Source organism: Thamnophis elegans, chromosome 5 (assembly GCF_009769535.1).
Source record: "Thamnophis elegans isolate rThaEle1 chromosome 5, rThaEle1.pri, whole genome shotgun sequence".
NCBI classification, from domain to species: domain Eukaryota; kingdom Metazoa; phylum Chordata; class Lepidosauria; order Squamata; family Colubridae; genus Thamnophis; species Thamnophis elegans.
The window spans coordinates 96,336,073-96,480,251 of record NC_045545.1 but is presented as its reverse complement, the minus strand read 5'-3'; the positions used below and the strand labels follow the sequence as shown (position 1 = coordinate 96,480,251).

The window sequence follows — 144,179 nt, the reverse complement described above, 5'->3', positions numbered from 1 at the left end:
ATGGATATTGTAGTGTATAAATTAGCCCTCCATCTAGTTGTGTTGGGCTACAACTGCCAGCGTTTTCATTGTGTGTATCAATTTTCCCTGCTAGATACAGATTCTGGGGGATGTACCACATTTCAAGGACCCCAAGTGTGTGTGTGTGGGGGGGGGGGGGAAACCCCTGTTTAAACTTTTTTTAAATTTCTTCTGCTTATGGTTATGAGTGGAACGAGCTCCCCGTGATTCGGACCCTCACCTCTCTCCAGGCCTTCCGAAAAGCCGTTAAAACCTGGCTGTGTCGGCAGGCCTGGGGTCGATGAGTTCCCTTCCCCTCTCAAATCGTGTGGCTGTTGGTTGTTTTAAATGCCCTGTACTTTTTGTGTTTTTCCCTCCCCCCTCCTTGGGTTTGTGCGCCGCCCTGAGTCCCGCTGGGAATAGGGCGGCATATAAATAAAATGAACCTCGAACCTCGAGTTTTCTTACCTGTACAGGTAGTCCTCAACGAAAAGAATTTGAGTCCCAAATTCCTGCTAAGGGGAGACATTTGTTAAGTGGGTTTTGTCCTGTTTTACAACCTTCCTTGCCACAGTTGGTAGGTGTATCACTTACCTTTGATAAGTTGGCCACACTGTTGTTGAGGGAATCCGGCTTCCCCATTGACTTTGCTTGTCAGAAAGTCCCAAAAAGTGATCACATGACCCTGGCATTCGTAAGTATGGAGCGGTTGCCAAGCACCTGAATTTTGGTCACGTGACCACGGGGTTGCTACAAAGGCTGTGTGAAAAACGATCATGTCACCCTTTTCAGTGCCGTGGTAACTTTGAACGGTCACTAAGTGAACTGTTCACTAATCATTTGTTTAGTAACCATTCTAAAAAGCGACTTCTGGTCTGCATCTGAATTTTCACCATTTGACCCTGGGGATGCTCTAACGGTCATAAATGCGAAAAATGGTCATTAAATCCCTTTCTCAGTGCTGTTGTAGCTTCAAACGAATGGTTTCTAAGTCAAGGCAACCTATAAGATTTTATTTTTATTTTATTTTTCCTTTTTAAAAGAAATGTTTTTATTAAACAGGTTTTCCCCCCATTTTTTAAAACACAAATATCATCTTTGCAACATTTCCACATCAGTAAGCCTCCATTATGCTCTTTTTATCCGTACATGTATACCTTTATATCTATGTTTTTACACATTTTACATCTACTCATATGGTAATTTATACTTATATGTCTTCTATACATATTACTCTTTCAATGTACTTATTTCTATACAATACCTCTTATATCATTCTACGTACATATATTCCTCATAACTATTATCCCGTACTATTTTATATACAATCACTTACATTCCCCCCCTCTTATTACTTATGTGGTTTTATGATTGTTTTCTAATGTCTTAATCTTAATGCTTTCTTATTCTTTGCAGATTTCCTCTAGCCCTTTGTACCATAAATCCCATCCTAATCCTGAGTAAGATTTTAGTGGGTCAGAAATCAACATTATTCTCTTCTGGTTATTTCTATACATCAGGGCCCATATGGTAGTGGCAGTTAAACATCTGTCATATTTGCCCAAAGTCTCTAACTTCGAACCTGCACAACCTGTTGGTATTGAATCATAGAAAGAAATAGTTAAGTGGCTAAAAGCAATAAAACATCTGCCTCCTAACTTCATCTCTTATAAATCACCTGCAGTCTGAATTCCATATATATATAGTACCATCTGGTCTGGATCTGTCTTTGAAGGACCTTGCTGAAGCTGGGATAAATGTTGGCATAGCTACTTTTTTCTTTGAAAAGTCAGGATGGGGTGAACAGCAAGCAGTCCTCGACTTACGACCACAATGGAGCCCCCCACCAAAAAAAAAATTTCTGTTGCTAAGCAAAAACAATTGTTAAGGGATTTCAAATGAGGGAGTGGGGTTTGCGGGGAGGAGGGGGAAGACTGTGGAGTCCTTGGTGCTCTCTGAGCTCGGTTGTTTTCTTACAGACATTTCATTACCAGACTAAGTACCATCATCAGTGTTAGAAGGGAGTAGGGTTTGCTCTCTTTTTCTATACAGGTATTCCTCAACGTACGACCACAATTGAGGCCAACATTTATGTTGCTAAGTGAGAAAGTTGTTCATTGAGTTTTGCCCCATTCTACGGCCTTTTTTGCCACAGTTGTTAAGTGAATCACTGCAGTCGTTAAGTCAGTAACATGGTGGTTAAGTGAATCTGGCTTCCCCGTTGACTTTGCTTGTCAGAAAGTTGCTAAAGATGATCGTATGATCCTGGGATGCTCCAACCGTCAGAAATGTGATAGCCAAGCCTCTGAATTTTGATCACGTGACGATGCTGCAACAGTCGTTAAGCGTGAAAAGCAGTTGTAAGTCACTTTTTTCAGTGCCGTTGTAACTTTGAAGGATCATTAAATGTTTTGTTGTAAGTCGAGAACTATCTGTAGTCTTTGGAAGAGATGGATCCTTGTGGGAATTTTTTCCGAATATGGGTAGTCTTCGACATACAACAGTTCATTTAGTGACCGTTCAAAGTTATAACGGGACAGGAAAAGTGACTTATGACCGTTTCCCACACTTATGACTGTTGCAGCATCCCCCGTGGGCAAGTGGTCAAAATTCAGGTGCTGGGCAACTGACTCATATTTATGACGGTCGCAGTCTCCCTGGGTCATGTGGTCGGCCCCCTTTTGCGACCTTCTGACAAGCAAAGTCAATGGGGGAGACCGGTTCGCTTAACAACCAGATTGCTAACTTAATAACAGCGGTGATTCACTTAACAACTGTGGCAAGAAAGATCGTAAAATGGGGCATGCCTCACAACAGGTGTGTCACTTAGCAACATAAATGTTGGGTTCAACTGGTCTTAAGTCAGGCAATATGCTGACTGTAAACTGCTTAGGGAGGGCTGTAAAGCACTGTAAAGCGGTATATAAGTCTAAGTGCTATTGCTATTACTTGTACAATATTTCCTCTTTCGTGGTCAGAGAGACAAAGCAAACTTGAAGCATTCTTCCGCATCTTCCTAATAAATGAAAAGGCAGAGTTATTACTGAAGAACAAACTTTATTTCTTAGCCAATAACCAGGTGTTGCCAGGGTATTTATTTATAGGGGAAAATGTCCGGACCAAACATAATTTCTAATACTGGATTTTCACCCCTTACCAGAGGTAGCCCCCTTGTGGAGTACTGTGAAGCCGTTACCATGGCAACTCCACTGCGCTGCACAGTAGAAGCCATTTTACGGCACAACAGGCTTTACCTTAACAGAACATACACCCCGAGGGGTTTTAATGATGTCTTCCCCACCCCCACCCCCACCCCTAGTACTTGTTTCCAGAGAGTAAGTCATCTGTGTACAAGTTTGGTTGGAATTGCTCAAGGCATTCCAGAGTTATGCTGGAACATACACACGCACACAAAACCATTTCGATAGATGGATGGAGAGAGAGAGATGAGATAGTGGATGGGTGGATGGATAGATGAAGAGAGAGAGAGAGAAGATAGATAGGATAGGTAGGTAGATAGGTAGATAGATATTTGATAGAGGATGGATGGATGGAGAGAGAGAGAAAAAAAATTGATAGATATGAGATAGAAGATAGATGGACAGAAAGAAAGATATGACTTAGAGGATGTATGTATGTTTGGATGGATGGATAGATGATGATGATAGGTAGGTAGGTAGGTAGGTAGGTATGAGATAGTGGGTGGGTGGGTGGGTGAATGGATGGAAAGAGAGAGAAAATAGATTGGATGGATGGATGGATGGATGGATAGATAGATAGATAGATAGATAGATAGATAGATAGATAGATGATAGATAGATAGATATTTGATAGAGGATGGATGGATGGAGAGAGAGAGAGAAGATTGATAGATATGAGATAGAAGATGGATGGACAGACAGATAGATATGACTTAGAGGATGTATGTATGTTTGGATAGATAGATAGATGATGGATGGATGGATGGATGGATGGATGGATGGATGGATGGATAGATAGATATGAGATAGTGGGTGGGTGGGTGAATGGATGGAGAGAGAGAGAGAAAATAGATAGGATGGATGGATGGATGGATAGATAGATAGATAGATAGATAGATAGATAGATAGATATTTGATAAAGGATGGAGGGAGGGAGAGAGAGAGAGAAGATTGATAGATATGAGATAGAAGATGGACGGACAGACAGATAGATATGACTTAGAGGATGTATGTATGTTTGGATAGATAGATAGATGATGGATGGATGGATGGATAGATAGATATAGACAGATAGATAATTTAATCTTGAAGATTAATGTATCTTGTAACCCCTGACTGCCAAAGATCTCTCTGTTTTGAATGCAGCCTCCGTAGAGTTTTTAGAGTTTGGCCCTGCCTTTCCTCTCCATGTTGGTTTACCAGCAGAGATTTAGAGGGGAGGGGGAGAAATAGGATGAGAACAATCTCCTTTATGTGAGATTAAGCCCTTTGATCCTCCAGGCTTGTAGTTCACGCCCATTATGATGATGTTTTTCTTTTACAACATGTTTTCTTTGTTCAGGAAGAAGCCCGTCCAAATTTTGATAGGACCTTCAATTGCCATAGTAATCGTCATGGTGACAGACATTGTTTATGCAAATAAAAAGCACTTCTCACCATCCTTTATGGCCAAAATGATAAAAACAAAATCTAGATACAGGTAGTCTTCGACTTACGACTACAATTGAGCCCACAATCCCTGTTGTTAAGTGAGACGTTTTTAAGGGGGTTTTTTGCCCCGTTTTACGACCTTCCCTGCCACAGTCGTTAAGTGAATCGCTGCAGTTGATAAATTAGTAACCTGGTTTTTCGTATTTATGACCGTTGTCGTGTCCCAGAGTCATGCGATTCCCGTTTGCAAACTTCTGACAAGCCAAATCAATGTGGAAGCCCGATTCTTTTAACAACCATATCACTAACTTAACATATATCTTAACCATATCACTAGCAGGGATTCACTGCCATTGTTAAGTTAGTAATACGGTTGTTAGATGCAGGTGCCAATAACTGTGGCAAGAAATGACCTAAATAGAGCAAATTCATTTTGAGCCGTGGTGACCCAATGGTTAGAGTGCAGTACTGCAGGCTACTTCTGCTGACTGCTATCAGTTTGGCAGTTCAAGTCCCACCGGCTCAAGGTTGACTTAGGTCAGTAAAATAAGGACCTAGATCAGTGTTTCTCAACCTTGGCGACTTTAAGTCCTGTGGACTTCAACTCCCAGAATCCCCCAGCCAGCACAGCTGGCTGGGGAATTCTGGGAGTTGAAGTCCACAGGGCTTAAAGTTGCCAAGGTTGAGAAACACTGACCTAGATTGTTGGGTGCAAGATGCTGAGTCCGTTAATCGCTTAGAGAGGGCTGTAAAGCTCTGTGAAGCAGTATATAAATTTATTTATTATTAAAATTTATATGCCGCCCAATCCCGAAGGACTCCGGGCGGCTTACAAAAATCTAAGTGCTAAAAATCTAAATCTAAGTGCTATTGATATTGTCCTTCCTTCCCTCCCTTCCTTCTTTTGAGAATGTAGCATTGCAGGCTAACTGCCCACTGACATGAGTTCGAACCCAACAGGCTGAAAGCTGACTCAGCCTTCCATCCTTCTGAAGTGGGTAAAAAGAGGACCCAGATTGTTGGGGGCAACAGACTGACTCTGTAAAACCGCTTAGAGGGGGTTGTAAAGCATTGTGAAGCGGTATATAAGTCTTAAGTGCTATTGCTAAATTCACTTAGCAACATAAATCATGGGCTCAGTTCTGGTCACAAGTTGAAGACGAGCGCTCTTCTGGGGTCTTAACCTGTGCGAATCCTACATGAATGGTTTCAATGAATGGTTTCAATCCGTTCTAACTGATTCAGATTTTGATTCTAACTGATTTTGGTTCTAACTGATTCCGTTTTGCTCAAGGCAGTAATTATTCTTTTCTCCCTCCACCAGGCGAGAGGATTCTGGGTTACGCCGAAGAGCCCTGTTACCTGTGGTTCGTCATGGAGTACTGCGAAGGGGGAGACCTGAACCAGTACATTCTTTCCCGCAGGCCCGACCCGGCCACCAACAAGAGTTTCATGCTCCAGCTGACCAGCGCCATTGCGTTCCTGCACAAAAACCACATCGTGCACCGAGACCTGAAGCCGGACAATATCCTGATCACCGAGCAGTCGGGAGCTCCGGTTCTCAAAGTCGCCGACTTTGGGCTGAGCAAAGTGTGCGCGGGATTGACCGCCCGAGGCAAGGGCGGCGGCGGCGATGGCGACGACGACAAAAATGTGAATGTGAACAAGTACTGGTTGTCCTCGGCTTGCGGTTCGGATTTCTACATGGCCCCCGAAGTGTGGGAGGGACACTACACGGCCAAGGCGGACATCTTTGCGCTGGGCATCATTATCTGGGCCATGATCGAGCGGATCACCTTCATCGACGCCGAGACCAAGAAGGAACTCTTGGGGACTTACGTCAAGCAGGGGGGCGAGATCGTACCCGTCGGGGAAGCTCTGCTAGAGAACCCAAAGATGGAGCTGCACATTCCTCAGAAACGCAGGACTTCCATGTCTGAAGGGATCAAGCAGCTCCTGAAAGACATGCTGGCTGCTAACCCACAGGATCGACCCGATGCCTTTGAGCTTGAATCCAGAATGGACCAGGTTACTTGTGCTGCTTAAACTCAGGTCAACGTCTCGGTGGGCTCTGAAAACAGGGTAAGCTTCGCCCCTTCCTTCTCTTTCTCTGCCTGTTCAAATGGTGTGGTCAGGAATGGATATTTACACACTTGTGGGTAGCAACAGCAATAGCAATAGCAGTTAGACTTATATACCGCTTCATAGGGCTTTCAGCCCTCTCTAAGCGGTTTACAGAGAGTCAGCATATTGCCCCCAACAATCCGGGTCCTCATTTTACCCACCTCGGAAGGATGGAAGGCTGAGTCAACCCTGAGCTGGTGAGATTTGAACCGCTGAACTGCTGATCTAGCAGTAGCCTGCTGTGCTGCATTTAACCACTGCGCCACCTTGGCTCAGGGTAGGGCGGGGATGGCAAACCTTTAGGGCATCCAGTGCCCAAATCGGAACACGCATGCATGCCCCAGAGCACCAAAGACCAGCTGTCCGGTGTGCATACATGCACCAGCCAGATGGTCTTCGGGCTTCCAGTACAGGCCGGCCAGCTGGACTTCACCCGCAGCAGAGCACCAGAAATCTGAGGACCAGCAGGCCAGCACACGCATGCCTGTTTTTTGCCGGTTTTCAGGCACACGCATGAAGCCAGGCCCCATTGGTTCACGGACAAACCCCTCTCCAGTCCCCGGTGCTCAAAATTTTTGGGAGACCACTGCTTTGGAGCACTCTGTGGGCTGTTTACAATGTAGAGCATGATTTGTACCTTGCCCCCAAGAACCCGGGTCCTCCTTTAACCGGCCTTGGAAGGATAGAAGGCTTGAGTCTACCACTATGAATTTAAGTCCAGGTAAAGAGCCCAGGTGGCGCAGTGGTTAGAGTGCTGACTGCTAAGCTGCAGTTCAGCGGTTCAAATCTCACCGGCTCAAGGTTGACTCAGCCTTCCATCCTTCCGAGGTGGATAAAATGAGGACCCGGATTGTTGTTGGGGGCAATATGCTGACTCTGTAAACCGCTTAGAGAGGACTGAAAGCCCTATGAAGCGGTATATAAGTCTAACTGCTATTGCTATTGCTATAAAGAACTTTCTGGAACTTTCCCTTACTTTTTAAATGCAGGGTGGGCTGGCTCTTTTAAGTTGCATGTGGAAAGGAGACTCTCCTTGTTATGACGACCAGAATGTTTGCTGTTAAGCAAAGAGGTTGTTAAATGAGTCGGGCCCAATTTTACCCTTTGGGCTGCCGTTATTAAGTGAATGTCACTTTTCCCAGTGCCGTTGCCACTTCACTCACTAAACCAATGGTTATAGAACGAGGACTGCCTGCAGTTTCTCCAGACGGGTGTTGCGCAACCTTAGCACATTTGAGACATTGGCCGGGAGGATTCTGGGAATAGAATAACAGAGTTGGAAGGGACCTTGGAGGTCTTCCAGTCCAACCCCCTGCCTAGGCAGGAAACCTTATACCGTTTCAGACAAATGGCTGTCCAACATCTTTTTAAAGACTTCCAGTGTTGGGGCATCCACAACTTCTGGAGGCAACTGGTTAATTGTTCTAACTGTCAGGAAATTTCTCCTCGACTCTAGGTTGCTTCTCTCTTTGATTAGTTTCCACCCATTGCTTCCTGTTCTACCCTCAGGTGCCTTGGAGAATAGTTTGACTCCCTCTTCTTTGGGGCAGCCCCTGAGATATTGGAAGATTGCTATCATGTCTCCCCTAGTCCTTCTTTTCATTAAACTGGACATGCCCAGTTCCTGCAGCCATTCTTCATATGTTTTAGGGAGTTGTAATCCAGGGCCTCACTGAGGTTGAGAGAGCATGGCCGGCCAGCAAGAGTTGTGAGTGGCCGGCTGTGGCTGTTGACCTCACCCACTGCTCACAAGTTAATTCCAGTAGGAGGGGTCTGTTTTTTTTTCCCCTTTGGGCTCCAAGCGAGGCCAGGCAGAGAGACACGCAAAGGCTCAGCTCTCCAGAGACATTCCAGACATAGCAAGATGCTTTCCAAACACCGCCACCGTGTCACGAACAATAGTTCCGGCTTACGCAGGCTCTGAAGTAGCACAACAGCTACTCCCTGGAGATCCTGCACTCTTTCTCTCTCTCCTCTCTCCCTCCCCCCCCCCCAGAAGCCAACCGGAGAAACCTCTAACCACTGCCTGCAATTTTAAATAATTGCCTGGCTGCTGTCACCCAAACCCCTGTGTTTCTGCCTCACTGAATTGAGCCTGGGGGGGTGCAGCTAAGGGGAATTCTTCTGTTTTCGAGGGGCGTCCACGCTTGCAAATTGGGTGTTTAGGAACAAGAGTTTGGAGAGTTCTTCCTCCCTCCCCCCCCCCCCCCCGGGGCCTTCCCCGTTGCTTTGAGTGACTTTAAAAAGCGCGTTTTGCTTCTTGACTCCAAACAGGAAGAAGAGATGCTCTTCTACAGAGCAGTCTGAAGGATTTTATTCACTAAAACAAGGCGGGGTGCTTCCCCCCCCCCCCACAAAGAGGCAACTGGGCTTTTTTGGTTTCTCTTTGAAGATGTTTCGCTCCTCAACTGAGAAGATTCTTCAGCTCCGAGCTGCAGCTCCTTAAATGAGAAAGGAAACGTCTTCAAAGGAAAAAAACAGTTAAGTCCAGTTTCCTCTTGGGGAAAAAAAGCACCTTTTGGGACAACTGTGACCTGGACCAAGTGGTCTTCCAACCTTGGCAACTTTAAGACTTGCGGACTTCAACTCCCAGAGTTCCTCAGCCAGTTTTGCTGGCTGAGGAACTCTGGGAGTTGAAGTCCACAGGTCTTAAAGTTGCCAAGGTTGGAAGACCACTGACCTGGAGGATGGAGAATCTCCATAGAGGAGGAGAGGGGTACTATATTATCCTCTAGGCCAGGGGTGTCGAAACTTGGGAACTGTAAGACTTGTGGACTTCAACTCCCAGAATTCCCCAGCCAGGTGGCTGGGGAATTCTGGGAGTTGAAGTCCACAAGTCTTACAGTTCCCAAGTTTCGACACCCCTGGCCTAGGCTGTCTACCTCTGTGCTGGAACGAAGTGTCCAAATTCTGAAAACTTGTCAGTTTTGCTTGGCAGAAATTTGAAAATAGAATCAGTTGAGTAGTAGTGGTGAAGATGCCAGCCTAGAAACCAGGGGACTGAATTCTAATGTTGCCTTAGGCACGAAAGCAGCTGCGTGACTTTGGGCCAATCCCCAGGAGATGGTGAGTTCTAGTCATGCCTTAGGAATGAAAGCTGGCTGGGTGATTTTGGGCCAATCACCTGGTGACAGTGAGTTCTAGTCCCACCTTAGGAATAAAAGCTACATGGGGCTGCCCCTGAAGAGTGTTCGAAGACTACAGTTGGTCCAGAACGCAGCCGCGCGAGTGATATGGGGTGTATCTAGATACACCCATATTACACCTATCGTCCACGAGCTGCACTGGCTTCCTATTGGTCTCCGGACGCGCTTCAGGGTGTTAGTCGTTACTTTTAAAGCCCTTCATGGTTTAGGACCTGGCTACCTGAGAGACCGCCTCCTGCCACTTACCTCCCAACGACCAACAAGATCACACAGGTTGGGCCTCCTCCGGGTGCCGTCAGCTGGACAATGCCGGCTGGCGACTCCCCGGGGGAGGGCCTTCTCTGTTGCTGCTCCGGCCCTATGGAACGATCTCCTGTAGAAATCCGGACCCTCACTACTCTTCTGGCCTTCCGTAAAGCCGTCAAAACCTGGCTGTTCCGGCAGGCCTGGGGCTGTTGATTGATATCCAGCCCCGTTTAGATGGAATGGGTGATATGAATTTTAATACTGTATTTTTATTTTTATCTCTATTTTTTAAAATTAAATGTTTCTGGTCTGTTGTGAGCCACTCAGAGTCCCTATGGGAGTGGGAGGCATACAAATTCTAATAAACTTGAAACTTGAAAAGCAACTGGGTGACTTAGGACCAATCACCAGGAGATGGTGAATTCTAGTCCTGCCTTAAGCATGAAAGCCAGCTGGGTGACTTTGGGCCAGTCATTCTCTCAGCCCTACTCACCTCACAGAATGGTAGTTGTGGAGAAAATAGGAGAAAGCAGTAAAAGAAAAAAAAAAGACAGGATAAAAAATAAATTGGTTAATATTATGAAATGCCAATATGAGTCTTTTAAGATTAAAAAGGGTTAGGGAACAGATGCCCATTGGGAGGAAGTCTTTGTAGTTTCCTTGAATTGGAAGCCCCTTGGGTTCAATGAAACAGTTAAATTGCCCGATTGGTACCCAGTACCCGCACGAGGTGGGTTCCCTGGGATGTATGACCCCCTCCCCTTTGGAGTTAGAAGGGAAATCCCATCCAGTCCTCTTCAGAAAAATGGCACGAAAGAAATTCTCTGTTTCACTTCCCAGCTTATTTTGAGTGAGCATCTTGCCCTCAAGAACCCATCCCAGAAAGTATGTTGATGCATTGATTATACATCAGTTGAGAATGCACTTTGGATTAAAATGTTAGCACCCGAAGCCCCTTAGCAGGTAGTTGCTCTGAAATGAAGCCGGGATGAAGTGTTTTGCTAGTATTGATCGTGTTGTTCTCAGTTGTTGGTAATTAATTTAACATGGATACCTGCTGTTTGATCAGTCATTAAAAACAATAAATCACATTCACCAAGTTTGGTATCCAAATATCAAAGGAGTACAGGTATTCCTCCACTTATGACCCCAGTTGAACCCCAAATTACCATTGCTAAACAGAACAGTTAATTGAGTTCTGCCCCATTTTTTTTTTTTTTTACTATTATTATCTCTCTTGCCGCAGTTGTTAAGTGAATCACTGGAGTTTAGCCTCGCAGGCGTCTTCTCCGGCACCAGAGTTCAAAGGCCGCCATTCTTTGGTTTCATTAAATTAGACATACCCCAAAACTATTCATGTTTTAGCCTCCAGTCCCCTAATCCTCTTGGTTGCTCTTCTCTGCACTCTTTCCAGAGTCTCCACATCTTTTTTATATTGTGGCGACCAAAACTGAATGCAGAATTCCAAGTGTGGCCTTCCCACGGCCTCATAAAGCGAGGAAGGTGTGTTGGATGTGTTTTGCCGCCTCGAGCCCTTTGTAGAAATAATAAAGGCAGGGTACAAACAACTACAATAAAAATAAAATATTTGCCATGTGACGGAAGAAGCCTCGCCTGACCTCTCCGTAATTCGAATACAAGCGATAGTTCCATTCTTGTTCTTCTTTTTTTTTTAAGCCACATGCTTTGGATTAATCCCAGGACCCAGAGTGAAGTTTTGCATCCCCGGGACATGACTGTACCTTTTGAAGAGCACCTGTCCACATCTTTTTTTTTTTTTTATCCTTTCCGTAGACATCTGCTTCTCAGGCACAGAGATGATTATGGATTATGTAAGATGCTTGGGCATCACCAGACTTGTTTATGAGGGCATCAAAGCCTCCGGAGGAATGCTTTCCTTCCTCTCGGGTCGGCTTCGGAGCATTGATGTTGCCTTCAATCTCTGTTTATTTCTCTTTTTTTTTTGGTCTGTTTTGAACCCATCCTCCCCACCCCCAGTTCCCTCCCCACCCCCCCCAAATCGTCTGCGTATGCCATTTGCGATCGTTCCTGTGCCCGTAACAAGGCAATGTGGGGTTGCATAACCAGGCTGTGCCCTCGGGGGAAAAAAAAAACCCTTTCAAAATTCAGGATGCTTACACGCAAGTCCAATCAACACAAACGGCCTGGATGCATTGGCTGTTTGTTTGGGGTGGGGTGGGGGTTCCCTATCACACACACCCCCTTGGACCTGAGTCAGGAATGGGTCTTCTCCGAAAAACACAAGAGGGCTGCTCCTTATATAATAGAAAAGGAGTGGGGGGGGGGAGAAACACACACTGGCTGACCCCTTGCGTGCTTCGGAGCGAGAGGATTGCCTTGTTTACACAAACTCAGTTGCACGCGGCATTTTCTATCTTTTGAACTTGTGGGAAGCCGGTTTCTTGCCGTGCCAGCATCTCTTGAGAAGTGGCTTGTAGCCAGATGATGTGTGTTTCTGGCTACATTCGGGTTCTCCCTCTGTAAATCCTCAGTCGTAAGTCGTGGTATTCCTCAACGTAACGACGGCAATTGAACTCCCGAGTTTCTGTTGCTGAGCCAGACGGGTCGTTTGAGCAGAGGGTTGGTCTACAAGACCTCCAAGGGGTCCTTACAACGCTTGTGTTAAATATTCGACTTGGGGCAGCAGTAAAAATGGGATGTGCCATGTTTGGTCCTGCACATTGGAAGGATTTTGCCAGATCAGATCTCCCGAACTGTCTAGCATCGCTGTTATTCTACATCCTATGCTGTCTCTCAACCTTAAGCCTTTAAATCTCTCGGTATGTCTAGTTTAAAGAAAAGAAGGACTAGGGGTGATTTAATGTCAGTCTTCCAACGTCTTAAGGGGCTGCCACAAAGAGTCAAAGTTATTCTCCAAAGCACCAGAAGGCAGGACAAGAAGCAATGGGTGGAAACTAATCAAGGAGAGAAGCAACTTAGAACTAAGGAGAAATTTCCTGACAGCGAGAACCAGTGGAACAGCTGGCCACCAGAAGATGTAGGTGCTCCATCACCGGAGGTTTCTAAAAGACTGGACAACCATTTGTCTGAAGTGATGTAGGGTTTCCTGCCTAAGCCAGGGGGGTTGGACTAGAAGACCTCCAAGGTCCCTTCCAACTCGGTTATCCTGTTCTGTACAAGTGCCAAAAATGGATACTTAACAACAAAACATAAATGAAAGTTAGTCACCATAAATGAAATGGCGGAGGAAAGCTGCTGGGGGGACCAAAAGAGAAAAAAAAATTCAGAAAGGAGACCATCCAAGAAAGAATTAGCGTAGAAGAACCAATCTTTAAACTACAGGAAGGGGGTTGGACTAGAAGACCTTCGAGGTACCTTCCAACTCTTGTTATATATTCTGTTGTGTTAAAATACTCGATTCGGGCAGTAAAAAAAAATTGGAGATGCCATTTATTTATGGTCCTGCACATCAGGAGGATTTTGGTCGGATCAGATCTTCCAGAGCAGTTTCCTTTGCCTTCCAGTCTTTTATTCTTTTTCCATTTTTATTATTATTATTAAGAGTTTTATCTGCTTTAGCTAATTCCGTAGAAGAAGAGCTGGTCCTGCTTTGCTTGACTTGAGGCCAATTATAGCAGCCTCAGCAGAATTCAATTCTCCTAAGGGGCCAGTTTTGACACTCGGCGGCTCCGGTTTCAGAAACACCCTTTTGCCCAATCCAGCAAGGAAATTGGAGCATGAGAAAAAGCCTTTTCTAATTACTGCATGCTTTTTTTAGCCATTGTTTTCTTCCGACGGCTAATTGGGCCTTTCCACTGGGGACACTGGGGGATTCGTCCCAGGAAACTTTGGTCGACTTGAGTTTGGAGGCTAGACGCTAAAAGCCAGGCCAATGTCAGTTTCCCTTGAGACCCAGGTAAATTAGGAGGCAAACTTTGTGAATTACTGATGGTGTCGCTGACTTTGATGTGTGTTTATCTTCCTGGCCTGCTGGCTCTCAAAGTACAGGTAGTCCTCAAAGATGGGGGGCTTTGCAGTAGTTGAGTTGGGGGGGGGTCCTTTGGTGCTCCCTGAGATTGGTGGTTTTCTTGCCAACATTCGTAAACCTAATTAGGTAACTGCCTTGTAACACTGATGATGTTACCTAGTTGGGTCATGAAATGTCTGCCAGAAAACGACTAATCTCAGAGTGCCAAGGACACCCCTCCCCCAGTACTCCTCCTTCTCCTCCTCCTCCTCGTGTGGGTCTTCCCACAAGACCCATTCCCTTCTAGTACTGATGACATTACCTAGTTGGGTGATGAAACGCCTGCCAGAAAACAACCAAACTCAGAAAGCACCAAGGACCTCACAGTCGTCCTCCACTACGCAAACCCCACTCCCTTCTAGCACTGATGACGTTACCTAGTCAGGTAACGAAATATCTGCAAGAAAGCATCCAAGCTCAGGGAGCGCCAGGGACCCCATCTCAAGGAATTCCAGGAAGTTCGCTTCTCCAGTGGCACTTAAGAATCACTCAGATTCAGACCCTTCACTGTACAGTTTCTCCATAATCAATTATCATATTTCAGCGTAATTATATGAAGTACATTCATAGGGCTCCGTTAACAGACATTTCAACAGCCTTTTCTTTTTTCTTCCTTTCCTTATAGGAATTTTTTTTTACAGGGACCGAGAGTCTCCCCGACGGACAGACAAACTGAAGAAGCGACTAACACGGACACCCAAGTTCTCTCTGGTCACCGCGAAACTTTTGAGACTCGTCCGGAGAGCCCCCAGGAGATTCAAGGCGGGCAGGAGCTGCTCTGCGACCTACTTCATTATAAGATTATTAAATCCTCTCTTCTTTTTTTTTTTTACATTTCCCCTTCCTTTCCCCCCCCCCCCCCCCCCCCCCCCCGCCAGCTCACCTTTGCTTATTCATTCGATCTGTGCAGTTCTTCTGGAATTCCTCTTTCACTCAAAATACTGAAAGAAAGAGAGAAAAAATCGCCCCAGCAAATAATTTTCTGTTGCTGCTACTGTTAAGGACCAGAATTCTGGGACAAAATGTACATGAGGTTTTGGATTTCCCCCTCCTCCGTCTCCTAATGTTGTTGAACAGGGTGATATTTTGTTGGAGAGTAGGAAGATCTGTGAAGATTTTATTTTATTTTTTTGTTTCTGGTTGCTGCTGCTTAGCCCCTAAAGCTAGAAACACAGTTGAACACATAATTCTCCTGCTCCCCTTTTTTTGTCAAAACAACCTAGATCGGGGGGGGGGGGGGACCTAAAATATGTGATATATCAGATAGGGATATTTAAGGCAGACACACACACACACACACACCTTTCCAGTTGGCTGCTGGGTTAGAAACCCACATCTAACTCATCACAGCAGCTGGTGTTTGTGTACCAAATTTTACAGAAAAGTGTTTAGAAGTGACCAAAAAAAAAAGCATCCATAGAAACGGTCTTTAGGTAGAAAAAGTGATCTTAAAGTCTGTCTCTAGGGCAGAGATGGCAAACCTTTTCGGCCCTGAGTGGAACATGCGTGCATGTGTGTATGTGCATGCATCAGAAACACGAAAACCAGCTGGCCGACATGTGCATGCCTGTTTTCAGGCCATTTTCAGGATATTTTCGGGCTGTTTTTCAGGCGAAAAATAGCCCAAAAAACAGCCTAAAATGGCCTGGAAAACAGCCCCACAAAAGTGTGGGGGGTTTTTTGGCCATTTTTCGGGCCGTTTTCCGGCACTGGTGCCCGCAAAGACCAGCTGACATGAATGCTGGAACCAGAAGAGCAGCTAGCGATGGCACACTTACCCACACAGAGGTTCACCATCAAAGCTCTAGGGGTTAGTAGCTTACTTAGCTAGTCCTTGGCTAGCTAAATCCAGCCAGCCTGAAACCAAGTGGTCAGCTTAACATCACCTTTTCCTAGTTTAGCAGTCAATCTTCCTGAAATTTCTTTTTGAAAGCTTCTTCAAAGTTAAGAGTAACTTTTTCACCACTGCCGCCATCACGCCTCTACGTCTGCGCACCCACAAAAGAATCGTCCCCAATTTTTAAACACGGCCCTAAGTAGCTCTCCCCTAAGATGATCCTTCCAGGGTATCTTGAAAGTCTTTAGCCAATTGCTTCTCCCCAGCGACAGGAAATGCTAAACTGGCTTGGAATGGGCTGCCCTGCTCCTTTAAATCGGCCGTAGGTTGGTCTTGGGGGTTTACCACTCTTCGTTCAGCAGCAGGGAAGATCGGGGTCGGGGGTCAGCGTCATAAAACCGAATCGGTGCTTTGCCTTTCGCCCCTGGTCTTAAGACAAAGCGGGCCGTTTGAATTGTTACCATCAATTTCTCAAGGACTGAATGCTGCAGCTATCGAGATGGATTTTACTCTACAAAATATCGCCGTTCCTTAGTTCTGCGCAGCCAAGGTTTAAACCATGAATGTCAGTCTTAATCGTGGATGTAACGTGGTTTGCAAGGTTATTAACATTTGCAAAACCCTGTTTAGGATTGACCAGGCCGATCCCACATAAGCTCCTTTTGAGATCCAGGATGAACTGATCTAAAATCAAAACTATTCCTCCAAGAGAAGTTTCACGCTACCGAATGTTTCTGTTATCGTCTGAACTAGCCAGGGTTTTTTTTGGGGGGGGGTGTGGAAAAAAAGAGTTGGATCCAAATTTGGGGTGATGACATGCCCTGTTTTTTGAACCGGTTGCCCCGAATTAAGATTTGAGGACGCCCCCTTTTCCTTACAGAGATCCATTCAGCCAGGCATCCTATCCCCAGGGCACAAGCCATGCCGCGTTGCGTGTCAAAAGCCCCGTGTTTTCTCCCGCGAAGGGGCCTTCGTGTTTTCACATCTGCACTTTGAGGGGGGTGGGTGTGAGTGTGTGGAGGAAGCCTCGGGAGGGGGGGACGACACCATTGTGCAATTTCCATGGTGAGGTGAACGCTCTTGTGGCGAGAGTTTAGATGTTTGTGGACTTCCAACTCCCAGAATTCCCCAGCCAGCACAGCTGGCTGGGGAATTCTGGGAATTGAAGCCCACAAGTCTTAAATAAAGCTTAGACCTTATTAAAGTGCCTTATTGGAGGACTTTGAAAGCCTCTTGCGAGAAACGCATGAAAGCGAAGCCCTCTGGGTTGTGAGTTGTGCTTCGGTGTGTAGCCCCAGTTCTCCGCTTTGCAACCTCTTGTCCGCGTCTGACTTCTTCTCGGCGGCCCACAAAAGCTCTTTCGAAATGGACCCAATGCTTCTTGGATTGGCTGCATCAGGGGCTAACCACACCTTCCTGGAGGCCAGCAACTTCTAAGGAGGGTCTCCTCCTAAGACCTTTTTGCCTTCATTCCTAAGGACGAGTCTTTCTTCTGTCCACCGTTTTTGGTGTGACCTCCCTGTAACGGATGTGTTGTGTCAACAAAGCAACAGACCTCTGGCCTCGGGATCCTGGTGCCTCCTGGGATTCAGACACAACAACTGGGGTTCCCACATAAGTTCTCTCCCCCCCCCTTCACTCAGAAGTCCTCCCCCCCCCTTCCAAGTCTCTGGTTAAATGAATTGAACGGAGATTGCTAATTTATTATTGAGAGCTTATCGGATCTCACCGGCGTTATTTGATGATCGATTGGCGTTTTTCTTCTCGAGTTTCTTTTAAGCTGTTTACATCTCAGTTTGCTGTTTACCGTGTGGGCGATGTCTTTCTGACCTTGGTCTTTCCGAGTTCAAAGTGAGCGCTTTGACCCGTTTGCAGAACCTTCCTCCCCTCCATCTCCTTTTCCTGGTGACCGGATCTCTGCTTTTCATTGCAAGGAAGGCACCGAAGCCGGCATCATCTCGACGGCTTTTCTAAGGGTGCCGCATTCCATCCACATCTGTCTTCTCTTTGTACATCTGGCTCTATCTTCCCGTTTCCCTTCTCTACACATTGCATTCTCCATTTGACTCTCAGCTTTGCAGAGGAATTAAAAAGAGGAATCCATCGTGGGTAGATCTGCTCCATCGAGAAACTAACTTTGAGCTTTGATCAGATTCTAGGCCAGTCACCTGGGGGGGGGAGGTGGACTATGCTCTCTTTATGACCTGCAAACTTCAACTCCCAGGCGTAGTTCCCCACTCATTCTAGGCCAAAAAAAGCTTTCTTGGCCAGGTTCTGTGTCCATATCTCTTCCCTCCATCATATGGTTGGAAAACGAGAGGATTTTTGCTCTCTATAACTGAGTAGCCAAAGGTAACAGCTACTACATCTGGATTGTAGAGAGCGTTGGAGTTGGATATCATACTTGGATCAACCCAATACTTGACATTCCTGGTGATAAGTCTTCCTTCCCACCCGCTTTGGGGCAGCTGGATACCTAGGTAGCAATAGATGTCACTAGCTTAAGGCCCAGTATCCTTTGGCCTGTTGAGGGAAGACCGGCCATCAACCACGGTTGACGTTGGCCAAGATCTAGGCGTGCCCAACTCAATAGGTTGGGGTGGGGGAATCCCAGTTGTTAAATTGGCATTAGGAACTAGAAGCATGGCGTCTGGAGATCAATAGCGCGAGAGCCGGAGACCCTGCCTGGGGCACTCGGGCACCCCACTCCCCATCCCGAGGACTGCTCTCTTTGCAAGTTGGTCACCTAGTCTGTGCCTTGACCTTCCCAGATGACCTGTGCGGAAGAGGGAGGGACTCAAGCCATCGGGATTTCTACTTCCCCAGATGATGTGCTGAAGAGTTGAGGTCCTCCTCATCTCCTAATACCTTCGGTCCCTCACTTTCCCACCCGCTGCCTCGGGGGGGGGGGGAGGGGACACACACTCAAAACACACTGCCAGAATCCTTTTATAGAGCAATAATCCTTTTTTTTTTTATCTGACTGTGCGCCCGCGTATGAGGTAGATTCCAATTTGGATCTCTCGTCTTTCTCCTCAACGTATTGTAGTAGCTAGCTATCGTCTGGATTTAAGTCCTCGGTTGCCTGGTGAGCTTTACTAACCCATAGAAATGGCTGGCCCAAAGAGGGTCTGCTTTTCCAGTTGACCCAATGGTTAAATTTTAAGAATGCAGCCAAACGTTGCGATGCGGGCTGGGAACGTTCCTTCAAAACTAGATATTTAGCCAGTCCCCAGTTTTGCTGTGGCTGATGGGTGGACTAACTGCTAGATCTTCTCCTTTGTGGCCTCTGACACTACATATATCCGCGGCGTCTCACCTTTACAACTTTAAGACTTGTGGACTTCAACTCCCAGAATGCCCCAACCTGGCTGGGGCATTATGGGAGTTGAAGTCCACAAGTCTTAAAAATTGCAAAGGTGAGACGCCGCGGATATATACCATGAGCCCAATGGTCCTAAATGAGAGAAGATGACTTGGACAGACATCGGAGAACTTGCGTAACATCTGGAGCTTTGCTCCTCAGAAAGAAGAAACCTTTTGGGGCACCCTGAGGCAAGCAGCAGCCCTCAAACCTGCACGGAATTCAATGATAGTTGCAAAAACAAAAAACTGTCAGAAGTTGACCACTCAATTCCTTTTTTTAAATAATAATAATCAGACGTTACTTCCTGGAATACCTGACTTGGATTAACACGATGGAAAAAGCCACCTCAGTCCTTGCGGTTGAGTGGATGTCGGGGGTGCCTCGCTCCCCATGTGCTGAGGGTTCCGAAATTGTACACTGCTCGTATGGCACTGGGTACAGTTGGCCAACAAGGATCTTTTTGCCATGCTGAGTCGAAGAATCTAAGTCTTCCTCTTACAGAATTTCTTCTACCTGGCAAAACGCAGATCACTGTCCAGGTCATCTGCTCTTTTGATTCCTTCTGCTGCTTTTCCAAAGGTCAAGAGTTTTCCTGACTTGGAGGACCTCCAGATTTCTCTCAATGAGTAGGTATGTCTAGAACTAAGATCTTTAGATACCTAGTTTCTAGTAGAATTAGATATCTGGAACCAGATACCAACTGTATGAGATATCTAGAACTTTAGGGATATCTAGATCCAGATACCTAGATTATACTGGAACTAGATACCAATTGGTAGGGATGTCTAGAATTTAAAAGAGATCTCTAGATACCTAGTTTCTAGTAGAATTAGATATCTGGAACTAGATACCAACTGGAAGGGATATCTAATCTAGATGACTAGTTTCTAGTAGAATTAGATATCTGGAACTAGATACCAACTGGAAGGGATATCTAATCTAGATGACTAGTTTCTAGTAGAACTAGATATCTGGAACTAGATACCAATGGTAGGGATATTTAGAACTTAAGGAATCTCTACCTAGTTCTAGTAGAATTAGTTATCTGGAACTAGGTGCCAGCTGGTAGGGATACCTAGAACTATAGGGGTATCTAGATCCAGATACCTAGATTATACTAGAACCAGATATCTGGAAGTGGATACCAACTGGTAGGGATATCTAGAACTTAACTGGAGGCCCATTGGGTTAAGGAAGCTGGAAGACCCTTAGTCTAGACCAGGGTGTCGAAACCTGGCAATTTTAGGATTCGTGGACTTCAACTCCCAGAATTCCTCCAGCCATTCCTGACTGAGGCATTCTGGGAGTTGAAGTCCACAGGTCTTAAAAGTTGCCCAATGTGGAGACTCCTGGTCTAGAAAAGCAGTGATTATGAAAGATGAAAATAGTCCATAAGCACTATCTTGTTATGATCACCGTTTTTGTTTTGTTTTTAATCCTCTCTCCTGCAGGTACTCCTAAGGGAAAAGGGGGGAAATCCCCTTTTTTCCACAGGGTGCAGGCCCAGACATGGCCCGTTGCAAACATGGACACAGATCCCAGGGGGGTGGGGGGGGGGGGATAATAATTGAATGTCCAGAAGGAACATCTTAAATCCCACATTTCAAGGGGCTGTTTCCCCATGCTAGTCTTAGAGAATTCGCTTCCCTTTTCTTTGCACAGAAGCTGGTAACTTCAGGACCCGTGTGTGAATAAATATTTTATCGTTTCTATTTTTATTTTTTTGGTTTACTTGGGTTGGTGTGCGACCTTGTATTTAAATCCTCGGAACACTGTGGAAATCCTGATTGTGTATGAATGACAGCAGCTTTGTAAATTAAAACGTTTGTGTGAATAAAGCTAGTGGGTGGGATTGAAAAGCCCTTCCCAGTTTTGAAACGAAACCTCTCTGCCTCTGTTTTTTTTTTATTATTATTATTATTATTATTTTAAGAAAAACCTCCCTTTTGGATCTTGTCTTTATTTCCATCATGATCAGAGACACAGGAATGCGTTTCGGGTGTGATAAAAGAATTCCCAGGAATAAAATACTAAACCCTCCCCAAAAATTCAGGCCTGAATCCAATCGTTCTCCGCAGCAAAGAGTGGAACGTCAGAGATAAAATTGGAGGACAGAACAGAAGGGACATCTCAAAAAGAATTGTGGTACATTTTTAAAACTGGAATTACAGTGTTTAATAAGGTTTTAAATGCCTTTTTGCAACTTGTGGACTTCAGCTCCCAGAATTGAAGTTCACAAGTCTTAAAGTTGCCACGGTTGGGAAACACTGGCTTAAAATTTAAACTGCATCTTCTCCCTGCCTGTTGTGGCCCACCAGCTACAAGTGGAACTGGCAGGAAACTGGGGCAATGAGGAGATTGGGGAGGAAATTGGGCCAGTTCTGGAGCCTGGAGAGGCTCTGATGGGTGCTCCGCGTTGGACGCAGAGATACAGCCAGGGCCGTCTGATATTTTCCAGCCATCGAAGAGGCAGCTGGAGGCCTGTTCCAGGTGCATATATGCTCAGAGCAGTTAGGAGAGGAGAAGAATGGAGGACAAGGAGTCGACTTGGGAAGCAAAGCACATGTGGACACTGAATGGCCCCTCTCTGGCTGGGGAATAAATAGAAGGAAAGGTGTGGTCGTAGGAGACAACAGTTCGTATTTCTGAAGATTTTGCTCATTTGTGTTTCTTGCCACCAAGACTGCTTGCCAGAACTTAATTTGCAGCCTTGCTCACGGCCTTGCAATTATCGCAAAGAACTGATAAGGTCTGTACTGCAGTGGACTCCTTGAAGGACTATTCGGTGTGAATGCCATTCATTCACAAGAGGTAACTAAAGAGGGGGGGGTTTCGTGACAAGGAGTCTTGTTTCTTGCTTCTGCTAAGCCTGGGTCAGAACACTGCTTCCAAAACTCTGTTTGCGGCGTTCTTGCAAAAAGGACGCTTCTTGTAAAAAGTAGTTTGGGTTTTAAGTGGGGGTTCTAAAAACAGTGGAGAGTTTTTGGCTCGTTGCTTTAAAAAGTTTGCCAGCTGCAATGCCCTCCTGGATTTCATCCACTGCCACTGTTCAATGCTTCCCAAGCTTAGGGTGGGGCAAGACATGAGTTTAACTTACTTTTGGCTCTTTCGGATTTCCAGAGGAGGAGGAGGAGGACTGTGGGGTCCTGGGTGCTCTCTGAGCTTGGTTGTTTTCTTGCAGACGTTTCATGGCCCAACTAGGTAATGTCATCAGCGCTAGAAGGGAATGGGGCTTGTGGGGAGGAAGAGGACTGTGGGCTTGGCTGTTTTCTGACAGACGTTTCATGACCCAACTAGGTTACCACATCAGTGCTAGAAGCAAGTGGGGGTTTGCTGTCCTGGGGTCACCTGATCCCTTTTTAGAACCTTCTGATGTGCAAAGTCAATGAATGGGGAAGCCAGATCCACTTAACAACCGTGTTGCTAATTTAACATATTCCCTTAACAAATGTGGCGAGAAAAGTCGTAAAACAGGGCAAACCTCACTTTTAACAAACGTTTCACTTAGCAACAAAAATTGTGGGGCTCAATGGTTCTAGGTTGAGGAGTACCTGCTTATAAAGACAGGCAGCTGCAGCAGAGGATCAAAAGAGCCGCATGTGGCTCCGGAGCCGCAAGTTGCCAACACCCGATAAAAGGAATGTGAAGTGGAGCTGGACTTAGTTCATACATTGGCTGTCTGTCTTGCTTCCTGCCAGAACCTACCAAATCAAATTTAAGATTGGATGCTTGCATCCCTTTCCCAAATGTACTCGGACGGCATGCTGGCTCACGCCTTTCGGAGATGGTTTTCCGAGGATTTTGCAAAGTCTTTCGGTTAATCGGGATTGTGGGATTTGCAGATGTCCAGCTAAGCAGCCGTTGCGCTTGCTATTTTCGTCCCAGGGAACGAGCCGGGAGGAGAAAGCTCCCGTCAGCAATTGCATAACCCCGTCGCGTTATGTAATCTGTCAAAGCCTGAACTCTTGATTTGTTTTGACCGGGCTTCGCAGCCCAGGCCCTTTGGCGTCGGTTGGTACCAGGTGCACATGGGAAGAGAGTCAGGGTATGCAAAACACAGAGCCAAAACAGCCAGTGGCTCTTGGAAACGGAACACGTCCGTATTGTGGCTCATAATGTCCCCGGACAATGCTCTAAAACTGATTCTTTCCAGCTGACCGGCTTTGAATGATGCTTGTATATATCCCAGTCAGAGGGCAAGTTAAGGAAGCAATACGGGGCTTCCTTTGTGCCAAGGTTTCTCCTTCCAACTCGAGTCTGATCCGTGTTCGGACTCCAGATTCCCAAGACCATGAAGCCGACTCCTCGTCCCGAGAAAATCTCCTTTATTTAGGTTAAAGGGAATTCCTCTCCAGCAAAGTCCCGGCCGACAGTCTTTCAAGAGATTTCACAACGACAGACCTTGGTCAGGCTTGGAGAGCTGCCAGCAGGGGTGGGTTTCAACCGGCTCGCGGCGGTCCCTGCGAACCGGTTGGTCGGCGAACCCGGAAGTAAGTAACTTCCGGGAACGGCAACTGGCCCACCCGCCCGCCCGCGTTCCTTACCCAGTTTTGACGAGTTCTGTGCTTCCACGCATGCGCAGGACGCATACAGCGCCTGCGCGATCCTCCAGGAGCAGCTGGAGCCTCGCACAGACGCTAGTACGCATGCGTGCATCGCGTGCATGCACGAGGACGCCGCCGGCCCCGTTCCAACCGAACCGGTTGGAACGGGGCGAGAAACCCACCCCTGGCTGCCAGGCTGATATCTTGCAAACTCCACGCTGTAGCCGCAATTACTTGGCAAAGAGTCAGGAACAGACCTTCACCCTAATGAATGGAACTAATTGTCTCCTGCAAACTCCACTCCCCTTTCGCTCCTCTTTTATTCCCTCTGGGAGGGGCCATTCACTGTCCACCTGTGCCTTTACTTCCAAGTCGGCCCTTGTTCCTTAGCTGTTCCCTTTGTCTGGCAACACTGCATATGCGCACTGTCAGGCCTGCAATTATATCCCTTTTAGAATTTTGGCCTGCCACACTTTCTCTTATTTCCTTATGCTGTTTCATTAGTATAGTTGATGGGAGGGAGGAATAGAAAGGAGTAGGATTGTGGAATGTATTGTTGTCGTTCTTTTCTAGAAGACCAAGGTCATCTTTTGTCTCCGCACCTTCACACCTGATTGGAAGCAACTGGGTGGAGACGCCAGTGTGGAAGAAGAAGATTGGACCATGTGATGGATTGTGGGTGTGGGGACAAGATCATGAACTTTTAACTGGGTGGGATTCTGATGTAATTTCCAGAATTGGGATTACACAGCAATGTGCTAAAATATCTGATTTATTAAATTGGAACTTTAAGGATCGTTTTGCCTTGGACTCTGATTTAATTCTACATGATACTTGGAACGCTGACACGCACACTGGGAACAGGCTCCAGCTGTTCTTCTGCCTCATGATCTCCGACTCCGAAGGCAGCTGATAACTGTCCGACAGCCCTGGCCCCATTTCTGCCTCTGACGCAGGCAGCCCTCATCAGAGCCTTCCCCAGACTCCCCATGTTCCTCCCCAACCTTCTCACTACCCGAGTCTGCTACCAGCTCCGATGGCCTCTGGCGGGCCGAACAATCCATGAGGTCCTTGGTGCTCTCTGAGTGGTTTTCTTGCAGACATTTCATGAGCCAGTTAGGTAACACCGTCAGTGCTAGAAGGAGTGTGGGGTGTGATGGAAGAGGAGTGGGGAGCAGGGGGAGGAGGAGAACGACTGGGATCAGGTTCTCTGAGCTCGGTTGATTTCTTGCAGACGTTTCATGGCCCAACTAACTAACATAATCAGTGGAGGGAAAGAGTGGGGTTTTTTAGTGCCTTGCTCTGTCAGCCTGCCCAACTAGGTAACATTATCAGTGCTAACAGGGAGTGGGTTTCGCAGATGTTTCATTACCCAACTAACTAACATAATCAGTGGAGGGAAAGAGTGGGGTTTTTTAGTGCCTTGCTCTGTCAGCCTGCCCTGTACAGGCAAGTCCTTGACTTACAACGGTTCATTTAGTGACTGGTCAAAGTTACAGCAGCACTAAAAAAAAATGACTTAAGACCATTGTTCACACTTACGACTGTTGCAGCATGTGATTTGCATTTGGATGCTTGACAGCTGATTCATATTTATGACGGTTCCAGTGTCCCGGCATCGCATGATCCCTTTTTAGAACCTTCCGACATGCAGTCAATGGGGAAGCCAGATCCACTTAACAACCGTGTTGCTAATTTAACAGATTCCCTTAACAAATGTGGCTAGAAAAGTCGTAAAACGGGGCAAGCCTCACTTTTAACAAATGTCTCACTTAGCAACATCTCTCAGTGTTTTTTTTTTCCTGTGGGAAATGGGTCCAAATGGCTCTTTATGAGTGTTTTAAGGTTGCAGAACCCTGCTTTTATTTTGGGGGGGATTTTTTCTGGGCTCCATCTGGAGCCATTCCAGAAAATGGACCACCAAGGTTTGACAGTCTTGATCCCTTGAAGACAGATGGACTTCAACTCCCCAGGGGAATTCTGGGAGTTGAAGTCCACCCATCTTTCTGCAGCAAAGACCGAGAAACACTGACCTAAGGCAAAAACTCTTAATTCACAAGCATATTTTTGCACACTGTTCCTTTAACAGTCACGGAGGTTCGCCTGTCTCCAGATCTGGTCAGTAAACAGGGTTCACCACACCCCAAGAATCTATATAAACAGTAAGGGACGTCAGGATCAAATTATGGGGTACCCAATAACCCCCAAGAGTGCTTATTCTGAAGCATACAAAAGTTAAACCTAACTTTTTTCGTTAGAGAGCCTGTTTATGAAGTCAAATTGCAATGTCCTCACTTCCTTCTTCATACCATTTGGGGGGGGGGAGCTTCGCACAGTTTCCCAATCAAACCTGGTTTGATTCGAAGCCACCCTCTAACCATTCTCAAATGTTTGTTATGGGGTTGTAGCCTTTCACAATTTCACAAAAACACATCAAACGGAGAAATATTTTTTTTAAAAAAAGAGCACAGAATCATTAAATTAAGATGGGGCCCAAGGAAGAAATGTCATGTCATTAGAAACGTAGGATAAAAACACTCTTTTTGTCCAGGAAGGAAAACAGAGTTAGAAGGGACCTTGGAGGTCTTCTAGTCCAACCCCCTGCTCAAGCAGGAAACCCTATGACATCTCTCGCCCTTCACTTTCGCATGGTCAACAGATTTCTTAGCTCAAAGTCTCCCAGTCAGATTTCATGGCTAAGGCGGGACTAGAACTCACCGACTCCTGCTGATTGGCCCAAAGTCTCCCAGTCAGCTTTCACGGCTAAGGCGGGACTAGAACTCACCGACTCCTGCTGGTTGGCCCAAAGTCTCCCAGTCAGCTTTCACAGCTAAGGCGGGACTAGAACTCACCGACTCCTGCTGGTTGGCCCAAAGTCTCCCAGTCAGCTTTCACAGCTAAGGCGGGACTAGAACTCGCCGACTCCTGCTGGTTGGCCCAAAGTCTCCCAGTCAGCTTTCATGGCTAAGGCGGGACTAGAACTCACCGACTCCTGCTGATTGGCCCAAAAGTCTCCCAGTCAGCTTTCATGGCTAAGACGGGACTAGAACTCACCGACTCCTGCTGATTGGCCCAAAGTCTCCCAGTCAGCTTTCACAGCTAAGGCGGGACTAGAACTCGCCGACTCCTGCTGATTGGCCCAAAGTCTCCCAGTCAGCTTTCACGGCTAAGGCGGGACTAGAACTCACCGACTCCTGCTGGTTGGCCCAAAGTCTCCCAGTCAGCTTTCACAGCTAAGGCGGGACTAGAACTCACCGACTCCTGCTGGTTGGCCCAAAGTCTCCCAGTCAGCTTTCACAGCTAAGGCGGGACTAGAACTCGCCGACTCCTGCTGGTTGGCCCAAAGTCTCCCAGTCAGCTTTCATGGCTAAGGCGGGACTAGAACTCACCGACTCCTGCTGATTGGCCCAAAAGTCTCCCAGTCAGCTTTCATGGCTAAGACGGGACTAGAACTCACCGACTCCTGCTGATTGGCCCAAAGTCTCCCAGTCAGCTTTCATGGCTAAGACGGGACTAGAACTCACCGACTCCTGCTGATTGGCCCAAAGTCTCCCAGTCAGCTTTCACAGCTAAGGCGGGACTAGAACTCGCCGACTCCTGCTGGTTGGCCCAAAGTCTCCCAGTCAGCTTTCATGGCTAAGGCGGGACTAGAACTCACCGACTCCTGCTGATTGGCCCAAAAGTCTCCCAGTCAGCTTTCATGGCTAAGACGGGACTAGAACTCACCAACTCCTGCTGATTGCCCAAAAGTCTCCCAGTCAGCTTTCATGGCTAAGGCGGGACTAGAAGTCACCGACTCCTGCTGATTGGCCCAAAGTCTCCCAGTCAGCTTTCACGGCTAAGGCGGGACTAGAAGTCACCGACTCCTGCTGATTGGCCCAAAAGTCTCCCAGTCAGCTTTCATGGCTAAGCAGGACTAGAACTCACTGACTCCTGCTGATTGGCCCAAAGTCTCCCAGTCAGCTTTCACGGCTAAGGCAGGACTAGAACTCGGCGACTCCTGCTGATTGGCCCAAAGTCTCCCTGTCAGCTTTCATGGCCAAGGCGGGACTAGAACTCACCAACTCCTGCTGATTGGCCCAAAGTCTCCCAGTCAGCTTTCATGGCTAAGGCGGGACTAGAACTCACCGACTCCTGCTGATTGGCCCAAAAGTCTCCCAGTCAGCTTTCATGGCTAAGACGGGACTAGAACTCACCAACTCCTGCTGATTGCCCAAAAGTCTCCCAGTCAGCTTTCATGGCTAAGGCGGGACTAGAAGTCACCGACTCCTGCTGATTGGCCCAAAGTCTCCCAGTCAGCTTTCATGGCGAAGGAGGGACTAGAAGTCACCGACTCCTGCTGATTGGCCCAAAGTCTCCCAGTCAGCTTTCACGGCTAAGGCGGGACTAGAACTCACCGACTCCTGCTGGTTGGCCCAAAGTCTCCCAGTCAGCTTTCATGGCTAAGGCGGGACTAGAACTCACCGATTCCTGCTGATTGGCCCAAAAGTCTCCCAGTCAGCTTTCATGGCTAAGACGGGACTAGAACTCACCGACTCCTGCTGATTGGCCCAAAGTCTCCCAGTCAGCTTTCACAGCTAAGGCGGGACTAGAACTCGCCGACTCCTGCTGATTGGCCCAAAGTCTCCCAGTCAGCTTTCACGGCTAAGGCGGGACTAGAACTCACCGACTCCTGCTGGTTGGCCCAAAGTCTCCCAGTCAGCTTTCACAGCTAAGGCGGGACTAGAACTCACCGACTCCTGCTGGTTGGCCCAAAGTCTCCCAGTCAGCTTTCACAGCTAAGGCAGGACTAGAACTCGGCGACTCCTGCTGATTGGCCCAAAGTCTCCCTGTCAGCTTTCATGGCCAAGGCGGGACTAGAACTCACCAACTCCTGCTGATTGGCCCAAAGTCTCCCAGTCAGCTTTCATGGCTAAGACGGGACTAGAACTCACCGACTCCTGCTGATTGGCCCAAAGTCTCCCAGTCAGCTTTCACGGCTAAGGCGGGACTAGAAGTCACCGACTCCTGCTGATTGGCCCAAAAGTCTCCCAGTCAGCTTTCATGGCTAAGCAGGACTAGAACTCACTGACTCCTGCTGATTGGCCCAAAGTCTCCCAGTCAGCTTTCACGGCTAAGGCAGGACTAGAACTCGGCGACTCCTGCTGATTGGCCCAAAGTCTCCCTGTCAGCTTTCATGGCCAAGGCGGGACTAGAACTCACCAACTCCTGCTGATTGGCCCAAAGTCTCCCAGTCAGCTTTCATGGCTAAGGCGGGACTAGAACTCACCGACTCCTGCTGATTGGCCCAAAAGTCTCCCAGTCAGCTTTCATGGCTAAGACGGGACTAGAACTCACCAACTCCTGCTGATTGCCCAAAAGTCTCCCAGTCAGCTTTCATGGCTAAGGCGGGACTAGAAGTCACCGACTCCTGCTGATTGGCCCAAAGTCTCCCAGTCAGCTTTCATGGCGAAGGAGGGACTAGAAGTCACCGACTCCTGCTGATTGGCCCATTTTTGATTTGATGGCTCTATTTCACCATTTCTGTGATTTTTTGATCACCGGGTTTATTATTCAGCCATCTTGACCCGTTTTTATTCCTTTCGCTTTTCTTTTCCTTTTTCACATTTTAAGGCATTTGCAAATGACACCCAGCATCACTGGAAATCAGGTGATTTATAAATGTAACACACATATTCTTTGACATGTGACCGTAATTGAGCCTGCAATTATGTTTGTAAGTCGTGACGGTCCTTAAATGAGTCATCGTGTAATGTTGCCTGGTTCTACATTCTTTTCTCTTTTTTTGCCACAATGTATTTTAAGATTCTTGATGACTCTGTCAGTGATTTTAACTAAATGAACTCAATAACAGTAACAAGAGTTGGAAGGGACCTTGGAGGTCATCTAGCCCAACCCCCTGCTCACACAGGAGACCTACCTTTGACAAATGGCTCTCCAATCGCTTCTTATTATAAATAATCATTATTATAATTATAATTGCAATTATTATTGTATGTATTATAATTTTTATAAATTATAACTATAAATTATGTTTACTTTATCATTTTTATAAATTATATAAACTGAAATGTTATGTCATGTTATGTTTGTTATATTGTATTGTACTCTACTGTATTATATTATATTATATATTATGTTATATTATGTTATGTTATATTATATTATATTTTCTTTTGTTATGTTAATGTTATGTTATAATATTATGCTATGTTAATGTTAATGTTATGCTATGCTATATATTATATTATGTTTTGTTCTGTTCTGTTATGTTCTGTTAATGTTATATTATATTATATTATATTATATTATATTATATTTATATTATATTATATTATATTTATATTATATTTATATTATATTTATTATATTATATTTATTATATTTATTATATTATATTATATTTATTATATTTATTATATTATATTATTATATTATATTATATTATATTTATTATATCCCGGAGTCCTTCAGGATTGGGCAGCTTATAAATTTATTAAACAACAACAAACAATTAAACAATTATATTTATTATATTATATTATATTATATTATATTATATTATATTATATTATATTATATTATATTATATTATATTTATTATATTATATTATATTATATTATATTATATTATATTATATTATATTTATTATATTATATTATATTATATTATATTATATTATATTATATTATATTATATTATATTATATTATATTATATTATATTATATTATATTATATTATATTATATTATATTATATTATATTATATATATTATATTATATTATATTATATTATATTATATTATATTATTATATATTATATTTATTATATTATATTATATTATATTATATTATATTATATTTATTATATTATATTATATTATATTATATTATTATATTATATTATATTATATTATATTATATTATATTATATTATATTATATTATATTATATTATATTATATTATATTATATTATATTATATTATATTATATTATATTATATTATATTATATTATATTATATTATATTATATTATATTATATTATATTATATTATATTATATTATATTATATTATATTATTATATTATATTTATTATATTTATTATATTATATTATTATATTATATTATATTATATTTATTATATCCCGGAGTCCTTCAGGATTGGGCAGCATATAAATTTATTAAACAACAACAAACAATTAAACAATTATATTTATTATATATTATATTATATTATATTATTATATTATATTATATTATATTATATTATTATATTATATTATATTATATTATATTATTATATTATATTATATTATTATATTATATTATATTATATTATATTATATTATATTATATTATATTATATTATTATATTATATTATATTATATTATATTATATTATATTATATTATATTATATTATATTATATTATATTATATTATATTATATTATATTATATTATTGAGCCAATATGAGCCACAGTGGTACAGTGGTTAGAGTGCCATACACCAGGCTACTTCTGCTGACTGCCGGCTGCCTGCAATTTGGCAGTTCAAATCTCACCAGGCTCAAGGTTGACTCAGCCTTCCATCCTTTTTTTAAAAAAAGTTTATTTTTATTTTTTGTTCTCTATATACAATTATAGGTATACATTCCCATAGTTATTATTCTTTTTTACATTCATCGTTCTTATACATTTGTCATTTCATTTGCAGGGTTATGGCATACTATTTGGGTTGCTTTGTTTACCATCCCTCATCTGTTTTGACACCATCTTCTTTTCCCTTTCTTTTCTCCCTCCCTCCCTCCCTCCCTTCTTCCTTCCTTCCTCTCTCCTTTCCCTATTCCTCTCTTCCTCTTCCCCTTCCTTCCCCCTCTCCTTCTCCCTTCCATCTTCCTCTCCTCACCTCTATCTTCCTCCCTTCCTCTTCCTCTCCTCCTCTCTTCCTTTCTTTTTCTATTGTTGTAAGTGTCTCCTCCGGCTCTTAATTTTTATTTTCTTGGGGTGGTATTTCCGCAAACCCAAAAATAGTTGAATATCGTTTCTTGTTCCCTTTCCTTCTCAAATCTATCCTGATTATCTTTTCCCCCCCTTTGTATCTTACTTTTGAATATATACTTATATATTATTATTTTCTTCCCTATTTTTCCCCCTCTCTCCCCCCTTTTCTACTTTCTACTCCTTCTGAAGTCAGTAAAAGGAGGATCCAGATTCTTGGAGGCAATAGGCTGACTGTAAACTGCTTAGAGAGGGCTGTAAAACACTGTAAAGTGGTATATAAGTCTAATTGCTACTGCTATTACTATATTGTTATATTTTCTCCCAGCTGTATCTATCTGATGTCCCTTCTCATAACCCCAAAAGCTGTCACTCAAGCTCAACATCTTAAAATGCATCATTTTATAATCTCTTCATTTTCCTTCAGTGACTCATGTCTTGAAAATTGGAAAACACCCTTGTTTTGATGGTTTACGCCTTGCTTTTGAGTTATGCTCTGAATGTTTCTTTTGATGTGGCTGGATTAATAATCAATGCAGGCCAGCAACGCAGGTACTCACAACCGACTTACAACCATTCATTTAGTGACGGTTTGAAGTTACGACACTGCTGAAAAAAGTGACTTGCGACCCATTTCCCCGCTTATAATGTTGCAGCATCCGCACAAGCGTGTGATTGAAATTCAGATGCTTGGCAACTGGTTCACACTTATGACGGTGGCAGCGTCTGTTCTGACTGAGGCTTCCCAAGAGCCTGAAGCAAACTCCTTGTCCCAACAAAAAACCCTTTTATTAATTTGCTGTGAATTCTGCTCATTCACATCTAGCAAAGTCTTTCAAGGGAGGATTTACAGTCACAGATCTTATCTGGCTTGGAGAGCTGACAGGCCGATCTCTGCAAAACTTGGCCAGGAGTCTCAGAGAGTCACGAACCAATGAAGCGAACTAATGGTCTCCTGCAAACTCCATTCCCCTGTCGCTCCTCTTTTATTCCCTCTGGGAGGGGCCATTCACCGTCCACCTACGGCCTTACTCCCAAGTCGTCCCCTGTTCTTTAGCTGTTCCCTTTGTCTGGCAACTCTGTGCATGCACATACTGGGAACAGGCTCCATCTGTTCTTCTGCCTCACTGATGTCTGACTCTGAAGGCAGCTGATAACTGGCATATGGCTCTGGCCCCCTCTCTGCCTCCGACACAGAGCCCTCCTCAGAGCCTTCCCCAGATTCCAGGACTGGCCCATCTTCCTTCCCAACCTCCTCACTGTCCGAATCTGCTGCCAGCTCCGATGGCCACTGGTGGGCACAGCATCGCCATGTGATCCCATTCTGCGACCATCTGATGAGCAAAGGCAATGGGGAAGCCAGATTCACTTAACGACTGTGTTGCTAATTTAACAACTGCAGGGATTTGCTTCGCAAACACGGCAGGAAAAGCTATAAAATGGGGCAGAACTCACTAAACAAATGTCTCACTTAGCAATGTAGATTTTGGGCTCAATTGTGCTCGTAAATTGAGAGCTAACTGGATTAGCTAGGTCTCTGTCCAACAGGCAGTTACAGCCTGGAATGGAAAAAAATGGACAGATTTTTTTTTTCCCCAGTCACAAATCGGAACAAGACACACAAAAAAACCAGAGAGAGAAAACCGACAAGGTCATAAAATGAAGCAAACCCCACTTAACAACGGTCTCGCTTAACAGTCAACATTTAGGGTTCAATTGGGGTTGTAATTCAAAAGACCACCGGCAGTACAGGGACCCAAATTTCTGTTGCTAAGCAAGGAAGGGAGTTGTTAAATGTTCATTTTGTTAATAGATTACATCAACAATAAAGATATGGCGCTTTTTCAAAAGGCAACTGGCCTTTTTCTTTCCTTGAAGACGTTTCGCTCCTCATCCAAGAAGCTTCTTCAGTTCTGACCGGTCAAAGATAACAGCTTTTGAAAAGCTGATGAATTCATAATAAAGGTCAAGACTTTTTGGTGACAGCTCAATTCTTGCAAAACTTATCTGGAGGCCCAAAAAAGAAAAAAAAATCACAATGCTTTTTAAGCATCTTTAAAAAGGAGAGAATTCCACCCGAAGAAAACTTGGGGTGGGGGGCAGAGCTTTATTTAAAAGGGATGAAAAGAAAGGGGAAAGAGCATGTTTTAACAATATTTATTTTTGCTTGTTTTTTGATTTATCAAATTTAGGTCGCTGTCAATCTCGTACGTTTGACTCTCGGCGCTGGACATGATTGAAACACAAGGCTAAACCATCCACAGAATCCACAACCAGACAAAATGCATATTATTTTTGTTGTGGCCCAGCAGGAGCCGTTGGAGCTGCCACCAGACTCCGACAGCGAGGGGCGCTATGAGTCGGCTCTGGAGGATGTGGAGGACCCTGGACAGGGTTCCGGCTCTGAGCAGGGCGCAAAGAAACTGGTTGGCCACCAGGTGGCGCCTGAGCCTTGGACCAGTGGGGAGGAGACAAGGGAGAGTGATCCGGACACCAGCAGTGAGTTGTTCCTGGATGCACGCCATCGAAGAGCTACTAGGTGTCAGGAACAATTACGCAATTACAGGAGGTAATTGCGCTCAGCTGGTGGTCATTAGGCTCCTCTCCAGACTATAAAAAAGACTGCTTGTGACACGCCCTTCTTGCAGAAGTCAACGCATTGACTAAAGAGAACGTAACTAACTTGGCAGGCTGGATTGCTGCCAAGGTCTGTCTGAATTGCTGCCAAGGTCCTTATCTGTTTGCTTGCTTGGCTTTCGGCCACCGAGATTTTGGCTTCTTGCTATTAAAAGTACATTCTAGTTAAGCTTGTCTCGGCTTTCATTACTGGATGGAAGAGGGGGGTCAGAACAATTTTACATTTTATTTTGTCAAGAGCAGGTGGGCCCAACCTCGGCAAGTTTACAACTTGTGGACTTCAACTCCCAGAATTCCCCAGGCAGTCATGGCTGGCTGGGGAATTCTGGGAATTGAAGTCCACAGATTGGTTGGTAACTCCCATTCTTCTTCCTTATCCCAGCTGCAACTTATTCTCGCTGTTTTATCTTGATCGCTGCTCTCTTGCAATGTTTGGGCCCCCCGTTGTCCTATAACCAACGTTTATAGCTATGCCTTTAAATGCCAAAAAAAAAAAAACCCTACCCTTCATTCTTCTCCCCAAAATATAATGAACCGTATTATGGAACGTTAGGGGCACATTAGAACATCTGTTAGGCCTTGGGCTCGGCTAATTCAAGGTCCTTTTTAGCCTCGTTTTTATAGGTTGGAGAGAGGTTTTAGTGCTCCCTGGGGTGACTAAACTTCCTTTCCTGCTAATTGAGTCTTCCTCGCCAGCCCTCGGACAGCCCTAGGAATGGGTTTTAATTAATTACTTAAGTACATCGGCCGTTCAGTTTGATTTGGATAGGGATCAACATTTGCGCTCCTTCCGGAGAGCATCTGCGATTAAGCTGCAATTGTGTGAACCAGGCAAGGGGGTAGATGCGCAGTTCCGTGGTTTGGAAAATGCTCCTCTGCTACTAAGAGCGGAGAATGTTGGCAGCCCTGAGTTGAACTGTGGGGAATCCCTGGTGATCTCTGAGCTTGGTTGTTTCCTTGCTGACGGCTCATGACCCAATTAGGTAACATCATCAGTGATAGAGGGGAGTGGGGTTGGAGGAGGAGGAGGAGGAGGAGGAGGAGGAGGACTGGGGTCCTGAGTGCTCTCAGAGCTTGGTTGTTTTCTTGCTGTTTCATGAGCCAATTAGATTTAATTTAATTTAATTTAATTTATTAGATTTATAGGCCGCCCAATCCCTGGAGGACTCCGGGCGGCTTACACAGAACAAAAGAAAACAAGCAAAATAAAAATAAAAAATTTAAAAATCCTCCAACACGCATACGTTCTGATTGGGGCTGGACCCTACATAATAAGGTCAACAGCCCCAGGTCTGCCGGAACAGCCAGGTTTTAACGGCTTTCCTGAAGGCCATGAGGGTGGGTGAGGCCCGGACCTCTGGGGGTAGCTGATTCTACAGGGTCGGAGCAGCCACAGAGAAGGCCCTCCTCCGAGGCCCTGCCAGCCGACACTGTCCGGCTGACGGCGTCCTAAGGAGGCTCACCCTGTGGGATCTTATCGGCCGTTGGGTGTTGTAGCATAAGTATAGGCATGCATAGATATGCTGAAACACTATGCGGAACAGCAGTAATCATTTACCATAAGGTCAGTAATACAAACTGCTGACTCTGAAGCATTAAGTAGGGCAGAGGTCACAACTTGTTAACTCACAGCACTAAGTAGGGCAGAGGTTACCACCTGCTGACTCTGTAGTATTAAGTAGGGGTCAGAAGTTTGCATGCTAGTAAAAGATTTATTTGCTGACTATGGGCATTCTCTAGGTTCAGAGGTCTACATGGTAGTAAATGAGTTACCATATACCATAGACTTGTACAACCATGATTGGTCCACATAGACCTTGCAACTCCACCCTTTCTTTGTGTATGCTCAATAAAAGAGGCCTCCGGACTCTGTTCCGGGTCGTCTCATCCCGAAGAAGACCTGTGTCTGTGTCTTCCTTCATCATTGGCCTCATGGGCAACCCGCGGAGAAATCGCAGTTGGGAGGTGTGCGGCAGTAGGCAGTCTCGCAAATACAGTGGTCCTGAGCCATGTAGGGCTTTAAAGGTAATAACCAACACCTTGAATTGCGTTGGGAGACCAATTGGCAGCCAGTGCAGCTCGCGGAGGATAGGTGTAATATGGGTGTATCTCGGTACACCCAATATTGCTCGCGTGGCTGCATTCTGGACTAGCTGTAGTCTCCGAACGCTTTTCAGGGGTAGCCCCATGTAGAGCGCATTGCAATAATCCAGCCTTGAGGTGACAAGGGCGTGAGTGACTGTTTGAAGTGTGCCCCGATCCAAGTAGGGCCGCAATTGATGCACCAGGCGAACCTGGGCAATGCCCCCCCTGGTCACAGCCGACAGATAACATCACCAGTGTTAGAAGGGAGTGGGGTTTGTGGAAGTGGGGCCCTTGGTGCTCATTGATTTTGCAAGTAACATCATCAGTGTTAAAAGGCAGTGGCATTGCCAGAAAGGAGGAGGAGGAGGAATAGGAGAACTGTGCCCTCTAAGGTTGGTGGGTTTCTTGCAGACATTTCATGACCCAACTAGGTAACATCATCAGTGCTAGAAAGGAGGGCGTTTGTCAAGAGAAGTAGGAGGACGACTGTGGGGTCCTTAGTGCTCTCTGAGCTTGGTGGTTTTGTTGCAGAGTTTTCATGACCCAACCAGATAACATCATCAGTATTAGAAGGGAGTGAGATTTGTGGAGGTGGTGGTGGTGGTGGTGATGGTGGAGGAGGAGGAGGGGGAGGAGGGGGAGGAGGAGGAGGAGGAGGAGGAGGAGGAGGAGGAATAATACTATGAAGACCTTAGAGATCTCTGAGTTTGATGGTTTTGTTACAGATGTTCCATGACCCAAGTAAGTAACATCATCAGTGCTATAAGGGAGGGTGTTTGTTGAGAGGAGGAGGAGGAGGAGGAGGAGGGGGGGATTAGTGTGGGGTCCTTAGTGCTTTCTGAGGCTGGTAGTTTTCTTGCAGACATCTCTTGACCCAACCAGGTAACATTATCAGTCTTAGTAGGGAGTGAGCTTTGTTGAGAAGAAGAGGAGGAGGAGGAGGAGGAGGAGGAGGAGGAGGAGGAGGAGGAGGAGGAGGAGGAGGAGGAGGAGGAGGAGAACTGTGAGGTTCTTACAGAGGTGGTATTCAGCAGATTGTGACCAGTTCTGGAGAACCAGTAGCAGAAATTTTGAGTAGTTCAGAGAACCAGGTAATACCATCTCTGGCTGGCCATGCCCACATCTATTCTCTGCCTCCAGAGTCCCAGCTGATCGGGAGGAAATGGGGATTTTGCAGTATCCTTCCCTTGACATGCCTACCAAACCACGCCACACCCACCAAGCCACGCCACACCCACCAAGCCACGCCACACCCACCAAGCCATGCCACGCCCACCAAGCCATGCCACACCCACCAAACCACACCCACAGAAACGGTAGTAAAAAAAATTTTTTAATCCCACCACTGATTTCTTAGTGCTCTCTGAGGTTGGTGGTTTTCTTGCAGACATCTCTTGACCAAACCAGGTAACATCACCTGTGCTAGAAGGGAGGGTGTTTGTCGAGAGGAGGAGGAGGAAGAAGAGGAGGAGCAGGAGAAGGAGGAGGACATGATTTGAAATTGAGCAGCAGAAGGCTGAATGTGACTTTTTTTGTGAAAAATCAGAAGACTATTTTATATTTAATTCTTGATTCCCCACCCATCCACCGCCACACAAACTCAGATTTATCTTTCCACCACTGCTTAAGTGGTACAACAGTTGCCAGAATAAGCATTGTTTCGAACAAAAAAAAAACCCCTTGGCAAAACATTAATTTCTATCACGAAGGTTCTCGCCAACAGTGACAATATTAATTTCTCTCTAATCTCATTCCATGTCTTAACATAATTATTCTGCTATAATATACGATTCGTATTAGTCACATTGAGAGCCAAATATTTCCCTTTTCTTTCTCCGTCTTAAAAGCAATTTTCCCCATCAATGCCATTGGTTTTTCGAAGTGTGTATTCTCGGTTAATATCTCTGTTTAAAGCAAAAAAAGCTAAAATACCCTGAAGTCCATCAATATCCCATTAATATTCTTATTCCTTCCAGGGGCTCTTCAAAAAAAATGATTACAGGTTGTCGGCAAATCTTGCAATTTATAAGTTTCTCTTTTAATCTTCGTTCCAGCCATTCTGTCATCTTATCTTTATATCTCTCTTCAATCCAAGCTAAAATAAATAGCAGTGGGGCCAAGAGGCGCCTTTATCTAGTCCCTTATTCTATTTCACAAGAATTATTCATTAATTCGGCATTCGCAACAGGGAATTGTGCCTTTTGTGAATGTGTAAATTGATTTTGCCCATTTAATAAAAACCCTCCAAACTTTTGCACGCAGGAGTCTAGTTCCAATTGTCGAAGAATTTTTCTGCACCAAGAAAAAACATTCTTTTTAAAGTTAATTTAAATGTTCCGAAATATCTGTTGGTAGTCCTCGGTTTAAGACCATGGATTGGGACTGGAATGTCCGTGGCTAAGAAAGGGGGTTGCTATGGGAATCGCGCCTGATTTTACAACCTTTCTGGATGCAGTTGAATCGGATTAAGTGAACAATGTAGTTGTTAAGCAAATCTAGTCCCCTCCCCCATTGACTTTGCTTGGGAAGATGTAAACGGCAATCACATGACGAGTGTCCAAATTTTGATCATGTGACCATAGGGATGCTACAGCTGTGGTACTTACTTGGGTAATGAAACATCTGCAAGAAAACAATCCTAGTTACAAAATGTATGTAAGAAAACAATTGAACTCAGAGAGCACCAAGATTCCCACCGTCCTTCCTCTCCTCCTCCTCCTCCACTTTTTCTTCTTCTCCTCCTCCTTTTCTTCTTCTTCTTCTCCTCCTCCTCCTCCTTTTCTTCTTCTTCTCCTCCTCCTTTTCTTCTTCTTCTTCTTCTCCTCCTCTTCCTCTTCTTCTTCTCCTCCTCCTCCTTTTCTTCTTCTTCTTCTCCTCCTCCTTTTCTTCTTCTTCTTCTTCTCCTCCTCCTCCTCCTCCTTTTCTTCTTCTTCTCCTCCTCCTCCTCCTCCTCCTCTTCTTCTCCTCCTCCTCCTTTTCTTCTTCTTCTTCTTCTCCTCCTCCTTTTCTTCTTCTTCTTCTTCTTCTTCTTCTTCTTCTTCTCCTCCTCCTCCTCCTCCTCTTCTCCTCCTCCTCCTCCTCTCCCCAAATCCTACTCCCTTCTAACACTGATGATGTTACCTAGTCAGATAACAAAATGTCTGTAAGAATACAACTAAACCCAAAGAGGCACAAGGATGCCACAGTCGTCGTCCTCCTCCTCCTCCTCCTCCTCCTCCTCCTCCTTTTCTTCTTCTCCACAAAGCTCACTCCCTTCTAATACTGATGATGTTACCTGGTTGGGTCATGAAAAGTCTGCCACAAAACCACCAACCTCAGAGAGCGCTAAGAACCCCACAGTCCTCCTCCTCCTCCTCCTCTTGACAAACACCCTCCTTTCTAGCACTGATGATGTTACCCAGTTGGGTCATGAAAAGTCTGCAAGAAAAATGTCAATCTCAAAGAGCTCTAAGGATCCCACTCAGTTCTCCCCCTCCCCCTCCTCCTCCTCCCCTTCCTAAACCCCACTCCCTTCCATCCCTGATGATGTTACCTAGTTGGGTCCAGAAACGTCTGCAAGAAAACCCACCCAGCCCAGGGATCCCACAGTTCAATCCCGAGTTATAAATATTCTCCTGACCTTTCTAGATCTCATCCTGTTTGACACGGATCCTCATCGGGTGCTTTCTGACCAAAAGCCTCTCAAACTTTTGACAACTTGAGAGTTAAACTGACTCCCAGCCTCAGATGGGTAAATAAAGATCGATATGGCCAGAGAAAGATGTTCTTTGGCAGAGCTCTTTCCTAATTCCAGGATCAACGGCTCTTGGCTCTCTCTCTCCACGTTCCGAGAATTAAACACCTGGAAAGGGAAGTTCAGAAACCCTCAGCAAATGAGAGCATTAAAACCTCATTATTCCCTGGGTGACAAGCAAAAGCCTTTTTCTCCAGCCTCAAACTTTGCGTATCGATCCTGACAGATTCATTTATTTCAGAAAGATCTCCGGCTGCTCAGGAGTTTCGGCTTAAGAAAGTGAAGGGGGGGGGGGGGGAACATATTTTTAAAAAACATTATAGCAGTGTAAGGGACTGGCCCCAAAGAAGAAGGAGTCAAGCTATTCTCCAAGGCACTTGAATGCAGGACAAGAAACAATGGGTGGAAACTGATGAAGGAGAGAAGCAACCTTGAACTAAGGAGGAATTTCCTGACAGTGAGAACAATGGATCAGTGGAACAGAAGTTGCCTCCAGAAGTTGTGAAAGCCCAAACACTGGAAGTCTTTAAGAAGATACTGGATAGGCATTTGTCTGAAATGATATAGGGTTTCCTGGCTAGGCAGGGGGTTGGACTAGAAGACCTCCAAGGTCCCTTCCAACTCTGCTATTGTATTGTATTGAATTGTATTATAAATATTGATCCTGTGACTCCAAGATGCTGCAACTCTTGTAAATACATGTCGGTTCCCAAGGGCCCAAATTTTGATTTTGTGAGTCTATGAATTCATTGAATAATCCCATCCAGAGTCTCACTGAAATCACAAAGCACCAGGCTCAAGTGAACCCATCAATCAATCAATCAATCAATCAAAAGGACCTTGAAGGTCTTCCAGTCCAACCCCCTGCCCAAGCAGGAGACCCCATACCATTTGAGACAAGCGTCTGTCCAATCTCTTCTTGAAAAAAGCTTCTGCTGGCCGATTGTGAAACAAAACAGATGATAAGCAATCTCCTTTGTTTTGAATTCTTGTGACAATTAACAAAAAGTGTTCGTTATTACCGGAGAAACCAGCCTGCTCGGCGCCATTTTAAAAGCCGCTAAGTAAATAGTTTTTCGGAGGAGAAAAAGAAAAGAAGCTAAAATCTTGATAAACAATTATTGCACTCGTAATACGAATCCAGCTCGTGATAAGATTAAATCAATCAAAACTTTGAACTGAGTGGGGGAGACCTACTTTGTTCCGCACAAGGCAGTTTGAAGTTCCCAGCACGGACAGCCGTTCTGCCTTGGGCTAGCCCCCCTTTCCCTGCAAGCACAAAAGCTGCAAAAATCGAAGAGCATTTGCCAGCAAAACAATTTCTTCTTTCCTTCTTGCCTGAAGGATAAGAAAACCTGATAAGACGTCAGATGGAAGATCCTCTAAACAGGTACGTAGCCAGGAATTTGGAGGCAGCTGGTTTTTTGCTGCCACCACCAGCAGGCTCCTCCCAGGAAGTTTTCCGCCATCCGTTGTTTCTCGTCTTGCCTTTTGGTGCAAGAAGGCAAGAAGGAACTAGGTTTGGATCACTAGCTTTGATCCAAACCTAGTTTGGACACATTATGCAGAGAACCATCTCTCTCGGGAATAACAGAGCTGGAAGGGACCTTGGAGGCCTTCTACTCCAACTCCCTGCTCAAGGACCCAATGCCATTCTGGACATGTATATTCGGACTCTAAGAACAGAAAAAAGAACATATATTGCCTCCTTGGTAGCGTCCGCCGAGTCTCGCCCAGCCGCCCTGTTTAGGATAACCCGCTCCCTCCTAAATAGGAGGGGGACGGGGGACCCCTTACAGGGTAAGGCTGAGGAATATGTCCAGTTCTTGGCGGACAAAGTTGCCCGGTTTCGAGCGGACCTGGACTCCACCCCAGTAGATCCAGCCGGGACACAAGGGGAAGACTTGGCAAACCATCTCTGGGTTGAGTTTCAGGAAGTTGCCTCTGGGGATGTGGACAAGGCTATGCGAGCTGTGAGTGCCTCCACCTGTGTACTGGACCCGTGTCCCTCCTGGCTGGTTGCCAACAGCAGTGAGGTGACACGAGGCTGGATCCAGGCGGTTGTTACCGCCTCTCTTCGGGAGGGGTACTTCCCCACCGTGCTTAAGACAGCGGTGGTGAGACCCCTCCTGAAGAAACCGTCCTTGGATCCAGCTGTCCTTAATAACTATCGTCCAGTCTCCAACCTCCCCTTTGTGGGGAAGGTTGTTGAGAAGGTGGTGGCTCTCCAGCTTCAGCGTACCTTGGAGGAAGCTAACTATCTTGACCCCTTTCAGTCTGGCTTCAGACCCGGTTACAGCACAGAAACCGTTTTGGTCGCATTGACTGATGATCTCTGGAGAGCTAGGGATGGAGGCCATGCTTCCATCCTAGTTCTCCTTGACCTCTCAGCGGCTTTCGATACCATCGACCATGGTATCCTTCTGCGACGACTGCGGGAGATAGGGGTGGGCGGCACTGTTTTGCAGTGGTTCTCCTCCTATCTCTCGGACAGGTCGCAGTCGGTGTTGGTAGGGGGGCAGAGATCGTCCCTGAGGCCCCTAACTTATGGGGTGCCGCAGGGGTCGGTCCTATCCCCCCTACTATTTAACATTTACATGAAACCGCTGGGCGAGATCATTCGGAGGCACGGGATAAAATACCACCAATATGCGGACGATACACAGCTGTATCTGTCCGCCCCGTGCCAACTCAATGAAGCGGTGGACGTGATGAACCGGGGTCTTGAGGCCGTTAAAGACTGGATGAGAGCAAACAAGCTGATACTCAACCCAGACAAGACCGAGTGGCTGTTGTGTTTTCCTCCCAAAAATTTGACCAACATACCATCACTCAGGCTGGGGGGACAAAATTTACACCCCTCAGAAAGGGCCCACAACTTGGGAGTCCTCCTGGACCCACAGCTGACTTTTGACCACCATTTGACGGCTGTGACCAGGGGGGCATTTGCTCAGGTTCGCCTGGTGCACCAGTTGCGGCCCTACCTGAATCGGGAGGCCCTCACAACAGTCACTCGAACCCTTGTGATCTCCAGGCTGGAATACTGCAATGTGCTCTACATGGGGCTGCCCTTGAAGAGCATCCAGAGACTTCAGCTAGTCCAGAATGCGGCCGCGCGAGTGATTGTGGGCGCACCTCGGTTCGCCCACATAACACCGATCCTCCGCGAGCTGCACTGGCTACCTGTCGGTCTCCGGGTGCACTTCAAGGTCCTACTCACCACCTATAAAGCGCTCCATGGTAGTGGATCTGGCTATTTGAGAGACCGCCTTCTGCCAATCACCTCCCTTCGTCCCATCAGATCGCATAGAGTAGGCCTCCTCCGAATTCCATCCGCCAGTCAGTGCCGACTGGCGACTACTCGGAGGAGAGCCTTCTCTGTTGCGGCTCCGACGCTATGGAACAATCTCCCCGTGGAGATTCGTACCCTCACCACCGTCCAGGCCTTCCGCACAGCCCTCAAGAACTGGCTAGCCCGTCAGGCCTGGGGATAAGTCTACTTTCGCCCCTCCCGAGTGCTGAGTGAATGTTGTGTTTTACTGTTTAATTTACCTTTGCTCACATCTCTTTTTGTATTTGTCCTGCACTCCCTTTCCCCTTTGATTGTAAGCCGCCCTGAGTCCCCTCAGGGAAAAGGGCGGCCTATAAATGTGCAATAAATACAAATACAAAAAATACAAAATGGCTGTCCAATCTCTTCTTGAGAACCTCCAGTGATGGAGCACCACAACTTCTGGAGGCAAGTCCTTCCACTGACTGATTGTCCTGTTAGGAAATTTCTCCTTCATTCTAGGTTGCTTCTATCCTTGCTTAGTTTCCATCCGTTGCTTCTTGTCCTGCCTCCAGGTGCTTTGGAGAAGAGGATGACCCCCCCCCTCTTCTTTGTGGAAGCCCCTTGAATATTAGAACATGACTATCATATCATCCCTGGTCCTTCCAGGCTACACATATCCAGATCCTGAAGATGAAACTCAAAGACTTTGGCCACCTGATGAGAAGGAAGGACTCCCTGGAGAAGAGCCTCATGCTGGGAACTATGGAGAGCAAAAGAAGAAGAAGGGGACGGCAGAGAAGGAGGCGGCTGGATAGAGTCACCGAAGCAGTCGGCGTGAGCTTCAATGGACTCCAGAGGATGGGAGAGGACAGGAAGCCCTAGAGGAACATTGTCCATGGGTCGTGATGGGTCGGACATGACTTCGCAACTAATAACAATAATGAACATATTGTCAGGGTTCCAAATAGCATCCAATGTAAAATCAGAGTCCCAGGCAAGAAATTCCTCAAAGTTCCAATTTATTAAAAGAGCCATGTTGGCACATCTGGGAAAACCCGTATCTGAAAGCTTCCAGGTTTTCCACCCAGTTGAAAGTTCAAGATCCTGCCCCCCACACCCATCAGTCTATCACATGGTCCAATCTCTCACTGCCACAAAGACAGATTCCTCCCATCCAGTTCTGGCCAGGTGAAGAGACAAAGATGACCTTGACTTCCTAAGAAGAATGTTGTTATGGCTACATACCACCATCCCTCCCATTTTCCCACAGTAGAAAGTGTGGCAGGCCTGACGTCCAAAAAGAAAAGATGGCTTGCAGGCATGACACATATCCAATTACTGCAAACGTTCTTCATATGTTTTAGCCTCCAGAAATTAATTTCATTTAGCCTCCAGAAATGAAATTCATTTCTGGAGGCTAAACGAAATTCATTGAAGTCCAAGAAATGAAATTCCCTGAAGTCCATGAAATGAAAAATGAAATCCATTAATCTGAGAAAGGTGGAAGGAAGGAAGAAGACAATGACCAACTAGATAGATATTCTCAATTCCAGTGGCACCATTGAAAGAACGAAAGGACCAGTTGAAGACTACATGAAGATTGTCTTGGAGAAAAAAAATATCTATAAGGTTCCTGTTGTGGCCCAGCAGGAGCCGTTGGAGCTGCCACCAGATTCCGACAGCAAGGGGCCCTATGAGTCGGCTCTGGAGGATGTGGAGGACCCTGGACAGGGTTCCGACTCCGAGCAGGGTGCAGAGAGGGTGGTTGGCCACCAGGAGGCACCTGAACCTTGGACCAGTGGAGAGGAGATAAGGGAGAGTGAGCCGGACGGCAGTAGTAAGTTGTTCCTGGATGCACGCCATCGAAGAGCTACTAAGCGTCAGAAACAGTTGCGCAAGTACAGGAGGTAATTGCACTCAGCTGGTGGTCATTAGACTCCTCTCCAGACTACAAAAGGACTGCTTGTCCACACACCCCTCTTGCAGAAGTCAATGCAGGAACGAATGTCGGAGAACATTACTGTGAGCTTGGCAGGCTGGATTGCTGCCACGGCTTATCTGTGCTGGATTGCTGCCAAGGACCTGTCTATCTGTTAATTAAATGCCGTAACTTATCTTTGGCTCGGAGTGTGTGTTGGTGTGAGATGAGGGGGGGTCAGAACAGGTTCCTAAGGGTCAACCCCAACTTGATGGCAACTAATCAATTCATCTGGACAACTGAAGTTCTTTCCAAGGTGCTGAGAAGGGGGATTTAATCCGTTCCTAAGTAAAAATTTATTTCCCTTGAAGTCTAATCCCATTTTGACACAGCTTTCGCTGTTTGCACAAAATCACCCTCCTCAATCAACCAAATAGGCATCTTTTTCTCCATTAACATCTTAGTAGACTTTTTTAAAAAATGAAGTTAATCAAAGAAAATCGACATTCAGCAAAAAAAAAATAGCACAGGTCAAAAAAAAAAGTTTTTTTTGTAATGTAAATGTTCCACACATCAAAGAGCCTCTTTAAGTATTAAACTTTGGACGCTTGAGGTGAAGGATATTGAATCTATACTTCATTTTAAGTTTACATTAGCCAGAAAGAGAATTGTAGATCTCAAGTTTTATTCATCTCCAAAGTTTGCCATGTTGCCAACTCCTGCCAAAGGCAAAATATTCTGTATTGATCTTGGGTTTAAACAGATGAGCATTTCAAGTTATGAATAGAGAGGGGGAAGGGGGAGGGGGAGGAGGAGGAGGAGGAGGAGGAGGAGGAGGAGGAGGAGGAGGAAGAAGAAGAAGAAGAAGAAGAAGAAGAAGAAGAAGAAGAAGAAGAAGAAGAAAAAGAGGAGGAGGAGGAAGAAGAAGAAGAAGCAGAGGAGGAGGTGGAGGTGGAGGTGGAGGTGGAGGTGGAGGTGGAGGAGGAGGAGGAGGAGGAGGAGGAGGAGGAGGAGGAGGACTGGTAAATACCTCTGACTGACCCCGGCCACGCCTGCACAGTGACATGCAGGCAGGGGAGGCAGGGCCTCACCACTGTCATCATGAAAAAGAAAAAGAAATTTAAAAGGAAAAAGGCTGAGCTAGTTGCTGCCAGAGTCACAGTGGATGACTCTGCTCAGTGCTTAACTGCAGGAGGAGGCGGGAGAACCACGTGCCTCCTTTACTCTAGCTTTATGATCACTTGAGCAGAGTTAAGCAAGGGTTAAAAGGTGAAAAATTCCTTATGTAGATGAGGCACGTGGTTCTCTCGCCTCCTCCTGTAGAGGGCGCTTTTTTAGAGGCTTTTTTTAAACAGTTAAGCAGAGTCATCCATTGGGGACTCTGGCAGCAGCTAGCCCAGCCTGACCTCAGCAGCTCTTGCCTTTTTCCTTTTAAAATTTTTTACATTTTCATCATGGTAGACAAGAGCAGAGTTGAAATCCTCTGTGACACAGCTGGAAAAGGTATGTGGGTCCTGGGTCGGAGGGAGGGGGGAGGAATTCAAAATTATTTGTAATTGTAATTTGTATTATTACAAGTAATTTGTGTGTTTGTGTGTGTGTGTGTTTTACCTGCCTCTGCTGGCACTTTATTTTTTATTTTTTAAAGTGCATGCCGCCGCGCCGGCCATACAGCGGGACATGTCCCACTGTATGGCCAGAAGGCGCGCCGGCACTTTAAAGTCCATGCTGCCGACCCGGCCATACAGCGGGATGTGTCCCGCTCTATGGCGCGGCGCGGCAGCATGGCTTTAAAAAATAAAGCACTGTCCGCCATATAGCAGGACACGTCCCGCTTTATGGCTGGAAGGCGCGCCGGCACTTTAAAATGCATGCCACCACCACGGCCATAGAGCGGGACATGTCCCGCTGTATGACCGGCACAGCGGCATGCACTTTAAAGTGCCGGCGCAACTTCCGGTCATAAAGCGGGACGTGTCAGGGCTTTGGGGTGCGGCTGGTGCTGGCAGACATAGGGCGGCTTTTGCCCGCTTGCCTCACCGGACGTGAACCTCACTGCACGTCACTGCTGCCAGACCCCTTCCAGGAGTCTCCACACACCCAGCTTTGGCTCCCAGGTAAGTGCAGGGAAGCCCACTAGGCCCAAAATGGGACATTGTAGGTGCGTGCGCCCTACACCCCTACAAGGTGTTTTTGCTCCCAGGGGACTGTAGGGAGGCCTAGCCTGTAAGGTACTATCCTTCCCCTGGAGTGGGGAGGGAATGGGGATTTTGCAGTATCTTCTCCTGGAGTGGGGAGGGAATGGGGATTTTGCAGTATCCTTTCCCTGGAGGGGGAGGGAATGGGGATTTTACAGTATCCTTCCCCTGGAGTGGGGAGGGAATGGGGATTTTGCAGTATCCTTCCCCTGGAGGGGGAGGGAATGGGGATTTTACAGTATCCTTCCCCTGGAGTGGGGAGGGAATGGGAATTTTGCAGTATCCTTCCCCTGGAGGGGGAGGGAATGGGGATTTTGCAGTATCTTCCCCTGGAGGGGGAGGGAATGGGGATTTTACAGTATCCTTCCCCTGGAGTGGGGAGGGGATGGGGATTTTGCAGTATCCTTCCCCTGGAGGGGGAGGGAATGGGAATTTTGCAGTATCCTTCCCCTGGAGGGGGAGGGAATGGGGATTTTACAGTATCCTTCCCCTGGAGTGGGGAGGGAATGGGGATTTTGCAGTATCCTTCCCCTGGAGGGGGAGGGAATGGGGATTTTGCAGTATCTTCCCCTGGAGTGTGGAGGGAATGGGGATTTTACAGTATCCTTCCCCTGCCAGACCCACCAAGCCACGGCAACCAGTAGTAAGAAAATTTGAATCCCACCACTGGAGCAAACTTTACACACAATCAGGCATGGTCCCTCCTTACCCTTTCCTTCACCCAGATTTCATAAGAAGCCAACTCCACCCCTTCTGTTTTGAAGGCAACGTCATGGGAGAAGATTCCTGGGCTGGTCCAGCTGCTATTTGCCCCCAAGAGAGGACTGTCGAGAAACAACGCCTAGAGGGCAAGTTATAGCAAAGGAGCAGCAGGTGTGCCAATGTTGCTAGACAATACTGAAGTTCAGAATGAGTCACGGTGAGATATGGACTGTAGGTCTAGGGATGCAGGCACACCTGTTTGTCTCTTAAGGGAGGGAGGGAGGGAGGGAGGGAGGGAGGGAGGAGGAGGAGGAGGAGGAGGAAGAAGAAGAAGAAGAAGAAGAAGAAGAAGAAGAAGAAGAAGAAGAAGAAGAAAAATAGTGGTGGTGGTGGTGGTGGTGGTGGTGGTGGTGGTGGTGGTGGTGGTGGAGGAGGAGGAAGAGGAAGAGGAAGAGGAAGGAGAGTAGTAGTAGTAGTAGTAGTAAAGGAAGGGGAAGGGGAAGTAGTAGTAGTGGAAGAGGAAGGAGAAGGATAAGTAGTAGTAGTAGTAGAGGAAGGGGAAGGAGAAGTAGTAGTAGTAGTGGAAGAGGAAGAGGAAGGAGAAGGATAAGTAGTAGTAGTAGTAGTAGTAGTAGTGGTGGTGGTGGAAGAGGTAGTAGTAGTAGTAGTAGTAGTAGTAGTGGAAGAGGAAGGGGAAGGAGAAGGAGAAGGAGAAGAGGAGGAGGAAGAAGAGGAGCAGGACGACGACGACAACAACAACTATGGGGTCCTTGGTGCTTAGTTGTTAGTTAGATGTTTCATGATGCAAACTACATAACATCTTCAGTGCTAGAAGGAAGTGGGGTTTGTGAAGAAGAGGAGGAGGAGGGGGGGGGGGGAAAGAGCAGAACCTGAGGTTTATCAGTTGATGGCGAAGACAAGAAACAACAGATGGAAACTAACCAAGGAGAGAAGCAACCTGGAATTAAGAAGAAACTTCCTAGCAGTGAGGACCATTAAGCAGCTTGGCTCCAGAGGTTGTGGGAGCTCCATCACTGGAGGTTTTCAAGAAGAGATTGGACAGACACATCTGGAATGATGTAGCATCTGCTGTTTGAGCAGGGGGTTGGAGTAGAAGACCTCCAAGATCCTTTCCAGCTCTATTATTCTATGTTCCGTGTTTTAGAAGAGAGGAGGAGGAGGAGGAGGAGGAGGAGGAGGAGGAGGAGGAGGAAGAAGAGGAAGAGGAAGAGGAAGAGGAAGAAGAAGAAGAAGAAGAAGAAGAAGAAGAAGAAGAAGAAGAAGAAGAAGAAGAAGAAGAAACAATAACATCAAAGTAGCAACAGACCATTACAGGTATTCCTCGACATAACAGAGTTCGCTTAGTGATCGTTGGCACTGAAAAAAAGTGATATATGACCATGTTTCACGCTTATGACCTTTGTAGCATCCCCACACTCACGTGATCAAAATTCAGATGCTTGGCAACTGACTGGTGCTTCAGACAGTTTCAGTGTCCCGGTGATCCCCTTCTGTGACCGTCTGACAAGCAAAGTTCCGGGGGAAGCCCAATTCACTTAACAACCGTGGGACTAACTGAACGGCTGCAGTGATTCACTTCATAACAGTGGAGAGAAAGCTCATAAAATGGAGCAAAAAACCCCTTAACAGATGTCTCACTTAGATGCAGAAATGTTGGGCTCAATCATGGACTTAGGCTGAGGACGGCCTATAGTGAAACCACCCTACATGGCCGCCCTCTAACCTGAGTTGACATGACCAATGAGGTCAAGGAAGATCAAATATTTTGATTGGAATTTGCATAGATTAGAATAGAATAGGATAGGAATGAATAGAACAGAGCAGAACAAGGAATAGGAATGAATAGAACAGAACAGAACAAGGAATAGGAATGAATAGAATAGAACAGAACAAGGAATAGGAATGAATAGAACAGAACAGAACAAGGAATAGGAATGAATAGAATAGAACAGAACAAGGAATAGGAATGAATAGAACAGAGCAGAACAAGGAATAGGAATGAATAGAACAGAACAGAACAAGGAATAGGAATGAATAGAATAGAACAGAACAAGGAATAGGAATGAATAGAACAGAACAGAACAAGGAATAGGAATGAATAGAATAGAACAGAACAAGGAATAGGAATGAATAGAACAGAACAGAACAAGGAATAGGAATGAATAGAACAGAACAGAACAAGGAATAGGAATGAATAGAATAGAACAGAACAAGGAATAGGAATGAATAGAACAGAACAGAACAAGGAATAGGAATGAATAGAATAGAACAGAACAAGGAATAGGAATGAATAGAACAGAGCAGAACAAGGAATAGGAATGAATAGAACAGAACAGAACAAGGAATAGGAATGAATCGAATAGAACAGAACAAGGAATAGGAATGAATAGAACAGAACAGAACAAGGAATAGGAATGAATAGAATAGAACAGAACAGAACAAGGAATAGGAATGAATAGAATAGAACAAAACAGAACAGGAATGGGAATGAATAGAATAGAATAGAATAGAATAGAATAGAAATGAATAGAAATGAATAGAAATGAATAGAAATGAATAGAAATGAATAGAAATGAATAGAGTAGAATAAAATAGAATAGAATAAAATAGAATAGAATAAAATAGAACAAAGAATAGGAATAGAATAGGAATGAATAGAATAGAATAGAACAGAACAAGAATAGAATAGAATAGAATAGAATAGGAATGAATGCAGTAGAATAGAATAGAATAAAATAGAACAAGGAATAGGAATAGAACAGGAATGAATAGAACAGAACAAGAATAGAATAGAACAAGGAGTAGGAATAGAATAGGAATGAATAGAATAGAACAGAACAAGGAATAGGAATGAATAGAATAGAATATGAATGTATGGAGTAGAATAAATGTATGGAGCATTGCGGTCATAACAGGGAGAGGCAGATATGGCGGGGACTTTAGGGCAGGCCATCATTGGGGAAGGAGGGTTTGCTATATTACAGAGATCCCTCCTTCCGGCCCTAGGAGTCCCACTCCAAGGTCAGATGGCGCGAGTGATCAGGACCCTGGTCTCAGGCTGCTGTCGCTAAATGCCAGGTCTGTGGTTAATAAGGCCCCCCTCATCCGGGACTTGATAACCGATGAGGGCGCAGACCTGGCATGTATTACTGAAACATGGCTGGGCACGGAGGGAGGAGTCCCCCTCGTTGAGATGTGCCCAGCCGGATTTCAGGTGCTACACCAGCCGAGAGCCCAGGGAAGGGGTGGCGGTGTGGCTATTGTAGTCCGGGAGTCTTTAGTACCTCGTAGGATCCCTGCTCCGGAGCTTGTCGGGTGTGAGTCCCTGCTGGTGAAGCTGGACCTCAAGGGTCAAGTGGGTCTGCTGCTTACGTACCTGCCTCCCAACTGCGTTGCAGCAGCCCTCCCCTCGCTCCTCGAGTCAGTAGCCGAGCTAGCAGTTGAGTTCCCTAGACTTATAGTTCTGGGGGACTTCAACTTGCCTTCGCTCGGTGAACGCTCTGACGGAGCGCAGGAGTTCATGGCTTCCATGACAGCCATGGGCTTGACTCAAGTAATTCGAGGCCCAACCCACTCAGCGGGTCACACGCTCGACCTCGTATTCCTCTCGGAGCAGTGGAGTTACGATCTTGGTCTGAGGGGTAATGAGATCATACCCCTGTCGTGGTCAGACCACTGCCTACTGAGGCTAGACTTCCGGAGGCCAAACCCCCACCGTAGGGAGGAGGAACCGACCAGGTGGTTCCGCCCCAAGCGACTGATGGACCCTGTTAGGTTCCAGACGGAGCTTGGGGTTATTCCAGATACTCTCGCCCACAGTTCGGTGGAGACCCTTGTCGCTGCCTGGCACTCGGCAGCTTCGGGGTCTCTAAACCGGATTGCGCCACTACGGCCCCTCCGGGTCAGTGGCCCCCGGAGGCCTCCTTGGTTTACCGAGGAGCTCCGGGAGATAAAGCGCCGGAGGAGACGCCTAGAGCACCTGTGGAGATCAGACAGGTCCGAATTGAACCGGGCACTTGTAACAGCATGCACCAAGGAGTATACTCGCGCTTTAAGATCGGCAAAAAGAACACACATTGCCTCCTTGGTAGCGTCCGCCGAGTCCCGCCCAGCCACCCTGTTTAGGATAACCCGCTCCCTCCTAAATAGGAGGGAGACGGGGGACCCCTTACAGGGTAAGGCTGAGGAGTATGTTCAGTTCTTGGCGGACAAAGTTGCCCGGTTTCGAGCGGACCTGGACTCCACTCTTGCAGAGCCAGCTGAGACACAAGGGAAAGACTTGGTAAACCATCTCTGGGTTGAGTTTCAGGAGGTTGCCTCTGGGGATGTGGACAAGGCTATGCGAGCTGTGAGTACCTCCACTTGTGTACTGGACCCGTGTCCCTCCTGGCTGGTTGCCAACAGCAGTGAGGTGACACGAGGCTGGATCCAAGCGGTTGTTGTGGCATCTCTTCGGGAGGGGCACTTCCCCACCGAGCTTAAGGCAGCGGTGGTGAGACCCCTTCTGAAGAAACGGTCTTTGGATCCAGCTGTTCTTAATAACTACCGTCCAGTCTCCAACCTTCCCTATGTGGGGAAGGTTGTTGAGAAAGTGGTGGCCCTCCAGCTTCAGCGTACCTTGGAGGAAGCAAACTATCCTGACCCCTTCCAGTCCGGCTTCAGACCAGGTTACAGCACAGAAACCGCTTTGGTCGCATTGACCGATGATCTCTGGAGAGCCAGGGATGGAGGCTTTGCGTCCATCCTGGTTCTCCTTGACCTCTCAGCGGCTTTCGATACCATCGACCATGGTATCCTTCTGCGACGACTGCGGGAGGTGGGAGTGGGCGGCACTGTCTTGCAGTGGTTCTCCTCCTACCTCTCGGACAGGTCGCAGTCGGTGTTGGTGGGTGGGCAGAGATCGTCCCCGAGGCCCCTAACATATGGGGTGCCACAGGGGTCGGTCTTGTCCCCCCTCCTATTTAACATATACATGAAACCGCTGGGCGAGATCATCCGGAGGCACGGGATAAAGTATCACCAATATGCGGACGATACACAATTGTATCTGTCCGCCCCGTGCCAACTCAATGAAGCGGTGGACGTGATGAACCAGGGTCTGGAAGCTGTTAAAGACTGGATGAGAGCAAACAAACTGGTGCTCAACCCAGACAAGACCGAGTGGCTGTTGTGTTTTCCTCCCAATAATTTGACCACCGCACCATCAATCAGGCTGGGGGGACAAAACTTATACCCCTCAGATAGGGTCCGCAACTTAGGAGTCCTCCTGGATCCACAGCTGAGTTTTGATCACCATCTATCGGCTGTGACCAGGGGGGCATTTGCCCAGGTCCGCCTGGTGCGCCAGTTGCGGCCCTACCTGAATCGGGAGGCTCTCACGACAGTCACTCGAGCCCTTGTGATCTCTAAGCTGGAATACTGCAATGTGCTCTACATGGGGCTGCCCTTGAAGAGCACCCGGAGACTTCAGCTAGTACAGAACGCGGCCGCGCGAGTGATTGTGGGCGCACCTCGGTTCGCCCACATAACACCCATCCTCCGCGAGCTGCGCTGGCTGCCTGTGGATTTCCGGGTGCAATTCAAGGTCTTACTTACCACCCATAAAGCGCTCCATGGTAGTGGATCTGACTATCTGAGAGACCGCCTCCTGCCAATAATCTCCCTGCGTCCCATCAGGTCGCATAGAGCGGGCCTCCTCCGTATTCCATCCGCCAGTCAGTGCCGACTGGCGACCACCCGGAGGAGAGCCTTCTCAGTTGCTGCTCCGACGCTATGGAACAATCTCCCCGTGGAGATTCGTACCCTCACCACCGTCCAGGCCTTCCGTACAGCCCTCAAGATCTGGCTAGCCCGTCAGGCCTGGGGATAAACTCTTCTGCCCCTCCCGAATGCTGAGTGAATGTTGTGTTTTAGTACTTTTTAGTTATTTCACATTTTTTTTCTGTATTTTGTCTTTCACTCCCCTTCCCTTACTATTGTAAGCCGCCCTGAGTCCCCTCAGGGAAAAGGGCAGCCTATAAATGCTAAATTAAAAATAAAAATTAAAAATTAAAAAAAACTAAAAAAATAAAATAAAATAGAATAGAACAAGGAATAGGAATAGAATAGGAATGAATAGAATAGAACAGAACAAGGAATAGGAATGAATAGAATAGAATATGAATGTATGGAGTAGAATAAAATAGAATAGAATAGAACAAGGAATAGGAATGAATAGAATAGAATAGGAATGAATAGAGTAGAATAGAATAGAATAGAACAAGGAATAGGAATAGAATAGGAAAGAATAGAACAGAACAAGGAATAGGACTAGAATAGGAATGAATAGAGTAGAGTAGAGTGGAACAGAACAGAATAAAATAGAATTCTTTATTGTCCAATTGTGATTGGACACACAAGGAATTTGTCTTCGGTGCATAAACTCTCAGTGTACATAAAAATACATTCATCAAGAATCATAAGATACAACACTTGGTGATACTCATAGGATACTAAATAAGCAATCAAATCATACTAGAAAACTAAATGAAACAATATAAGTCGTAAAGATACAAACAACAAAGTTAGAGTCATAAGTAGAAAAGGCGATAGGTACTAAGAAAGATGAGAATAATAATATTAATACAGTCTTGGTAAATAATTTGACAGTGTTGTGAGAATTATTGGTTTAGCAGAGTGATGGCATTTGGGTTAAAAACTATCCTTGTGTCTAGTTGTTGTGGTGTGCAGTGCTATATAACCTCATTTTTGAAGATAGAAGTTGAATTTTGGCAATTAATTTCACCTGAAAATGAATTTCAGCTCCTTCAGTCAGCCTGGCAGGGAGCGGCAAACTTTTTGCTTACTCCTGGCATATGAAAATATAATGTTTTATTAAGTGGCAGATCAGAGCGAGCCGGAGAAGGGATGAAAAAAATCAATCTCTCCCTTTATGTTTTGATCCCAGAGACAGCAGTGATGACACATACTTAATTCTGATTGCCATAATTCGTGGGAGTTAATGCCCTGGACAATTACAATCGGTTTCTAGACAGGAAGATTTTGCTGATCAAGGGAAGGGAATAGTTTTGACGTCTTTGAGCAAATTTATTTTCGCATCAGTTCTCAGAACCCCATAATCTGGCCAACATGCCTTGGCACAACTAGCCACAGGACAATCCAACAAGTCAATTAAATTTTTTAAAATAATTAAAGAATTATTTTAATTTTTGTCATTCACAATTTTGCCCCTCCTTTGGCATCCTTTCTTTTCATGATTCTATTCAACTATTTCTTTGATAGCAATAGCAATAGCAGTAGACTTATATACCGCTTCATAGGGCTTTCAGCCCTCTCTAAGCGGTTTACAGAGAGTCAGCATATTGCCCCCAACAATCTGGGTCCTCATTTTACCCACCTCGGAAGGATGGAAGGCTGAGTCAACCCTGAGCCGGTGAGATTTGAACCGCTGAACTGCTGATCTAGCAGTAGCCTGCAGTGCTGCATTTAACCACTGCGCCACCTTGGCTCTTTGATATTAGTGTAACTCTCTTATCCTGTGGCAAGTTGGCTGCATTGAGTTGACCATGGCAAGTTGACATTGGCAAGTTGGCTGCGTTGAGTTGGTCATGGCAAGTTGATGGTGGGAAATTGTCTGGGTTGAGTTGGCCTTGGCAAGTTGACCATGGCAAGTTTGGCTGCATTGAGTTAGCCATGGCAAGTTGACAGTGGCAAGTTGGCTGCATTGAGTTGGTCATGGCAAATTGGCCATGGCAAATTGGCTGCACTGGGTTGACCATGGCAAGTTGATGGTGGGAAATTGGCTGTGTTGAGTTGGCCTTGGCGAGTTGACAGTGGAAAGTTGGCTGCATTGAGTTGGCCATGTCAAGTTGACCATAGGAAATTGGCTGCGTTGAGTTGGCCTTGACAAGTTGACCATGGCAAATTGGCTGCACTGGGTTGGCCATGGCAAGTTAACCGTGGCAAATTGGCTCCATTGAGTTGGCCGTGGTGATTTGACCATGGCAAGTTGGCTGCATTGAGTTGGCCATGGTGAGTTGACCATGGCAAATTGGCTACATTGGCCTGTTTTTGTGTGCCCTGTTTTCGGCCTCCCCAGCCTCCAGCAGCACTCTGCTGGCCGAAAATGGGCCATGGGAGCCCCCCTACAAGGCCCCTGCATGGCCCATTTTTGGCCAGCAGAGTGCTGCTGGAGGCCGAGGAGGCTGAAAACATTTTGGTCGGCAGAGGCACCATGGGCTGGTCCTTTGACACCCCTGTTCTAGTCTCTCAAGATGAAACCCCAGAATAGGTTAACTTTGAGAATAAAGGATAAAGAGGAATCAGTGTACTTCAAGACATGGGGAAGATTTTAAGATTGGTTAGAGAAAGGCATCTAGAAAAGAAAGCGAGAGAGATAGAACTCAGATGAGACACATTTAAATGGAAAAGGGACGGAAGAGGGGGGAAATAGAAAAGAAAGTATTAATATATAAGTGTATGTTCAAGAATGAGATATAGAGAGGAAAAAATAGTTAGAATATGATAATGAAGAAAAGGGAATAGGAAAGGATGTATAAAACTATAACAGGGTTTGCAGGAATACCACCCCCAAAAAACACCAGTTCAGAGTTGAAAAGAGATAGCCACAACAACAGAATAGGAAAGGAAGAGAGTAGGAGAGAAGAAGAGAGGAGGGAGGGTGACAAGAAAAGAAGGAGGGAAAGGATAGTAAGAGAAGGAGAGAGAGTAGGAGAGGAGAAGAGAGGAAAGAGGAGAGAAGGAAGAAAGAGGAAAGGAGAGGAAGGAGGGAAAGATGGAAAGAGAAGGAGAGAGAGTAGGAGAGGAGAAGAGAGGAAAGAGGAGAGAAGGAAAGGAGAGGAAAGGAGAGGAAAGAGGGAAGGGATAGAAAGAGAAGGAGAGAGAGTAGGAGAGGAGAAGAGAGGAAAGAGGAGAGAAGGAAGAAAAAGGAAAGGAGAGGAAGGAGGGAAGGGATAGAAAGAGAAAGAGAGAGTAGAAGAGGAGAAGAGAGGAAAGAGGAGAGAAGGAAGAAAGAGGAAAGGAGAGGAAGGAGGGAAGGGATAGAAAGAGAAGGAGAGAGAGTAGGAGAGAAGAGAGAAAAGGGCAGAGAAGGAAAAGGAGAGTAAAGGAGAGGAAGGAGGGAAGGGATAGAAGAGAAGGAGAGAGGGTAGGAGGGGGAAGAGGAAAGAGGAGTAGGGGAGAGGCAAGGGAAGAAGGAAAGGGAAAGGAGAGGAGGAAGGAAGGAAGTAGAGAAGGAAGGGAGGCTGACAAGAAAAGAAAAAAAATAGGGTGGTGATAATACAAATAGGTATATGGGATAGTAAGCCACCCAGAATGTATATTTTACACTCTTTTACACAGAAAAATAAATATGTAAAAGTGATAAAGATAAATAAGAAGAATAACTATGTGAATGTATACCTGTAACGATATATAAGAGAATGAATGAATATATATATATCTATATATATATGTGTGTGTGTGTGTGTGTGTGTGTGTGTGTGTGGTGTTATTTGTGCTGATAAATAAATAAGGGAGACTAGTATAGATCTATTTCAAGCTATTTAGCTCTCATCAGCTAGCCATACCCTTACTGGGATTCGAACCTGTGCAGTATTGCATCTTAGGCAACGTCTTAGCCATTATGTACAGGTCTCCTCCTTATCAGCTGAAGCCAGGGAAGAAGGTAATATTTAGTGTCACAACCCCTGGTAAGCCCCAATTATGGGAGGAAGCCCCTGCTTCCATCATCGTCACTCGGCTCGTCACCAGAAGCCCATCACGACCAGAACCCAACATTTTACTGTTGGCTTGTTATATTTGTGTGTTCTTTGTGCTGATAAAAGTTGGGAACAGTAAAAACTATTGGGTTTCTGCCTGGATGGTCTCTATCTATCTTGTATATATAAATATGTAATATATTAATAGGAGCATATCAGCGAGAGCTAGAGATATGTTCAGATAGAGAATAGGTATATATATATCTAGATCATCGATTATAGATATATAGATATATTGTTATAGATATAGATATATAGATATATAGATATATAGATTATAGTAGTTAGATATTAGATATATATATATATATAGATATATAGATAGATTGATATATATATAAAGTCACAACCCCTGGTATGCCCAAATATGGAGGAAGATCACTACTTCCACTCTCTGGCCTTCGCTCGTCACAAGAGACCATCCAGGCAGAAACCCAATATATATATTATATATATATTAAAAAGATGAAACCCCCGGCCTCTTTAAGTCATAATCCTTTTTTTTAAAATATACTTTTTTTATTTTCCATTTTCATAACATACAATCACATTATACTATTACATAGCCATATCCATTGTATAAGTAGTAATTACTCAGTTCCTCTTGCATCAACATCCAGAAAGATAAAAACCCATTATTAGTTCTTCGGCTCTCCATACATCTCTTTCTTCTGCTCTCTCCTACTCCTTTCTTCCCTCCATCATCCTTTCCTACTCTACTTCCCCTTCCTTTCTCCTTCCCCTCTCTCTTCATTCCACTCCTCCGTATCCTCTCATCTTCCCCCCTTACCCTCTCTCCTGTCCCTCTCTCCCTATCTTTCTTCTCTCCTCTGCTTCCCACTCTTCCTCTCATTCACTTGGTGTATTTCAGCTTCTGAGCAAACTCCATTCTATGTTGATGGTGTGTATACTTCCATTCAATATACTTACATATCTTTGAAACCAGTTTGTCTGCTGGGCCCTTCGTCCTTGCCATTTACCAACCGTTCCCACCCTTAAAGGCATCTCCTGTCTCAAGACCCTCCATGTGGAGAGGTGTATCATTGGTATATGGCCAGAGAGAGGCAGAGCACCATCTCTCTCTCTCACACACACACAAACCCCGCTCGCTTGTTCCGAGACGGCGGGGGTGATCTGATATAGATCAGGTTGTCCCAAATGCAATTAACGTGGAGAAGTGGGCTGGTGCGGAAAGGGCATCAAGCAAAAGCTTTTAAAGTGACTAACCGTCATTAAAAGGCATGAAACAGGCGCGGGGTGGGGGGGGGAGGGATGGTTCAGAAATAGAAGAAGAAAAATGAGACCGTATCTCCAGATACTTAGGGAATGCAAAGGTGGAGCATGGGGCATAAAAGAAGAGACCTGAAGAAATACGAATTGTGCGATGGGGAAGGTTGTGACGGGAGCGTGTTGGTGAAGACCGCGTGTACAACCAGCACTCCCGTAAAAGAAATAAATAAGTGTTAATACCACTTTATAAGGCCTTGGGAAGGCCACACTTGGAATCCTGCATCCAGTTTTGGTTGCCACGATGTAGAAAAGATGTGGAGACTCTAGAAAGAGTGCAGAGAAGAGCAACAAAGAGGATTAAGGGACGGGAGGCTAAAACAGATGAAGAACGGTTGCAGGAACTGGGTATGTCTAGTTTAATGAAAAGAAGGACCAGGGGAGACATGATAGCAGCTTTCCAATATCCCTCAAAGAAGAGGGAGTCAAGCTATTCTCCAAGGCACTGGGTAGTAGAACAAGAAGCAATGGGTGGAAACTAATCAAGGAGAGAAGCAATCTAGAACTGAGGAGAAATTTCCTGATAGTTAGAACAATGAATCAGTGGAACAGAATTTGCCTCCAGAAGTTGTGAATGCCCCAACACTGGAGGTTTTCAAGAAGAGATTGGACAGCCATTAGTCTGAAATGGTATAAGGTCTTCTGCTTAAGCAGGAGGTTGGACTAGAAGACCTCCAAGGTCCCTTCCCACTCTGTTCTTCTGTTCTGTTCTAACAGCATTTGAGTACTTGCCAAAAAGCAAAATCTTAAACTTCTTCTAACAAAATTGCTGGGTTTCACATGCTGTGCTGGAGCAAATAAATGACAGCCATTCCTCAACATGCAACCACAACTGAGCCCCAAATTTCCATCGCTGAGCAAGATGGTTGTTAAGAGTTTAACCCCATTTTACGACCTTTCTTGCCACGGTTGTTGTAAACGAATCACTGCAGTCGTTAAAGTTAGTCACACCGGTTGTTTAAAAGTGAATCTGGCTTCCCGACTGACTTTGCTTGTCACAAGGTCGTAAAAGGGATCACGTCACCCCCTGGGACACTGCTACCATCATAAGTATGAATCAGTTGTCAAGCCTCTGAGTTTTTGATCACGTGACCCTGGGGATGGTGCATGCAAAAAAAGACCATCAGTCACTTTTTTTTGTGCTGTTTTAACTTTGAACTGTCACTAAATGGATGGTCGTATGCCGAGGACTACTGGTAACAATATTTGGATGCTCATGTGTGTGGCCCAGCAGGAGCCGTTGGAGCTGCCACCAGACTCCGACAGCGAGGGGCCCTGAGTCGGCTCTGGAGGATGGGAGGACCCTGGACAGGGTTCCGACTCCGAGCAGGGCGCAGAGAGGCTGGTTGGCCACCAGGAGGTCCCTGAGCCTTGGACCAGTGGGGAGGGACAAGGGAGTGTGATCTGGACATCATGCATTGGAGCAGTGGGGAGGAGACAAGGGAGTTGGTCCTGGATGCCCGGCAACGGAAGGCTAATAGGCGTAAAGAACAGTTACGCAGTTACAGGAGATAATTGCACTCAGCTGGTGGTCATTAGGATCCTCTCAAGACTATAAAAGGAATGATGTGCACACACCCTTTGCAGGAGTCAATGTATTCACTAAAGTTGGAGAACTTTCGTGGCCAGCTTGGCAGGCTGGATTGCTGCCAACGTCTTGTCTGTGCTGGATTGCTGCCAACATCTTGTCTGTGCTGGCTTGCTGCTAATGTCTTGTCTGTGTTGGCTTGCTGCCAAGGTCCTGTCTCGTGTTAATAAATCCTTGCAGTATCTTTGTCTCGGCACGCTTTGGTGTGGACGAGGGAGGTCAGAACATTCATCACAAAAGCTAAACCTTAAAGTGTGTTAACAAAATTTCTGGGTTTTTTCTCGCGTGCTGCACTGAAGCAATAAATGGTTTTATCTTCTGATTCATGGTTTATTGATAGAATTGATTTAGCGTATAGCTCTGACTCATAGAACACGTCACCACAGATGTGACCAAGGAGAGTTCAACCCAGAAATAAGGAGGGATTTCCTGACGTGGAGAACAGTCAACCGATGAACAAATTAACCTTTGGAAATTGTGAATGCCCCAACGCTGGAGGGCTTTTAAGAAAGGCTGGAGAGCCATCTATCAGAAATAGTAATAGGTCCGGGGAAAGGAAGAAATCAGAATTCTACCAGATAGGGATAAATGGTAGAGGTGGATGGAGGAAAGAAACAAGAATCAATGAAGGAAGACAACAAAACTCAAAAATAATAGTTATGAGTAAAATAAGAGGGTTAAGAATGGTGAAATCCAATGAAATACAACAGAAGGGGAAATAATATGAGGAGAGGTATCGATCGATAATTGCTATTAGAAAGAACAGGAAGCTCCTGTTCATATTGTATTGTGTAAATGTGGTGTACATCTAAGTTTTGTGTGTGTATTTTACATGTTTGTTAATTTTAAAAAAGTTTTCCACACATCTGACCCAGTGGTGAAATTCATTTTTTACTACCGGTTCTGTGGGCGTGCTTGGTGGAGTGGCAGGGAAAGGAAACTGCAAAATCTCTTCCCTCCCGATCAGCTGGGACTCGGGAGGCAGAGAATAGTGGAGGCGTGGCCAGCCAGAGGTGGCGTTTGCTGGTTCTCCGAACTACTCAAAATTTCCACTACCGGTTCTCCAGGACCTGTCAAAACCTGCTGGATTTCACCCATATCTGAGCGCAGAACATCCCCAGGGTCCAGCCTTCCCAAAGCCCCCCACCAGAGGCTGAAGCAGACCCCAAGTCAGAATTTCTGCCCCCCTCCGGCCCCAACAAAAAGACCCCAAAGGGGGAACTCTCTGCAGCAACACAGCGTTCATTGCACGTATCCGGCCCAGGGGTCGTAGTTTGAGAACCCCCGATTTAGTGCAATAATAAAATGGAAATAATTTTTCTGCGGACCAACAAAGTTTTCTCACGGACCCACCAGTTGGTGACTACTAGGCTGGAAAACCTACAGGTCCCTCCCAACGCTGTTATTCTGAACTGTGTTCACACTTGGACCGTCGTTGCAGCATCCCCAGTTGAGCATCCCCACGGTTACGTGATCCAAATTCAGACCCTTGGCAGCTTGACTCATATTTATGACGGTTGGAGTGTTACATGATCCCTTTTGCAACCTTCTGACAAGCTAGGCCAGATTCACTTAACAACCGTGTGACTAAGTTAACAACGCGGTGATTCACTGAACTGAAGCGGCAAGAAAAGCGGGGCAAAACTCACTTGAAATCTGTCTCACTTAGCGACGGAAGTGCTGGGCTCAATGGTGGTCGTAAGTTGAGGACTGGCTGTACTCTAAACTTAATCATTGCTTCTTTTTAGAACCAAAGGAGCATTTTTAACGGATTCAAGGGGGGAAAAAGGAACTCTGCTGCCCTCTAGTGACAACAAACTATGCGTGATAAGAAAGAAAGAAAGAAAGAAACAAAGAAAGAAAGAAGAAAGAAGAAAGAAAGAAAGAAGAAGAAAGAAAGAAAGAAAAGAAAGAAAGTTTAGGGGAGGGAAGGAGAGAGGAAGGAAAAAGATAGATAGATAGATAGATAGATAGATAGATAGATAGATAGATAGATAGATAGATAGATAGATAGATAGATGATAGATAAATAGATAGATAGATAGATACAATAATGGATAGATGGATTGGTGTATGGAGTAGATAGATAGATAGATAGATAGATAGACAGACAGACAGACAGACAGACAGACAGACAGACAGATAGATAGATAGATAGATGAGAGAAGAGAGAGGAGAGAGATGGTTGGAGGGAAAGGAAGGAAAGGGGAAGGGAGAGAAAAAGAAAGAAAGAGGAAGGAGGGAGATGATAGGTAGGCAGGCAGGCAGTTGGAGGGATGGAAGGAAGGAAAGGGGAAGGAAGGGAGAGAAATAAAGAAAGAGGGAAAGAAGGTAGGAAAGAAAGAACAAAAGAAAGATGAAAGGAGGAGGAAGATAGAAGAGTCGGTAGGTAGGTAGGTAGGTTGGATGGAAGGAAGGAAGGAAGGAAGGAAGGAAGGAAGGAAGGAAGGAAAAAGAGGAAGAGAAAAGAAAGAAGGAAGGCAGGAAGAAAGGAAAAGAGAAGAAAGAAAGAAAGAAAAATAAAGAAAGAACAAAAGAAAGAAAGAACAAAAGAAAGAACAAAAGAAATAAAGATGAAAGAGGAGGGAGGAAGGTAGATGATGGATGGAAGGAAGGAAGGAAGGAAGGAAGGAAGGAAAAAGAGGAAGAAAGAGAGAAAAGAAAGGGAAGGAAGAAGGGAGAGAAACAGACAGACTCAAGGCTTTTGATGTCTCGCTGCTCCATTCAATCAAAGCAACTGAGGGCCAACTGAATTCGTCTTAATTTCAATGCACCTACTCTAGGAACTTAACAGCTCAGCATCCAAGATCCTCCTCTTTCTTCTTCGCCGGCTGGGGAATTCTGGGAGTTGAAGTCCACACACCTAACCTTGCCAAGACTGAGTGAACGCTGTACCAACCAGGGTCTTCCAGGGCTGCCCCGCTTAGTTCTCCAAGGCCCCCAGTGGGAGGGGGGCTGCATCCCATTTCCCCCTTCCCCAAATCCTTTCCAGGGGCTCTTCAATCTTCCTCTCCCCCCCTCAAATTACTTTCCTAAGCAGCGCTGATCTCCCCCTTGCGCCCCCTCCGTTGCCCACCGCCAAGGCGGCGCCCGCGGGCTCCAGAACACTGCTGCCCCCCGCGGCACAATGAGTTGCCAGGGCGACCGGTCCCATCCGGCCCGGTCCGACCCTGGCCCTGGCCCGGCTGGCAGAGGGGGGGCGGAGGGCGTGCGGCTGCCCCGGGACCAACCATGCTAAGCCACAGTGAGCCCCGCGAGGGGTCCGACTGGCGCTGCCAGCCGCCCCAGGAGCCGGCGAGAGTGGGGACATGGGTGGGAGACCCCCCCCCACTGCACCCCCGGGACTGACATCAAATGCGGGGTGAGAGGAGAAAAAACCCGCAGAACCGCATTCCACGAGACGAGGGGTGCGGACCCTATTTGGGTTGGGGTCTATTGGGAATGCGGGATCTTTGGGGGTTGGGGGGGGCTCCCCCCTCTCCCGGCTTTCTGGATCCGTCTATCCCGCGGGCGTAGGTAGGAGCCGGGTTCACACGTGACACGGAGGCAGGGTTTGTTTCAGCTCCGCATTAATCGGTGGAACAACTTGCCACCAGAAATTGTGAATGCTCCAACACTGGAAGTTTTTAAGATGTTGGATAACCATTTCTCTGAAGGGGTGTAGGGTTTCCTGCCTAAGCAGGGGGTTGGACTAGAAGACCTCCAAGGTCCCATCCAACTGTATTATATTTGATCTGCTGCCTGGTCCTTTGAGATAGAACTCCAATGGTCCCGTTCCACCCCCCTCCATGCTGTGAACCCCAATTCCCTCACTTTGTTCTAACCTGGTTTAGCATTTCATGGGGACTCTCCTTCAGTGGTCCCCCCCCTCCCATTGTTAGACAGTGTCTGCCTGTCTGTCTGGGCACAACACACTAACCCACTACAACCTCTAAACCAGGGCCCCCCAAACTTGGCAACTTTAAGACTTGTGGACTTCAACTCCCAGAATTCTCCAGGCAGCGAAGAAGGAAGAGGAGGATCTTGGATGCTGAGCTGTCAAGCTGTCATAGCTGCCTGGAGAATTCTGGGAGTTGAAGTCCACAAGTCTTAAAGTTGCCAAGTTTGAAGACCTCTGCTCTAAACCCCAATCTCGGCCGTCATCTGAAGAGCGTGGACTTCAATTCCCAGAATTCCCCAGCCAGCCTGCCCTAGATCCCAAAACGAAGCGAATCCCTTTATGTACTAAGGTGCCATTATCCTCAAGTCCTTGTGGTTTGTTAACTGCAATTTATGGCTTAGTTGTTATGTGCAGGGATGCGATGGCTCAGTGGCTAAGACACTGAGCTTGTCGATCAGAAAGGTCGACAGTTTAGTGGTTCAAATCCCAGCGCCGCGTAATGGAGTGAGCTCCCATTACTTGTCCCAGCTTCTGCCAACCTAGCAGTTCGAAAGCACGTAGGAAATGCAAGTAGAAAATAGGGATCACCTTTGGTGGGAAGGGAACAGCGTTCCGTGCGCCTTCGGCGTTGAGTCATGCCGGCCACATGACCACGGAGAGGTCTTCGGACAGTGCTGGTTCTTCAGCTTTGAAATGGAGATGAGCACGGCCTCTAGAGTCGGGAACGACTAGCATATATGTGCGAGGGGAACTGTTACCTTACATTATGTGCCCTAGGAAGTCAATGTCTATATCATGTTGTTGGCGGTTTCAGGTTTCGCTGCCCTCCCACCTGAAACCGCCAATGGCTAAAACCACCATTTGTGCAGTATTCAACCCCAATGAAGTTTTTTCCACCGTGTAAACCTGGTTCTGTAGCTTTCTGTGGGTATTTCACACCCCAGGTGTGTTACTTTTTCCTTGCAGTAACTTCCTTTCTTGAAGTTTTTATCCTGGATTGTAGACTCATTCCGGGAGTTTTCACACATTATAATGGGTTCCCTTCCCATTCCTCTGTCCTTCCGGCTAAGTCACATATAACTTTACACCCTCATGGCTTACCGATTGTGAGGTGTGGCATAGTAGAGTAACTTGCGAACCAACCAGTTGTGGCTCATTCAGCACATCATGGCCCGCTCTTTTGCGGAACACACGATCATGCGTGACCTGTTTTTTTGCGAGGAATTTAGGTATGATGGAGTCTGCATCTGGTTAGGTTACCGGGTGAATTTCACACCCACAAATGTTCCCAAGATAAGGCCAGACTTCCAAATTTCAATGGTTTTCTTTCTCTCTCGCTCATCTGTCTCTGTCTGTCTGTCTATCTACCATCTATCATTATCCATCTCTCTACCTACCTTTCTATCATCTCTCTCTTTGTCCATCCATCCAACTATCTATTCCTCCTTTCATCCGTCTTATCACCTCTATCTATTTATCTATCTCTCTATCATTATCCATCTCTTACCTACTTTCATATGTGGTGTGGTGTGTGTGTGTAGCGTACGTACGTGCACCCAATTATCCATCCATCCTCCCATTCCGCCGTCCAATCACCTCTATCTATCTATCTGTCTGTCTGTCTGTCTGTCTGTCTGTCTGTCGTCTATCTATCTATCATCTACTATCTATCTATCTATCTATCTATCTATCTATCTATCTATCTATCTCTATCATTATCCATTTCTCTACCTACCTTTCTACCTACCTTGCTATCATCTATATATATCTCTTATCACTATCCATCTCTCTACCTGCCTACCTATCTACCTTTCTATCATCTATCTATCTATCTGTCTATCTATCTATCTATCTATCTATCTCTTATCACTATCCATCTCTCTATCTACCTACCTACCGTTCTATCATCTACCTATCTATATCTATCTATCTATCTATCTATCTATCTATCTATCTATCTATCTATCTATCTATCATCTATCTATCTATCTATCTATCTATCTATCTAATCTATCTATCTATCTATCATTATCCATTTCTCTACCTACCTTCTTACCTTTCTATCATCTATATATCTTATCTATTATATCTACCTACCTACCTATTTATATCTATCTATCTATCTATCTATCTATCTATCTATCTATCTATCTATCTATCATTATCCATTTCTCTACCTACCTTCCTACCTTCTATCATCTATATATCTTATCTATTTATATCTACCTACCTACCTATTTATATCTATCTATCTATCTATCTATCTATCTATCTATCTATCTATCTATCTATCTATCTATCATTATTCAAGCTTTCATGGACCCTCCTGTGATGCCATCACAGCCCTCAAGAAGCCTGCAGTCCATATCGGGCAATCCTTTTGCCTCCAATGGGCTAACCTTACAAATTGCATCCAAGTTCCAGGACCTTCAAGTCCTTAGGAACTGAAATTTGACAAATTTTATGAAACATTTTTGGATATAAAAATTATCATAAAGAATTTCATGACACAACACCACGTCATGAAATATTTCTTGAAGGCTGCTACTGATGTTTGACAGTACTGTACTATTCAACGTGGCGTAAGGCCTAGAGGCAGCTCTGAAAATCATATTCAGTTTTATATGAGCTTTCTAATTGATAATTCATTTAGACCAGTGTTTCTCAACCTTGGCAACTTGAAGATGTCCGGACTTCAACTCCCAGAATTCCCCAGCCAGCATTCGCTGGCTGGGGAATTCTGGGGAGTTGAAGTCCGGACATCTTCAAGTTGCCAAGGTTGAGAAACACTGATTTAGACTGCCATGCTGAGAACTAGAATAGAATAGAATACAAGAGTTGGAAGGGACCTGGAGATCTTCTAGTCCAACCCGTTGCGCAGGCAGGAAACCCTACACCACTTCAGACAAATGTTTGTCAAGTCTCTTCTTTAAAACTTCCAATGTGCTCATGGGTTAAATCTGTGGGGTGAATGGTATGCCAAAAAAAAGATCAAACAACTTCTATGGTTTAAACAGCTTTATGCAAACACGTTCCCTATCAGCTTTAATTCTAAAATTCTGCTCACTTATTGGCAAGCAGAAATATGAAACTATTAAAATGTAGCTAAACAATAACAGTAGCCCGAATTAAAATATACTAAGAGACGTAGAATTTAATACTGTATGTATTGGACTCTAATATTACAGCATCCAATATGTGTGTTTATTCATTTATTTTTGATTTAAATTGTCTGGGTTCTGGGGTCACATTCTTAATTATGCTTATCGAATGTTTGAAACCAAAGAATTTACACCTCTCATTTCAGCGATTCTTAAAGTTGCTTCCTCTGCCTTTTAACTCTGCAGCTGCTTTCTTTTTTAATCAGGTTTTTAACTTTGTTAACTTTTATACGACTTTGCGTTTTATTTCTAAACCATCCAGAGGCATACAAGTGTGATTGGGGTATAGAAATTAGAAAGAGATGGATGGATGGGGATGGATGGATGGATGAGAGATGGGGGGAGATAGATGATAGATACTGTGTTTACCTGAAAATAATACAGGGCCTTATTTTCGGGGAGGTCTTATTATTTTTGAGATGCAGTGAGCATAGTCACTTCATGACTATGCAGTATTTCAGGGAAGGGCTTATTTTAGTGCATAAGCTCAAAAGCCCAATATGGCTTATATCCAGGAAGATCTTATTTTCGGGAAAACAGGATAGATAGGTAGGTAGGCAGGTATAAATAGACAGACAGAAAGACAGACAGACAAATAGATGGTTGGATGCATGGATGGTTGGATGGATGGATGGATGGATGGATAGACAGACAGACAGACAGACAGACAGACATATGATTAGAAAGATAGATATACAGGCAGACAGATGACAGACAGACAGATAGATATAGACAGACAGACAGAGGATAAATAAACAGACAGACATAGATGATTAGATAGATAGATAGATAGATAGATAGATAGATAGAGAGAGAGAGACAGACAGACAGACAGACAGACAGACAGACAACAGGCTGGTTGGATGGATGGATGGATGGATGGATGGATGGATGGATGGATGGATAGACAGACAGACAGACAGACAGACAGACATAGATGATTAGAAAGATAGATATACAGGCAGACAGATGACAGACAGACAGATAGATATAGACAGACAGACAGAGGATAAATAAACAGACAGACATGAGTAGTAGATAGATAGATAGATAGATAGATAGATAGATAGACAGACAGACAGACAGACAGACAGACAGACAGACAGACAGACATGATTGGATGGATGGATGGACGGATAGACAGACAGACATGATTAGATAGATAGATAGATAATAGATAGATAGATAGATATGATAGATAAGATGATAGACAGACACACAGATAAATAGAGATAGAGACACGGACACAGAAACAGAAATGGAGTGAGGGACAGAAACAGTGAGAGATTGAGAGAGAGAGAGATAGAGACATGAGGATAGATAGATAGATAGATATAGATAGATAGATAGATGATAGATAGATGATAGAGAGATAGATAGATAGATGATAGATAGATAGATAGATAGATAGATAGATAGATAGATAGATAGATAGATAGATAGATAGATGATTTGTTGAGAGAGAGTGAGTGTATACTGTGAACTGCCGTAAGTCGAGGATTATCTGTATATATAAATTTTGGGGTTGTTTTAATTGGACTAAATTGCTACACCGTGGTTGCACAACCTCTATAAATGCCATAAGCTATATAGATATAGACGTATGAACAATGGCCCTGACTTGTCCCTCCCCCCCCCCCCCCCCCGCGATTGCTCCTTCCAGCCCAGGTAGGATGAACATTGGAACGATTGACCTCTACTTGAACAAGTTAGGAGCCAGCCTCCCAAAATGGCGTACCAGGACGAAGAGCGTGAGAACGAAGCTTGGAGCGTCTACCTGGAGAGGAAGAACATGGTGCTGGAGTTCCTCCACGCGGACCTGAGCCAGCACCTCCTCCGACGGCACCACAAACGGATCGAACTCCTCAAGAAGTGCTCCTACTACCTCGAAATCCTGCCCAAGCACCTGGCCCTGGGGGATCAGAACCACCTCATGCTTCCCACCACCATGTTCCAACTCATTGATCCTTGGCGCTTCCAAGGATGAAAAAGTGGGCACCATCCAGACTAAGATTCAGCTGCTGCTCCTGTCTGACCTGCTCGGAGAATTAGAGAGAGGTCGGGAGGAGCTCGTCCACCTTCTGGAGACAAACGACATGATGACTTTCCTTTCCAGGTGGGACGCGGTCAAGCAGAAGCTGTCCACACTTTCGGAACAGATGGATTACTTCCTGGCCATGCTGGTCCCCGGACGGTTGTACATCAAACACCGGCTGGTCTCCGACGTTGGGATCACCAAAATCCCACACATCAGGCTAATCCTCACTACCAAGATGCCGTGATGTTTGACCGGAGGGAATCGGTGGCCCACGAGGACTGGGTCAGCCTCAAATGGTTGGTCACGAGTCAGCAGTCCCAGCTAGACCAGTTTGAACTCCAGTTCCGGCTGTTGGAGCCCAGAACTCCTCAAGAGCGAGTCCAGTGTGGAATTATGCCGGTCACCTCCAACACGTGTGAAATCCACAACCTCTTGTCTGACCGACTGTATAGGTTCACCGTCCGAAGAGCCGAAACGTACATGCTTGTTTACGAACAGTGGCGTGATTCCATTACTGCTTAGACTAAACTGTATCTTGCCGAAAACGTGGGAGAGGCCACCTCACAACCCTGATTTATCCCACCTTAGCCATTCCCGAGGGGTGTAAAAATAAGCCAGATTAAAAGCAAAACCCTTATTTTTAAAAAAGCATGGCATCCAAGCACGAGGGCTTTCTTTGAGAGAATACAGGTAGTCCTCAAATTGGATCTCAATTTTTTGTTGGTGTGAGATTGGGACAGAGACTGTCTGAAAGGGTGTAGGGGCAAGGGTGTCAAACTCAAGGCTCAAACTCCAGATCCAGCCCGGGGGTGCTTAGATCGACTGTCCCAGGGAGTCACCCTGGGAAACAGCAAAGGACCTGCCCATGGTGCATCTACCAGCGAAAAGGGAGCTCGAGGGACCACACACAGCCCAGCCGGGCCCCATTTTTGGTCGCGACGGCCTCCTGCAATTCGAGGCCAGCAAAAACGGAGCTCCATTTTCGCTGGCCTAGAATTGCAGGAAGCCGTCGCGACCAAAAATGGAGCTCCATTTTCACTGGCCTGCCTAGAATTGCAGGAGGCCATCGCAACTAAATCGGAGCTTCATTTTCACTGGCCTAGAATTGCAGGAGGCCGTCGCAACCGAAAACGGAGCTCATTTTTGCTGGCCTAGAATTGCAGGAGGCCGTCGCAACCAAAAACGGAGCTTCATTTTCGCTGGCCTAGAATTGCAGGAGGCCGTCGCGACTGAAAATGGAGCTCCATTTTCGCTGGCCTAGAATTGCAGGGAGGCCGTCGCGACCGAAAATGGCAGCTCCATTTTCGCTGGCCTAGAATTGCAGGAAGCCGTCGCGACCGAAAATGGAGCTCCATTTTCACTGGCCTGCCTAGAATGCAGGAGGCCATCGCAACTAAAAACGGAGCTTCATTTTCACTGGCCTAGAATAGCAGGAGGCCGTCGCAACCGAAAACGGAGCTTCATTTTTGCTGGCCTAGAATTGCAGGAGGCCGTCGCGACCGAAAACGGAGCTTCATTTTCGCTGGCCTAAAATTACAGGAGGCCGTCGCGACCGAAAATGGAGCTCCATTTTCACCTGGCCTGCCTAGAATTTCAGGAGGCCGTCGCAACTAAAAACGGAGCTTCATTTTCACTGGCCTAGAATAGCAGGAGGCCGTCGCAAACCGAAAACGGAGCTTCATTTTTGCTGGCCTAGAATTGCAGGAGGCCGTCGCGACTGAAAACGGAGCTTCATTTTCATTGGCCTAGAATTGCAGGAGGCCGTCGCGACTGAAAACGGAGCTTCATTTTCATTGGCCTAGAATTGCAGGAGGCCGTCGCGACTGAAAACGGAGCTTCATTTTCATTGGCCTAGAATTGAAGGAGGCCATCGCGACCGAAAACAGAGCTCCATTTTGCTGGTCTAAAATTGCAGGAGGCCGTCGTGACCGAAAACGGAGAGCTCCATTTTTGCTGGCCTAGAATTGCAGGAGGCCGTCGCAACCAAAAACGGGGCCCAGCTGGATCTCCATTTTCACTGGCAAAGGACTCCAGGAGTCATCGTGGCCGAAACGGGCCACGGGGGCAGCAGTGTGCGCCTCCCTGAGCTCCGTTTTCGCTGGCAGAGGGCTAGCAAAACAAACTAAAAGCAAAACAAAAGGAGAAAGGGGAAAGACGAAGAAAATGAAGGGAAGAGGGGAAGAGAGCAAGGAAAGGGGAAAGAAGGAAGGAGAGGAAGGAAGGAGAAAGGGAATGAGGAGGTGAAGGAAAAAGAAGGGAGGGGGAAGAAGAAAGAAAGACAAAAGAAAGAAAGAAAGAAAGAAAGAAAGAAAGAAAGAAAGAAAGAAAGAAAGAAGGAAAGAAGAAGATTATAATGAGAGTGAGTGGAGGGTCTTAGGGTAGTCCTGCCTTAGGACTTGGCCACCATATGTGATGTTGAGCTGGCCACCCCCCATGAGGTCAAACACAACCCTGATGTGGCCCTCAATGAAATCGAGATGGACACCCCTGGTATAGGGTCTCCTGCTTAAGCAGGGGGTTGGACTAGAAGACCTCCAAGGTTCCTTCCAGCTGTATTTCAATTGAGAATCAATGGTTATATGAGTTCCCCCCCCCCCGTTTTATGACCTTTCTTGCCACACTTGTTAAGTGCATCACCACAGTTGTTAACTTAGTAACACAGCTGTGATGTGACTCTGCCTTCCCCATTGACTTTGCTGGTCAAAAGGTCGCAAAAGGGGATCACGTCATGACCCCGGGGACACTGCAACCATCATAAATACGAGTCAGTTGCCACAGTCATAAGTCAAGACTTTTTCCCCAGTGCTGTTGTAACTTAGGTAACTAAGTGGATCGTTGTAAGTTGAGGACTACTGGTCTGGAGGCATCTGAATTTCTCCCCATCTCCACATTGCTGTCAGCCAATCGAGCCGAAGCTGAAAACCCATTTTGGGGCCATCAAGACCAAATTTAGGTCTCAGAAAGTGTGACGGGAAAGTCGACTTGAGATTCAAAAGGGTTTTTTAAAAAAAAAAAAAAATAATCGTAATGGGTTAGGGATCCAAATAGCATCCAAAATTAAATCAGAGTCCAAGGCAAAGTATTGCTCAAAGTTCCAATTTATTAAGAGAGCCATGTTGACACATCTGGGAAAACCCGAATCTGAAAGCTTCCTGGTTTTTTCCACCCTGTTGAAGTTCAAGATCTTGCCCTCCCCACACACACACACACCTACAAATCCATCACATGGTCCAATCTCCCACTGCCTGCTGGCAGTTCCACCCATCCAGTTCCGGTCAGGTGCAGAGGTGCAGAGTCAAAGGATGACCTTGGCTTTCTAGAAAGAATGTTGTTATGGCTACATAGCGTCTAACTCCGTACAATTTCCCCCTCCCGTTTTCCCACAATAGAAAATGCCTAGTAGAATAATAGAAAGTGTGGCAGGCTTTGTGTCCAAAAGAAAAATGACTGCAGCCCTGACACATGATTTAAACTCAAAGGTAGCTCAGAGGCTAAGACGCTGAGCTTGTCGATCAGAAAGGTCGGCAGTTCGGCGGTTCGAATCCCTAGGGCCGCATAACAGAGTGAGCTCCCATGACTTATCTAGCAGTTCAAAAGCACGTAAAAATGCAAGTAGAAAAACAGGAACCACCTTTGGTGGGAAGGTAACAGCATTCCATGCACCTTTGGCATTTAGTCATGCCGGCCACATGACCACGGAGACGTCTTCAGACAGCGCTGGCTCTTCGGCTTTGAAACGGAGATGAGCACCGCCCCCTAGAGTCGGGAACGACTAGCGGATATGTGCTAGGAGAACATTTACCTTTACCTTTACCTTTATGTTATGTGCCCTAGGAAGCCAGCATCTATATCATGGTTTGTTGAGCAGACTGTTTTGCTGCCCTCCCACCTGAGGCTTGGCTAGAACCCCCATTTGCACCCCAATTATGTTTTTCCAGTGTATAAACCTGGTTGGAGGGGAATCTTTGCCTTTATCTTAAACTCAATTAGGAGAGGAAAGAATTTATCTCCTGATTGGGCTTGTCAATCAGAACATGAATAGGTGACATATTTACTGGTTCACCCGATGCTTTTAAGGGCTGTGTTAATTTAAGATAAATTAGAGAATCACCTTATCGGCAAACACACCTGCCTGAATCTGTTGATCTTGGTTAGTTTGGCACAACCTTTTCATAATTATCCATTAGATGGAGGTTGATGGTTTAACACTCTGGGGTTAAGACTCAACTTTAAGGATTTGTTTTGTGTTTTTGTGACTTTCTTGGAGCTTCTCATAAAATTTGGCTTACGGGCAAAGGCGGTTGGCAAGCAAGGGGTTAGGGAGTGCTAAGGCTTGGCACAGAGAGGAAAAGATATGAGAACACCCAGATATTTATCTGCTTGCTTGTTTGATTGAATTTTATCCTGTCTTTATATAGGTAAGTCAAGGGGTTCCACCACAAACCGCGTTCGACTAAACCGCGCTCGACTAAACCGCTGACGTCATCAAGAGGGCGACAACAGCGTGGAGACAGAAGCACGCTGTAAACCCTAAACCTAAAATTAACCCCTAAACCTAAACCTAACCCCCCCTAAACCTAATCCTAAACCTAACCCTTAACCTAACCCTAAACCTAACCCTAAACCTAACCCTTAACCTAATCCTAAACCTAACCCTAAACCTAACCCTTACCTTAAGTTGAATCGGCTTGCTTTCAAAGCGCTATTTAAAGCGCCCTTCTTTCTCCGCGCTGGCTGTTGTTGCCCTGTTGATGACGTCAGCGACGCGGTTTAATCGGGCGCGGCTTAGTCGAGCGCGGTTTTGACGGGTCACAAACTCAAGGCAGTGAGCATGCCTACCGCTCCTTCCTCCTCCTCCTTTCTCCACAACGACAACCCTGAGAGGTGGATTGGGCTCAGCGACTGTGACTAGCCCAGTCACCCAGCTGGCTTTCATGCCTAAGGCGGGACTAGAACTCACAATCTCCTAGTCATTGGCCCAAAGTCACCCAGTCACTTTCATTCCTAAGGCAGTAGAACTCACTGTCTCCTGGTGATTGGCCCAAAGTCACCCAGTTGATTTTCATGCCTAAGGCAAAATTAGAACTCGCCGTCTCCTGGTGATTGGCCCCATCATCCAGCTGGCTTCCGTGCCTAAGACAAAACTAGAACTGTCTCCTGGTGATTGGCCCAGAGTCACCCAGTTGATTTTCATGCCTAAGGCAAAACTAGAACTCACCATCTCCTGGTGATTGGCCCCATCATCCAGCTGGCTTCTGTGCCTAAGACAAAACTAGAACTGTCTCCTGGTGATTGGCCCAGTCACCCAGTTGATTTTCATGCCTAAGGCAAAACTAGAACTCGCTGTCTCCTGGTGATTGGCCCAAAGTCACCCAGCTTCTTTTATGCCTAAGGCAAGGCTAGAACTCACAGTGTCCTAGTAATTGGCCCCAAACCACCTAGCTGGCTTTTAAGACTAAGGCAGCACTAGAACTCTCAGTCTCCTGGTGATCAGCCCAAAGCCACCCAGCTGGCTTTCACATTTGCCCAAAATCACTCAGTTGGCTTTCATACCTAAGGTGGGATTAGAATTCACCTTCTCCTGGTTTCTGGGCTGGCACCTTAACCACCAGGGTGCAGAGCTCCAGCATCCTCAGTCTTGAAGAGAAAATAACTGAGTATTGCAATTCTGTCAACCTTGCAAGTAGTTTACACCTAGGAGTACTAGATTTGCTTTATTGTAAGGTTACGTTAACAGATTCTTGCAAGTATGGAAGTCCATCATTTCCCCCCTTCTCATGTTTACATCCTAAGGAACTAGGGAAGGTCCCTTCTGAAATGTTTGCAATGCCCCCTTTCTTTCTCTGGGCTCAGTTGCCTCTTATCTGATTGCTGCCTAAACGATGTGTAACTATCGTATTTTTCGGAGTATATGACGCACCGGAGTATAAGTTGCACCAGGATTTTGAAGAGGCAAATTTTAAAAAAAGGTTTTGAACTCTGCAGACCTCCCAAAAATGGCCCGTTTTTTGTAAAAAAAAAAAAAAAAAGGGGGTATGCATAGCCTTTAGGAGGCTTATAAAGTGCTCCTGCGGGCTGGGGGGGGCAAAAACGAGGAGAAAACAGCTGGTTTTTTCGCTCATTTTTGCCCTCTCCAGCCCCCAGGAGCACTCTGGAAGCCTCCTAAAGGCTATGCACGGCCATTTTTGCAAAGGGGCGGGGTTTCGGAAGGCAAAAAATGCTGTATTCAGTGTATAAGCTGCACCCAGATTTTCACCCTCTTTTTTGTGGGAAAAGGGTGCGTCTTATACTCCGAAAAAATATGTTTATGTCTTTAGGAGAGTCATAGTTAGTTCTTCTTTTCCTCCTGCCTCCCAAGGCCATCCCCACTTGCCATTACAGATTCTGTAGCTTTCAAAACCACATAGCTCTCCAGTTGCAGGCTGAATGGGTTGCAGTGTCTCCTCCCAGGTTGTTAAGTGAATCATGCAGTCATTAAGTGAATCCAACTTCAGAACACCCTCTTATATACACGCTGGTGGCTAAATTCTGATCCCAGAATGCTGTGATTGTCAGACGTACCAAGGGCCACTTTGTTCAATGTTGCCGTAACTTCGAACGGTCGCTAAATGAACAAATGTAAGTTGATTACCTGTAATACCGAGGTGCAAATCAGGTTTACTGTCAATTCCAAGTACTGAGGTACATATGTCAAACCTGGGCTAGCTCTCATCCAAGAAATTAATTAAAGCTGATCACCAGGTGAAGGCATCTATGCATTTGCTAAATAAATTTAAAAGGCTGCCCAACTGCCAAATAACTCCATGTGCCTTAAGAAGGAAAAAGAGAAAAGGATTTGTATATCCAGTTAAAACTCAAAACACGAACTATTGTAAGTCGAGGAATACCTATGTACCCGCGATGGCAAACCTATGGCACGCATGCCAGAGGTGGCACGCACAGCCCTCTATGGGCAGATGCGCCATCGCCAGCTGCTCTTCTGGTTTCTGGTGTGCACATGTACGCCAGCCACCTGGTCTTCGCGAGTGCTGGAGCCCCGGAAAATGGCCTGAAAAACTGCCAAAAAACAGACCATTTTTGTACCTTTTTCCAGGCTGTTTTCAGGCCATTTTGGGGGCGTTTTGGGGGATTTGATGGAGGTGTTTTCAGGCCGTTTTTCAGGTGTTTTTGAGATGTTTTCAGGCCATTTTTGGGCATTTTCATGCCCAAAAAACAGCTTGCAAACAGCCTGAGAAACGGCAAAAAACAGGCATGTGTGCGCAGGCCAGCTGCTCTTCAGGTTTCCAGTGCTCTGGTGCATGCATATGCATTCTGGTTTGGGCACTCAGTGCCAAAAAGGTTCACCATCACTGCTATATACAGTAGTGGCCAAAATTGTGGAAACCTTTAGGGAAAAGTGGATTTTTGAGGTTTGATGGGTAATAACACCACTTCTTTTGGAAATAGAACCATAGAAATATACTGTATATCAATGGAAAGATAATTTAATCAAGAATGTAATGCAACAGTTTGTCCAATTATCTGTATTCTATGAAAAGTTATAGCCGCAGAAAAAGGAAGCACAACTTCCTTAGGTTGATATCAAATAGCTTTCCTTCATCTGATTGTAGCCAATGAGCATGAGTGTTTAGAGAGCCAATCAGGTGTCATCTTGTTTTGGCAATGAGCCAATCAGATCACAGTAGGATTGAGTTATTGATGCCTTGAGGGGAGAACATTTGTCAGTGTGTTACGTGATTGCTATTAATTTGGTTGGAGATTTTTGTGTTCTTTAATTTAGTGAGCTTGTAAAACACAATAAAATTAAAGTAATAGTGCAAAGAGTTAACTGGTTGCCCAAAAAGGGTACACCCCCCCCCCAGCAGTCCGATAATCACATTTGTGGCAGTTATTTATGATTGCATGATCACAATTTGCGACATTTTTGCTGGTTTCCTGAAACACCCATTCAAGGGAATTGATTTGGATTTATGACAGTGTGACTCACTTAATGACCGTGGTTTAGACTTATTCCTACATGATACTCTTAACGACCAGTATAAAAATGGATGTAAAATAGGGTCCAATGATCACTTGGTGTCTCTCACACACACTTAATGCAATCAGAATTCAGAGTGAGAAAGAGTTTTATTTGGTACAGTACAACCAGCGTCACAATATTTGATTAAAGAGGAATGTCAATGTTTCTATAAACATCGGATATTTATAGACCCTTATCATTAAAAAAATAATTCAGTGGACTGAAAAGCCATAATATACAGATATCAAATCTCCCCAAAAGGTTCAAGAGAAGGCAATTTACATGCAAATCACTTGATATTTTTTTAAAAAAACACACAATTACAATACACCATAAAAATAGACTCCAGTAAACAAATACTATAGAACTCACTAATTAAAGGTAGCCATTAAAAATATTTCTTTAAACATTCAAAAAAGACACAATCTGGAAATGCTTCAGCCCATTTCAAACATGTTTTAGGACCAATCCAGCAGGATATGACCAACAGATCACAGCAAAAAGAGATCCAGTTCTTTGTATCGGCACTTAACCAGACTTTCCTATCAGAATGTACTTTTAAAAATCAATGCGATCATGCTAAAATAGTTTCAAGAGTATCTTTATTACATTTCTTGTTTTAAGAAATTTCAACAAAATACAGTTAAGTCCTCGACTTGCGACCTACTTGGAACAAGGGAATTTACAACCCGGTTCCAAAGTTCTGAGGGTCACAAACGACCCCAATGGTCATGTGACTGTGTTTCAAGCGCTCACCAACACGGCGACATGAATGGTCATGTGTAGTACCCCGCGGTCACGTGACCAGGTGTTGCTGAAAACCGGAATTTACTTCTGGTTTCCTCAAAACCGCTCCCTAGAAAATGAGTTCATTTAACAACTGCAGTGTTTGCTTAATGACCACTGGAAAAAAGGTTGAAAATCAGATCAGTCACTTGACTGACTAGACCTACAAGCTTCCTGATCTACAACGATAATGGCCAGGCTTGATTACTGTCGTATGTTGAGGATTACCCATGATTAAAAATTTGCCATCAAAATAAATCAAGATGCCAACTCCAACCTTGTAGAAAAAAGGATCTGCGTGGCTGAAGGCACCATCTTGACTTTTTTGACCTGTCCATCCGCCACAAGTGCCCCAATAAGCATATTTGCTACTCCAAATACCGCACAGTGAATATTTTCCTTATAAAGAAATACAGCTCTGATATGCAAGTACAGGGGATCTGCTGATTAAAGAAATATATTTATTGCAGGCCCTGCTCTCCAAGGTTAAATGGAATTCCTCAACTTTTCAACATCCAAATTATATTTATGTTTTTATTGATTAAGAAAATGTATATGGTTGCCCAGCTCATTCATTCAGAGATGAATCCGGGCAGCTTACAGAAATGAGACATACCTTAGCCTTGGCCACAATGGAATCTACTTTTCCTCTTTAAAGTTCTTGAAATGGTCTCTAGGCTTTCCTGCTGGCGCAGGGGGTTGGACTAGAAGACCTCCAAGGGTCTCTCCCAACTCTTTGTGATTCTGAAATGTGAGGGAGTTGTACAATGCCATGTGTGGGTTCCTTCCACGCTCCCCTTTCAATTAATTCTCATTCTCTCTCTCTCTCTCTCTCTCCCTTCTCTTATTCTCTCTCTCTCTCCCCCCCCCCCTTGACTAATGCTAAGACAGTGGGCATGGACAGTGGGAATTGCTGTAGTTTTTAGATAGAAGTGATTCTTTCTTGATGGCCAATGCTAAAAAGTAGGTGTGGGGATTATAGTTTTTCCTTAGAAGTCTCTTTCTTGATGACTTTAACGGTTAAGGAAGTATAGGGAATTATAGTTCTTTAGAACAGGGGTCCACAACCAGCAGGCCGCCAGTGGATTGCAACTGGGTCATGGAAATGGCCAGCGAGCGCGCCCATGTGCCTCACTGTGAGCAGCGGGCGACCATGTTCACTCTATTTGTGTAAGTGGCAGGCACGCATGCACCCGGCTCACCCAAAGGGAGCTGCATGCACACATGTGCACTTGACAGCTGCTCATGTGGAACCATCCCTCCAGTCCACAAAACCAGAAATATTGGGGACCTCTGCTTTAGAAGTCAAAAAAGTAGGTGTGGAAATTATAGCATACGCGGGAAATACAGTTTTTGTTTAGAAGCTTCTTGATGACTAATGCTAACAAAGTAGGCATGAGAATTATAGTTGTTTTCTTTAGAAGTCTCCCCCACCCCCCCTTCCTTTTTCTTCAGTAAGTCCACACAAGACATTTAATAAAACAGAGATAGGAATGTTCATAGTTCAAAGGCTGGCTCAATATACTTTGGCTGTGACTTTGAACTAACCTGTGCTTTCTTTATAAAAATATGGATTTTTCTCTTCAAAGCTGACTTATATTGCAAATCAAGTGGATCAGCATGAGGGAGGGTACAAACTTTTAAAAGCATTCACATTTAACAGCACTGAGGTAGAAGAGAGGAGAAGGAGGGCTGCCTCGGTCTCCTTTCATTGCTATCAAGATCCCTGATAATAAAGCTAAAAGGAAAAAAGGGGAAAATATGCTGCTATCTTAAGTTTCTAGCGTGTCAAAAACTAGACAAGCTCTACGCAGAATTCTAAGTTGTTCCCCCCCATCCCCGTAATTTCATATATTGCAATAAATTAGATGCAAAGGTAAGGAAAAAAAGAACAGTATCAGTTGCAGAACTACACAAAGGTATTACAGCAACTGTCGCTACAGACATTCACACATTGTTAGTATTGTAAAAGGAGCCCAGCTGCTCTTATATATTACATTATTATAAAATATATCTGTATTAGAACTACTGGTAGCTCCGGGTTCAAACCTAAGGTGATGTGTGCATCGGAGATCCCCCGTCACCAGATTCAGCAAAATTGCTTTGCAATTGTCAGCTAAATCCAGGTTGGAAACTAGTTTCCAGCAGGCATTTAAAAGATTTTTGGGATCTGTGATCAGGTGGGAGGGGAAAACTCATTTCCCTCCCTCCCCTCTATAATACATTCAACCCAGGTTTTTTTTTAAGTGCAATGCATATTGGTCAGAGGGAAGTACCGTGGTATCCTCCAGATGTTACCAGGGATGCGGGGAGAAACAAAGGCAGCAGCTGTATCATTTACACGAATGATACTCCTGATGTCCTTGTGGTGCCTCTAAAGCAGCTCTGGTTGTGATGCCCACAACCCCTTGCCAACCTGAGTTGGGTGCCAATAAAGGAGAATATCAGGGTTAAAATGAGGGGTCCTTGGTGCTCTCTCGTGACCCAAACTAGGTAACATCATCAGTGCCAAGAGGGAGTGGGATTTGCTCTCATTCCTTTCTAGCGTTGATGACATCTAATCTGGTAGTAAAACGTTTGCAGAAAACAACCCGGCTCAGAGACTCCACAGTCCTCCTCCCTGCCCTTTTATTCTTCCTCCTCCTCTCCACAAACTTCACTCCCTTCTAGCACTGATGATGTTATCTAGTTGGGTAAGGAAACATCTGCAGGAAAACCAGCAGTTTGACAGCACCAAGGATCCCTCCTTCTCCTCATTCTTCACTCCGTAAACCCCACTCCCTTGTAGCACTGAGCAAAGACCCCTAGGTTCATGGCAGTTGAGGTCCAAAACTTCTGGAGGTTACCTTATGATCGACCCTTTGCAATAAACCACACTTTCCTTACAGCATTAAGGTTAAAGCTAAGGGGGGGGGGGAGGCTTGGCCCATTGTGCAAATCCTCGCTTTGCAACTGACTTGGATAAGCACTTTGTGTGAAGGCAGTTCAGTGAGCTTCACTAGGCACTATTATATATAAGCAGCTTTCTTCTAAGCAGGGGGTTCATTGCCACCAACGCTCATCAGACTGAGTTCGCCTAAGATAATTTGGGGTTTTTTCCCCCCCATTACAGGCAACAAAACTCACTAAGGTGGAAGTTCAGCATAAAGCAGACGCCATCGCACCAAGTTTTCCCCCGATCCTTTTCAAGGCCAGCAGAAGTGAGGATCTCGTTTTGGCGAAAAGGTAGAGAAAAACACAGCGTTTGTGGGCTCAGCCCAAAGGGTTTGCTAGATCAAAGAGCATGAAGCTTAAGGAGGCACCCCCAGTTCTGTGGTTCTTAAGTTTTCATTTGTTTCTTTTAAAAAAGCACATTAAAAAACTAGCACGAAGAAACTATTTCAAGTAAAATGTAACCGGGCTTAAAAAAAAATTTAAAATTTAAAATTTGTACAAAAGCATTCCAAGCCAGAGATCGAAGGGAATCATTTGCATTGCATTGGGTGGCTGAGTCAGCTTATCGTTTTGTCAATATGGGGGGGGGGATTGGCAGATGAGGGTTTTGATCTTCCTTTAAAAAAAATCTGGTTTTGAAAAGTGCAGCTGGAGCCCTGCTCTTTGGCGGCACAGTTTCCCTCCGTCCCCGCGTTGCAAACGCTCCTCGCTGGCTCGTGGTGGACCAGTTGCTTCATTCTTCGACCGCGTCTATTAAATTCCCCAACTGAATTTGCTTTTCTGAAAGATTCCTGCATGCTAAAATGTGTTAAGAGATGGCTTTTTTTCATCCCCGAGCAAGGCAGAGTCTCCTCTGAGGTCGGATCTTGAAAAAGTAAGTCGTGCCATAGTGTTGTTTTTTTCCCCCTGGCAAATGTCTCCTTAGCCACAAGGCTGCTGATTTTGGCTCAGTGTTGGTAAATCCCATTTCCCGGAATTGGGCATGGTCTCCATGCCCAGGAGGTTAAAAACAACAGAAGAGATTTTTTCCTGGGGTACCTTCTTATCGGACAAGACTGGTCCTCTTTTTAACCTTAATTGCATTGGCCATGGTAAGGCATCGACGGCTCTGGTAATGATTCAGAAGTTGCCGCCACAAATTATTGCTCGCCAGAAGATGGCTGTTTCCTACAAGCAGGAGAGAAAGGCAGGAAAAAGGAAGGGTTTTATTTGATCAAAATGGACCAAGAGGAAGGAGCATTACATATATTTACCATCTTGAATTGCGTAGCATGACATAACCGCAAACGTCAAAAGCGCGCCGACAACACCGCGGCGCTAAAACCGTGATGTCAAAAGCGCGCCAACAGCGCGCCGACAGAAGCGCGATTTAACTTAAGGTAAGGTTTAGGGTTAGGTTTAGGGTTAGGGTTAGGTTTAGGGTTAGGTTTAGGGTTAGGTTTAGGGTTAGGTTTGGGGTTAGGTTTGGGGTTATTTTTAGGGTTATGTTACAGCGCGCTTCTGTCGGCGCGCTGTTGTCGGCGGGCTGTTGTCGTGCGGTTTTGACGGCGCGGTTTTGTCACCACGCTTTAGTCACACGCACTTTAGTCGACCGCAGTTTTGTGGTGGAACCCTTGAATTGTTTATAAAAATAATAGAAGTAAAATATAAATAATAAAATAAAATAAATATAAAGTAAAATAAATATACTATAAAGTGAAATAAAATAATAAAATAAATAATAAAATAAAAATAACAAAACAAAGCCAGGGAATAGTTCCAAAGGAAATGGCACTCAGTACTTGTACTTGTACTTGACGCCTTTTCACCCATCGTGGGCATAGGCGACTTCCATGGAAATTACGGCGATCCATGGAAGCTGTTTCGGCTGGATATACCCAAGGGGACGCCAGTCCCAAGGGTCGACAGAGCCCGATCGGTGGGAACGGGGGGCACCACGTGAAGGCCGGGTTGTCGTTTGATAGTTGAGAGGCTTTGCAATACATTTCCTTTTGCGCATCAACTATCCTTGCCCCCCCCCTATGGCACTCAGGATGATGTGATAACAGGTTTGTGGTCCCAGGAATGGCAGAATCAACCAAAGAACGAACTTCAGGTAATCATAAGGCTACCTGTAAACCATCTTTCACCTTAATGTAATTGGCTGGTTGTCTCAACATGCTAGAATGACGGTGGGCCTCCTCCAAACTACTAAAGTTCAGCCCCCTTTGAGTCTAGGATACAGTGCAAATCAAGCCACTCTCCCTGCAGAGCAGGTTTTTGCTTACCTATAATACAGAGGCCTTCCTGTGCCCGAGTGAGACAGACATTGATCTGATTGGGATCTACTATGAAGCCGAGACGGTAACTCTGCCAACTCCTTGTGGGCCTTTCTTCAATTTCCTGCCGATTACAGGAACGGACTGTGGACACTATGACGTATTTCCATTCACTGCCTGATAAACAAAAATTGGAACCAACTTTTTATTTATTTACTTATGAACTAAACAAATTTATACAGCCGCCCAACTCATCCCTAAGTGATGGAAACTTATCAAGGAGAGAAGCAATCTAAAACTAAGGAGAAATATTTTGACAGTTAGAACAATTAGTCAGTGGAATGGGTTCACTCCAGAAGTTGTTAGTGCTCCAACACTGGGCATTTTGAAGAAGACAGAGGAGAGCCATTTGACCAGGAGGGTACAGGTAGTACTTGACTTACAACAATTCATTTAGTGACTATTCAAAGTTACTTAGCAAAAGAAATGTTGGGTTCAATTGTGGTTGTAAGTTGAGGACTAACTGTGTGAGATTTTCTGCTTGAGCAGGGGGTTGGACTAGAAGACCTCCAAGGTCTCTTCCAACTCTGTTATTCTATTATTCTGATTCAGGACAGCTTACAACAGGGTTGTCAAAGTCAATTTCACTGAGGGCGACATCAGGGCTGTGGTTGACCTCGGGGTGGGGGTGGGGCTGACTGCGTGGGCATGGGTAGCTTGATGCCACTCTCCAAACCACTGGCATGTTTCCTCTTCGCATTGGGTAGACCAGGCTGAAGCGACGTGGGCCGGCCCCTTATATTTTCCAGGATGGCCCCGTGGGCTGGATCCAATCACATTGTGGGCCAGATTCAGCCCGTGGGCCTTGAGTTTGACATCCCTGGCTTACAACATTTAAACATTTAAAAAAGCCATCATATGCCAGAGCTGCTGAAAAACCCCACCCCACAACTGATGACAGCAACAACACAATCAAATCAGCTACAGTGTTTGATGGTCTCCGTCTCCATTTGTGGTCCCCAGATCCACTGAGAAAATCATGCTTTTAGGGGCTCTTGGAAAATAGCAGGGTGGGGCCAACCATACCTCATGGAGGGGTCATCACCGAGAAGGCCCTGTTTTGTGGTTCCCCCCATATGACAATCCCTAATTGATGGGGCCCTTAACACGCCTGATTTCCTGTCCTGGTGGGCCAGCCAGATGTAATAGGGGAGAGACCTACCAGGACGGGAAGACGGGGCATGTTAGGGTCCCATGCATTAGGTATTGTTTTGTTATCGGCAAAACTCACTTAACCGTCTTGCTTAGCAACAGAAATTTGGGGCTCTGTTGTGGTCGTAAGTTGAGGACTACCTGTATTCTGAAAGAAGGGTAAAAGAGATTTTCCAAGATGATCCCAGTCAATATTTTCGAGCAGGAATTGGATCCAGTTTAGCGATGTAACCCTTCCTTACCTTGGCTTTTCATGATGGTGCAAACGGTTATGTTTCGCATGCCATGCTGAGCAAGTTGCTTCTTGATTTCCACGACTTGAGCATTATAACCAGTCAGGATGGCGATCTCGTCTTCCCTGGTGGTTCTATCCAGGGTCAGCTGCTTTGCAATTCTCACCTAGAAAAAAAAGCATGGAGACCTTAAGCTCCGACTTAACCAAGAATGGAAGTTTGAGATGAAAGTCTTGCAATCAACAGCTCCCTTTGCCAGAGAACTGGGCAAGCTATTATTCCTTCCCAGTTTCTAGATAACATCATCTTCTTCGCACAAGTAGCTGGTGAGCCAATCCAAATGTGGGCTGGCTCAAAACCTCACTCTTGACATGTTTCATATTCCCCACCCACTCAGTTTAAAAGTTCAGTGTTCGAAAGATGTGAATGTGGGTTAGACAGCATCACCATCAGATGGATTCGTAACTGGCTGACCAACCACACTCAACTTGTAGTCCTCAATGGAACTGCATCTTCATGGAGGGAAGTATGCAGTGGAGTACCCCAAGGCTCTGTTTTGGGCCCAGTACTCTTCAACATCTTCATCAATGATTTGGATGAGGGAATAAATGGGGAATTCATCAAATTTGCAGATGACACCAAGCTGGCAGGAATAGCCAACACTCCAGAAGACAGACTAAAGATACAGAAGGATCTTGACAAACTTGAACATTGGGCACTATCTAATAAAATGAAATTCAATGGTGAAAAGAGTAAGGTTCTACATTTAGTCAACAAAAATGAAATGCACAGGTACAGTATAGGTGGTACCTTACTCAATAGTATAGTAACTGTGAAAGGGATCTTGGAGTTCTAGTGGACAATCATTTAAAAAGGAGCCAGCCATGTGCAGCAGCTGCCAAAAAGCCAATACAGTTCTAGGCTGCATAAACAGAGGGATAGAATCAAGATCATGTGAAGTGTTAATACCACTTTATAATGCCTTGGAAAGGCCACACTTGGAATACTACATTCAGTTTTGGTCGCCACGATGTAAAAAAGATGTGGACATTCTAGAAAGAGTGCAGAGAAGAGCAACAAAGATGATTAGGGGACTGGAGACTAAAACATACGAGGAACAGTTGCAGGAACTGGGTATGTCTAGTTTAATAGAAAGAAGGACTAGGGGAGACATGATAGCAGTCTTCCAATATTTCAGGGGTTGCCACAAAGAAGAGGGAGTCCAACTATTCTCCAAGGCACCTGAGGGTAGAACAAGAAGCAATGGGTGGAAACTAATCAAGGAGAGAAGCAACTTAGAACTGAAGAGAAATTTCCTGACAGTTAGAACAATGAATCAGTGGAACAGCTGGCCTCCAGAAGTTGTGAATGCCCTAACACTGGAAGTCTTTAAGAAGATGTTGGATAGCCATTTGTCTGAAACGGTATAGGGTTTCCTGTCTAGGCAGAGGGTTGGACTAGAAGACCTCCAAGGTCCCTTCCAATTCTGCTATTGTATTGTATTGCATTGTATTGAATCCGGAATGGAAGCAAATCCAATTCCTTTCTGGCATTGATGACGTTACCTAGTTGGGTCATGAAATGTCTAAAAGACAATAGCCAAGCTCAGAGAGCACCAAGAACTCCACAGTCCTCCTCCTCTTTCCCTTCTTCTTTTCGACTCCACAAACCCCACTCCCTTCTAGCTTTGATAATGTTACCCAGTTGGATCACGAAACGTCTGTAAAAAATAATCAAGCTCAGACAGCACCAAGGAGCTCACAATAATAAATACAATTTCTTCATTGAATAAGATATCAAACATTTGGGAAGGGCTATAGCAATGTGCTGCGAGTCCAACTCCCACCCCCACCTGTCTTAATGAAAGCCTAGTCTTTTGAAGGTGATTTTCCCTTGGAGAGACCTTGTTCTCGGCTATGATCTAGAAAACTCAGAAGTCACCAGGGATTGAACTCCAGCCCACAGAACTGATCCATAAGCCGGCCAGAGTTACCTTATAAGGGAAATGGTCTGGCATAAAACATTAATAATAAATAAATAAACTTCTACAGATAGTCCCCGACTTACAACAGTTCATTTAGTGAACTTTCAAAATTACAATACTGGAAAAAAAACTGGCATTCCCATTTTTTTTCACGCTTACAACCATTGCAGAATCTCCATGGCCCCGTAATCAAAATTCGGACAGTGGGCAACTGGTTCATATTTAGGACAGCTGTAGTGTTTTGGGATCATATGATCCCCTTTTGTGACCTTGTTTTAAATTATATACCATATTTTTCAGAGTATAAGATGCTACAAAGTATAAGTTTTGGGGAGGAAAACAATGGGAAAATCTGCCTCTGCCTCCCAGCAATTTGCCTCCTTGTAGCAAACAGCCTGTTTCACTTTCAATTTCAGCAGGGCTCCCAATGATCAGTTGTTTCAGGCTGCAGGGATTGCCACAGCCTATCGCCACCTCCACAAGCCCCATTTTCTCAGTGTGCTGCAAGGAGGTAAATTGCTGGGAGGCAGAGGCCAAAGGGTGGGGGCCGGTGCGTGGGCGAGGCTACATTCTGTGTATAAGACACACCAAAATTTTCACCCTCTTTTAGAGAGGGAAAAAGGTGAGTCTTAAACTCCTAAAAATGCAGTACATATGTTTTATTTGTAATTTTCCTTTAACATCCATACATACTTTGTGGACAATGCATTGACTAGGTCTTCTTTATACACAATGCTAACAATAATAATACAATTTATAATCCTTGTCTTCCAACTTGTGACCTTCTGATAAGCCAAGTCAACGGACTCAGTTAAAAATCATTTTTACTCATTTAACAACTGCAGTGATTCACTTACAAGATAGTAAAATGGGGCAAAATTTACTTAATAACTGTCTCATTTAGCCACAGAAATTTGGGGCTCAATTGTGGTCGTAAGTCGAGGACTATCTGTACTTCAGGCTTACTCACCACCTGCTGAACTTCCTCCAGATTGGCCTTGGAGTTCTCGTTCCCTTCTTCCGTGGAGACCACGAGGGAAATCTCTCTTCCTTCGATGTGGCCAAAGATGATGGGGGTGCACTCAAATTCGCTACGGTAGTAGAGTGTGCTGCTTCCACGAGTGATACTGGGACTGGTCATCAGTTTATTGTTGTAAAAGGTCCGGGATGGGAACTGGCAGATGTCCTTGTGCTGAAGAGTTAAAAGATGCTTATTTCATGCAAGGAGCTTAGATCACTGGTGCTGTTCTGTTCATTTATATAACTTCAAATATTATTATTTTCAATTATGTATTTAGTTATTTTTATATCCTGCCTTTATTAAGTTTATAAACAACTCAAGGCAGCAAACATACATATAAACAACCCTGTGAGATGGTTTGGGCTGAGAGAAAATGATTGGCCCAAAGTCACCCAGCTAGATTTCACACCTAAGGCAGGACTAGAACTCACCGTCTCCTGGTGATCGGCCTAGTCACACAGTGGGCTTTAGTGCCTAAGACAGGACTAGAACTCACTGTCTCCTGGTGATTGGCGTAAGTCACACAGTGGGCTTTAGTTCCTAAGATGGGACTAGAACTCACTGTCTCCTAGTGATTGATATAAAGTCACACAGTGTGCTTTTGTGCCTAAGGCGGGACTAGAACTCACTGTCGCCTGGTGATCAGCCTAAAGTCATGTAGTTGGCTTTAGTGGCTAAGAGGGACTAGAACTCACTGTCTCCTAGTGACTGGCATAAAGTCACACAGTGTGCTTTTGTGCCTAAGGCGGGACTAGAACTCACTGTCTCCTGGTGATCAGCCTAAAGTCATGTAGTTGGCTTTAGCGGCTAAGAGGGACTAGAACTCACTGTCTCCTGGTGATCAGCCTAAAGTCATGTAGTTGGCTTTAGTGCCTAAGAGGGACTAGAACTCACTGTCTCCTGGTGATCAGCCTAAAGTCATGTAGTTGGCTTTAGTGCCTAAGAGGGACTAGAACTCACTGTCTCCTGGTGATCAGCCTAAAGTCATGTAGTTGGCTTTAGTGGCTAAGAGGGACTAGAACTCACTGTCTCCTGGTGATCAGCCTAAAGTCATGTAGTTGGCTTTAGTGCCTAAGAGGGACTAGAACTCACTGTCTCCTGGTGATCGGCCTAGTCACACAGTGGGCTTTAGTGCCTAGAGCTCACTGTCTCCTGGTTTCTAGGACAGCATTATGTTGTACTTCCTGCCAGAGAAATTCTTACCATGCGATACTGGATGTTGAGCATCAAAGCCTGTTTGTAGTAGCGCTCAAAGAGAGACTTCTCCATCCCAAGTTTCTTGCAGAAGTCACTCTGGACCACGGGTCTCAGCTGCATATGGTCTCCTAACAAGACAACCTGCAAGGAGACCAGAAGTTCTCAGAATCAACCACCCTCCTCTTCCTAATCCCTTATAGCAAAGGTGCCCAACCTTGGCAACTTTTAAGACTTGTGGACTTCAGCTCCCAGAATTCCCCAGCCAGATGTGCCATTCAACAAGGTGCAAGAACCAGGAACAGTAGGTGAACTTTCAAAGTTACAACAGAACTAGACAAAGTGGTTTATGACCGTTTTCCACACTTAACGACTGTTACAGCATCCTCATGGTCGCGCGATTGAGTCAGACATTGGCTCATTTTTATGATGGTTGGAGTGTCAAAGGATCATGTGATCACTTTTTGCAAACTTCTGGCAAGCAAAGTCAATGGGTCACTTAACAACTGCATGACTCACTTAATGACTGCAGGGATTTGCTTAACCATTAACAGAAAAAAGTTGTAAAATGGGGCAAAACTCACTTAACAACTGCCTTGCTTAGCAACAATTTTTTTTGCAGCATCCCCACGGTCATGTGATCAAAGTTTTTGCACTTGGCAACTGGCTCACATTTATGGCAGTTTCAGTATCACGGGGTCATGTGATCCCCTTGTGTGACCTTCTGACAAGCAAAGTCAATGGGGAAGCAAGAATCACTGAAGAACTTACTAACTTAACAGTGATTCACTTAACAACGATGGCAAAGAAACAGGCTGTAAAATGGGGCAAAAGTCACTGAACCACTGGTCTCACTTAGCAGTGGAAATGTTGGGCTCAATTGCAGTCGGACGTCGAGGACTGCCTGTACTTTGGAGGCCCACCCCATCAGCTCACCTTCTCGAGCCTCTTGCATTTCACCAATGGGATGAGCGTTTCAGGCTCCGTGCACATGGCACACTCGTCGATTAGAAGCTGTTCGATGTTTGTCTGCTCTGAAAGGAAGTTGGACGAAGAGGCAGAGCATGTGCAAAGAATGACATTGTGGCGTACCAGTTCATAGCTTCGTGCCTTTTTCAGCAGTCTTTTGTACCTGTCAGCCCACAAAAGAAATCCCTTATTTTTTAAGTGGTTCTCTCAGCTCTCAGTGGTTTTCCCGCACAATTCCAACCAGGGGCTAGAAACTTGATTTAAAATTAAAATGAGATTCTGAGAAAAGGGAAATTAATCTACCCTTCCCCACTGTTCAAGGCAAGAGGACACAGGACCGGAGAAGAGTTATTATATGCTGCGGTTTATTTCTCTTTATGTACAGGTAGTCCTAGAACTACAACTACAATTGTACAACCACACTTGTTGTAACTGACAGAACAATTAATCAGTGGAAGGACTTGCCTCCAGAAGTTGTCAATGCTCCAATACTGGATGCTTTTAAGAAGCGATTGGGCAGCCATTTGTCTGAAATGGTAACGTTTTTCTTGACTGAGCAGGACTAGAAGACCTCCAAGGTCCTTTCCAAATTTGTTATTCTTTATTTGTAATTACGACCAGAAAGGCAATTCAATGAGTCACGTCTGGTTTTTATGACGTTATTTGACAAGGTTGTTAAGTGAATCACTGCAAGTTGTTAAGCAAATCGAGCTACCCTCCTCCCCAATTGGTTGTCGGAAGCCAGCAGGGAAAGTTGCAAAGGGCAACCTGTGACCCCGAGACACTGCAGCCATCATAAATAGGGGGAATTGTCATTTGCAACCCTGCTAGTGACAAGCAAAGTCAATGGAGGAAATCAGATTCACTTAACAACTACATGATTCACTTAACTGATTTGCTCAATTGTGGCAAAAAAGAAGTCATAAAATGGAGCTTGATTCACTTAACGTGGTTAGCAATGCAAATGTTGGGCTCAATTGTGGTCATAAGTCGAAGATTACCTGCATTAGATGCATAGTCCGCCTTTCACTCAGAAGGTCCTATGTGGGGTCCTTGTAACATGTTCTGCTTCTAACAACATTATTGCAAGATAGGATGGGCTGAGAAGCGGGGGGGAGGGGGGACTCAGGTCAAGTCTCTCATGGACTTCCTTTGGTTGAGGGAGAATTAGAAACTTGGTTTCCCTGTCTTATTCACACAGAGGAAAACCAAAGTTTTAGATTTTATTTATTATTTATAGGCCGCCCTTTTCCCTGAGGGGACTCAGGGCGGCTTACAATTCACGGGAGGGGAGTGCAAGACAAAACATAAGACAATACGTGAGTAAAAAAATTAAAACAATAAAACGCAACTTTCATTCAACATTCGGGTGGGGCGGATTAGAATTTTTATCCCCAGGCCTGACGGGATAGCCAGATCTTAAGGGCTGTGCGGAAGGTCTGGACGGTGGTGAGGGTGCGAATCTCCACGGGGAGATCGTTCCAAAGGGTTGGAGCTGCTACTGAGAAGGCTCTCCTCCGTGTAGTCGCCAGTCGGCACTGACTGGCGGATGGAACTCGGAGGAGGCCTAATCTGTGCGATCTAATAGGTCGAAGGGAGGTAATTGGCAGAAGTTCCTGTTCTACACCCAGTCTGAGACACCCAGCTAATACACACACACACACACACACACAGAGCCTTATTTTTATAAATAACTCAACATGGCAGACACACCTAATACTCCATCCTTCTAAGATATCCAGATGCTCAAAGATACCCAGCCAGCTTTCATGCCTATGATGAGGCTAGAACTCTCATGCTCCTTATGATTGGCCTAAAGTCACCCAATCAGCTTTCATGCCTGAGGTGGGACTACAACTCCCTACTTCCTGTTGATTGATCCAGTAACCCAACAATCTTTCATGCCCAAGGTGGGACTAGAACTCAACGTCTACTGGTGATGCAAAGTCACCGGCCAGCTTTCATGCAAAAGGCAGGACTAGAACTCACAGTTTCCTGGTGACTGACGCAAAGTCACTCAGTTGGCTTTCATGCCTAAGGCAGGACTAGAACTCACTGTCTCCTGGTGACTGGCGCAGTCACTCAGCTGGCTTTCATGCCTAAGGCGGGACTAGAACTTCCATTTCCTGGTAATTGGCCCAACCAGCTTTCATGCCCAAGATGGGACTAGAACTCCCTATCTCCTGGTTTCTAGGCCTGCATATTAACTAATAAACAGACTGGTTCTCCTAGGTTGCTCGGGAGACTGGTGGCCAAATCTCCATATCAGACTCTGCAACCCTCTCCTTCTGGTTGTCCTCACCTCTCAACTTCGTCTTCTGTGATCTCTTCTCCACGTTTCACTCGTTCATCAAACTGGAGGATCTGTGGTGCGTAAGGATTGCTCCTTTCCCGGATCCGATAGTGCAAAGTGATACACCTGCGTAGAAAGGATTAGATTAGAAGATGCCAAAAGATTTACACCCATGCATGAATAGCTAACCCTTAGGAGAATATTGCTCAATCTCAGGGAAGCTTTCAGATGTATGGACTTCATCTTCTATAAATCTAAACTTGGCTAGCTATCATCTTTAAAAATATGCCAAGGTTATGAAAACCTGGCATAGAACATCAGACTTTTTCTGCAAAGCCATTCATGAATTGGGCCCTGTTTTAACTAAGGCTGGAAATGAGGGGCCTCAAGGCCAGGTTGCTTCTCTGAGGACTGTTTTGTTGGCGTGCTTTTAAATTTTAATTGCTTTTGTTTGTTTATTTGTTTAATTAGAGGAAATTGCATCAAACAAAAACAGCAGATCTAAAAAAGGAAGGGAGGGAGGGGGGGATACAGATCCCATATTTGAATGGAGAGTGGCTGGCTGGGGAATTCTGGGAGTTGAAGTCCACAGGTATTAAAGTTGCCAAGTCTCCTGCTTTACAAGATACAGGCTTAAAGTGAGCCAATCTATTATTAGCAACACCAACCGAACCCCATTTTGCCCTAAACTCAAACCTGATATGTGGGTTCGATTTTGTATTCCGCTGAGATTTTCCAGAAAACTGGAGGTTGCTGCCAGGATAAGGAAAATCCATTGACTCAATCATGTCTCCATAGACCCTCAGAGGCTTCAAGCAATTAGGCATCTTCATCAGCATTTCTGAAAAAAAAAAACCAACATTGTTGGCTTGAGAATAATTTCTCATATCTGGATCTTGCAAACTGCAGCCTCTTTGGCTACCTGAAAAGAATCATGAATGATGGCTTTTTTATTCATCATTTGTTTATTTAAAGGTTGTCCTCAACTTACAACACTCGTTTAGTGACTGTTTGAAGTTAAATGGCACTGGAAAAAGCAATGTATGACCGTTTTCACACTTACAACTGTTGTAGCATCCCCATGATCATGTGATCAACATTAGGATGCTTATCAACTGGTTCATATTTATGACGACTGCAGTGTCTCAGGGTCATGTGATCGCCTTTGTGACTTTCTGACCAGCAAAGCCAGTGAGGAAGCCAGATTCACTTAACAACTGTATTACTAACTTAACAACTGCAGTAATTCACTTAATAACAATAGCAAGAAAGGTGGTAAAATGAGGCAAAACTCACTGAACAACTGTCTTGTTTAGCAACAGAAATATTGGGCTCAATTGTGACCCTAAGGACTATTTGTATTTGAAAATGCCTCTAGGTGTTGTGGGTGCTTCATCCCTGAAGGTTTTCATGAAGAGACTGGACAGCCATTTTTCCGGAATCTTATAGGATCTCCTGCCATGAGTAGGGGATTGGACTAGAAGACCTCCAAGGTTCCTTCTAGTCCTATTGTCAACCCTGAAACTGGCCTGACTGAGAGGATTTTGAAACTTCAGCACTGACACACAGGAGAAGAGGGACAGGGAGGGGGGAATAGAGATAGTTGAGGTGTTGTAGCCAAAACAAAATGCTTCCTCGTGGGAACCAAGGACATTCCTGCAGGTGCTTGCAAGGAGGGGACTGGAACCTAGCAACTGGATAGTATCCTGATTGGACCATTTGACTGATTGCTTTGAGAAAGTGAAAAACTTTTACTTTTAATTAAAATTGTGGGAATACTCTGAGCCAGTTTTCACCAGCCTGTGCCAATATCACATATCCAATAAACATATTAAGGAATCTACCTGCCTCAGAGTTTTGTTTGCTACGGGTATGTTATTTGGAACCCTGACACCTATTCTATGTTCTAAGAGTGACTAAGAAAATTGTCCAGTTTTGGCACCTCACTGTAGGACATATGCAGGAGGAGTACTTTTAGATGAAATTGGAGAAGAACGTTGCCATGGAGTTAAGGAAATCAAAACCTAGATTTTATTTAGAGAACAGGAGCTCAGCTTAGTTGCATTCCAACCAAATCCACGTTGGAAGAATCTGCTGTTTGTATTGTTCTTTTACTCATGTGTTATTATGTATATAAAGAAGTTAATGAATGCTGCTGAATCTCTGTTTGTGCTTTCTGCAACAAACTCTGACAAAATCTACACCTTAGCAAAATCACACCTATTTCAGTTTAAAGTAACAATTTTGCTCAAAACAATAATATTTTTTCGATGGAGAAAATGGATTACCAGCAACAACGTCAACCGACTTGTGAGAAGGTCCACAGTACAGAATGTGGCTCTTGACTCTCTGGTCATCATCCTGGGTTGGCTGTCCAGTTTGAGTTGTGTTGACATTCTTCTCCTGATTGAGCTGGTGAAACCAGTACACGATGTGAGCACCAACCACAGTTTTCCCAGTGCCTGAAGAAATACAGAAACAAAAAACCAAAGGGGGCATTGTCAGCCTTACAAGGTAGATCAGATCAAGAGTCTCATTCCACAGGATGATTAGAACACTATTTTATTGAGGTAGGATCAAATAAACATAGCTAGTTCCCTACAGAAGCTCTAATGCTGGGGAAAGGAAGGAAAGAGAAGAGAATGACCAGCAGCAAGAGGGATGGACTCAGTTATAGTGGTGATGGACACATTATGGAAGACCTGAAGGACCAGGTTGGGGAAAGAAAATCTACCTATGTGGTTGTTGATTTGATGGAACTTAATCAGTCCATCAATGTGAAGACCAGGTTTCTCTGAGAAGTCCATAATGTTGGAAAAAAATGAAGCAAACGGGAAGAAGGTGATAGGAGCAAGGTGGATGGACTCAGTTCCAGTGGAGATGAGGGCATCATTGTTGGGCGTAGGTCCTTCTGGAGAAAACTTATGTCTATCAACAGTGATTTGATGGGCCAAAAACCATCAGTCAACTTGAGGTCAGAGTTCCTTTGAGAGGTCCATCATGCTGGGAAAGGTAGAAGGGAAGAGGACAGACAGCAGCAAAGGGTGATGGACTCAGTTATGGCGGTGAAGGCATGAAGGACCAGGTTGGGGATGGATCCTGCTGGAAAAAAACTAAGAATGTGGACATTAAGTGGATGGGACACAATCAATCAGTCATGAAGACAGAGCTCCAGAAGTCCATCATGATGTGAAAGGTGGATGGGAAGAGAAGAATTGGACAGACAACAGCAAGGACAATGGGCCCACCATTGGAAGAGCTGAAGGACTAGATTGGGAATAGATCATTGGGAATAGATCATTGGGGGCAAATCTATCTAGGCGGTTGCTGAGAGTGATCTGACTTGATGGAATCTAGTGTGAAGACCAGATTTCTTTGAGAAGCAAATAAATTGGGGAAAGGTGGAAAGAAAGAGAAGAAAAAAATGATCAGCAGCAAGATAGGTGACTCAGTCACAATGGTAATAGGGGCACTATTGGAATATCTTCAATGTCTTGAGTCCTCAACTTATAACCACAATTGAACCCAACATTTTAGTTGTTAAGTGAGATAGTTGTTAAATAAGTTTTATCCCAATTTACAACCTTTCTTGACACAGTTGTTAAGTGAATCTGGCTCTCCATTCGACTGTTCGGCAGAAGATCACAAAAAGTGAACACATGCCCCTAGGACACTGCAATTATCATTAATATGAGCCAGTTGCCACAAACTACTGAATTTTGATTGCGACCACGGGGATGCTGCAATGGTCATAAATGTGAAAAGTGGTCATAAGTTACTTTTTTCAGCGCTGTTGTAATTTTGAATGGTCACTAAACAAATGATTGTCAATCAAGGATTACCTGTAGCTGAAGGACCAGAGAAAATGTGTCTATGTGGTCACTGAGAGTCAAAACTGACTTGATGACACATAATCTCTCAATCAATTAACAGATCAGACATGGAAGAAAGATGGAAGGGAAGAAAAAGACAACTGAACAGCAACAACAGTTACAGAGGTGGTGAAGTCATCCTTAGAAGATCTGAAGGCCCAATTTGGGGATAAATTATATAGGAAATCTGTCCATGTAGTTACTATGCAGCGACAAGGACGATGGCCCATAATCAATTGTAAAAACTTAAGAAATGTTTGAGAATCTAGTTATAGTTAAGAAACGCTTAAGTTAATCCCTAATGTGCTTTTTCAAAAGACAACTGGACTTGCCTTGAAGAGGTTTCACTTCTCATCCAGAAGCTTCTTCAGTTCTGGATGAATGATGGGAGGAAGGAGGGATTTACCATATTTTTCAGAGTATAAGACGCACCAAGATTTTGAAGAGGCATATTAATAAAAAAAAGTTTTTGCACTCTGCAGACCTCTGAAAAATGACCCGTTTTTCGCAAAAACCAGCCAGTTTTTCATAAAAAAGGGGGCATGCATTAGGAGGCTTGTTGAGTGCTCCAGGGAGTTGGGGGGCACAAAAAACGAGCATAAAACGGCCTGCTTTTTGTCAAAAACAATATAGCATGCATAGCCTTTAGGAGACTTATAGAGTGGTCCTGGCGGCTGTGGGGGCAAAAATGAGCAAACAAAATGGACTGTTTTTCACTCATTTTTGCCCTCAACCCCCAAGAGCACTCTGGAAGCCCCCTAAAGGCTATGCACGGCCATTTTTGCAAAGGGGCGGGGTTTCAGGAGGCTAAAAATGCTGTATTCGGTGTATAAGACGCACCCACATTTTCACCCTCTTTTTGGGGGGGCAAAAGGTGTGTCATACTCCGAAAAATATGCTATATTCCTTTCAGTCATCTGGTGAGTAGCACTCTTTCTGAGAGCCATTGAGGCCACTTCAAGGTTTAGCTGTGCCCTCAAAGTCATCTGAATTGTGCAAATTGGTGTGGAACCTTCTTGGAACCATGTTGTAGACAGGAGACAGGTGGTGGTGTATCTTCTGTTGAGAGAGGGCTGTTCAATTTAAACTCAGATGGCCTCTTTGACCCCTCTTCCAAACCAGTTTTCAAGGAAAAACCCCAAGAAAGTTCAGTTGCCTTTTGAAAAAAGCACCTTGGGGATAACCATGACTTGGATGGCTGAGAATCTCCATAGACATTTAGCTATGCTGGCCTAGTGGTGAAAGCGCTTGCCTCCCATTTGGAAGATTGAGAGTTCAATCCTATAGAGTGGCAGATGTTTCTCTATCAAGGTCCCACAGACTAGGCCTCCTCCGAATTCCATCCGCCAGCCAGTGTCGACTGGCGACTACCCGGAGGAGGGCCTTCTCTGTGGCTGCTCCGACCCTCTGGAACGAACTCCCCGTGGAGATTCGCACCCTCACCACCCTCCAGGCCTTCCGCAAAGCCCTTAAAACCTGGCTGTTCCAACAGGCCTGGGGCTAAAGAATCGTTGCCCCTATCTCGAATGGTATGATTGTTGTGCTTTTTAAATTATGTATTGTTTTGTGTTGTTGTCAAACTGTTTGTATCCCCTTTCCCCTTGTCAAGTTGTGAGCCGCCCTGAGTCCCCCTCGGGTGAAAAGGGCGGCATACAAATGAAATAAATGAATGAAATGAAATGAATGAAGGTGCAAAGAAAAGACATCTGCTGTGAACTTGTTGCAGGCATCAGGAAGGGCAGGCAGCCAGCAAATGCTCAGCTTCATCCAATTGCCCCGACTTTCCCCCGAATATAGGGGATTACAGGGTCATAAAAAGGAGGCTGATCCCTCACCTGGTGGTCCTTGGATTAGAGTGAAGGACTTTTTCAGTGCCTCCTGGATGGCAGACTGTTGACTTGGATTGAGTTTACGGCTATAGCCCGGAATGTTAAAATCCCTTCTCTTCAAAATATTGGAAGGTTTTTGCCCTGCAAGTAGAAAACACAGTTCAAAGATACAATCTAGCAAATTCATTATATTCACTGAGAATCAGCTGGTATATATGTCACCAGCAGTGTGTGAAAATTAGGCATTTTATAAGAAGCCTTTGAAACCTATAGAATGCCAAAAATAGGATGTAACAATATGAAAGGCTTAATATTTTGCACATTTCCTAGTCATTCTATGCAATGGCAAAAGGCAAACTAGCAAAGTATAAATACCGCTAAAATGCCATTCTAGCCTTCTTTGCCTCAAAAGTAGATCAATATTGGTGGGTTTTTTTCATTTGCTTCAGTAAGAAAGCCCTGTACTTTATTTTGCATTTCATCTTTCATTTTCAGATACATCTTTTCAATGAAGGTTTGGGTTAGGTTTAGGGGCAACCCAACCCTCACTCTAATCCTAAACCCTCATTTTAACCCTAAATTTAACTCTAAGATCTAACCCTAACCTTCACTCTAATCCTAACCCTCATTTTAATCCTAACCCTCATTCTTAAGCACTAACTCTCATTCTTACCCTAAACCTAACTCTAACCCTTAATCCTCATTTTTACCCTAACCCTAACTCTAAGTCCTAATCCTCATTTTAACCCTAACCCTAACTCTAAATCCTAATCCTCATTTTAACCCTAACCCTCATTCCAATCCTAAACCCTCATTTTAACCCTAAATTTAACTCTAATCCCTAACCCTAATTCTAATCCTAAACCTAATTTTAATCCTTAACCCTCCCTCAACCCCTAACCCTCATTTTAACCCTAAACCCTCATTCTATCCCCTTACCCTCATTCTTACCCTAAACCTAACTCTTAACCCTAATCTTCATTTTAACCCTAATCTTCATTTTAACCCTAACCCTCATTCTAACCCTAAACCCTCATTTTAACCCTAAATTTAACTCTAATCCCTAACCCTCATTCTAATCCTAAACCTAATTCTAATCCCTAACCCTCCCTCAACCCCTAACCCTCATTTTAACCCTAAACCCTCATTCTTACCCTAAACCCTCATTTTAACCCTAAATTTAACTCTAATCCTAAACCTAATTCTAATCCCTAACCCTCCCTCAACACCTAACCCTCATTTTAACCCTAAACCCTCATTCTAACCCTAAACCCTCATTTTAACCCTAAATTTAACTCTAATCCCTAACCCTCATTCTAATCCTAAACCTAATTCTAATCCCTAACCCTCCCTCAACCCCTAACCCTCATTTTAACCCTAAACCCTCATTCTTACCCTAAACCCTCATTTTAACCCTAAATTTAACTCTAATCCTAAACCTAATTCTAATCCCTAACCCTCCCTCAACACCTAACCCTCATTTTAACCCTAAACCCTCATTCTAACCCTAAACCCTCATTTTAACCCTAAATTTAACTCTAAGGCCTAATCCTCATTTTAACCCTAACCCTCATTCTAACCCTAAACCCTCATTTTATTCCTAAATTTAACTCTAAGGCCTAATCCTCATTCTAACCCTAACCTCACTCTAATCCTAACCCTCACTTTAACCCTCACCCTTACTCTAAACCCCTCACCTTACCCCAACCCCTCTTCATGATTCTTTTTATACTTTGTCGAAACAGTTATTGTCATTCTGCATGACATCTATCTTAAGATATTTAAATTTAGTAGCTGGAGCAGTGGGATTGTTTAATGAGCCAGAACACAAAGTTAAAATTGATTGATTGGAGAGGGCGGGCTCCTGCGTGAGGCAATCTGGGCTGTGATTGGATGCTGTGTGTGTGGAGAGGGAGGTTCCCTTTTTCCCGCCTTTTTCTTCTGTGTGCCACCTGAGCCATTTACCTCATGAATGTAGTGATTTGCCTGACTAGCTAGTTTACTGTATACATATATATATATTTGTAAAAAATATTAATTTATATAAAACTACAAGTTCATGCCAGCATCTCTGACTCCATTTGGACACCTGCTGTGCAATTCCCTGATAGTCTAGGTATATACAATGCCTAGGGAAAGTATCATAGCATATTAAAATAAAGCAAGACATTTCACACTTTGCCTAAAAAGTCACACATTCTATAGATTTCCTGGTCATTATACACAATGCCAGCTTTCCATACGTTGCCGGTAACGTATACATTTAATACATATTATATTACTGTTCATTTGTCACATCGCCAGCCAGATGTTAATCCTCGATTTTAGCCTTTTTGTCTAATGAAAGAGAATATTTGTAGCTCAGGGTTGAATTGAGGGGTCCTTGGTACTCTCTGAGCTTGTTTGCTTCCTAGCAGACCTTTCATTACCCAACTAGGTAACAGCATCAGTGTTAGAAGAAAGAGGGATTTGGAGGGAGAAGAAAGAGAAAGGTGGAGGGAGGAGGAAGAGGACTATGGGGTCCTTGATGCTGTCTGAACTTGCTTGGGTTTTTTTAGACATTTCACTACCCAACTAGGTAACATCATCAGTGCTATAAGGGAGTGGGGCGTACGGAGGAGGAGGGGGAGTAGGAAGAGGATAAGGAGGAGGAGGAAGAGGAGGAGAAGAAGCACCTGAGGGCAGAACAAGAAGCAATGGGTGGAAACTAACCAAGGAGAGAAGCAACTTAGAACCGCGGAGAAATTTCCTGACAGTGAGAACAATTAATCAGTGGAACAGAATTTGCCTCCAGAAGTTGTGAATGCCCCAACACTGGAAGTCTTTAAGAAGATGTTGGATAGCCATTTGTCTGGTATAGGGGTTTCCTGCTTAGGCAGGGGGGTTGGACTAGAAGACCTCCAAGGTCCCTTCCAACGCTGCTGTTGTATTGTATTGTAAATCCATGATTTGCTGAATGCCCCAACACTGGAAGTCTTTAAGAAGATGTTGGACAGCCATTAGTCTGAAATGGTATAAGGTCTTCTGCTTAAGCAGGAGGCTGGACTAGAAGACCTCCAAGGTCCCTTCCCACTCTGTTCTTTCTGTTCTATTCTAACAGCATTTGAGTACTTGGCAAAAAGCAAAATCTTAAACTTCTTCTAACAAAATTGCTGGGTTTCGCGTCTTTAAGAAGATGCTGGATAGCCATTTGTCTGAAATGGTATAGGGTTTCCTTCCTAGGCAGGGGGTTGGACTAGAAGACCTCCAAGGTCCCTTCCAACTCTGCTAAAGAAGAAGAAGAGGAGGAGGAGGAGGAGGAGGAGGAGAAGAAGAGGAGGAGGAGGAAGTGGAGGAGGAGAAGGTAGAGGAGGAGGAGGAGGAGAAGAAGAAGGAGAAGGAGTGGAGGGGAGGAGGAGGAGGAGGAGAAGGAGGAGGATGAGAAGAAGAATAAGAAGAGGAGGAGGAGGAGTAGGAGGAGGATGAGGAGGAGGAGGAGGAGGAAGAGGAAGAGGAAGAGGAAGAAGGCGACTGTGGGATCCTTGATGCTCTCTGAGCTTGCTTATTTTCTTTCAGATGTTTCATTACCCAACTAGATACTGTAACATCATCAGTGTTAGCCCCTTTCTGTCCTCCTATCAACTCTTTCCCAAGGACCTGGAATAGACAGACGTTGCTGCATGATGGTGTTAGAGGTATTGTTGCAGAATGTCCCAAGCAAAGCTGTCTATTGCAATTGACAGATGGGGATTTTGCCAATTCCCATTCCTATTAGTCTTATCTTTGCTTTCTTTTGCCACAATTGTTCTATTTCTATTTGCAGGTCTTTGTGTTTTGTGATCTCCTCCAGTTCCTTCTCTTCGGTTCTGCTGACTCAGGTACTGACCTTATTTATCTACAATGGTTAACTATTATTATGAGCCTCAAAACACCGTTGGGAAATATGCTGAACAGGACCAACAACTGTCGTGATTCACTTAACAAATGGGACAAAGAAAATTGTAAAATGGGACAAACACATTCATTGCTGTCATTTTAATTTTTTACACACCACACCTTATCTCTCCTCCTGGGCATTCAAGGGGGAGTTGTGATGATAAAACCAGCATCTTGCTGTCACAATGTTAAGTATCACCCTGTACATGTTATAAATGTCAACTTGGAAGGTGTTTCCATGACTACTATTGTTGACATAGGAAAAGGGAGGGGAATTCCATGCATACCTTTGGCCAGAGTCAGGTCTCATATTCCTACAGCTGGCGTACGTGCATGTTCATAGCCTGCCACAGCACCTTGTTGGTGGATGTGATTTATGACAAAGAGAGATGGGAATTGATACAGGGGAAAGTTCAAACGCAATTAAGCGTTTGCATCATTTGGGCAAAAGTCTTCCATTCTGCAGACCAGTCTGTTACGATGATGTATGATGCTAATGGAGCCTAATCATTACAGTCCTAGGCTGGGATGGTCATAAAGCAGATCCTCACATGAGCAGGCTTAATTTTACAACCCTTTTTGCAGCAATCGTTAAAGTGAATCACTGTTGTCATTAAGTAAATGCTTAGGTTGTTAAGCAAACTATTTGCTTTGGAGTAGTTTGTTTTGCCAAAAACAACAAATAAAGGCAGTAAATCTGCAAAAACAGTAAATCGAAGTGGCATGACTATAAGATGCTGAAAATGATAGGATAGGATAGAATAGCAGAATTGAAAGGGATCTTGGAGGTCTTCTAGTCTAATCCCCTGCTTAGGCAGGAGACCCTACACCACTTCAGACAAATGGCTATCCAATCTCTTCTTAAAAACCTCCAGTGTTGCAGCATTTACAACTTCTGGAGGCAAGTTATTCCATTAATTAATTGTTCTAACAATCAGGAAATTCTTCCTTAGTTTAGGTTGCTTCTCTCCTTGATTAGTTCCCAACCATTGCTACTTGTCCTACGCCAAGATAATTATGAGGGCCAGTTGCAGACAGTCCAACATTCAGAACAGAACATCCAGAATGCAGCCGCGCGAGCGATAATGGGTGTACCTAGATACACCCACGTCACACCTAGCTCCCCATTGGTCTCTGGACACGCTTCAAGGTGCTAGTCGTTACTTTTAAAGCCCTACATGGTTTAGGACCTGGCTACCTGAGAGACCGCCTCCTGCCATTTACCTCCCAAAGACCGATAAGATCGCACAGATTGGGCCTCCTCCGGGTGCCATCGGCCAGTCAATGTCGGTTGGCGAATCCCCGGGGGAGGGCCTTCTCTGTTGCTGCTCCGGCCCTATGGAACAATCTCCCCGTAGAGATCCGGACCCTCACTACTCTTCCGGTCTTCCGTAAAGCTGTTAAGACCTGGCTGTTCCGGCAGGCCTGGGGCTGTTGATGAGTATCCAGCCCCACTCTAAGCAGTATGCATGATGTGAAATTTTTAAATAATTTGTATTCTTATTTTAACTTTTATGTGTCCCTTGTTTTGCCTGTTAAGCCGCCCAGAGTCCCTAGGGAGTGGGCGGCATACAAATGTCAATAAACCTTAAACCTTAAACCATTTGGTCATGTGACTACCAGGAGGAAGGGGTGGCATCAAAACTTCAGAACTGGGTGGTAAATACCATTTTTGGAAGGTGGGGGGTTCAATCATAACTTCAAATGGTTGCTAATCAACCCTGCCTGTGCTATTTTCACTGCTATGCAATTTTGTTCTACAGGTAGTCCTCAACTTAAAACCATTCATTTAGTGACCATTCGAAGTTACAACGGCACTGAAAAAAGGGACGGATGACTGTTTTTCACACTTATAATTGTTGCAGTATCAACATGGTTATGTGATCAACATTTGGATGTTTGGCAACTGGCTTGTACTGTCCCGGGCTCATGTAATTCTCATTTGTAAACTTCCCAGTCGGCTTCCGACAAGTAAAATCAATGGAAGCAAGATTCGCTTAACGACTGAATGGTTCATTTAACAACCGCAGTGATTCACTTAGCAGCGGTGGCAAAAATAAAGTGCACAAAATGAGGCCAAACTGGTTTTAAAAAACTGCCTTGCTTAACAACAGACATTTGGGGCTTAATTGTGGTTTTAAGTTGAAGTACTTACTTGGGACTGGAATGGGTTGACCCAAAGCTATACTCCGAGCAAGTTCTGTGGCGTTCTCCAGGTCCCAAACGGCTTTTTCTTTCCGGCTGTGAAGAAAAAGAAAAGATAAGTAATCAAAGAAGAAAGAAATACCAAACAGTCAAGGGGGGGGGGGGGGGGAAACCTCAGCAAGGTTTCCAAACATTCTTGCTGTGAATTGTCCATATTTGTTTTAGGTTGATGTATTCATGATTAGTCAAACCACCAAATCACCCTTTTACTGGGATATGTTATGGAAAAAATGTTGGAAAAAGATAAAGGGCAAAAACGGAACCCAAATGCTTTGGTGCAAAGTAGACTTACACTATGGGGTCCTTGGTGCTGTTAAGCTTGGTTGTTTTCCTGCAGATGTTTCATTACCAAACTAGGTAACATCACCAGAAGGGGGTGGGATTTGTGAAGTAAAGACAAAGATGGGAAGAGGAGGAGGAGGAGTGTGGGGTCCTTAGTGCTCTCTAAGCTTTCTTGTAGACTTTTCACTACCAAGCTAAGTAATAACAACGGTTCCACCACAAAACCGCGTTCGACTAAACCGCGCTCGACGAAACCGCGTAGCTGACGTCATCAACAGGGCGACAACAGCGCAGAGACAGAAGCACGCTGTAAACGTTAAACCTAAAATTAACACCTAAACCTAAACCTAACCCCCCTAAACCTAGTCCTAAACCTAACCCTAAACCTAACCCTTAACCTAACCCTAAACCTAACCCTAAACCTAACCCTAACCCTAAACCTAACCCTAACCCTAACCCTAACCCTTACCTTAAGTTGAATCGGCTTGCTTTCAAAGCGCTATTTAAAGCGCCCTTCTTTCTCCGCGCTCGCTGTTGTCGCCCTGTTGATGACGTCAGCGACGCGGTTTAATCGGGCGCGGCTTAGTCGGGCGCGGTTTTGTCGTGCCATGATAACAACAGTGCTAGAAGGGAGAGGAGTTTGCTGAAAGGAGCAGGAGAGGGATGGGAGCAAGAGGAGGACGACTGTGGGGCCTTTTAGCTTGTTTTCTTGCAGTTGTTTCATGATCCAACTAGGCAGCATAATCAGTGCTGGAAGGGAGCGGGATCTGCTCTATTTATATGGCTTCTCTCTATTAGCCTGCCCTGTGTATCAAGGCAGCAAACGCCACTCCCTTCAGCACTGATGATGTTACCTAGTAGGGTAAGAAAACTGCCAAGCTCAAAAAGCACCAATGACCCCACAGTTCAAACCTAAACTACAAATATTCTCTTCTATTGGCAAACTTACACATCAGGCAGCTGCTTCGGAATCAGCTCTACAGTGAACCTTGAACTCGTCTGTGTGACCTCAAAGGGAATCTTCTCCATGGATGTAAAATGGATGTAGAAATTCACCATCACTTCGCCACGCTGATCAGGTTTCTCATTCTGATCGGACTTATCCGTACATCCGTGTGCCACCCAAGTGTACGTATCGGGATCAATCATGAAATCCTGAGTCTTGCTTGCTTCCTTGGTCAAACTGAGTTTCTGGAAATTCTGGCTGAGGTCTTCCTCCTTGTCTTGGATCCCATGTCCGCAGAGGCCCGAAAGGCGAATGCACATGTAGCAGGCGCCAAAATCCACTTCGATGGCAGAGTCTTTGAGGAACTCCTTGGTGAGTTTGATGGTTCCACAGAGCTGACCTTGTGAAGTCCGCCGCGCCTTCCAAAGGATCGGGACATCTTGCAGGACAATCGAGTTGTTTTCAGCCAACGCTCCCAAAGTTGCTTCTATGTCACAAAGAGGCAGCCACACTTTGCGATAATCAGAGGCACTCTTATAAAAGTCCTTCAGGGCTTGGGAAGCATACCTAGAGAAGCAATCGATGGGTCGCTCGGTGTGCTCCAAGCACACTTCAAAGCCAGGAGCTACTGTCCACAGTTGCACAAACGGCACCAGGAAGCCTCGCTGGACATTGGTAGTCAGTTGGAAATTCAACACATCTCCCACTTTAAGTTCCACTGACAGTTCTTTGTAGTGTAAGCATTTACTCCTCCCCATTGACCCCACAGGTTTGGACTCCGGGGTGTAATCCTTCTCAAGGAGTTCGACTAAATTTTCATAGTCTTCATTTTTGATAGCTGCAAGGATTTTATGCCACACATCTCCATTGAAGCGAAAGATGTTTCCTCCAATCCCTGACCGCCTCGCTTCATCCTTGTTTTTGGTTGACAAGGAGTACATTCTTCTCTTCCACTTCAGCCTCATACTGTTCTGCTCCTCGATGAAATTTGGTTGGGAAACCAACTGAAGGGCTCTATAATTGATGCTGGGACTATCTGGAAAGGTCTCCTTGTTGAGGGGAAATATGAGTTTGAAATTCTTGGCTTTCCCTTCAACGTTGGCGATGAAAGCAAACTTTTTTTGAACCTGACATTTCAACTGGGTGGCCAGTTCCAAAGATCGGACTCTTCGCATGTACGTGTTGGCCTTGCCATTCTTCCGGTTGAAATCGTGGCAGAGGAATTCAATCTCTTTTTGGGAGTACTGGACGGGCTTCTTCGAAATCAGAGAGACAATGTGTCGCTGAACCACAACATCCACGTAGCGCCGAATCGGAGAGGTAGCCCAGGTATACGAGTCCACGTGCAAAGAGTAGTGGCCCAGCTTGGCCTGAGGACAGGAATTGGAACGAAGAAAATAAGAACGGTTCAGGAGCTTCCTAAATTCTAAATTGATGGGTGCAAGTTTGGGATGGATGTCGTCTGTGGTGATGAGGTCAAGCATCTTGGGAAAGTCACGGTTATTGGCCGCTGACTTGAGGTGCTCCCACGAGGAAGTCAAGAGAACAAATGGATCAATGGTCCTCATAGGGGCACCATCAGTTGGAACTCCTAGATGATGGGAGAGGTGAGTGGACAAAGGAATGACATCTCTGTATTTCTCCCTCATTCGGGAGATTTGCTGAGGATTGGGTTCCATCTGACAACGAAGAGGGGTTAAATTTCTGGTAGGGAGCCGGTTTGTGAGCAGATCTCCCACAGAACTGTTGAAGAGGATCATAAGTTCCTCAATCATTTGGTGAGAACATCGCTGACCTAAAGGTATTTCTTCATCCAGCTGGTCATAATGACAGTCTTCGTGAAGCCTGAACTTCCGGTGGACGCGGGAGAAATGATACACCATTGCAACACAATCTTCTAAGGTGTCAAAATTAGGTGAGGGTGCCTCTATTTTGTAGTAGTTTTTAATGATCCCTTCAGCTTCCTCATAGGTCATCTGCCGATCAGAACAGATTATGGACATGGCAAAGGAAATTCTTTCGATCTGGTCCGTGGCCTTATCTATTACGACAAAGAGGGAGATCGCCAAACGTTCTTGGTGAGGAAGGAGACTGCAGAGACTCTGACTGAGCTCTGGTGGGAACATATGTATGGGTTTCTCAGGAACATAATAAGTTAACCCTCGGTTCTTGGCTTCTGTATCCAAAGGACAATCTTTGGGGATCACAGAGGCCATGTCAGCAATGTGGATCCCAATCTCATATTTGTCATCCATATCTTTGACACTGATGGCATCGTCCAGGTCTTTAGCACCCTTGGGGTCAACTGTGAAAGTAAAATAAGCCCGACAGTCTTTCCTCTCTGCTCTCATCAGAGAGGGGTGACCAGAGATTAATTTGGTCACTTGTCTGATCACCGAGGCAGGATATCCATTGGACAAACTATATTCCAAATCCAGAATACGAAGCCCATCCTCTAGTGAGGAAGTCATGGGAAGGACCTCCGTAACAATTCCCAGAGGGTAGTAATAACCTTCTTCCCATTTCATGATTTGTACTACGAAAAGCCATGTCTTCCGGTTTTCTGGTGTTATTTTTTTCCAGCTCTTCAACTTGGTTTTTCCTGCCTGGTCAACTCTGCGGATGGGAATAGAATCAGTATTGTCTCTCAACGGAGGGACAAAGATTTTTGTGACAGACTGGTCAATGGGGATCATGACCCGGCTATCAAACTCATCCAGTTTGCAGACAAAGGTGAGATCCCGTTTCACCTTTTCTAAGATGCCCACCACTTTCCCATGAGGGTTGCCGTCAAGAGTAGCGTTGGGTGTCAGGATCTCCACCAAGACTTTGTCTCCAGTGAAGGCCATGCCACAGTTGACTCGACCCTTGATCTGGATGGTCATCGAAGAAGCATCGTCCAGAGTGAAGGCAGAAGCTTGATCGAACCGTTCTTGGAGGAATTCGCAGCGTTTGTATCGTTGGGGCTGCATCTGCAGATACTGCTGCATCATTTTCAAGGAATAGTTGATGTACTCTTGACGTCTCCTTTCAGGGACTGAGACGTCCGATTCCACCTTCAGCAGGCCTTCTTCGGTGACCAACACCATCAACTTTTTGCTTTCATCCAAGAGTTCCTGCATTATTGGATCATCAAGGTTTAAGCTTTCCGTGTCAGAGACCCAGGAGTCTGTATCGCTATCTTCTTCCTCGGATTCAGGGTTTCCTCTGTTCCAGCTGGCCGTATCAGACATCACCTGCTTTATCTCCTCCAAGGTCAATGTTTCAGGAGTGACGGACTTCTTCTCAATGCACTTCTTGATGAAACTTTTCCAGATCTTGCTGCACTGGCCATGAGAACACAGAGCGACAGCATCTCCGACTACGACGACCTGTGACTGAGCCCTTGTTATAATGGTGTTCAACACCCGCGCGTTGTTGAAATACTCCAGGTTAGAGGAACTGACATGGGCCAGGCTGTTGCAGGTGTGCACAGTGTTGATAATGATGACACGGAATTCTCGCCCTATAGAAAAAGACAGAAGGCGGATCTGTTTGTCAATAACATGAAATACAGGCTGTCCTCAACTTACAACTGTTCGTTTAGTGACCATTTGGTAGTGAAAAACGCGACTTATGACTGTTTTTCACTTACGGCCATTGCAGCATCCCCATGGTCACGTGTGATAAACATTCAAATTCTTGGCAACCGGCTCATATTTATGACGGTTGCAGTGTCCCAGAGTCATGTGATCACTTTCTACGAACTTGTGACGAGGAAACTCAATTGGGAAAGCAGGGCTGTGATTTTTGCAAAGTTTCAGAAACTTTACTTTTGAGAGTTTAAGCGGCCCTCTTTTCAGGTCATCGTAACACCTGGGGGGACTGGATGGTTCCGTGCGAGTGGCAAGTAAGCAGGTGTAGGCCCATTCGTGCGAACAGGCAAGTGTGCCCGCTGCTTTCACAAATGGAGCTGTGTGAGCGCACTCACCTGCCCACCGCACACGTAAATGGAGCTTCACACGAGGTTGTGCTTGCCTACTGCTTCTGCAGCCCAGTTCTGAACAGGCCATAGCCCAGTTGTGGGCCGCAGCCCAGGGTTTGGGGCACTATGTTCTAAAGGGTAGGTAAAATTGGAACAGGGATCTTACCTGCAAGGTTGTCATAGCTCTCCACCGTCACTTCTGAAAAGCCTTTTTTTCTCAATTTGTCTCGGATAAATTTCACCTGGAAAAATCAAAGCTACCAGTATGTCAATTGTAACTTTGGAATATAAACCTGACACCAATTTTCATTATGATGGTTGAAATAGAAGTCTCCCAATACAATTGAAATAAGAGCACCAAGAAAATTTGCTTGGGCCTTTTTCCTCATGGATATCAACAAGGTTAAGAAATCCTTGAACAGAAACTTATAACTATTCAACAAGCATTCCAGAGAATAAAAATATTTTATTCCATGAAAACAGGCTGGAAGGAGTGACTTAAGCTTAATGAATCAATTGGAACTGGGATGGATTTCCATCGGTTTGATATTTGTAATTGAAAGAAAGTTTTAATATAAAACCATTTGAAAAATGTATTTTTATATATAATGCTTAAGCAATTCCTAAAGTTTGTAAAATATTATTGAAAGTGTATTTAAACATATCTATTTTAAGAGAAATTTAAAGAAAAAGATGTATTAGCCTAAAGAAAAATTAAAAAGCTTTAAAAAGGATGTATACAAGAGGAAAAATAATTATTCTATGAGAGTAACATGGAGGGAGTGATCAAACTTTAATGAATAAATTGGAGTTAGTTGGAATTTTATTGGTCTGAAAGTGAACTTTAAAGTATGTATGCTAAGAGAAAGTTTTTAAAAGATGTATTAGAATGTTTTAATTTAAAAAAATGTTTTTAAAGAAAAGCTTTATTTTTTAAAATGGATGGAAAAAAATTCCCCTTTCAGAAACTGAAAGAATATCATGATTTTTGTTAATATAAATAGTGATAGTTTGTAAAATTATTAAGTGCAAATAGAAGTACATATTATTTCAACAGCAAGGAACATAAAGCAGTAATGGTTAAATTGATTGTCCTCTTCAAAGAGGAGAATGAAAAAAATGGAACTGACTTTGGTTTTGCTGATTAGATAGATTTGTTGTTATAGAAATGGCTAGTTATATACTAATGCCAGGATGGCGAACCTATGGCACGCTTGCCACAGGTGGCATGCGGAGCCATTTGTCAGGGCACGTGAGGCGTTGCTGTCCAGCTGATTTCACCCTTTTTTAAAGCCATTTTCACCCTCCCCAGGCTCCAGAGGCTTCATAGGAGCCTGGGGAGGGCGAAAAGAGCCTCCCCGCTGAAGCCTCCGGAGTGCAAAAAACCAGCCCTATGGGCAAACAGGAAGTTCAGGAATGGACTTCCGGTTTGCTCGGAGGGTTGGTTTAAGCCCTCCCGAGGCTTCAGGGACCTTTTGGAGGCTTCCTTGAAGCCTCCGGAGGTCTAAAAAGAACCCTACGAGCAAACCGGAAGTGACTGTTTTCACCCTCCCCAGGCTCCTATAAAGTCCCTGGAGCCTGGGGAGGGCGAAAAAAGCATGGAAAATGGGGGGGGGGGAGAGCCCATCTCATGCGCCCACGCGCACTGGGGGGGTGTCATGCATTGCATTATGGGGGCGGCACACCCGTGCACGACACACACACCCCGCACGTGAGCCAAAAAAGGTTCACCATCACTGTACTAATGTATAAAAGTAAAAAGTTGAGGTTGTAATATTGTTACCTTATACTGTGCTAAAAAGAGTCGGAAGTCGTTTCTAGGCCACCACCACCACTAGTAGGCCAAACTGGCTGTCTTTAAACTTTTTAAAAGTTAGAATTTAGTCATAAGTTAGAATAGTTAGAAAAACACAGTTGGAAGGGACCTTGGAGGTCTTCTAGTCCAACTCCCTGCTCAGGCTGAAACCCTATATTAAAAGGAACTCAAGAAATTCCTGAAGGACAAGATTATCTTTGGCTATTTAAAGATTCCATGTGACCTCTGGGCCAGATGCAATATCTCCCCAAACTACCAGTTTGGGGGGAACATTAGCAGGAGAGAGAGTAGTTAGAAGAAAGGTTAGGCTCAATTGTGGTCACAAGTTTAAGACTACCTGTAATGGGCAATGTAAGAACAACACACACCCTGGACACCTCACCTGAATGCCATAAGAGACCACGCAGATGGACTTGAGGTTCTTCTGCCCCCATTCAACCGGCCATTTCTGATCCATTTCCTGTACTTTCTCAAATATCTGTTCAACCTCGGAGATGTTATACCAGCTCATGGATCTGTCCTTCTCAGCACTACTGGAGACGTGACAAAACATGAGGGGGTAGAATTCCGGGTGAGGAGGGACATTGCCTTTGGCGCGGATGGTATCTTCTCTGCCCACGTAGAAGTGCTTGGAGACAAACTCAATGATTCCTGCAGTAGACCGATAGTTCTCATTGAAGATGATCCTGCTCTTAGTGGCCACTTCATGCTTCTCCTTCTTGTAATGCTGGAAGAGGCGATTCAACAGGGTGTAGTCGGCGGACTGCTCATCCTTGTGCAGTGAGTAGAGCCTGGGAGTCTTCTGCATATGGTCCCCTGCCAGAATGATCATGGTTGTCTGGCTAGCCAGAGAGAGAGGAACTAGAGCTTCGCACTCCAACATCTGGGCAGCTTCATCAATCAAGATGTGGGTGAAATAGCCACAGGGCACTGCAAGATCTTGTGAGGCCATGCACGTGGTGAGGACAATCCGGTGGCGATCGATCTGCTCTTTAGTAGGGAGGCAAAACTCATTTCCGCTCGGAGAGAGACAGCAGTAGCGTAGGGTAATGGGGTCAGTTGATTTGACCGAACGGTAAATGGATTTCACCCTTAATGGAATAGCCTCAGGGTGCGACGAGATGGCATATGTGTGGAAGTACTCACGGATGTAGATATCAGCCGCGCTGGAAAAGAAAGGCACATTTCCAATTATATCCCCAAAATTCTTTGTTAAATAGACCCATGGATTCTTGGTTGTTTTTATTTCCCTCTAAGGAAGAAGGGGGATTTTTAACTCAAAATGAGTTAAAGGCAGCCCCACTTGTCCAACGGAACCCCCATCCTTTCTTTTCCTGAGTTGTATGCGCCACACCTGTGAAAATGGGGCAGGGCTTCAATCCTGGTTACCATCTTTTTTCACCCCCTTTCTTAATTAAGTGATACAGACATAACCCAATATGTCACGTGACAACACTGCTTGATGATGGCAATCCTAGCAGTCCTTGTTGCCATCATTATGCAAGGATCACATATCATTAAGCGAGGACCTCACATGATCACTTCCTCTGGTTTCCCGCAAGTAAAGACATTGGGGAAGCCGACCCAAGTCGTGGTCACATGACTTCCCTTCTCAATTGACATGCAAACAATCCAGCCAGCAGGCAAGAACTTCAAGTGGGTGTTACAAAGTATGAGATCCCCCTGAGAGCAACTTCTGATTTCCTGCTGGCTTTCCCATTGATTCTGCTTGTGGGAAGCCAGCAGGATTTCAAATGGTGATCACATGTCCACAGGGGCACTGTGACAGCCATAACATCCGAGGACCAGTTGTTAAGTTTCTCTCATTCAGAACTATCTTATTTTTGAAGAGTCACAGAACAAATGGATGTGACTTGAGGATCACTTATATTTCCTACCATACTGTGGTTTTAATTTTAATTACTTCCCAGGATTCTCTGTAATGGGGCAGCTAACAAACTCAATAAATAGATCTCCCCCTTATTATTGCTTGCCCAGAAAGACCATAGGGGAATGCCAACATTTTGAGGTTTAAAAATGGCAGACTACTTCTGCACAATATTACATTGATATTATATGGTGGCAATTACTAGAACAGTTTCTTGTGTATAGGTAGCATCAAATAATAGAATTGGAAGGAACCTTGGAGGTCTTCTAGTCCAATACCCTGTTCAAGCAGGAAAACCTATACTACTTCAGAAAAACCACTTCTTAAAAACTTCCAATGTTGTAGCACCCATAACTTCTGGAGGAAGCAATTCCACTGATTGATTATTCTTAGTGTCAGGAAATTCAGAAGTTCTAGGTTGCTTCTCTCCTTGATTAGTTTCCATCTGTTGATTTTTATCCAGTCCTCAGGTGCCTTGGAGAATAGTTGGACTCCCTCTTCTTTGTGGCAACCCCTGAGATATTGGAACACTGCTATCATATCTCCCCTGGTCCTTCTTTTAATTAAATTAGACATACCCAATTCCAGCAACCATTCTTCATGTTTTAGCCTCCAGTCCCCTAATCATCTTTGTTACTCTTCTGTACCCTTTCTAGAATCTCAACATCTTATTAAATGATCAAATGATCATTTAAATAATCATTTTTAAATGATCAAAACTTGTAATATTTTTGAACCATATTCTGGTTCTTGATTTCTTGCATCTAATACTAAAGTGAATTTAGCCTCCTGCACTTACTGTATTTTTCAGAGTATAAGACACACCTTTTTCCCCTCAAAAAAGAGGCTGAAAATCTGGGTGGGTCCTATACACTGAATACAGCATTTTTGGCTTCCTGAAACCCCACCCCTTTTACAAAAATGGCCATGCATAGCCTTATGGAGGCTTCCAGAGTGCTCCTGGGGGTTGGGGAGGGCAAAAATGAGCGAAAAACAGGCTGTTGTTTGCTCATTTTTGCCCCAGCCCTCAGGAGCACTCTATAAGCCTCCTAAAGGCTATCCATGCCCCTTTTTTTGACAAAAAAGGGCCATTTTTGGGAGGTCTGCAGAGTGCAAAAACTGTTTTTAAAAATTTGCCTCTTCAAAATCTTGGTGAGTCTTATACTCCGGTGTGTCTTACCAGTCCGAAAAATAAGGTATCTGGATCTGCTTCACATATTGTGCACACCCAGCTATCAATTTTAACAGTTGTCCCTAAAATAATCGTAACCCTGTGAAGACACCAAAATATGTATTTTTCTCCTTCAGCCAAAGGCTCATAAAACTTCAAACCAAGATTACCTATTGGTGTGGGTGCAGATAAGCACACGTGTCTTGGACTTCTTGATGATCTCCAGGGTAGTCTTGGCCAATGTGAAGGTCTTCCCAGTCCCAAATGGTCCGTAGATCAAAAGAGGTGGTGTTCTACAGAAACCAGTCACCTGACCAGTGATGAAGCTAAAAGCTTGCTTCTGCTTTGCATTCCCCCATGGCACCTGTGAAGTTCCACATGGGATGGAGCAGGCGGCCACATCTGGAAAGACCAGCTTCACATCCCATAAGTTGTCCACAGCCTGGTGCCATTGGCAGAATTGAAGCTGGTCCATTTGGATCTGGACTTCCATCTTGGCAAACGTGTCTGGTTGGAGGCCCAGTTCCCTGCAGCAACGTTGGGGAAGGAGAAGACAGATGCTCTTTTCAGTGAGGGCTTCTTTCTCGATGGAGACCTCATAAACCCGGTTGTTAGCAGGTGGATCTTGGGAGAGGAGGGCTGTGTTGACTGAGCGCTGGAGCAGGTACCCTTCGTCGGAGTCCATGGTCAACGAGTAAGGGGTCACGACCTGGGCGTAAAGGTGTTGTGGGGGAGCAAATTTCAGCCCCGATGGGAAGACTTCCACACTGTTTACGAAGAAGACCATCGCACGCAAGTTGAGCCTAGATCAGAAGAAGAAGATCAGACAGGGGAAGAGGAGCAGAAGAAACTGGGGGAAAGAGAAGACAAAACAACAGGAACAATGGGACTCTCTGCCTGTATCTCTTTCAGGGGTGGGTTCCTGCCAGTTCTAACCTCTTCTATAGAAGGGGTTCCACAAATCTACAGTGCCGTTTAGAACCGGTTCCAGCTCCCTCCCCCTTCCCATCCTCACATCATCAAGATGAAGAGCGAGAGGAGGAATTCTGGGAGTTGAAGTCCACAAGTCTTAAAGCTGTCAAGTTTGAACACCCCTGGGGGGGTGTTTCTAAAGGTTTTAGGGGTGCGAGAGTCTTGTAACTTGACAGCTTTAAGACTTGCGTGCTTCAAATGCCAGAGTTTCTGAGCCAACATTTTGGTTGCTAAGCAAGAGTGCTGTTAAGTGAGTTTCACATTTTACAAGTTGGCCACGCCCACCCAGTCACATGGCTGGCAAGCCACTCCCCACAAAGCAGGCCACACCTACAGAAGAGGTTCTACAAAAATTTGAAACCCACCACTGATCTCTTTGTAATGTCCTCACCCTCCAAGCTGAATTATTTTGGACTGCACCTGTAAAATGAGTGGGAATTCTAAGTCTTAGATGCTTCACTCTCTTCGGCCTGGTGCCATCCCTTCTGGAAATGTTTGAACATAGTTCCCATTATCCCCAGCCTACATGTCTGCAATATATTTTCGGGAGGCAGGGCAAGGGGAAGTCAATATAAACAATCAAGAGATAGAAGGAGGTTGTCAGCTCTCTCCAGCAATTCAAGAGAGCCAGTTTGTTCTAGTGGTGAAGGCACTGGACTAGAAACCAGGAGACAGTGAGTTCTAATCTCACCTTAAGTTCTAAGCCCGCCTTAGGCATGAAAGCTGGCTGATGATTTTGGGCTAATCATCAGGAGATGGTGAGTTCTAATCCCACCTTACACACAAAAGCTGGCTGGGTGACTTTGGACCAATCACCAGGAGACCCTGAGTTCTAATTCCACCTTAAGTGTGAAAACCAGCTGATGATTTGGGCCAATCACCAGGAGATGGTGGGTTCCCCACCTCGCAATTCTGGGACCCGTAGTCTTCACATCTTTAAGGAACTTTAAGCATTCACTTCTATTAGAGCTGTGGTGGCACAGTGGTTAGAATGCAGTAATGCAGGCTAACTCTGCCCACTGCCAGCAGTTTGATTCTCACCGGCTCAAGGTTGACTCAGCCTTACATCCTTCCTAGGTTGCTAAAATGAAGACCCAGATTGTTGGGGGCAACTGGCTGACTCTGTAAACGGCTTAGAGAAGCTGCAAAGCACTGTGAGATGGTATATAAGTTTAAGTGCTATGGCTATTTTACAAATATCTCCCTTTATTGCTATTGATATTGTAGGAACTTGGTTCTTCCTCCGTGGGATAAAAACAGGGGATTTCTTTCGGTTGGGTGAAGACTATGAAGTCTTGCTTGGGTTGAGGTCCACTTACTTGGAGATCAAGAGCTGCTGAGCTTCTTCTTCTCGGAAGAGGAAGTTGTGCATTTCTTCGCAGTAGTTGACACGGGTGATGGGCTTGCCCCTCGCCCCTCGCTGGAAGTCCATCGAGAGGGAGGCGGCCTTGTACTTAGCCAGCAGTTCCACGTCCTTGTTCACGCGAGCCACGCTGGGCACCACTATGCGGTTCCCACTGTGCCAGCGCCCACTGGGCACAAAGCAGCTGGAGGACTCGGTGGCCGGATCCACCCGCCATGATGCTTCCTTCTGACCCACCCGGGCGTGAAGCTTTTGAACCAAGACAGGCCGGCTGCCAAAATCAAAGACCAGCCACTGCTCGTAGACCCCGAAGGTGTGACTCTGCAAGCGGACTTTCACCTCAATGGCTGGTGGAGACGCCCGCACGGTTTTGAAGCTGTCTCCAGAAGCGTAAGTGAGAAGCTCAGCCCTTCCTGGCACAGCTAAGGAGAAGTTGGCTCCTGGGATTTTCTTTAATAGGGCTACGTGGATCAGCGGCATCTGAAATGGGAAAGGGGGAAATGCAGGTAAATGAGAACAAGGGGAAATGGATCCTCGGTGTCAGAGGTCAACTTGAAAATGGAAATGGAAGAACGGTTAGATAAACTTTTTACTCAGCTCTGGGAAGGAATAGGAGGTGAGAAAGAAACTCAAGATAACCCCACCTTGTTTCCCCTTGGTATAAGAGGGGGTGAAGGGAAACTGCAGAGGTTTGAGGGAGGAGGAAAGAATGGCACACAGGGTCTCCTGCTTGAGCAGGTGGTTGGACTAGAAGACCTCCAAGGTTTCTTCCAAATCTCCAAAGGTAGGTGGGTTTTCCTGCTGTCTTTTCCTCCCTTCCCTCTCTCATTCCTTTCCATCTCTTTGCTTCCTCCCTTCCTCCCTCCCTCCCTCCCCTCTTATTTCTTCTTTCCATCTTTCCTTCTCCCTTCATCCCTCTTTTCTTCTTTCCATCTTCCATTCGTCCTCTCTCCATCCCGCCCCCTGTTCCTTCTATCCATCCCTTTCTTTCCATCCTCCATTTCTTCTGCTGTCTCATTCTTTCTTTCCATCTCTTTCCTTTCTCCCTTCCACCCTCTCTCCCTCCCTCAATGCTAGTTTGTGACTAACCACTGTGCACACCCCAGCCAACCACTGTGCATTCAGCAAATCATGGATTTACAATACAATACAATAGCAGAGTTGGAAAGGACCTTGGAGGTCTTCTAGTCCAACCCCCTGCCTAGGCAGGAAACCCCTATACCATTTCAGACAAATGGCTGTCCAACATCTTCTTAAAGACTACCAGTGTTGGGGCATTCACAACTTCTGGAGGCAACTTCTGTTCCACTGATTAATTGTTCTAAAGGTCAGGAAATTTCTCCTCCGTTCTAAGTTGTTTCTCTCTTTGATTAGTTTCCACCCATTGCTTCTTGTTCTACCCTCAGGTGCCTTGGAAAATAGTTTGGCTCCCACTTCTTGATGGCAACCCCTGAGATATTTGTCAGCACTCATCATGCAGCTATGCATGTGTCCAGCAAAGACATTAGCCAGGCTCCCTATTGCAGACAATGTAGCTGGGCAGAGTCCAGGAGCCCCATCACGGGAGAAACAGGTCCCTTCTCTACAGGTTTATGGGGCATTTCGCCTTTCCAGCTCACCTGGGAATGGATGGTGAAGACCCACTCATACTGCAATTTCTTTTTCTCTGACTGGATCCGGAGTGGCTGCTTGCAAGTGACCCTCACGCCATCCACGGCCTCCGAAATCTGATGGGGAAAGCCACAAGGTGAGAAAACAAGGCAGGAGAATCAAGGAAGGGATCATCCCAAAGATGCTTTCTCAAAAGGCAACTGAATTTTCTGGTTTTTCTATGAAGATGTTTTGCTTCTCAGCCAAGAAGCATCTTCTGCTCTGACTGGCTGGTGGGGAATGGAAGGATTTATAATCCTTGAAGATGGCTGTTCATTTGCATCCTTTTAGCTAGCTGTTGAGGCCACTTGAAGGTTTATCTGTGTCCTCAGTCACCTGGATGGTGCCAATGGGTGTGGAGCCACCTTGGAACAGTTTTTTTAAAATGTTTTATTTATTTCATTTATTTATAATACTTTTCATCCCCATCAAACAGTGTGTGAACTGGGTACTATTATTTGAGCATTTTATTTTTTGTTATTATATTCATTACAATAAGGGGTGGACTTCAGTTCCCAGCATTCCCAGCAATTGGGAGTTGAAGTCCACCTATCTTCAAGTTTCCAAGTCACAAAAACTTTAGTCTAGGCCTAGGGGATTCTTAAGCAAGCAGTTGTCTAGAGAAAAGATCTTTGCCCTAAGATATTGACTGAACCCCCAGAGACAAGAGCAGCATACCTGAATGTTCAACTCCACAAGCAAGGTAAGCCTGCAACTTTTAGCCCATGTGTTTGAGCTGCACAAAAGCAAAATATCTAGAGGATTCCCTCTCTTACCACAAATACAAGTTTCCCTGCCACAAACCACACGCATATCAGCTTAGAATCCCCAAATTACAATTAAGACTTCGTTGTGGCTCGATTGGTACTCGGCAATAAGTCGATCCTGGTAAGCTAAGAGGCCGTCCTGCTTGGCCGTCTTCTTCTTTCTCTGGGCAATTTTCGCCCGCTGGATCCACTCTTCCAATTCCTGGACCGAATGCGCCCTGGCACAATCCTCCCCATATTCACAAATGTCTGGTCTGAAGCATAGAGGGAGAAAAAAAAAGAGACAAAAATCGATCAGTGATAAAGGCTTGGAGGTACATTTAAGGAGACCAATAAATCTGTACCTCATGAAAGAGAATATTTGCAGATCAGGGTTGAAATGAGGGGTCCTTGGTGCTCTCTGAGCTTGCTTGTTTTCTTGTAGACATTTCATTACCCAACTAGGTAACGCCATCAGTACTCATAAGGAGTGCTGTTTGCTGTCAATACGCTTCAAGGCGCTAGTCGTCACTTATAAAGCCCTTCATGGTATTGGACCTGGGTACTTGAGAGACCGCCTGCTGCCAATTACCTCCAATAGACCGATCAGATCCCACAAATTAGGCCTCCTCCGAATTCCATCCGCCGGCCAGTGTCGTCTGGCAACTACTCGGAGGAGAGCCTTCTCTGTGGCTGCTCCGACCCTCTGGAACGAACTCCCCGTGGAGATTCGAACCCTCACCACCCTCCAGGCCTTCCGCAAAGCCCTTAAAACCGGGCTGTTCCGACAGGCCTGGGGCTAAAGAATTGTTGCCCCCGTCTCGAATGGTATGACTGTCGTGTGTTTTAAATTATATATTGTTTTGTGTCGTTTTAATTTTTTGTTTGTATCCCCCTTCCCTGGTTTGAGTTGTGAGCCGCCCTGAGTTCCCTTCAGGGGAAAAGGGCGGCATATAAATAAAATAAACATTCAACATTCAACATTCAATTTATCATCAGTGCTAGAAGTGGGTGGGAGAGGAGGAGGAGGACTGTGGGGTCCTTGTACTCTCTGAGCTTGGTTGTTTTCTTATAGACATTTCATTACCCAAATAGGTAACGCCATCAGTGCTTGTAAGGAGTGGGGTTTACTGTCAGTTTATATTCTGGTGCCTTGCCTGTCTGTGTGTGTGGGAGCAGTATTAGAGATTATTTGCTTGGGCTGTTTGCTGAGGGCTCTTGGGCAGTTTCTTGATTGGGGTGTTGTAACACGGCTGTTAAGTCAATCTGGCTTTCCCATTGATTTTTCTTGTCCAAGGGTGATCACATGACATGGCAACGGTCATAAAAATGAGCCAGTTGTCAAGCATCTGAATTTTGATCAAATGTCCACAGGTATGAAAGTCGTACGTGTGAAAAATGGTCCTAAGTCACTTTTTTTCAGTGCTGTTGTAACTTCAAACAGTCACTCAATGAATGGTTGTTAAGTTGAGGACTACTTGTAAAGTTAACAACAGGTGCAGACATCAGCTTCCCCTTTAGACAAAGCCAAAACCTGAACCGGGAGGCCCTCACAACAGTCACTCATGCCCTTGTGACCTCTAGACTGGACTACTACAACGTGCTCTACATGGGGCAGCCCTTGAAGAGCATTCGAAGACTTCAGCTTGTCCAGAATGCAGCCGCGCGAGCGATCGTGGGTGCACCTCGGTTCACCCACATAACACCTATCCTCCGCGAGCTGCACTGGCTGCCTATTGGTCTCCGGATACGCTTCAAGGCGCTAGTCGTCACTTATAAAGCCCTTCATGGTATTGGACCTGGGTACTTGAGAGACCGCCTCCTGCCAATTACCTCCAATAGACCGATTAGATCCCACAGATTAGGCCTCCTCCGAATTCCATCCGCCGGCCAATGCCGACTGGCGACTACCCGGAGGAGAGCCTTCTCTGTGGCTGCTCCGACCCTCTGGAACGAGCTCCCCGTGGAGATTCGAACCCTCACCACCCTCCAGGCCTTCCGCAAAGCCTTTAAAACCTGGCTGTTCCGACAGGCCTGGGGCTAAAGAGCTTTTGCCCCCCTCCTCGAATGGTATGGCTGTTGTGTGCTTTTAAATTGTGTATTGTTATGTTCGTCTTTTTTATCCCCTGTCTGTATCCCCTTCCCTGACTTGAATTGTGAGCCGCCCTGAGTCCCCTTCGGGGAAAAGGGCGGCACATAAATGTAATAAATCGAATCCAATCCAAATCCAAAAAGGACCAGGAGCAAACTCCAAATGCCACCCATAATCCTGAACCCAACGCCTGGTTCTCCAAAGCAAAAACTCTCTTGAACTGTCTCGCTTACCGGCTGCAAAGAGCAAAGTTCTTTGGATCGTACGGAGGGGCGCGATAACTCCACTCGGTCAGCATGTCGGTGGTGATCAGCTGCGTGTGCTCCACGGACGAGCAGTGGTTCTCGAAGCTCTGCTGGGAATCACACGTCACCAGGCAAACCCGGCAGTAGAATTGATATTGCGGCGCGGCGTCCGGCGAGCTTGCCGTCTCCTCCGCTGCCGGGCGCAGCAGGTTGGCACGATCCAGACCGCATCTTTGCTCTGCCTTCCAGATGGCCAGCTCTACATCGCTGTGGGCGAAACTGCAGGACTGAGAGTTATTCCAGCAGGACCTGCCGGCTGAGACGGACGGACAGTACGAAAAGTGCCTCCTGCTTGTCGGACAGGGCCGAATTTCGGTATATTGCTCTTTTTTCTTACCGTCGGCAATCACATGAACCAAAAGGAAGCCCCAGTGACTCTTGCACTGAGCAGAGCCCTTGGGTGAAATCCGCTGGGGACGGCTATAAAAACAAGGTCCGCAGATTTCCTGGAAATAACCCCCAAACTCACTGAGGATTTCTTCTGGGTTGCTAAGATCATGGGGTTTAGTCTGGGCGCTGGGCGTGACGCCCGACTGGGCCTGTTTCAACAGCCACTTCAATTTGTGCCTTTCCAAGTTGTATTTCCTCTCGAATGTCCACACAATCACCTCCTCTCGGCTCCAGGCAAAGGTGCAGGAGTTGCGGTGTCTGGTGCAGCCCAAACCAGGAACGTAATACCGGCAGATGTCGTAGAAAGCCGGTCTGGGGAAGGAGGGCCTCCTGTCCACTTTGCGCCACTGGATGCCGCTCGCCCCCTTGCACCTGGCCAGCAAGATCTCCGTCCTGCAGTGGTGGTCCACATCTTTCAGCCGGTAGGTGCTCTCATTCTCTCGGTGGCTGCACTTGGAGCAGGCGAGGTGGAGGGACACCTGGCTCTGCAGCCCAGAAACCATCCCGTTCAGGTGTGGCATTTTGTCAGCCGAGGACACAAATGGAGGTGCGGCTGCAGACACTCAGCGAGAGGGCGTTGGAGTCCTCCAGCCTGCAGAAATAAGAACAATTAGAGAGTCAGGGGATATCTGTGGAGATTGCCTATTTTTCCTCTGTTGTGTATTGCAATGTCGCAGATTGTCTACCCATGCCGAAACAACCAGGGTTTTTTTGCCTGTGCCATCACTCTGCTAAACACCTGATTCCCACAGCGCTTCTTATATTTAAGGACGTTTACCCGTGTATTATGGCTGTGTTACAATTATCCTTCTCATCTTTCCTCTTATGTACTCCTATTGGTGTCTTATGATCATATCATAAGGAGCCGAGGTGGCGCAGTGGTTAAATGCAGCACGGCAGGATAGTTCAGCTAACTGCAGTTCTGCAGTTCGGCTGTTCAAATCTCACTGGCTCAGGGTTGACTCAGCCTTCCATCCTTCCGAGGTGGGTGAAATGAGGACCCAGACTGTGGGGGCAATATGCTGACTCTGTAAACCGCTTAGAGAGGGCTGAAAGCCCTATGAAGCGGTATATAAGTCTAACTGCTATTGCTATTGCTAGTATCAGGATCTGCCCATTGTTTAACCCATAGGTGCATTTGAAACATTGAAAATGTGTCATGAATGCTACAGGCGTTCCTGGGGTACATGACTTGTCCCTTCACAAAGGAACGTCTATGGTGATACCTTAAAACAAAGAAAGTGAGCTTATATGGGACATGGAGACCCCCCAACTGAGAATATTCCATGCTAAAAGGAAGAGAGGCAGGAGACCCCGAAGTTACTAACAGAACAGAAAATTTTTAGCTCAGGGTTGAATTGTGCAGTCCTTGGTGCTCTCTGTTTTCTTCTTTCAGAGAGTTACCATCATTCGTAGGAGGAGGAGGAAGAGGAGGAAGACTGTGGGCTCCTTGGTGATCTCTGAGGTCCATTGATTTCTTGCAGAAGTTTCATGAACCAACTAAGTAACTTCATCAGTTGCATAAGGAAGTGGAGTTTGTGGAGAGGAGGAGGAGGGGCTTAGCTGGTTTCTTGCAGACATTTCACAACCCAACTGGGTAACCTCATCAGTGCTGGTTGGGTCATGAAATGCCTGCAAGAAAACAACTAGGGGTTAGGGTTTAGGGTTTATTCAATTTGTAGGCTGCCCTATTCCCGAGAGACTCAGGGAAGCTGAGCTTGGAGAGAACCAAGGATTCCAACCCAAAGTTACAAGCACACCAACCCTTGAAAAGGCATTATCATCATGTTATCCTTGGTCTGTATTAGGTGTTCCACTGGGCGTCTTATTTAGTGTACTCTAAGCATTTTGTTTATTTATTGTGGTAAATTACTATATTTTTCGGAGTATAAGATGCACCGGAGTATAAGACTCACCAGGGTTTCAAAGAGGCAAATTTTTAAAAAAGTTGTGCTCTGCAAACCTCCCATAAATGGCCTGTTCTTTTTGCAAAAACGAGCCCGTTGTTTTTTTTTTCAAAAAAGGGCATGAATAGCCTTGAGAAGGCTTATAGAGTGCTCCTGGGGGCTGGGGGAGGTAAAATTGAGCAAAAACCGGTGAGTTTCTCGCTCATTTCTGCCCTTGCCAACCCGCAGGAGCTCTCTGAAAGCCTCCTAAAGCCGGGATGGCGAACCTATGGCATGCATGCCACAGGTGGCACGCAGAGCCATTTGTCAGGGCATGCGAGGCGTTGGCCTGTCAGCTGGCCAGCGCGCATGAGTTCTGCCTTTTTAAAAGCCATTTTTCTCCCTCCCCAGGCTCCAGAGGCTTTGTAGGAGCCTGGGGAGGGCGAAAAGAGCCCTACAGAGGCTTCAGGAGTTTCCCTGAAGACTCCGGAGCGCAAAAAAAACGCCCCTAGGGGCAAACCGGAAATTCGGGAATGGACTTCTGGTTTGCTCATAGAGTCGATTTAAGCCCTCCGGAGGCTTCAGGGACCTTCAGGAGGGCTTAAACAACCCTACAAGCAAACAGGCTGGTTTGTTCGTATGGTAGTTTTTTGCACTTCGGAGGCTTCAGGGAAGCCTCCTGAAGGTCCCTGAAGCCTCCGGAGGGCTCCGGGGGGGGGGGGCGGAGGAGTCTGTTTTCACCCTCCCCAGGCTCCTATAAAGCCTTTGGAGCCTGGGGAGGGCGAAAAAAGCATGCAAAAATGGGGGGAGAATCTCTCATGCGCACTAAGGGGTTGTGTGTTGCATTATGGGTGCGGAACGCCCGTGCACGACCCTCCTGCTCTCCCCCCACTTATGGCATGCAAGCCAAAAAAGGTTCGCCATCACTGTCCTAAAGGCTACGCACGGCCATTTTGGTAAAGGGGGGGGGCGGGGTTTCAGGTGACAAAAAAATGCTGTATTCAGCATATAAGACGCACCCATATTTTCAGCCTCTTTTTTGAGGGAAAAGGGTGCGTCTTATACTCTGAAAAATACGGTACAATGAAAAAATACAAGGACACCCAATAACAGGAAAGGGTCAACCCAACCTTGAAGCTGATAAGAGCAGTTTCGGGAGATAGTGGAACTGATTTTCAAAATATCAGTCTCTAAAAAGAACAGTACTCAAAGTTAACAATAAAACATTACTCTGAGGTTCCTTCATAGCGCCTCCGTGAAAAAAAAAATAATGAATCACAGGGTTGGAAGGGAGGTTCCACCACAAAACCGTGGTAGACTAAAAGCTAATCAAATTACAATCGTTTGTTTCGTGACTGCTCAAACAGCACTGAAAAAAGTGACTTACGGCCATTTTTCACACTTACGGCCGTTACAGTATCCCCATAGTCACGTGATCAAAATTCAGGCGCTTGGCAGCTGACTCATATTTATGACGGGTGCAGTGTCCCGGGGTCATGTGATCTCCCCTTTTGCAACCTTCCAACAAGCAAAGTCAATTCAGAAGCCCGATTCACTTCACACCAGTTACTAATTTAACAACGGCAGTGATTCACTTCACAACTGTGTCAAAAACGGTCGTAAAATGAGCAGAAATAACTGCCTTGCTTTCAATGGAAACTGTGGTCCTAATTCGAAGACTACCTGTACAGGGAAAAACACGCCCCAAGCCACATATTGCAGCTTTCAAGAGACACTGGCTAGGTTTACAAACACACAACGTCACCACTTGCCCAATCTCATTATGGCATAACCAATTAAATATTGGCTATATGCCAGCTAAACTAGGGACACCAGCTGGGGAACAATGGTTGATGCAATCACATATATCTGCAGAGCAAAAAAAGCAGGAAAGCCTTCCAAGGTCTTATTCTTGGAAAGGGGAGGAAAAAAGAGTCAAATTCTCTCGAGATTTCCTGGAGAATCAAAACATCATGACTCAAGGATTCATCTCAAACCAGACTGGAATGCAGCCCAAACATAAACTAACATTTCAAAAGTTTTTGAAATCTGAGTAAAATGGGATTTTCTTTCTGGCTGAGCTGAGAATAACAGACAATTAGGGACCTTGGAGGTCTTTTAATCCAGCCCCCTGCTCAAGCAGGAGACCCTGCACCATTTCAGACAAGTGGATGTCTAGTCTGGGGACACCCATAACTTCTGGAGGCAATAGCAATAGCAATAGCAATAGCAGTAGACTTATATACCGCTTCATAGGCCTTTCAGGCCTCTCTAAGCGGTTTACAGAGAGTCAGCGTATTGCCCCCAACAATCTGGGTCCTCATTTTACCCACCTCGGAAGGATGGAAGGCTGAGTCAACCCTGAGCCGGTGAGATTTGAACCGCTGACCTGCTGATCTAGCAGTAGCCTGCAGTGCTGCATTTAACCACTGCGCCACCTTGGCTCTTAACCTTCCACTAGTTAATTTTTCTCAAAAGTCAAAAAATCTCTCCCCATTTCCAGGTTCGGTTCCATCACTTGCTTCTTGTCCTGTCTTCAGGTACTTTGGAGAATAGGTTGGCCCCCTCTTCTTTGGGTCAGCCCTTCAGATATTGGAACACTGCCATCATGCAGATAACTAGCGAGCTACCGATAGAGAGGGAGCGGTAGAGAGATGGATAGAGACAGAGTGTCAGCGTTCCAAGTATCATGCAGAATTAAATCAGAGTCCAGGGCAAAACGATCCTTAAAGTTCCAATTTAATAAGTCAGACATCTTGGCACAACTGTGGAATCCCAATTCTGGAAGTTACCTAGGATTCCAACCCAGTTGAAAGTTCATGATATTGTCCCCACACCCACAAATCCATCACATGGTCCAATCTTCTTCTTCCACGCTGGCATCTCCACCCAGCTGGTTCCAGTCAGGTGCAGAGGTGCGGAGACAAAAGATGACCTTGGGCTTCTAGAAAAGAATGACAATAACACATTCCACAATTCTACTCCTTTCTATTCCCCCTTCCAACTACTACACTAATGAAACAGCATAATGAAATAAGAGAGAGTGCGGCAGGCCAAAGATCCTAAAAGGGATATAACTGAGGGCCGGACACAGAGATGGATAGATATTAGATGATAAGACAGATAGATATGGATGGATAGATGGATGGATGGATGGATGGATGGATGGATGGATGGGCGGTCAGGCAGGCAGATAAACAGAAATAACAGAGTAAGGAAGGGACCTGGGAGATCTTCCAGTCATCTGCTCAAGCAGGAAACCCTACACCATTTCAGACAAATGGTTGTCTAATATCTTCTTAAAAACTTCAGGTGTTGGAGCATTCCCAACTTCTGGAGGCAAGTTGTTCCACTGGTTAATTGTTCTGTCAGAAAATCTCTCATTTCCAGGTTGGTTCTCTCCTCAATTAGCTTCCATCCCTTGATTCTTGTCCTGCTTTCAGGTACTTTGGAGAATAGTTGATTGACCTCCTTCTTCTTCGGGGCAGCACTAAGGAGTCATTTCAGAGAACTGTAGTGTGGGCAATGTGACAAAATGTGGCTTTTGAGAAACAAAGTTTGTTCTGCTATGTTGGCTCAAGAATAAGGTGTAGTGAAGACATGGGATCAAAAACCAGGAAGCGGCTAATTTAATTTGAGTCCTCCTGCGAGGCATGAAAGCCGGCTGGGTGACTTTGGGGTAGTTTCTCTCTCTCTCTCTCTCTCTCTTACCAACACGTTACAGAATTGTGATCATGGAGAAAAGAGGAAGGCGTGTTAGACAAAGTAAAGATGAGATCATATTTCTAATAATAAACCATCCAGGTTGAATCTGTAGCTGTGCTATTTGGCTTGCCTTGGAATCAAAGGAACAGTATAACAATAGCAGTAGCAACTAGATTTATATACCGCTTCCTAGTGTTTTACAGCCCTCTTTGAGCAGTTTACACAGTCAGCATATTGCCCCCAACAAACTGGGTTCTCATTTTACCCACCTCGGAAGGAGGGAAGGCTGAGTCAACCTTGAGCCGATCAGGATCGAACTCCTGAAAGTGGGCAGTTAGCCTGCAATGCTGCATTCTAACCACTGAGTTGAGGGAGGGAAGGAAGGAAGGTATAAACAGCTCTTAGACTTATATACCGCTTTACAGTGCTTCACAGCCCTCTCTAAGTGGTTTACAGAGTCAGCCTATTGCCCTTAAGAACCTGGGTCCTCATTATACCGGCCTCGGAAGGTTGGAAGGCTGAGTTAACCTTGAGCAGCTCAGAATCGAACTCCTGGAAGTGGCCAGAGTCATTGCAGAATGCAATATCTCATTCTAAACACTGCGCCACCTCGACGTATCTAAAATTGACTACTATGTCCTTGGCTTATGATCACAACTGAGACCAAAATTTCCTTTGCTAAGCAAGGTGGTTGTTAAGTGAGTCGGAAACATTTTATTGTCTTTTTGCCATGGTTGACAAGTGAATCCCTGCAGTTGTTAAATGTCTCGTGGTCATTAAGCAAATCCGCTTCCCCATTGACTTTGCTGTCAGAAGCTAGCAAGGAATTTTGCAAATATCGATCCCATAATTCTGGCATGCTCCAACCATTGCCTAAATTTTTATCATGTCACTGCGGGGGTACTGCAACAGTTGTAAGTGTGAGGACTGACAGTGAGTCACTTTTTTGAGCACTGTTGTAACTTTGAATGGTAATTAAAAGAATGGTTGTAAGTCAAGGATTACCTGGTAACTATTAAATCTGCTGTATTCAGAACTGCCCCCAAAGTTATTAGAATTTAAATACAGGTAGTCCTCAACTTACCACCACAATTGACTGTAAGCCCAAAATTTATGTTGTTAAGTGAGACATGTGTTACGCAAATTTTGCCAAGAAATACAGTGCTAGTTTCATACAAAAATGAAAAGCTGCTAGCAAAAAAAAACATACACATTTTATCCTTGATCTAAATTGCTATCCCCCCTGGCACGACAAAACCGCGGTCCACTAAAGCACGCCCGATTAAAGCACGTCGCTGATGTCATCAGCAGCGCGACAACAACGACTGCAGAGAAAAAAGGGTGCTTTAAAAAGCGCTTTTAAAGCAAGCCGATTCACGTAAAGGTAAGGGTTAGGTTTAGGGTTAGGGTTAGGTTAAGGGTTAGGGTTAGGGTTACGTTAAGCGTTAGGGTTAGGTTTAGGGTTAGGTTAAGGGTTAGAGTTAGGTTTAGCATTAGGTTAAGGGTTAGGTTAAGGGTTAGGTTAAGGTTTAGGGTTAGGTTTAGGGTTAGGTTTAGGTTTACGCGTTAATTTTAGCTTTACCGCTCACAGCGTGCTGTTTTCGTCACGCTGTGATGACGTCAGGTACGCGGTTTCATCGAGCGCGCTTTAGTCAACCGCGGTTTTGTGGTGGAACTACTATCCCCTGTTTTGAAGGGACAGTCAGAATGCAAATTCTGAAAAAGGTGGTGCAAAGGTGATTTGCTATTCCCCCCCCCCCCCCAGAAATCCTGGGTACTCTTCCGATATATCAAGCCATGTTTTGCTCAGCAAGGAATTGGGCTGGCCAAATATACCGACTTGTCTAACCTGGCTGGCAAACCACAAAAACCTCGCTTCTTATGACACAATAAGCTGTTATCCCAGAAAATTCCCGATGTGCAATGCCCAAGAAAAACACAGACCGAGATGGAGTTTACCAAAAGACTTTGCAGGCGGTCTTCGGCCTACAATTCCAATTGAGCCCACAATTGTTAAGTGTGTTTTGCCCCACTTTATGACTTTTCTTGCCACAGTTGTTAGGTGAATTGCTGCAATTGTTAAGTTAGGAACAGGGTTGTTAGGTAGATCTGGCTTCCCCCATTGATTTTGCTTGTCAGAAGGTCACCATAGGAGATCACATGATCCCGGACACTGCAACCGTCATAAATATGAGTCACTTGTCAACAGTGTAAAAAGCAGTCATAAGTCACTTTTTCCTGCCATTGTAACTTCGAATGGTCACTAAATGAACTGTTATAAGTTGAGGACTATATGCATTGACCCCTTCCCAAGGACAGACTTGATGGGGTTAAACGTAGCATCGTTGCACGATATAGGCTATTCCAAATACCAGTAGTTCTTAACTTACAACAGTTTATTTAGTGACCATTCAAAATCGACCGGCACTTGAAAAGGTGACTTATGACTGTTTTTCACACTTTACGACTCTTGTAGGTTCCCCATGGTCACGCAATCAAAATTCAGACACCTGACTCATATTTATGACGGTCGCAGAGTCCCAGCGTCATGTGATCCCCTTTTGCGAACTTCTGACAAGCAAAGTCAAGGGGGAATCCAGATTCAATTAACGACCAGGTTACTAACTTATCAACTGCAGTGATTCACTTAACCACCACAACAAGGAAGTTTGCAAAATTAGGGTGGGAAAAAATCACTCAACAACTGTCTGGCTTAGCCACAGAAATTTTGGGTTCGATTGCAGTCGTAAGCTAACAACCACCTCTAATAGTGACTTTGTCAATGCTGGTGATGTTTAAGTAATGCTCCAGATGTTATGAGATTGCACCCAAAATCCCTATGACTACTGCTTTCTTTTGCCACGATCGTTCTACTTCTACCGAATTTCTTTTGACCCCTGAAATAAGCACTTGGCCTTATTTTCGAGGAGGTCTTATTATTTTTGAGGCGCAGGGGAAGGCGAGCATGGTCATCTCATGGCTGCTGCTGTGTTGCAATATTTTGGAGGATGACTTATTTTGGGGGGGAGGGCTTATTTTAGCACAAGCCCAATTGGGCTTATTATTCGCGGAGGTCTTATGTTCATGGAAAGAGGGTAATCCTAATAATACTCATTATTATTTAAGAAATAGTGTCATCCTAAGCAACTAGAAAACTACGTGGCCAGCTTGCTACTGATCCTAGCTTCTAAATTAACCCCGTTTTGATCTTTGTCCCCTACGCTAAGCCATAGAACAGGACTTTGCACAATAGTTTAGACTAAAATGAAGAAGGTTGACAGTGTATAAACACCGCGGGGTGGACCTTGGAAAGATACCGAAGCGAGCTATGCAAACACAGCCATCCAATTGCTGGAGATGTGCAAGAGTTCCTGATTCAATAGAAGCCACTCCAAAATGCGTTATCTCCCTCATACCGAAAATCCCCACAGCAGTAAGGTGAGAAGCAAATAGAAATCAACAATTATGCAACAGCCCAAAAGAGCAGCAGAAAGTTTTAGGAAACCAGAAGGGGATTTTGTGATGAAAACGATTTCGTTCGTTTCCTGTGAAGTTAGATCCACTTAATGGATATACCGGTGGCCCTTGACTTACGACCAACAATTGAGCCCAAAACTTCTGTTGCTCAGCTGGACGGTTGTTAAGTGGGTTTTGCCGCTTTTTATGACCTTTCTCGTCACAATTGTTAAATAAATCCCGTCAGTTGTTCACTTAGTGACACGGTTAAGTGAATCTGGCTCCCTCATTGACTGTGTTGGTCAGAAGGTCGCAAGAAGGGATCACATGACCCCGGGACACTGCAACCATCCTAAATATGAGTCAATTGACAAGCGTGTGACCATGGGGATGACACAATGGTCATAAGTGTGTAAAATAGTCATAAGTCACTTTTTTCATTGCCCTTGTAACTTTGAACGGTGACTAAACGAATGGGATTTCCTGTAAGACCCTTTTTAAAAACTAGCCAGATTCAACCTATCAAATTCTGACATATCAAAGAAATCCTTACAGCTTCAGTTAGAACCATGAATCAGTGGAAGGTTGTGGGTTCACCAACACTGGAGGTTTTTAAGAAGAGACTGAAGAAATTGTATAAGGGTTTTCTTCTTGAGTAGGGGGTTGGACTAGAAGACCTCCAAGGTCCCTTCCAACCCTTATATAATGACCTTTACAAACTTTGCGTCATTATAATGCAGGTCACTACAGGTAGTCCTCTACTTACGGCCATAATTGAGCCCAGAATTTATGTTGCTAAGTGAATTGAGTAAGCTTTGCTCCAATTTACGACTTTTCTTGCCAGAAATGTTCACTTTTTACGATCTTCTGGTGAGCAAAGTCAATGGGACAACCCAATTCACTTAACAACAGTGTTACTAACTTAACAACCTCAGTGATTCATTGAACCACCGTGGCAAGAAAGGTCGTAAAATAGGGCAAGACTCACTTAAAAACAAAAATTGTGGTCGTAAGCCGATGACTACGTGTATAAAGCAATCTTGAAAACCTCATCATTTAAAATCTCCATTAGGAGCTAGTAGAAGCAGCAGCCTAATCTTTTAATCCTTTCAAATGATATCCCCAAAATTAACTTCTTATCATCTTTTCTTCATCTCTTCTCAATTTGAATATCAAAGGTTATCTGACAGGGGAGATACCTTGATCACGAAAGATTATCTAAAAAGGTAAAAGTCACCCCAACTCCGCTTCTTCCCATCTCTTATCTATAAATTGATCTCATCATTCTGTCCTAGTTAAAAAAAATCAGATAGGAAAAAAATGATATATATTTTAACCTTCTAAATGGCTAATACTTTTTCGTGGGCCCAGTCAACATGCAAATTTTGAAAAAAGCGATTCAGTCCTAAAAAAAAAAATAATTAAGAGCAGCCACAAAAAATAAAAAGTATACTTTGATCTAAGTAGCTAATATGCTTTCACGGGCAGTCAAAATGCACATTTTGCAAATGCGAAAAAGATAATTAAGTCCTAGTTTAAAAATGAAAATTAAAAAGCTCCTAGAAAAATAATAATATACATTTTAATCTTGGTCTAAGTGGTTAATATGCTTTTGCGGGCAGTCAAAATGCAAATTTTCCCAAAGCAAAAAATATATAATTTAGTCCCAGTTTAAAGCAAAAATTAAAAGCTGCTAGAAAAAAAATCATATATAGATAATCCTCAATTTATGGCCACAATTGAGCCTAAAAGTTTATTGGGTTAAGTGAGATATTTATTAAATGAGTTTTGCCCCATTTTACGACCTTTCCTGCCATGGTTGTTCAGTGAATCTGCAGTCGTTAAATTAGTAACATGGCTGTTAAGTGAATATGGCTTCCCCATTTGACTTTGCTTGTCAGAAGTTCGCAAAGGGAGATCACATGACCCCGGGAAACTGCATCCGTCATAAATGTGAGTCAGTGGTGAAGCATCTGAATGTAAATCATGTAACCATGGGGATGCTGCAACAGTCATAAGTGTGAAAAACAACCATGTCATTTTTTTCAGTGCCGTTCGTTATGAAGGATCAGGTGATGGAATGTACAGGGCGGGGCATAACCTTTTCCTAGGGGGTCACAGCAACACTTGTAATAACAACACAAATAATTCATACACCATTCGAAAGCCCATCAAAAACTGAGTTTATTGACACGATTTAATAGTCAGTATGACCACCATTAGCCCTTCGAACAGCATTCAAACGAGGTGGATAAGAACACAACAAATCTTCAAACAGTTCCGTTCGATTTTCCAGATTTTTCAACACAGTTTCCAAATTCATTCTCAAAGTTTCAACCGAATATCGATTTTGACCTTGCTCCTGAATCATCAGAGCTTCCACTTCATCCTTAATTATGGCCCCAATGTTCTCTGCCGGATTGAGATCTGGCGAATTTCCCGGCCAGACGTCATTGCCCCAAAATTCGACATTGTTGTCCTTTAACAATTGCTGAGTCGCATTTGCACGCATGCAAGGAGCTTTGTCATGAAGAAAGACAGCCTCACCAACCACCAAGACATTGTCTGGATCACTGAGAAATGGAATGACATTCTCCAATAAAATTTTCTCACGGAAATAACTGCCATCCCAGGATTCCCCTTTATCCTTCAAAACCCAATGCAGTTTCTTGGCTGTGAAAATGACGAAAATCCCGATGCAAGTCGGATTGCGAACGATTTGTCGATATCGTTCATGTTTGGCGATGTCGTCGACGTCTTTAGCCCAAATTCGATCGTTCTGGAAATTCGGTTTTCGAATGGCATAAACGAAGAATTCGTCAGATGGCGCCAAATGAAGAAAATCTTCCTCGGTCCATTCAGACAACCAATCGCACAACCAAAGCTGATCTTGAACGTGTGTTTGAGTTTTCAATGGTTTGCAAATGACGTGGAATGGCTTCAAACTTTCACGTTCTCGATATCGGCCGATTGTCCTTTGATCAACTCGTTTTCCACGAATTTGAAGGATTTCTTGGGCCACTTTTCGGTTTCCTTTTCGTTGTTTGCGACTGCCAGTTGCAATGATGGCTTTGCTTTCTTGGGACAGTTGCAGTGGACGCCCTTCTCCAAATTTTGTGAAACATTCTTGGGCTGTTTTGTTCCAATTATCAGTAACCCAATCCGGATGACGTTTCAATTTGTTTGCAATCCATTTTCGATTGATAAACGTCGCTCCAGCATCGCGAGCCTCTCGAAAGGCAATGCATTTTATTCTGTCAATGATCCTTTGTTCTTCCGAATCGAATTTTCCAGCCATTCTTAAAGCAAATTTAACATTTAATAGCTCATTCAATTCAGTTTTTTATGGGCTTTAAAATGAGGTGTCGCGGAAGTTGTAAACTGCTGTCGATCTTGCTGTGACCCCCTAGGAAAAGGTTATGCCCCGCCCTGTATGTACAAATCGTGACCCGTCAAAACCGCGGTCCACTAAAGCGCGCCCGATTAAAGTGCATATGTGACGTCATCATCAGCGGGACAAATACGACCACGGAGAAAAAAGGGCGCTTTAAAAAGCGCTTTTAAAGCAAGCCGATTCACATAAAGGTAAGGGTTAGGTTTAGGGTTAGGGTTAGGTTAAGGGTTAGGGTTAGGTTTAGGGTTACGTTAAGCGTTAGGGTTAGGTTTAGGGTTAGGTTAAGGGTTAGCGTTAGGTTTAGCGTTAGGTTAAGGGTTAGGCTTAGGGTTAGGTTTAGGGTTAGGTTTGGGGGGGTTAGGGTAAGGTTTTCGTGTTAATTTTAAGTTTACCGATCACAGCGTGCTGTTTTCGTCGCGCTGTGATGACGTCACGTCCGCGCTTTCGTCGAGCGCGCTTTTGTCTACTGCGGTTTTGTGGTGGAACCTGTACAAATGAGGCCCTGGGGATCAGAAGAAGAGTCACATGTGGAGATAGCGTCCAGGTGTGGATGGAATGGAGATGAGAGTCAGGAATATGAATTCTGATAAAACATTTCCTTTGATCTTCATTTTTTTTTTGCCTTACAACAAACAGATAAGAACTTTGCTCCTTCCTGTCTTCTTCTCTCTTTACAGAAGGAGGGGGGGTCGCGGAGGAGTGGGATTGCTGCCTCAGACAAAGAATTAAAACTGCTTTTACATTTCTCTGCGGAAGGACGGGGGGGTCGCAGAGTGGAATGGGGGTGCTGCCTTGAGACAAAACTTAAAATTGAGCCAACACAGCTCTAGGCTGCATAAACAGAAGAATAGAATCACGATCACGTGAAGTGTTAATACCATTTTATAAGGCCTTGATAAGGCCACACTTGGAGAACTGCATTCAGTTTTGACCGCCACGATGTAGAAAAGATGTGGAGACTCTAGAAAGAGTGCAGAGAAGAGCAACAAAGAGGATTAGGGGGCTGGAGGCTAAAACATACGTATGAAGAATGGTTGCAGGAACTGGGTATGTCTACTCTGATGAAAAGAAGGACTAGGGGAGTGACCTGAGGTAGTGTTCGGCCCAATGCCCGAGAGCCTCTACCTCCAACATCAGGGCCTTCGATCGAGTGCCACCCTGATGGTTTATGTACACCTTGGTGGCAATGTTGTCCATCAGTATTAGTACGTGTGCGCCCTCGACATGCTGGCGGAAGTGGGAAAGTGCCAGCCTGGCTGTCCTGAGCTCCAGCCAATTTAAATTGTGGGCGAGCTCCACTGGAAACCATCTGCCCTGTGCCACATGAGTCCGAAAATGGGCATCCCAGCTGTACATCCATCGTTATGACCAGGTGCTCTGGATCCTTCAAGACGGAATCCCTCTGCAGAGCCAGCAACTGCCATCACCTGAGTGATGTGATGGCTCTTGGAGGGACGTTCACAATCCTCTTGGAATTGCTAGCCTTGCAACGTTGATTTGATTTGATTATATTTATATGCCGCCCTTTTCCCCCGAAGGGGACTCAGGGCGGCTCACAATTCAAATCAGGGAAGGGGGGTACAGACAGAAAATAAAAAGATGAAACATCACAATACATAATTTAAAAACACACAACAGTCATACCATTCGAGACGGGGGCAACAGCTCTTTAGCCCCAGGCCTGTCGGAACAGCCAGGTTTTAAGGGCTACGCGGAAGGTCTGGAGGGTGGTGAGGGTTCGAATCTCCACGGGGAGTTCGTTCCAGAGGGTCGGAGCAGCCACAGAGAAGGCTCTCCTCCGGGTAGTCGCCAGTCGGCACTGGCCGGCGGATGGAATTCGGAGGAGGCCTAATCTGTGGGATCTAATTGGTCTAGTGGAGGTTGAATTGGAAGCAAGAATCACTGGAGCTCCCGTTCATGCATTCGAGCCCAGGGAACTACCGCAATGCACGAGACCAGCTTCCCCAGAAGCTGGGATAGAGTCACGATGGAGGCTGACCTTGACATTCTCATGTGTCGTGCAAGGGAGGTTATGCTGTCTGCTCGTTGCTGCGTGAGGAAGACTTTGCAAATGTTGGAGTCGATCACCATGCCCAGCTGTTGAGTCCTGGAGGTTGGAGTCAAGTGACTTTTCTCCCGGATGACGGAAAAGCCATGCCGTTTCCTTGAACAGCCCTGTCCCTAGATCCTGAGACCCAGCGGTTGTCTTATTGCCCTGTTCGGCAAAATTCTTATCAGATTGCGCAGGAAGCCCCATCTCAATGGAGGAGGCCCTAGCCTTGGTGAGAATGGCCCGAAACATAGAGGGCTTGAATAACCCCGAGAAGGCGGGAACGTCAGGGGTCGGGTTCTCGATATGGATGCATGGATGGAGAGAGAGATGATATGGATGGATGAACAGATGAATTGATGTATGGATGTAAAGAGAGGGATATATAGAGAGACAGACAGACAGATAGAGAGTGGGTGGGTGGGTGGATAGAGGATGGATAGATAGATGTTAACCATTCAGCCATGTTCAACTTGGCAACTTTATAGACAGGTGCTTTCCATGCTATCCTGCACAGTTTCTTTCAGTTGTTCACTAGCTTTTCGTCTTTGTATCATCTTTGTATCACCTTTGTATCAAGCCAGCGAGTGGGTGTTGGTGTGGGTGAGTGTGTACATATATATTTATATATCTATATACATGTACAGTGTGTGTGTGTGTGTGTGTATAGATACACATATACACAGCATGTATGTATGTGTCTGTGTGTGCACACACACACACACACACATCTATAAACATACACATATACACATACATATTAGCATACTCATCATTTACACAAAAAATCCCTTTTTCTAGGCTGTTGCCTTATCCCAGGACTGCCTTCCGGGTTCATCAGAGCAAGCATTCCAGAGGATTTCCCTGACCAAGATGTTTTCGTTGCCCCTCATAGTCTAGAAACTCATTGTGAAATGTCCGTGAAGCTAAAATAACAGTTCCTTACAGATACTAAATCTTTAGGGGAAGGAGGATCTTTTGATCTTCCGTACCAAGCCCCACCCAAACAAACTGGTGATTTCAGAAACAAGCAGGAAAAACAATATGCTTTAGGTAGAACAAAAGCAGAGTCAACAACCGCAAGGAAATCAAGAGTTATTAGCTCCTTTTCCAACCACATTAAGTCCTCAACATCAGAGCACGATTGAGGCCAAAAATGTCTGAAAGTTAGTAGCACGGTTGTTAAGTGAATCATTCGGGCTTCCCGATCAACTTTGCTGCCAGAAGGTTTCAAAAGGAAATCACGTGACCTTCAGACCTAAAAGACCAGGTTAGGGATAAAGAACATAGGACCCAGGGCCAAAAGGGACCTTGGAGGTCTTCTAATCAAACTCTCTGTTCAAGCAGGAGACCCTGTATATACCATCCCAGACAAATGGCTGTCCGGTCTCTTCTCGAAAGCCTCCACTCTCAGAGCATTTACAACTTCTGAAGGCAATTAACGGTTCCACTAAACAACCTGAACAATTAATTGTTCCACTAATTAATTGTTCTCAATGTCAGGAAATTTGTCCTTAGTTCTAGGTTGCTTCTCTCCTTGATGAGTTTCCATCCATTGCTCCTTGTCCTGCCCTCAGGTACTTTGGAGAATAGTTTGACTCCCTTTTCTTAGTGGCAATCCCTGAGATATTGGAAGGCTGCTATCATGTCTCCCCTAGTCCTTCTTTTCATAAAACGAGACATACCCAGTTCCTGCAACCGTTCATGTTTTACTCTCCAGTCCTCTAATCCTCTTTGTTGCTCTTCTCTGCACTCTTTCTAGATCCTCAACATTTGTGTGTGTGTGTGTATCATGGTCACCAAAACTGGATTCAGTACAGATCTCTTGGGAGGAAATCTAACAATGTGGTCATTAAGAGTCCACAAAGACTTGATGATATATAATCAATCAATCAATCAGCTCCCAGTTTGACATCATTTGGTCAATTTCATTGGCCTTGCAGCATGTACTGGAAGAAATCCAAGGCAGCTTAGACACTAAACTGAATAATGTAGGGGAAATCAGTTCTTAGATGAGCCAATTTGATTATACAAGTTGATATATAGAAATATAAGGCCAAAGTCTGTTGGTAGAAAATCCCACGGATTTGCAATGGATTTTTTTTTTCTTTTGTGGGTCTAGCATTCAGAAACTGCCCCCTCCTCTTGATTTAAGAGAAATGTTTCCTTCCTTGTTTTCTTGCCTTAGTCCTATCATAATTCTAGTCCCCTTCAGGTCTAAAATTAAGGAGAAATTTCCTGACAGTTAGAACAATTAACCAGTGAAGCGACTTGCCTCCAGCAGCTGTGAATGTTCCAACACTGGAAGTTTTTAAGAGATTGGACAGCTATTTGTCTGAAGTGGTGTAGGGTTTCCTGCTTCAGCAGGGGGTTGGACTAGTAGACCTCCAAGGTCCCTTCCAACTCTTGTTATTCTATTCTATTCCTATTCTAGTTAAGGTGCCAAAGTAGAAAGATCTTTCATCTCAACCCACACCAGAAAGTTGTTGTGAGAAAATAGAACAGGGAAGGTGTGTTGGGTATGTTTGCCACCTTGAATTAATTGTAAAAATAATAAAAGCAGGATATAAACAAACAAACCAGGCCCAAAAAGTAAACTGAGCTCACTTATAATCTGCTTACCACATTACATAAAAGAGAAATTGAGACTTTGGAAAAAGTGCAGAGAAGAGCAACTAGGATGGAGACTAAACCATATGAAGAAGGGCTGCAGGAATTGGGTTCGGCTAGTCTAGCCAAAAGAAGGACTAGGGGAGACATGATAGCAGCATTCAGGTATTTGAAGGTCTGCCATAAAGAAAGGGGAGTCAATTTATTTTCCGAAGCAGCAGAGGGCAGGACAAGAATTAACTGATGGAAACTATCAGTAATCAAGGAGAGAAACAACCTGGAATTAAGGAGAAACTTCCTAACCGTGAAAATAATTAACCAGTGGAACAGCTTGCCTCCAGATGTAGGTTCTCCATCACTGGAGACTTTTAAGAAGAGATTGGACAACCAACTGAAGTGAAATGGTACAGGGTCTCCTGTGTGAGCAAGAAGTTGGACTAGAAGACCTCTAAGATCCCTTCCAACAGTATTCTGTTAAGAAGATCATACATTGAGATCCTTTATGTATGCATATATATGCAGTGCATCTATGAACACTAACTAGAAATCACAGAGTGGGGAGGGACTTTGGAGGTCTTCTAGTCCAACCCACTGCTCAGGCAGGAAACCCTATACCATTTCAGATAAATAGTTATCCTATCTCTTCTTGAAAATTCCAATGATGGGACACCCAAAATGTCTAAAAGCAAGCTGCTCCTGTGATTAATTGTTCTATCAGGAAATTTCTCCTTAGTTCTAGGTTGCTTCTCTCCTCCAGTTTCTATCCATTGCTTCTTGTTCTGCCCTCAGGTGCTTTGGAGAATAGTTTGACTCCCTCTTCTTTGAGGGATATTGGAAAGCTGCTATCATGTCTCCCCTGGTCCTTCTTTTCATTAAACTAGATTTACTCAGTTCCTGCAACCGTTCTTCATCTGTTTTAGCCTCCCATCCTCTAATCCTCTTTCTTGCTCTTCTCTGCACTCTTTCCAGAGTCTCCACATCTTTTCTACATCATGGTGACCAAAACTGAATGCCATATTCCAAGTGTGGCCTTCCCAAGGCCTTATAAAATGGTATTAACACTTCACATGATCTTGATTCCATCCCTCTGTTGATGCAGCCTAGAACTGTGTTGGCTTTTTTGGCAGCTGCTGCCCACGGCTGGCTCCTATTTAAATGGTCGTCCACTAGGACTCCAAGATCCCTCTCACAGTTACTACTATTGAGCCAGGCGCTTGTGTTAATACCGCTGGTATTAAAGTTGCTATGGGCACCAACCATGGGAGGACATGTCTTCTGATTTTTCACTGCTCTGACTGGGCTGGCCCAACCCACTAAATCATGGAAGGGGAAACTAGCTTATTGAAGAAACTACAATTGGCTGGGCTTGCATTCTGCAAATCCCATTATGGTTTAGCCCAAGGCCTAAACCCCCCATGTTATCTCTCTGGGCTTGATTGTGTATCTTGGCAAGAGGAAATGCGTAATTCAAATGCTCCTCTTCCCACATAAAGGCCTTGAAGTCTTCAGAGGATGAGATTAAATTTCAGGAGGACAGGCTGCAAAAATAATAGCCCCATGCCAGGAATACAGAGAAGACTTGGAGAGAGAGAGAGAAAGCAGGAAGTTTGGTCTAAAGGTCAAGGCACCAGGCTGGAAAGCAGGAGACTCTGAGTTCAAGTCCTGCCTTAGCTGGGTGACTTTGGGCCAGTTGCTCTCTCTCAGTCCAACTCACCTCACAGGGTTGTTGTTGTGGAGGGGAAAAGAGGAGAAATAAGGTGAATTAGATAGTTCCCTGCCTTGAGTTATTTTTAAAAATAATAAAGGCAAGATACAAACAAACAAACGAAAAAATTGTCCCAAACTCCCCGTTTGGGCAGGGGATAGACTAGAAGACCTCCAAGGTCCCTTCCAGCTTCAACTCAACCCAACTAGAAACATTGTCCCAAAAAAGTCACTGCCAGCCCAAACTGCTTCCCCACTTCCACGAAGATGGCAATTCCACAGGTACACACATCCCAGCGCGGCTGCTGTCCGAGTTTGTCCGGCTGGCAGGGAGAAATGGGACTTGTAGTCCGACCCAAGGAGGAAGCAGATGTGGTGGCGGCGGGGTGTTTTCCACCCGAGATTTCCAGCTGGAAGAGAAACGTGTCTTTCGGTGTCAGAAGCGCCCCGTGCGCCTCTTCACAGGGACACCCCCAATGCGGGCGAAAAACCCCCCAAGGGAGGAAGTTTCAGCCCGAAATTGCAAAACTCCGCGAGGGGGAGGGGGAAGGGGTTGGGCTCCCGGGTCTGCCGCCCCCGCCCCTCCAGCAAAGATGCTTTCAAGAGTCCTTCCCTTCCCTCCCTGCCCATCCAAAGCAAACGCGCCTTTTAAATGACCAGCCGGCCACCGGGAGATTCCCCCCTCCCCCCCGCCATCCCTGCTAGTGTCTCCCTCCTCCGTGGCCGTTCCCAGCTGGGGCTGATGGGAACTGTAGTTCCCCCCAGGGCAGCAGGGCGGCGGCGATCGGCCGGATCTTAAGGAGATCGCTCCCGTCCACCCACCCCCCATCACCCCAGCATCCTGGATCGCTCGGTTCTTTTGGCTCCTCTGGCTCTAAGTGGGTCTGGGGTCCCTCCGACCCCGGCAAGACACCCCAAGGCGCATCCTCCGCAGCCAATGCCGACCCCCAACTCCGGCCTCGGTCGCCCAATCCGTCCACGTGGGAGAGGTGGGGGGGGGGATCAGATCGGAGCCCGGGGCTTCGATCTTCCACCACCCCATCGCCCCTTCCCTTTTTTCCCCCCGTGCCGGTTGGGCGCTTCTTCCCAACTTTCCCAGGGCGAAGCGAACGCGGCTCCTGCCCTCTTTCCCTCTCCCGAGGTGGGAGACCCAGCGGCGGACGGCTGTGCTTACCCCGCGGGGCTCCGGGAAGCGATGTTCCAGGCGAGCGATGGGGAGCGGAGCCTGTCCGGCCGACCGAGCGGCGAATGGTTGCAGCGCTGCCCGCCGGCGCGCTTTTGAGAGGCGGCCCGAGTTTCGTTTTCGGGGCCTGGGCGCGCGCGGCTTGCTCGGAAATTACATCAGGCGCGGCTCCAGCCCGGGGGGGGGAGGAGGAGGCGGAGTGGGAGGGGCGGCCGGCCAGCTGTGCCCGCCCCCTGCTTCGCCCGGCCGGCCCCCCAGCGCCTCCGCCCGCCATGAGCCCCCCCCTGGGACCCCCGAAGATCTCCCCACTCCGGGGGTCGAAAGCGGTGCGCCGGGAAGGAAAGGACCAGGGGGGAGGAGAGGGAGGGACGGCAATCGGTTGCCCCCCCCAACGCTTGGCCCAATTGGACCTGCCGCGCCCCCACCTCCAGCATCCCCCTTGCGCCCCCTCCCCAAAGATTCCCCCGAGGGGTCCGAAGTGGTGCGCAAAGAAGAAAAGGAGCAGGAGGTGGGGGGGGGCATTCTGTTACCGCCTGCCCTTCTTCGCCCCACCACCAGCAGTCTCACTGCGACCCCCGGAAACCTCCCTCCTCCCCCGGGGGGGGTCCAAAGTGGTGGGCGAGGAAGAAAGGCCAGGAGGAAGAGGGGAGGCCAGCCAGCTGTCTCCCCCCCCCTTCATTTGGTCCAGCCGACCCTGCAGCCTCCATCATCCCTCGCACCCCTTCCCCAAAGAATTCTCCAAGGGTCTAAAAAGGAAGGAAAGTACGGGGGGGGGAATTGGGGAGGGGGGCATCCAGCTGTTTCTGCCCCCCCCTGCTTGGCCCAGCAGGACCTGGGACACCTGCCCACCTCCAGCATATCCCCCTATTCTTACATCCACCCACCCCCCCAGGTGTCCGAACTGTTGAACAAGGAAGTCAGGAAAGAACCAGGAGGAGGAGGGGCAGTTAGGTAACTGTCTCCCACCACCAGGACCAGCGGTGCCCCCTCCTCCTGCATGCCCCATTGCGCCCCCAGCAGGCTCTCCGAAGTGGTGCACAAGGAAGGAAAAGGCTAGGAGGAGGCGTGGGAGGAGCGATTAGGCAGGGGTGCCCCCTACCCAGTTGTGCCAAGCCAGACCCACAGTGCCCCTCTTCTTCCTCCTGCATGTCCCCCTCTCTCCTCCCCCCACAAGCTGCCCCCCAAGCGGTCCAAAGTGGTGTACAAAGAAGGAAAGGACCAGGAGGAGGAGGAGGAGGAGACGGCCAACCAGCCAGTTGTCACTCCTCTTTGCTGAGCTGGACCTGAGGCGCCCCCTCCCCACTTCCAGCATCCCCCTGTGGCCCCCCCCAGCAGGGTCCCCAGAATGGTGTGCAAGGAAAGGACCAGGGGGAGGAGGAGGATGTGGGCACGCTCAGAGAGGGGGGCACCCTCTACAGAATAATAGAGTTGGAAGGGACCTTGGAGGTCTTCTAGTCCAACCCCCTGCTCAAGCAGGAAACCTCTGTTGATAAGTGAGACACACTTGTTGCGTGAGTTTTGCCCCATTTTACGGCCTTTCCTGCCACTGTTCTTAAGAAAATCCCTGCAGTTCTTAAGTTAGTAACATGGTTGTTAAGCGAATCTGGCTTCCTCATTGACTTGGCTTGTCGGAAGGCCGCAAAAGGGGATCATGTGACCCTGGGCGGTAGAAC

General features: G+C 45.4%; 3 protein-coding genes across 3 annotated transcripts in view; 2 read left to right on the top strand and 1 right to left on the bottom strand.

Moving 5' to 3' along the window:
- Nucleotides 1-15,548, top strand: part of STK35 (serine/threonine kinase 35) — a 24,302-nt gene extending 8,754 nt beyond the window's left edge. The window contains exons 2-3 of the mRNA XM_032217224.1: nt 5,956-6,713; nt 14,782-15,548. Coding sequence (XP_032073115.1) covers nt 5,956-6,677 — 722 coding nt within the window. The 3' untranslated portion in view covers nt 6,678-6,713; nt 14,782-15,548. The remainder of the gene's footprint in view (nt 1-5,955; nt 6,714-14,781) is intronic.
- Nucleotides 15,549-69,780: 54,232 nt separating this feature from the next.
- FNDC11 (fibronectin type III domain containing 11) lies at nt 69,781-70,781 on the top strand. The gene is given in 4 exon segments (XM_032218629.1): nt 69,781-69,892; nt 69,895-70,153; nt 70,155-70,447; nt 70,450-70,781. Coding segments are annotated over 4 exon segments (996 nt in total).
- An 11,577-nt stretch (nt 70,782-82,358) lies between these two features.
- HELZ2 (helicase with zinc finger 2) lies at nt 82,359-142,657 on the bottom strand. Its single transcript, XM_032217428.1, has 20 exons — nt 142,498-142,657; nt 122,057-123,110; nt 119,823-120,006; nt 118,955-119,062; nt 117,292-117,815; nt 115,171-115,803; nt 112,324-113,107; nt 110,292-110,367; nt 106,165-109,666; nt 104,884-104,969; nt 98,820-98,954; nt 95,401-95,574; nt 93,809-93,953; nt 93,122-93,238; nt 90,787-90,982; nt 89,860-89,994; nt 88,606-88,827; nt 85,661-85,817; nt 84,216-84,383; nt 82,359-83,115 (listed from the first exon to the last, which is right to left on the bottom strand). Exons 2-20 carry the CDS (start codon nt 123,037-123,039, stop codon nt 82,991-82,993), a joined length of 8,454 nt encoding a protein of 2,817 aa, XP_032073319.1. The 5' UTR covers nt 123,040-123,110; nt 142,498-142,657; the 3' UTR covers nt 82,359-82,990.
- Nucleotides 142,658-144,179: the final 1,522 nt, after the last annotated feature.

Excerpts from the sequence above, each read along its gene's own strand:
- HELZ2 (XM_032217428.1), bottom strand. The coding sequence starts at position 123,039 with ATGCCACACCTGAACGGGATGGTTTCTGGGCTGCAGAGCCAGGTGTCC. Across the intron at positions 119,063-119,822 it reads GCCACAACGAAGTCTTAATT|ATTTCGGAGGCCGTGGATGG; the intron begins GTAATTTGGGGA and ends TTTCCCCATCAG. Across the intron at positions 90,983-93,121 it reads ACAGAAGACGAAGTTGAGAG|GTACAAAAGACTGCTGAAAA; the intron begins GTGAGGACAACC and ends GTGGGCTGACAG.